Source organism: Chrysoperla carnea, chromosome 5, assembly GCF_905475395.1.
Source record: "Chrysoperla carnea chromosome 5, inChrCarn1.1, whole genome shotgun sequence".
NCBI lineage: Eukaryota > Metazoa > Arthropoda > Insecta > Neuroptera > Chrysopidae > Chrysoperla > Chrysoperla carnea.
Window position 1 is genome coordinate 22,241,639 of NC_058341.1, and position 111,202 is coordinate 22,352,840.

General features: G+C 28.3%; 10 protein-coding genes, 1 long non-coding RNA gene and 1 other non-coding gene across 14 annotated transcripts; 8 read left to right on the plus strand and 4 right to left on the minus strand.

Moving 5' to 3' along the window:
* Nucleotides 1-4,244: 4,244 nt before the first annotated feature.
* Nucleotides 4,245-6,941, plus strand: LOC123299747 (nascent polypeptide-associated complex subunit alpha). 2 transcript variants are annotated; one of them, XM_044882077.1, is made up of 4 exons: nt 4,245-4,383; nt 4,881-5,378; nt 5,916-6,182; nt 6,428-6,941. In XM_044882077.1, exons 2-4 carry the CDS (start codon nt 4,881-4,883, stop codon nt 6,440-6,442), a joined length of 780 nt encoding a protein of 259 aa, XP_044738012.1. In that variant the 5' UTR covers nt 4,245-4,383; the 3' UTR covers nt 6,443-6,941. The 2 variants fall into 2 exon arrangements, with proteins under 2 accessions (XP_044738012.1, XP_044738010.1); XM_044882075.1 differs by lacking the exon at nt 4,245-4,383 and adding an exon at nt 4,668-4,808.
* A 2,816-nt stretch (nt 6,942-9,757) lies between these two features.
* Trnae-uuc lies at nt 9,758-9,829 on the plus strand. The gene has a single exon. It is a non-coding gene; the product is annotated as a tRNA-Glu (tRNA).
* An 8,006-nt stretch (nt 9,830-17,835) lies between these two features.
* On the plus strand, nt 17,836-54,892 carry LOC123299886. Of its 2 annotated transcripts, none has more exons than XM_044882289.1 (8): nt 17,836-18,111; nt 44,158-44,239; nt 45,922-45,973; nt 50,315-50,613; nt 53,080-53,225; nt 53,298-53,691; nt 54,094-54,252; nt 54,626-54,892. In XM_044882289.1, exons 2-8 carry the CDS (start codon nt 44,162-44,164, stop codon nt 54,824-54,826), a joined length of 1,329 nt encoding a protein of 442 aa, XP_044738224.1. In that variant the 5' UTR covers nt 17,836-18,111; nt 44,158-44,161; the 3' UTR covers nt 54,827-54,892. The 2 variants fall into 2 exon arrangements, with proteins under 2 accessions (XP_044738224.1, XP_044738225.1); XM_044882290.1 differs by lacking the exon at nt 17,836-18,111 and adding an exon at nt 36,780-36,881.
* A 10,122-nt stretch (nt 54,893-65,014) lies between these two features.
* On the minus strand, nt 65,015-68,006 carry LOC123300336 (AP-3 complex subunit sigma-1). The gene is made up of 4 exons (XM_044882895.1): nt 67,893-68,006; nt 67,732-67,823; nt 67,371-67,662; nt 65,015-66,597 (listed from the first exon to the last, which is right to left on the minus strand). The coding sequence occupies exons 1-4, from the start codon at nt 67,959-67,961 to the stop codon at nt 66,475-66,477; spliced, it is 576 nt and encodes a 191-aa protein (XP_044738830.1). The 5' UTR covers nt 67,962-68,006; the 3' UTR covers nt 65,015-66,474.
* A 1,166-nt stretch (nt 68,007-69,172) lies between these two features.
* On the plus strand, nt 69,173-70,484 carry LOC123300759. The gene is made up of 2 exons (XM_044883405.1): nt 69,173-69,508; nt 69,613-70,484. Exons 1-2 carry the CDS (start codon nt 69,353-69,355, stop codon nt 70,285-70,287), a joined length of 831 nt encoding a protein of 276 aa, XP_044739340.1. The 5' UTR covers nt 69,173-69,352; the 3' UTR covers nt 70,288-70,484.
* Nucleotides 70,485-71,966: 1,482 nt separating this feature from the next.
* LOC123300058 (GPI mannosyltransferase 4) lies at nt 71,967-75,909 on the plus strand. Its single transcript, XM_044882529.1, has 3 exons — nt 71,967-72,412; nt 73,069-74,008; nt 74,872-75,909. The coding sequence occupies exons 1-3, from the start codon at nt 72,178-72,180 to the stop codon at nt 75,671-75,673; spliced, it is 1,977 nt and encodes a 658-aa protein (XP_044738464.1). The 5' UTR covers nt 71,967-72,177; the 3' UTR covers nt 75,674-75,909.
* LOC123300060 lies at nt 72,018-72,555 on the minus strand. The gene is made up of 2 exons (XR_006535367.1): nt 72,479-72,555; nt 72,018-72,171 (listed from the first exon to the last, which is right to left on the minus strand). It is a non-coding gene; the product is annotated as an uncharacterized LOC123300060 (long non-coding RNA).
* A 1,390-nt stretch (nt 75,910-77,299) lies between the features above and the next one.
* On the minus strand, nt 77,300-79,646 carry LOC123300059 (metaxin-2-like). The gene is made up of 4 exons (XM_044882531.1): nt 79,530-79,646; nt 79,085-79,422; nt 78,100-78,341; nt 77,300-77,588 (listed from the first exon to the last, which is right to left on the minus strand). Exons 1-4 carry the CDS (start codon nt 79,573-79,575, stop codon nt 77,429-77,431), a joined length of 786 nt encoding a protein of 261 aa, XP_044738466.1. The 5' UTR covers nt 79,576-79,646; the 3' UTR covers nt 77,300-77,428.
* Nucleotides 79,647-80,501: 855 nt separating this feature from the next.
* On the plus strand, nt 80,502-83,150 carry LOC123299949 (60S ribosomal protein L23). The gene is made up of 3 exons (XM_044882373.1): nt 80,502-80,593; nt 80,776-80,859; nt 82,463-83,150. The coding sequence occupies exons 1-3, from the start codon at nt 80,581-80,583 to the stop codon at nt 82,786-82,788; spliced, it is 423 nt and encodes a 140-aa protein (XP_044738308.1). The 5' UTR covers nt 80,502-80,580; the 3' UTR covers nt 82,789-83,150.
* Nucleotides 83,151-84,399: 1,249 nt separating this feature from the next.
* On the minus strand, nt 84,400-86,853 carry LOC123301056 (zinc finger protein 850-like). Its single transcript, XM_044883784.1, has one exon. The coding sequence runs from the start codon at nt 86,587-86,589 to the stop codon at nt 84,400-84,402; it is 2,190 nt and encodes a 729-aa protein (XP_044739719.1). The 5' UTR covers nt 86,590-86,853.
* Nucleotides 86,854-94,382: 7,529 nt separating this feature from the next.
* Nucleotides 94,383-99,936, plus strand: LOC123300292 (cysteine dioxygenase type 1). The gene is made up of 5 exons (XM_044882844.1): nt 94,383-94,596; nt 97,718-97,859; nt 98,633-98,756; nt 99,259-99,428; nt 99,835-99,936. The coding sequence occupies exons 1-5, from the start codon at nt 94,400-94,402 to the stop codon at nt 99,868-99,870; spliced, it is 669 nt and encodes a 222-aa protein (XP_044738779.1). The 5' UTR covers nt 94,383-94,399; the 3' UTR covers nt 99,871-99,936.
* A 6,810-nt stretch (nt 99,937-106,746) lies between these two features.
* On the plus strand, nt 106,747-109,063 carry LOC123300290 (spermine oxidase-like). The gene is made up of 4 exons (XM_044882843.1): nt 106,747-107,180; nt 107,752-108,340; nt 108,401-108,606; nt 108,670-109,063. The coding sequence occupies exons 1-4, from the start codon at nt 106,765-106,767 to the stop codon at nt 108,905-108,907; spliced, it is 1,449 nt and encodes a 482-aa protein (XP_044738778.1). The 5' UTR covers nt 106,747-106,764; the 3' UTR covers nt 108,908-109,063.
* The last annotated feature ends 2,139 nt before the right edge of the window (nt 109,064-111,202 follow it).

Consider the following 111,202-nt stretch of genomic DNA (forward strand, 5'->3'; position numbering starts at 1 on the left):
ATATACTTATACTTAAAAGAAGTTTATTTCGGCCAAATTTTGAGGCCAGAAAACCAAATTGTGCAGACATACATTAACTATAAATTTTGTATATGACTTTTTTCAGTTACCTGCATATTTTACAAGTTTTCAATGGAAAATTAACTTTCGTTATCTGTTTTCCAATTTTTTTACTGCCATTAATCAAAGTTTTTTGTGAATTCGGATTATATTTGGACTCACAATCCCTATTAGTATGTATATAGTAATTGGAAAAAGAAACCAATTTGGATTGAAGATGGTGATAAACGTTTTTTAACATAGGCAACTTGTGAGACATATACATAATAATATTGTTTGAACTCAACAAAAAACATACAAATATCACAGAAATTATTTTTAATGCGAACTTGCAATAGTTTTGGCTGATTCCTTATAAGATTTTTTATTGCAGATCATGAAAACGAATTAAGATGGACGTATTAAACGGCTTTTAGTAGTTATTATTATTTACAATAATGGGGTATATACCAAAGTTTTCTAAAGTTATTTTAACCAACTCTATTTACTTTTAAATAAATCAATAATAAAAGTGTTTACTTAATTTTACAGAAAAGGAGTAAATATTTCCCGATTCGATACGAAACAGCTCATTACGTCATCGATGAGTTGTATAAAAAATTAGCACGATTGACTAAAATTTTATCCGCATTAGCACAATACAATATTAATTAATGTACCCATAAGCAAATAAAAAATATTAAAAAATTTTTAAATATTGTTTTTAATAATAGGGTAGCCTATGGTACCTTGGGGATAATTTACTTTAAATAACTCTTCCGTTTCTTGAAAAATTTAGCTGTTATCTATTATATGAGACAACAACTGTATAAAGTATGAAACAGCCGTCATATTACACATGACAAATATCAGATTATAAAATGATTCCGGTAAATGTAAAACTAGAAACAATGTTTAATTTCTCAATCGTGTATAAAACATACAACTATAAATTTTTTATCCAAGGTACAACACTCTCTCATATAATAAAAATAATTATTTATTATGAATATTAATATAAACATTTTTGAAATCCCATTAAATATCCAATGATTAATAATGTTTGTTTTATTTACATAATGTAGTGTGCTAAAATATTTTAAAATAAATTAAAATTCATATTATATTTATTAAAATGCAAGTCATACTTAACTAACTATATACTAACTAATAAAAATTAAAATTGGATCGATCGAATTTATTTATTTTTTATTTTTTATTACTTATAATTATTTATTTATATAGATAGTGAAAAGTTCACACGGCCAAACTTATCTATATAAATTTTAATTCAGGGAACATAAATTAAAGCCTTCGATACAAATGAAAAATTTCAAACTATTGCGTTTGGATGGGCATTTATTATTCATTGCCTCCAAAGACATTATTAGATATTCTAAGGCTTTTGAAATGCCGAAAAAAGATTTTTTTCACTGAGAGTTTCTCCAAAGTGAATACCTGCTAACTATCGTCATTTAAGACAAAAATCATCACCAATTATACTTACTAATTCGAGACTTTTATCAAAAATTAGTCATTTGTTATTCAGTTAAATGCAAATGGAAAAATTACATTATAAAGGAAGACAAATATGTCTATTCGGTGTATACCTATTTTTCTGACTTCAATTCATGAATTCTAATTAAATCATTTTGACACTCATTTCACTTAGGGAGAAAAACTACGAAAAGCTTTCGCGTTGTAAAAAAAATAGGAATGTGAATTTTTTAATTAAATTAAAAAAAAAAAGTTTAAAAGTTGTGTTGTATATCACCTTTAGTATTGGACTGAAAGGACATAGGTACAGATCAATTTTTCCTGAAATACTTTTTGAATATTAACAAGTGAAAATAAACAATTGACTGAGTTAATTGTTGAAATACCCTGTATACAACGTGTTCAATATCAGCCATTTATTTGGTTTTCGATAATTTCACAAGTTTTTTCCAGAATTTTTTTCGTTTTTCGAGATTGAATAAGAATATTCAAAGCATATTTTTTTGATAAATGTCTCTATATTCTTTTGATAAATGTATTTTTTTGATAAATGTTTCTAGCTGACCCAAGTAATTACCTCAAATGTTGGCACGCCCCTCACTGTACGGAAAGAAAGGCAATGCTCAGTCTATGTATACTATAATGTCAATGAGATCTATTTATGGCACTAACCGAACATTAGCGCGAAATTTAAGCTTATTCGAACGTTTAAAAGTATGAGATTTCGATTGTAGGCCATCGTAGGTGCAGGTACCTCAATTTAACAATTATTTACTTAAATTTTCGAGATGAATATAATAAATATCTATCAGAAAGTTTAAAAACAACGTATAACAAATAAGAAAATGTAATTAGTAAAATTTTGTCTACACTTAATTTTTTATGTGTGAAAATATATTTATTGAAATCAGTTTGTGAAAAGTGTCCCCTTCTAACTAATGTCTATCTTTCCCCCTGCTTTTGATGACTATACAACATTCTTTTACAATTTTATTTAAAACTTTTTATGTGGAATGGTTTGGAAAAAAAAAGAAGTAGAAAGAAATGAAGTCTATTCATGTTGTTAGTCTTTAAAAACTTGTAAAACGTTAATTAAAAAAAGTGAAAACAAAGAATTGACTGAGTTAATTGTTTACATACCATTTATAAACACTGTCTATACACCTAACTTACATTCCCATATAATACATACTATATAATATTTAAGCCTAATTTGCGCCATCACGGGTAAACAGTAATGTTTTCGAAAAAAAGACCCAATTGACTTATGTTACTCATTTACGAACTCGACTTCACTTTTTAAGCCCTAAGCACGCTATTGAGTTTCATATAACTTTTCGTTTTTGAGTTATCGTGTTGCTAGACAGACGGGCAGACAGACAACCGAAAATAGACTAATTAGGTGATTTTATGAACACCTATATCAAAATTTTGTTGATATATTTCATATATACTTACATGGTATAAAAACTTGGAACTAAACTTAATATACCTTGATATATATTCATATATACATGGTATAAAAAGAGAGTTCTTACTTCTTCAGTAGCGTATATCGATAGATATTTTTTTTATTCAGTTGTCTCCCAATGATACAGCCTCTGGAGACAATAGATTTTTAAAAAATGTAAAGGGGAGGGGTGGGGGTAATTGAATCAATTTAATCAGAAATTCGAGATCAGCGACTTTAATAGCTCCCTTACCTGCCTTAAAAAGGTTTAAATTTTCAAAAAATGGTATTATTTATTTAGGGGGTCTTACTTATGTGGGCTAAAAAGAGGGAGGGGTAACAATTTAAACATTTTAATTGAAAATTCAAGATCAGCGACCCCAAAAACCCCTTTTATACGTCAATTTATTTCACATTGGAATATTTAGTGTAAACGTGCAAATTATAGATTATTTTCTTAAACAAAAAATAATCTTTTTCAAAAGCGTTGTCACATAAAATACGCTCCTGTTATAGTAAATTGTTTGTATCTTCTTAAAAATTTTAAACACGTTTTCCATATTCATCAATAAAAACTGAATTTTAAATAAACAAGAACCTTAAATTTTCTTTCAGTTTTTAAGAAGCGTTTTTAAAGAATGTGATTTTTAACAAAGTCACTTATACATTTCGAAGTCAAAATTATTATAACGAACAACTTATGTCTAAAAATGACGAAAAATTTACTGTAATAATTCTCACCTATTTTTAACTTCAACCACAATTGTCATGTTTCCCGAACGGATAATGAAGCAGTAATAACTTCGGCAGGTTAATCTGCTGTAAGCTTTCTCTTCCATATCTTCTTTGTGTGCTTTCATATTCCTTGACTATTTAGAATTTCAAGGCTTACTGTTCATTTTTATACCATGTAGGTATATATGAAATATATCAAGGGTAGGTATACTAAGTTTAGTCCCAAGTTTGAAACGCTTAAAAATATTGATGCTACGAACAAAATTTTGATATAAGTGTTCATAAAATCACCTAATTAGTTTATTTACGGCTGCCCGTCTGCCTGACTGTCGGTCTGCTCGTCTGTCAACACCATAACTAAAAAACGAGAAGAGCTCGAAAAGTAGCTAACAACGAATATGAATCCTATATTTCAAATTCGAAAATTGTTTTTTATTCGAACATTTAATTTATAATTGACTGCCATCTGTTTTCGACTTACATAACTATATATAACTACAGCTTGTAAATTATAAAGTTTACGGAAAGTTCCAACTTGTAGTTGGTAAGACTGACTAAATCATGACCATAGATAAAACATGTTTATCATTTAAATGCTAACTTCAGTTTGAATTGGTTTTTCTCGTAATTCTACAAAAGTGTGTGATTACAAAAATACGAAGGTAAAAATCTAAAATTATCTAATACATCATTCATTAATATCTTATAAGATTGATTAGTTTTCATATATCCATCATTTCTTTTTATTATTTTCATTATAAATTCACATGATTACATACAAAATTTCGTCAAGTTTTTGCATGGCCTTGTCGTTTTTGATGTTTTCTAATATTATTTGAATTCTTCGTTAATTTTTTTGATATTTCTCATCTTTAATTTTTAAATTTTACATTAATTAATATTGTTTTATGTATCATTCATAGTTTTTGTTAAAATCATTGAATTTCTTTAATTAGACCGGTGTTAACAAAACGCCATTTTAAAGTTTATTTTTAATGCCCTTGTTTTTTATATAAATTTTTTCTGTGTGTATAAACGACAACTTTTTCGTTAAGTTTTTTCTTAAGAAAAAGTTGCTTGGAATTAGGTAATTTTCCCTCGTTAAATTTTGCGTTGTATTACCTAACCTCACATTATAACCTTGAAATATTTTTTCTAGATGCCAGAATTAACAGAACTAAAAGCAACTGCATCAATGACAGATCCAAAAGCAGAAAGTGCCGGTTCAAATACAGAAAGTGAATCTGGATCAATTCCAGATTTAGAAGAAAACACAGAACCAACACCACCACCACCAGTTTTAAAAAATAAATCATCAAAAGCCAAACCAAGTGACGATGATGATGACGATGACGACGATGATGATGAACCAGTTGTGGTTGCATCTGCAGCTGCTGAAGCTGCCGCAGCCGAAGCTGGTTTACCAATTGATATGGTAGTTTCAAAAGCTAAACAGTCAAGAGGTGAAAAGAAAGCACGTAAAATTATGTCAAAATTAGGACTTAAACCCGTACAAGGTGTTGCAAGAGTTACTATCCGAAAATCAAAGAATATTTTGTTTGTTATCAACAAACCTGACGTATTCAAAAATCCCGCCAGTGATACATATATTGTATTTGGAGAAGCCAAAATTGAAGACTTATCACAACAAGCACAGGTTTGTTAAAATGTCTACCTTAAATCCTAAACAGCACAAAATATATTAGGCAACGAAATTGGCTCCAAAAATATTTACTCCACACGCTGACTTGAGCCATTGATTTTTATGTTCTTTGGGGGTAGACTACGATTACGATAACTCATGATCGTTTTAAAGACGCAAACACGAGTCTTAAAAATTTAAAAGTTATGAATACATATAACAAAATTTTAGAGCCTTTTTTATTTTCGGATTTTATTGGAGGCTTTAGATCCTACCATTCAAAATTAATAGTAATATTACTTTCTACATAAAACGGGGCATGTTTTAATTAGTAATTTTTCTTTGTTAATAATTTTCTTATCTTTATAATGCTAAAGGGCAAGGTTTTATCGATAATATAATGATGATTTACCAAGGTTTCGCATAATTTATTTGTCTTAAAACTTTAAAGTTTGAAGAAAAACTTGGCAGACTGATGTATCAGAAATGAATTATTTTTAAAATTAGTACCAAATATGAGTTGAAACTAAATAAAATTATTTTTTTTCAAAGGTTGCTGCTGCTGAGAAATTCAAGAATGAAGCTGCACGAGGAGCCGGTGAATCTTTAACTGGAGCAAGTGGTGCCGGTAGTGTAGCACCTATTGCCGAAGAAAGTGAAGAAGAAGACGCTGCAGGCGGTGCAGATGCCGGTGCAGCGGATGGACCACCAGTTGAAGAAAAAGATATTGAATTGGTTATGTCCCAAGCCGCAGTTACAAGACAGAAGGCGATAAGAGCGCTGCGTAATAATCAAAACGATATTGTTAATGCTATTATGGTAATTATTATTTTTAAATTATCGTAAATTTTTTATGGGATTGATCGCAAAATTCGAAATAGACCTTTTTCATGTGCGATTATCCATTTAGTGTAAGCATGTATGATGATACCCCAAGAGTTTCGCAAATTTTAATCAGAACTATACTGATGTATAATCTTGGCTGTCTGACTTTAAACATTTATTTATTTTCGAAGTTGTATTTGAAAATATTTTTTCTAATATATAATTTTCTTTTGTTTCAGGAACTTACTATGTAACGTTCTCCTAGTTATACTCCTCGCCTTCCGTATATTTTGTTTGTCACACATTTTTGTTTTTGGTACACCAAAACTGTTAAGAAGATTATACTTTTCAGATCGAGGATTTTTCATTTCAAAAATTATTATTCACGTATAATTTTGTTTTTTTCTGTTTTTCATTACATCGTTATTAAGTCATCACCAAACTTCGATGATGTAAGAGAGTAAAATAATATTTGAAAAATACCCGATCTCGGAAAAGTCTCGAAATAATGAATTATATTAATATTAATTTGAACAATGCTGAACGATTTAATTTAGTCATTAAAATATATATTTTTTTTGCTTTGCAATTAATTTGTATGATAAAATGAGTCATTTTACGGTTTTTGATGTACATATGAAAATAATATTTCCTCCCTGAATAAATATTATTACCTACCATGTATTGGTTATAATTTCTATACTCTCCAAAAGTAAAATGTCGATTTTAAAAAATAAAAAGAAATTTAAGTAAGAAAGAACAATATACTGTAAATTTATTTATGTCGTTTTTATTAATATTAATACAAAAATTCTTAATTTTATATTACGAGTTTTTATCCGTTTTTACCTAATTGCTCCAATAGAAAAAAAGTTAGATGTAGGTCCCGAGTTGCTACATTGCTTTCTAAGATGGTACTTTTCTCTTTCGCTGTACCGCTTTTTGCTTAAACAGCCTCCACTTTAAAGATTTTCAAGTTTAGGTAATGGGAAGTCTTCTTTCGTTTAGTTTAAGGTTTTTGATCGTCGATGGTTTGAAATTTTGGGGGTTTGTATAATATCCAGAATGGCAAAAATGACGAATTTCGAAAATAATTGAATTTGGAGTAAAAAAAATAAAACGAATGAACGACCTTCTTTTAGGAACATATTTTTAAAGCGACTGTTTGCATTGAACCAAAAACGTCCATCGATGGGGAATCACATTAAGGAGATGTTTTAACAGAAATAAACAGGAAAATTGGTCATTTCATTCAATGTCCATCCAATACGACCGTGGCACGAACCACCATCTAACCCATAGTCTGTCAATAAAAAATTTCATAAGTTTTTGCATAAGTGTTTTCTTCGCCTAAGGATTTTACTCATACCAATATATTGTCTTTCCATCAAGGACATTAAAAAAATAAGTTTTTTGTAATCATTAATTGTGATAGAAAACAATGCGGCTTCGAACTTTGGATTTGAGTGAATTTAAGATTGAAGAAGAGATTGTATTTGACTGCGAATTTTGTTGAAAATCTTTTTCTTGAATCATTTTTTTAGTCTATTGATCTCATCTATATAATAAATATTTTATATTTTCATGTGCACCGTTGTTAATTTATTGTCATTTTCCTTCAAATCCACAGGGATTCTATCCTTCATAAAGACGACGTATAGAGAGATCTTCTAGGGGTAAAAATTCAAATCACTGAATTTTTTCTTTCCTAAGTTTGAGGGCCAATTGGTCAATATAAGTTCAAGTTACGTGGAAAGAGTTACTTGTCTCAGATATCGAGTTATCTTCCAGCTAAATTTGGCATTAGGGTTATTTTGAATTCTGGGTGGTGCTTCGGATATTCGATTTCTTGATAGCATTATTTCATTATTAATGATGTTATTAATTCCCATGATAATTTGGGTCAATTTATTCTTGCTTTAGCATATGATTTCCAATTCTGGTGGTAAACTTTCAGATAAAGTACTAACATTGTGTAAACTTGAAAGTTTTAAGAAAATGTAAAAATTATTATTTGATAGTTATAAATTTTCTAATGTTTCGGACAAATCGGACAGACTTGTAAATTTATTTCGCGATACATACAAGGATTTTAATTGGTGTTTCTTAAAATATTAAAGCTTTCAGTTTCATTTGTTTTTCAAGATCCAGTTGTGTTTGATCGATTCAGAATTTACTCTTAATTTCATTTCTGGTAGAAAGTATTTCAGATAGATTTTTTATTTCAATTCTGGGAATTTTTGCTATCTTTAAACACTGAAGTTTGTCATCTCAAAATATCCAATTCGTTTGAGTACGAAACGTTCAACGGATCTAATTGAATAAATAATCAATTGATAGACTTTAATAAACCATTTTTTTGTTTAAATATTGAAGATCGTTAATGACAATTATCTATACTTAAAGCTCTTTTGAATTATTAATTTTTTTGTTAACGGTAATGAATATTAATGTCAAAAATGATTTGGGAAAACGTACTTTAGAATCATTCACGAATAACAACAGTAATTGCAAATTGCAAACAGTATTTTTTATCTTAGTTATTAATAATAAAATAATATTTGATCACGTCTGACTTTTTATATGTATAAGTACCTCTTGGTCGTTTTAAGTATACGACTTGAAAAATTATTAAGTATGGGCAAAATCGAGATAGAAAGTAAGTTTTTGAAGAATTATGCGACGGAAAAATTTAATTATTTTTCTAGACTTTTTAAGTATGCTTGAAGGTAGAGTTGTGAACTATATTTAAGAAATTTTCCAAATTTCCCTGAACGCAGCCAATTTTAATGAACATGACATCAAACTGTGAAACTGCTCGTCTTTGGGATAGCACTATAAAAAGAGCCAGAAGGCTTGTTCAGCAGAAATAGGCTGATTTAATACGCATTCGCCTTTATGCGGTCGTACACAAATATTTTGTACGTATCACTACAAGAAGTACTAGAACCAAAATATTCTTTATTAGCATCTACTTTAATTGAACAACAATAACTTTTTATCGAATATTGTGCGTAGTACGTATAGACTTATGAGGCTTCTAGAGCTTTTGATCGAAACTATTATTATTAATTTTATAACAACATGATTTGATTATATTAAGAGGGGGGAAGATTTTACCGCCATAATATTATCGAAGTATGTTGATATCAAAGAGGTTTGTTATTACTTCTATGAATGATATGGAACACTATAGATGGGCAACTCGAAGCTATGTTTACGGCGTATTTTCCCCATTTTGAAATATATTACAATAACTTCTACTTATCACATTTTGAAAAACGGGAATAGGAGAAAAGTACGATTTTTGATTAACAAATGTACGTCGGTTAGTTATAGATATATAACGTGAAAAAAATTGAGGTTAATCAAAATTTATTTACAGTTTTTTTTAGGGAAAAAATGACAAAAAAATAAATTTGTCGATGTAATTTTTGGAATTTACATGCTTAGATATGAATTTGGGCATATAACTAATTTGATTAAAAACTGAAATAGGAGCCAAAAAATTTTAAAAGCATTTTTAATATGGATAGACCAATCTTATAATTAACTATGAAACATACATATCCGATATGGTCTAGTGGCTAGGATACCTGGCTTTCACCCAGGAGGCTCGGGTTCGATTCCCGGTATCGGAATATATTTTTAAATGCCAATTTTTATTCATTTATTTGTTGAAAATATTTTTATAAATACTTTTCATTTTTTCTGAAATATTTTAAAGTTAATTTATGGTGAAACGTTTTCGAACTTTCACAATTTACATTTTACTCATTTTTTTCGTGTTTTTTCTTGTGACCTTTCCATTATGTGTTAATCAGCTAAGCTGGGCAGTGTGAATTAAAAAAAATTAAATTAACGTTATTTTTATCGAATATTTGTTAGATAGTAATAATTTAAATAAAAAAAATTAATATTGTTGAATAAGACAATATTTGAATAATATTGAGAATCTGAAGTCAGTCGTCCCTCAAGGCTGTTTACAGATCGTGGTTCGCAGGTCGTGGGTAATATAATAACCACCACTCAAATTTTTCAGTTTGTTGTCTGTGACTATGTATACTTAGTGATGGGACGAATGCAAATGTTAATCTTTCAAAGGAGCGCTCGCAAATTATTATGGTTTATAAGCCCGTAACAGAAAAAGACACCCATCTAATACCTCAAAAAAATTAAAGTGAAAATGACTGAAAAACATGTAGTTTAATTCAAAAATAAAAAAAGTTAACAATTAACTAATTTTTATTAGTCTGGCGGGCGTAACATGTTTTTCAGTCATTTTCACTTCATAATTTTTAGGTGTTAGATGGATTCCTTTTACTGTGATGGGCTCTTTTATCATTATCCATTAACATAATGCATATAACTCTTCGTTAGCGCAAAAGGGTCCGCCGTATAAGTCCATTAAAAACAAATCGTATAAATCTATTAATAAAACACCGTATAAGTCTATTAAAAGTAAATTTAACTTTGTTTTGATTTGAGGTTAGCTTGCGATAAATCTTATTATGTTGTTTTTTCGTTACATATTCATATATAATTTGAATTTTTCTGGTTAAAAATATTCGCATTGTTTCTTGTCAATGCGAATATTCGTCGCATCACTATTGTATAGTTATTTATTATACATATTCTCTTGATTAGCAATCAGTTTTCTTATAATAATTTCTTATGTAGGCGATGATATCATGTATAATAAAAACCAACAAGGTACTGTTTATAGAAAACAACATTAAACATGACGTCAAATTCTGTTGGAAGGTATATTATAGTTAGTCGGAAGAATACAGGTGAAAACCGTATGAGTTTTAGACAAAAACTTCAATTGTTATAGTCTAACGGACCTTAATTCTGACGCGTATATGATCGTTTCTCGACACTACTCCCTTATCTGAAAGTGTGTAATTCTATCTCTTATCGTTTAGGATCTAAATTGACTATTAAAGCAACCCAGAGAACTAGATCCAATCAGATGTCAGAACTACATAACGAGTTATTAGCCATAATAGATTAAAATGGTCCATCCGTTTAAGCAGAAAACGTTCTCCCTTTCGTTTTCAATTTTCTGTGATCATCACTAGTTTAGTGACAAAAATTTTTTTAAATCATGTTATAAATTTACAGGGGTCAAATTTCCCGGTGTTCCATATCCTGCCGCTGATATTATATTTAGTAATGAGGTCACCTGTAATGTCTATTGTTGAAGTTCTTATCAAGGGCAGTTTTCATTCATTTCTTGGTCGATCTCTCATTATTCATTGACAGGTCCGTAACTAGGGCGTGGTAAAGGAAGCACCCACCCCGGTGCATAAGAAATAGAGGCGTAAAACAAAACATATGTTTTTTACGTAAAACAAAAAGTTTGTAAAGAATCATGTAAAAGGCGTTCATTAATTTTCATAAAGTCATAAAGTTAAAAAATTCGATTTTTTTGATAACACAGTCAAATTTGATCCGATCTTATTGGAATTTTTTTTGAAACCCAGTAATTTTGGGTCATTCTTTTCAGCTGTGATGTAGATTTTTCGCTAGCTATCACTTATGTGCTTAATTCCGGGACAAGGACTCCACATTCTTGAAACCTATTAGAGCCAGGTTAATTTGGATCACAAATTTGAAAAGTATGACCCAAATTTAGTAGGATTACATACTTGGTTTATCAAAATTGGATAAAATTTGAATGTGATAGAGCAAAATTAAATTTTTTGGATTCTGATGACGTCATAAAGTTAAAAAATTCGATTTTTTTGATAACACAGGCAAATTGGATCCGATCTTTTTGGAATTTTTTTTGAAACCCAGTAATTTTGGGTCATTCTTTTCAGCTGCGATGTCAATTTTTCGCTAACTATCACGCAACCTAAATACTTGCCACCGGCGCTATGTACCCTAAAATGAGTCATTGCAGATAGTTACTTAGAATTCATCAATAAACCTTTTTATAATTTCCTTTTTTTACATCATTATGACTGGAGTAAATCTTTAATCTCTTGACTATATGATTATGTGTAGCAGAATTATGGCAGAAATTTATATGAAGAAAAAAACAAATAAACCAAAGTTAGTTTACAGCCCACCAATTTTAAAATACCAACTAGTGATTTTAAATAATGGATTTTACATTTTATAACTGTAACAGTCAAAATTTAAATCATGTGGAGATTTTATTGCGATTAATATCATGACTAATTTCTGTCATTTATTAGAATTGTAAATTTTGTACGTTCCTAGAGTTATTATTAATAACTCAATTTTAGGAATTCATCTTCTGGGTGTATTAGTATTTCTGACAGTAATAAATGTAAGTAAAGAGTAAAAAATTTAAGTAAAATGAGACGACTTAGGAATATCTGACTAGATCTACTTTAGTAACTTGATGCTCTAAGTTTTTAGCAGTTCGTTCAGCAGTTAGCTTTTTTTCGATCTTTTGTTCGCGTGCTTAACATACTTTTTTGAGTTTCTTGAGGCTTTGATTATTTTTCCGTTGTTACTTTCGAGAAAGTTCTTTGCTTGAACGACTGTATTGATCTTCTAAAAGTAAGATTCTTTCGCAATAGAAATGATCTTCTAAGCCACATAAAGGTGTTTATATGAAAGGGCATATGCCCTTTCATGTATGGGACATATGCGGGACATATGATCCCGCTATTTATTCACTCCTAAACTTACCATACCAATCACGTTGGTTTTATTGCTCTAGTTTGTATTTTAGTTTTTATTTTTGAAAGTTTGGAGCTTTTGAGAATCTTTTACTCAATTTTTTGAAAAACTGCGTTTGGGATTTATTTAAACCAACAGTTTTTCTTAAAAGGTAGATGGTTTGAAAGGGCGATGGATTTATTGAACAAAATGCATGGCAATTTAATTTTTGTGGGGAAATCTTAGATCTTGCTTTTATGTAAAATTTCGGGGGAACTTAAACTTTTCAGAAAACTCCATATACAAAATTCACAAAATTTTTTCGTATTTTGTTTTTCTTCATCTTTGGGGTAGTTTCGTGGTTATGATATCACAGTAGATATAATCTTGGTGGTGTTGTTTTTGCAACCCTGAAAAGTTTTCTTTTGTTTTTCCCTATTCACTCTAATTATGCAATCAATTGATTTAGGTACGCATGAATTAATAACAATTGGAGGTTAAATCGTAAACCATGGAAATAAAATTTTCATCACATCTCAGAATAATAATTCGCTTATAAATAATATTTAACCAGAAATAATTAAAATAATTAAAAAATTTGTTGCATGGTAATTATTAACTAACAAAAATTTATTAATTATTTAGATAAAAAACTTTAATTGATTTTACCATTTTACTATGAAATAATCTTAGTGAAGCGAATTGATATAAATATTGTCTAATAACAAATCAGTGATGTATATGATCTTTAAAACCTACACCAATAAATTTTTGACTTGTATTAGTTGACAATTATCTTATGTACTTTAATTGCGTAGGAATGTATTTTCTACAGCTTTGCTGATTATTTTAGTAAAATTAAATAAACCAAAAATTTCAAAATTTTTTGTTTTTGTCTCGTTTTAAAACTCTAAAGCTCATTAGCCGTAGAATGCTGAAGTTGGCGTAGAAGTTATGTGATGCCAACTTTGTTTTACTTTATAAAGGACCTCGCACAATATTGTGGAATGATAGTTTAAGTCTTTCTGAATAAAAGTTCCCATGGTCAAAAGTCATGAAAATGATAATGAAATGATAGCATTTCATGTTTTCGCTAAATTAAAATTAGATATTTGTACTTATTTATATAATAAAAATTATTGTAATTTAATTGTCAAAAATCATGTATGTATATATGTAGCTGAAAATATTGATCTTAACACTTCATATTAGTGATCCATTGAACATTTAACACTGTTTCTTCTTTGAATTTCGTAACATATTCTTCAAAAAAACAAGAATTAAAAAACAACACCCTTACATTAAAAAACACATGTATGCATATAGCTATACATATCTGTATATGTATTTGCCTATACACACGTAGGCATATATTACACAAATAAGTACATTTTCCAACTATAATTTAGCTATAACATGAAATCCTGTCATTTTCATGACTTGTGACCATGGGAACTTTTCTTTAGACTATCATTTGACAAAAGTTTGACCGAAATGCAGATTACATCTAATTTGTGCGAGGTCCTTTGGTGGTAGCCTAAGGATATCATATAATTTTCTATTTCGATTTTCGATTTGAAAACAAGAACTTTCTATCAAGAAAGATAATAATTATAATAATAAGACAAGTTTGAATAGAAGAGATTGATTGAATGAAAATATTTATATGTATATAAAATAATATTTTCTAATCAATTAATATTGTTTGCGGTATCTTGCGAATCCAAGTCATTGACATATTTATTTTAAGAAAAAACTTTCATCACGTAATAACCGCGAATGTTTTATTATTATATCTTAGTTCTTATACTTATAAATGTCTGATAAAGAAATAAATCAGTTTCACTTCATTGCATTTATTCAATTCATTTGAATAGGCGATTATGCGTGAATTTAAAGATGCATTTTATATACCTAAAACGCGTTTTCTTCTTAATTTTATCGATAACACAGATATAATAAAACAGGAACTTTTCAATTGTTTGGTATCTAATTGACTATAATCAAAGAAAATTACTTTGATAACTTAAGCGAAAGGGGAGATGAAGCGACTGCAGTTCAAAATATTAACTGGGAAACTGTCCAAGAAAGGAAAAAATACACGTAAAAACTTTTTAAAAATAAGACCCAACAAAAGATAAGGAGGCTTTCTTTTTTAGGCACCGAACTTCCTTTTATAGGTGTTTGAAAATCGCTACAATTACTAATGGACAAACCATATTTGAACAAGCGAATAGATTTTCATTGATGAGAGTCAATTTCTGATTAAATCATCTTTCAAATATTCGCAATTAATTGCGTTTTGTAGCTATATATCTTCCTCTTAAGGAATTAAAAAGTATGTCTAAGCTCAGGATAATATTAATTCGACCGTTAGGTACTTTAAAACTTATATTTTGAAATCATATACATTTTTATTTTATAATAATACATTTTTAATTGAATTATATATTTTTTAGGAATAAATATTCTTTAAAATTAAATTAAGAATACAATTATAAATTATAATTTATAAAAATTATGTATTTTATAATTAAAAAAACAAAATTATGAACTAATTTTTAGAAAGCCATTATTAAATAACCAAAGTACTTTCGATTGATTCACTTTCGCTAGAATATCATATCGGTATTCTAAAATTCCACAACAAACAACCATATTCGTCAAGCTCAGGAGAGAAATTGCGCTAAATGAGCACCAGAAAAGCAACCTAATTTCTGTTTAACAAATTAAAATTACATTATTTAATTAAAAATCAAATCATATTAAAATTATAAATACACTAAAATGATTCGAAAAGGTTTCTTTTTTATTAGATTACTATCCGGTGCGGTGTTAGCAACGGCAAACTTGTCTGGCAAATCTAATTTTCAGTGGATCCACGGTAATTTGACAGACGTTTTGCAAGGTGGTGTCGAATTATCGAATTATTTATACCATAGACGATTACTAATTAGATTAATATAAAGAATGTCTATCTCACACTATTTAGCTTAAAAATTATTTTGTACTTTTTTTCCCTTCATAGCGTGGATGTTCTACTTTTTAATACTTTTATTAAATATTCGTGCTTGCATGGAAGTAATGAAAATGTGAAGTACAAAAAATTTTATGCATATATTTCTGACCATACTTTCGCTTTTTTGATAGTTTTATTTATCGTATATTCATGTACAATCAATGACTTTTAAACTCTTCTTTAAAAAAAATTAATAAATAATGTATGGAGTATTTAGATTTATTATAGACTTTCACATTTAAATAGCTTTAAATTATTCATTACATGTGTAGACATAAATGTAAGGAAATTTGGTTAATAGTCGAAAATGAAATATTAAAATGTTTCCATGATATCTCAAAAATTGTAGATTACAGTACTTATCTTATTTTATAATAAAAATTAATTTTTAATGCATTGACTTGCGCTCCCACCAATATAAAAACGCTTAGAAAAATCTAAGAAAAAGATTCCGAGTAAATCAGTTTTCTAATCAGATGTCTTTTTCCAAACCATCTTTTGTTAAACCTTATAATATGCTTATTTTCTACGAGATTTGAAATCATTATGTTATGGCTGCAAAAAGGAAACTAGAGAAAATTATTGGAAAACTCGGATTTGACTCAATATCTACGCAAAAATTTACTAAGGAAAAAGTAATGATATTTCAGATAATTCCAATAGAAGGTAAAATTAATGAATAATATATACTGCAACTATATTAATGTGTCATATACAAGGTTTCACAAAAGTAATTACCTTGTTTTAAATATGAGTAACTTTAGTTTATAAGAATGTTATGCTTGCTTAAGATGGTTTGGTCACGCAAGCAAAATCTTAAGAAATATGCTGAAAACATCCTTTCTGTCCTACGGTCTAATACGTATAGCATGGGTAATGAGCCAATAATTTTGGCTGGACTGTTGAGATAGAACTACCTTAATGTTATTAGGAATTACAATTTTCATTAATTATATTAGAATTCGGTAAAATCAAACGAAATGTAACGGCCCAACTTTCATTCATATCAAAAATGTTATTCTAATCCCCAATTAAGGAAGACATTGTCAAATACGTGACTATGTTAATAGCTTTTGGAAAAACGAAAATTCTCATTTTTTGAGAGCATCTCTTAATAAATAGTGTGTTCAATTTTGTGTTACTTTGTACATAGACTTTACATTTCAGTTTAGTTACACAAAATTAAATAAGAATATCTCTTTTTAATAAAACCTCTATACTAAGGTAGATATATTACCTATACGAACGTCCTTGTAGATTGATATTACTCAGTAAGTTTTTATACCATGCATGTATGAAATATATCAAGGTATAATAAGTTTAGTCCCAAGTTTGTACCGATTAAAAATATTCATTCTACGAAGAAAATTTTGCTATAAGTGTTCCTAAAATCACCCTAAAAGCCCATTCCCGGTTGTCTGTCTGTCCGGCTGGAAACACGATAACTCAAAAACGAAAGGAGATATTAAGCTAAAATATTTATATCGTGCTCAAAATCTAAAAAGTGGGGATGATTTCGATAATGAGTAACAAAACAAAGAACAAAAGTTTAAATGTAAAAAATGTTCCTTATAAAAAAAATTAACAACTTTTGTTAAAGTCATTTTTCCGTTAACATCCCTGCTTATCCATGAGGGCGCAAATTAGGACAAAACTGTGGTGTCCATTTTCTCCCAAACTATAAAAAATAGGGAGTTGAAAATTTGCAGGCAGCTTCAATTAGTGGTCTTGTGAAATATTCTCAAAAAACAAATAAAAATTTCGAAAACCATTTAATGGTGGCCGAAAGGTATTAATTTTTCAAACTCTTCTATTAATGCTAGCACTAATATTTAACTCTTTCTGTACATGGTATTTCAACAACTGACTCAATCCATTGTTTGTTTTCATTTGTTTTAAAAATAAATATTATTCAATTTTATTTTCAACTTATCCCCATCAATACTCGCGCTCATTACTAATCGTAGCTTATATGTGTATGGACCTCCGTCATTAATAACGAATTATCTATATTATATACATAAATTTGTGCATAATATTTACGAATAAACGAAAATTTCGAATTGTTCCAATGTTGAGAACTATAACAATTGTTCAAAATTGTATTGTGTTACATTGGTTGTGTTCCTAATAATGTGATTGGTGAAAATAGTTTTTCAGTTATTTATTTAAATTGAAAACATTTTTTATAAAATTTATGTGGTTTTTTTAAAGTTTAAATTTTTTGTGTTTTGTTTTTCATATGGTTATTTCAAACTGAAGGTAAGATTTTGAGTATTTTTTTCACTTTTATTTAATTAAATTTAGAATATACAGTGGCGGATTTAAGGAAGTGGTTGCAATTATTGCTTACTTAACCTGAGGACCTTACACGGATCTTCAACAGGAAGATTTAAAAAAAAGTTAAAGTTAATTAACAGTATCGACGTTTTTACTCGTTTCATTGCAAGCAAATTCTATGGAATTTGTCTTTAAATCAAGGCGCCATGAGCTCATAATCACTTCTGTTAAATAATCTTCAATATTAAGACTATTTTACTTACTTAATCGTAACACGGAACCTCTCCTCCTTAAAGAATTGCCATCTGGGTTTATTTCGGAAATCCGCCACTGAATTTATAATATTATTTAATTATGACCCTGAGGAAAGTGTTCTGCAGTGGTGCCTTATAAGTGTATGTATGATTTAATATTAAAAAAAGAAGGTAAATAAAGTAAATCCGGTTACTAGACAAAGATAATTAAAAATAAACCTTGAATGTTATTTATAAGGTTTAGTTATATAAACCATATGTGCAGAAAGATATCGAAAGTGGATACATTTTATGATAGATTCGATATTGACTTGTTCACATTATAAAAAAACCAGAGAAGAAAGAATATAGTCGCAAGGAAATTTTTTTTAAATTTTTATCTTGTGTAAGCTATAATAGGGGATAATCTTGATGTCGAATTGGCCATATTACCCATAAAAATGTAAAACTTGATACCATGACAAAATTTGAAAGTTAAATTAAATTTGATTAAAAAACGAAGAAGTTATAAGCAATCAAAGATTGCATTCAAAGGTTGCCCATCTCCTTTTAGCAAAAAAAAAGTTTTATATTTAATCTCTATGGCGATACCCACGTATATAGCGTCACTAGTGGATATCTTCCTTTTTGTTTAATTAGGAATTTTAAAGATTTTTAAAAACCAACTGCACTTTTCTATTCGTGAAGTGAGAATTCTTCATCTGAAGTGATAACAAAAATTTAGTCCCATCCCCTATTCACTCAACTGAAATGATCCCTTTGTTTATTAATGCTAAAAAATATCGAAAATAGGTGAGAGGGGTAAATTTTGACAATTTTCTGCCATTACCTCTTCTTGCTATGCGTTTGAAAAAAATACCAGCGAAAATTAATTAAAATTATTTATTAAGAAAATTTTGATATGAACTTTACAGATGACAATTTTATTTAAACGAAACATCAAGATTTAAACAACTGGGTTTAAGGGGTGAAAAATACAAAAATACGATTGTATCTGATTTGAAAATATGAAAAAAGATTCAGAATCAATATCAGGTTAATGATTGAATGTCGTATTTTAGATGAGCGGAGTTGCAGATACTTCAAAGACTATAAATTGGTATCCATACCCTTTTTAGTTTTAAATTCAAAGCTTGAAGTTAAAGGTAAAATACGTAAAAGCATGAGATCTTTAACAACAGTTAAATTCGTAGAGGGGGGGGCAAGTTTTTTAACCCTTTAAATTAAAATTTGGCCGAAACGTACTCAAATATGTAAAAATGGTAAGCGTCAAATCTACATCTCATCCTTACGGATTATCTTTTACGCACATTTTCCGATTGGCTTCTTCGTATAAAAAAGTAATGAGTGACTATTTAGGCTTATTTTTATTATATTTTCTAACATTTATTATAAGTGAGTACTAACTGCTCTAATAATTTTAATTATATAAATTTAACAACAAATAAGTAGGTATTTTTATATTATTTATCGAATTAATTAGAGTTATTTTTATTATTATTATTGTTATTAATAATAATGATAACAAAAATGTTTGTAAATAAAACATATTATTAAAAAATTTCTACAACTTATTTAAACAAATACAATATGTAACTTTCAAAAATTGGATATATTAATAGAATTAATGTTAAGAAGAATATTATGTTTTTTATGGTTTTGTTCATAAATTTCGTTTAAGAATTTTAGAAAATCGAGAACATTGTTGTAAGGGCCTGGGAAAAGGAGTATTTTGCTGAAGTATAGCAGACTAGCAGATTGAATTTTTTTTTTAAATCAGACTTTAAAAATAACAAGTGAAAACAAACAATTTACTGAGTTAATTATTGAAATACCATGTACAGACTGTGTTGTTTACACTGTCACATTACACAAACATACATGTCACACATACACAACTGATATTCCCATATAATACATACTATATAATTTACGCCCTCGTGGGTAAACAGTGATGTTTACCAAAAAATTTTTCAAAAAAAGTTTATTTTTTTATAAGGAACATTTTTTACATTTAAACTTTTATTCTATATCTAACGGTTTACAAGATGCGTCCTACGGACCCAAGACCCAATTGATCTATGTTACCCATTTGCGAACTCAACCTGACTTCTTATGTCCAGAGCACGCTGTAAATTTCAGTTTGATATCATTTTTCGTGTTGACAGACAGACAACCGAAAATGGACTAATTATATCAATATTTTTAAGCGTTACAAACTTGGGACTAAACCTAATATACCTTGATATATTTCATATATACATGGTTTAATAACAAAGGTGTCAATAAAAAAACCACGCTTTTGTATTATGAGGCCCAGAAATTTTTTATTATTTCATCAGCTTAAAACTTATGAATATTAATTTCGCTTGTTGTCATTTTAATAAAAACATAAATAGTGAGTAAAAGTTGTTTAAATAGCACATCTAAAGATTTAACAAAAAACCATTTAACAAAAAGGATATACGAATGGTTCTGTCAGAAGTTGTCTCAAATATTTTTGCATTTGTCGTACTCCATTCTTAAAAAATTTAATTTTTTTAATAACACCCTTGGTTAAGTGTTGTCGGGCAAAAGTGTTCATATGAAATTTATTTCAAATTATGGTGTTGTTGAAGAAATTTTTGCTAGAATAAAGAATTGCAATTTTTATTTACAATATTTATTAACACTTCGTAGAGATAACTTCAGACATATCAATAAACAATGTAAACTGTAAGAATTGTTGCATAAATAATTAAAAAACATGCAACAAAAATCATTAAAACATTACTTGAAATTATGGTAATAAAAAAATAGATTTATTTTATGTTTAGAGTAAATTTGCGTGCTTTCTAGCGAATATCCGACATGACTATCAATTAAAAGTAAGTATCTCTATGAAAGACTTCCGTGAAAATATTCAATTATTTTAAGTTCATGCATCTATAAACTCTAATACCATTTTTTATTTGCATTGTCAATGGTTTTAACATACATTTTAATTTAAACTTGTCTTGTTTGAGTCCTTTAAAAAGAGGTCTGTACAGTTTTTCCCCATATGAGACATTAAATGAATCCTGATATCAATACATTTTGCACATAAAAATGACTATAGTGTGAAATCAAGTTATTTTTCGGATTCGAATTAATGCAATTTTCATAATTTTTAGGTCAAAATAAGGATTTTGACCTAATTTCATTTTTCATTTTTTTTACATTTTTTTCCATGGGATACAATTCGTTAAGAAAATCTAAAAAATTCGAATACAAATATTTTCTCCAATTTTCACGTAAACAATATTACTGGTAAAATCGTTCATGGTCCATGAGAGAGGTGACCTTCGTAAGGTTCAAATTTAAATTCTAATTAACTGACAAGGGCATATCTTCAAATAGACAGTCAAAACTTTCAAATTAATGCGATTTCCATAATTAGCGTCAAAATTAGCTTCGAAACTGAATTTTACTACAATTTTCAAAGAAAACATTTTTATTTTTCTTTTACACTTTTCCCAAAGGAGCATCGCAATAATTCGTTCAATAATATTTTGCTTCAATTCTCACGAAAATAGTTTAAAGTCACGTATCAGTATCGAATGGTAACATCTACTCAACGTTGGGTGTCGGTCTTCAACCAAGTTTGTTGATAAGCTAAAAAAATTGAATTTCGCGTTAGGTGCTTCATTTACAGAATATATCCCTGCTATAAATTTGCAGGGCTTAATTTATAAAACTTGGTCAAAGCTGGGCAATTAAGGCTTGTTCAACCCATGCTCGTTCAGCCTAAAATTCATCGAAGTCTTTGTTTTCGGATGGAAATATTCGGGTGGAAATTAGAACTAAGTATTAACTGGTCAGTGGTATTGATGAGGGCAAACTTTCACTTCTCCAAATAGATATTATCTATGTCTCCAGACTTTGCCTCTCCCTACATAATTTTTATTGTTTTCTTACTTAATTGACAGTAATCATATAAATAGTGGCATTTATAATTAAACTTTATATTTAATTTCGCGTATAATGATTGTATATAGATTAATCACTTTAGAATTTGCCACACCTTTATACAAATATGAACTTACATGTTATGATGTCATACGCAAAATACATATTATGAAAGTTGACTGTTGTATCCATATTGTATTTTAAAGTTATACTTATCAAAAGTATTAAAGGATCATTTTAAAAACACAAGATTTCAAACATCTCTGTGAAAAGTCATTGAATTTTCAACCTGAATAGTTCAATTTGAAAACTTGTATTTTATCTTCCATTTCTCCTATGTATTAGGGGGTTGAAAAGGTGAGAAATGATATCCCTAAATTTGAAATGAAATTTAGAAGCGTTGTTTGTTTATTTTTCTTGAAAATAAACTATAAAAAGTTTCAAGATATTCAAGAAAAATTGACACTTTTACACTTTCCCTAAAAGTATAATTGCAGGTATCTACGCCAATGTTTCTTGATAGCCACAGCAATTTCAGTAAAAAATAAGTTTAAATTTTTAGCAATTCTAAAACTAGAAAGTATAAGTTTTCAAATGAGCTATTGAGGTTCCAAAAATAATGATTTTTCGCAAAGATACTCATTAGAGCTCATTAAAATTTTAGTAAATTTATCGAAATCTATAATGTTAGTATTACTACTATACATGCATAGTATATGCTAAAAGATGCCAGGAACAAAATATCCTCTGTTAAAAAAAATCCACAATTTTTTGTCGCAGTTTATAGATTTTTGTTTTTTTGTCTTTTTTTTCTGGTCATATTTTAAACAATTCAAATACTGCCATTCAGTATACAAGATTTTTAGACAATTAATCATGTTAGTTGTTTATATTAGTTTTATTTATATTTTTGGTCAAGTAATACATACCAACGTACATAATAAAATACATTATATTTTACAAAATTTATTTTTAGGTGCCTCTATATTTTACAGATATATTGTCACTTATGTCTACATGATATTTAAATTAACTGAATTTACATATTTATCAACTGTATTATTTATTCATTTATTGTATAGTTTTTGTTTATTTTTTGGAGTCAATCAAATACACCTTTTAACAAACAGACCTTCTACTACGAGAAGTATAAAATGTTCAAAGTCAATTTAACGATGTTCCAGCATGGTATTTGCAGTTTCTATGTTAAAGCAATGGTACAATTTTTTTTTCGACAGAATTTAACGAAAAATTAAATTTAAGAATTTAATAATGCTTACTATTAATTCCCAAAGTTTCAGAAATTTTGACCGTTTAAAATGGGAAATAATTATGCCAACGTCCCAATTTCGATCAATTTACGTCAAAATTAATATCTCGAAAGTGAAAATTAATTTCTAAATTTTTTTTTTAGAATTGTATTGTATAAACATTTTTTTCTACTTTTTCTTCAATATATAATAATATCATAAAAAATAGTTGGAGAGACCGGACATTTTACATGCTTTAAATGGGACATGACCCTCAAAATCGCGAACTTTGTCTTTAAATATCTCGCGATCTAAACGGTCAAAAATTATGAAATTTTAGGAATTCATAAATAAAGCTATTATAAACCCGAGAAAAAAAATTCGGCCAAATCTGTCGAAAAGTGATTTCATGCTGGTACTACCTTAAGACTTGTTTTGTTAAGTTTTTTCATCACATTTCATATATACACGAGGTGCAAAATAACCTGCAAATTCATACAGCCATTGAATTATACTATTAACAACAGCCCGACCATGGCTTGAGACCAATTGATCAATTTCTATATTTTTCAAAAAAAATTTCAGTAAGATCGGACCAAATTTGCCTGTGTTATCAAAAAAATTGAATTTATTAACTTTATGACGTCATCAGAATCCAAAAAATTTAATTTTGCTCCATCACATCCAATTTTTATCCAATTTTGATAAATCAAGTATGTAATCCTACTAAGTTTGGGTCATACTTTTCAAATTTGTGATTAATATTAACCTAGCTCTAATAGGTTTTCAGAATGTGGAACCTTGGTACCGGAATTCAGCACATAAGTAACAACTAGCGAAAAACTGACATCACAGCTGAAAAGAATGACCCAAAATTAGTGGGTTTCAAAAAAAATTCCAATAAGATCGGATCAAATTTGCCTGTGTTATCAAAAAAATAAATTTTTTTAACTTTATGACGTCATCAGAATCCAAAAAATTTAATTTTGCTCTATCACATCCAAATTTTATCCGATTTTGATAAACCAAGTATGTAATCCAACTAAATTTGGGTCATACTTTTCAAATTTGTGATCAAAATTAACCTAGCTCTAATAGGTTTTAAGAATGTGGAGTCCTGGTTCCGGAATTAAGCATATAAGTGATAGATAGCAAAAAATTGACATCACAGTTGAAAAGAATGACCCAAAATTAGTGGGTTTCAAAAAAAATTCCAATAAGATCGGATCAAATTTACCTGTGTTATCAAAAAAATAAAATTTTTTAACTTTATGACGTCATCAGAATCCAAAAAATTTAATTTTGCTCTATCACATTCAAATTTTATCCAATTTTGATAAACCAAGTATGCAATCCTACTAAATTTGGGTAATGCTTTTCAAATTTGTGATCAAAATTAACCTAGCTCTAATAGGTTTCTAAAATGTGGAGTCCTGGTCTCGGAATTAAGCACATAAGTGATAGCTAGCGAAAAATTGACATCACAGCTGAAAAGAATAACCAAATATTAGTGGTTTTCAAAAAAAATTCCAATAAGATCGGATCAAATTTGCCTGTGTTATCAAAAAAATCGAATTTTTTAACTTCATGACGTCATCAGAATTCAAAAAATTTAATTTTGCTCTATCACATTCAAATTTTATCCAATTTTGATAAACCAAGTATGCAATCCTACTAAATTTGGGTCATGCTTTTCAAATTTGTGATCAAAATTAACCTAGCTCTAATAGGTTTCTAAAATGTGGAGTCCTGGTCTCGGAATTAAGCACATAAGTGATAGCTAGCGAAAAATTGACATCACAGCTGAAAAGAATAACCAAATATTAGTGGTTTTCAAAAAAAAATTCCAATAAGATCGGATCAAATTTGCCTGTGTTATCAAAAAAATCGAATTTTTTAACTTCATGACGTCATCAGAATTCAAAAAATTTAATTTTGCTCTATCACATTCAAATTTTATCCAATTTTGATAAAACAAGTATGTAATTCTACTAAATTTGGGTCATACTTTTCAAATTTGTGATCAATATTAACCTAGCTCTAATAGGTTTTCAGAATGTGGAACCCTGGTTCCGGAATTTAGCACATAAGTGATAACTAGGGAAAAATTGACATAACAGCTGTTAAGAATGACCCAAAATTAGAGGGTTTTAAAAATTATTTCAATTAGATCGGATCAAAATTACGTGTGTTATCAAAAAAATCGAATTTTTTAACTTTATGACGTCACCAGAATCGAAAAAATTTAATTTAACTGCCATGAATATTCTTGGATATAAAAAAAAAAAAATACTTCCAAATTCAAAGTGATAATGATTTATTTATATTAAACTTTACTGTTAAATGTCATTAAAATGCATAACGGACATTACATAAGACTTTCAATTATTATTATTAGTATATTAATAATTTATTTCTCTTTTTTTCATTTATTATTTATTTATTTATGAATGAGTAATCAACATTTTTTTTACAAGTGAACGGATATAGTATTCAAATCGTTAATTCAACGTACATATACGAGACAATATGCTGTACATTTATTACGACAATATTCATATTAAAAGACAGAAACAATATGTAATTCTTTTTAAAAGTCGAGACATCCTTTTTGTGGGTGCATACTTCTTATTTAAAGAATTTCCTGGAGTTAATTTATTATGGAATTCACGATCAAGTAAACGAATACCATAAAAAAAGGATATCCCTTGTTACAGATTTATTGTTTTAAAGATTTAGTAACTAAATGATTTTGAAATTATGGTTGATAATTTCGATAGTTTCACATGAAGATTTGCGTGATTAACACGAATATTATAAAATTGCAAAATATTTTTTGTAAGAACATTTTGAAATGTATGTGTGTATACATATAATTCGATTTGATCATATTATGTGTGATCTTAAAATGTAACAGAAGTATTCAAAGCTCAATTTTCACGAAATTTGACTCATTTATTAACACATTCTTTTAGAAGCTCTTAAATTAATATTAACATGTATTAAAAATAGTAAAAATATAGTAAAATAGTAAATAGTAAAAATATGTCTAAAGTATTAGGAGAGCATCTGTAATAACTAACATGTTTACCTAATAATGTTTTGAGTATTATATGCCCACATGTTTGCCTTAATGAACTAACAACATGTTTGCTTAACAAACTTATTATTTAAATTTATATTTTATCGTTCAAATTATTTCTCTAGCGTATTTTTTCCTAAGCGGTACGTTTATAAACCGTGAGTATATTTTGCGTCAAACTTAGACATAATAAGATTGAAAATAATGGCTGAATCATGGAATTTGATAAAGGAATAAGGAAGATAAGGGTAGAACAGAAAAAAACTTGCTAGAGTAATAATATATAAGATAATTATAACATTAAAATTTAATTATAAATTAGAGTAACTTATTATCTTATAAATTAATTATAAAAAAAAAATTCCATCCATTAAACTAAACTAATTACACTATATTATTATGTAATTTATTTTTGAGCTAAAAAAATGTAATAATTAGACCAAAAACTATAAATAAATAAATAAATGAAGAAAATATAAAGTTAACACTCATTGAAGACATTATTTATTATAATATATTATGCACATGTACTTGCAACAAAATTATAAAAATTACATTTAATTTTATAGTACATAGGGAATGATTTCAATGCATGAATAAATCATTAACATCCATAACAACATGCGAATTTTAATGACATAATTTTTAATTAGTTTTTTTAATTAAATTACGATTTAGTTCTTTGAATATAACCTCAATGTCACAATATATCGTTTTGAAATCATTTTTCTTTTTGACAAGGTTAAAACGAGATATAAATATTTTTATATTCAGACATTTTTTAACTAACATGCAATCAGTGAATAAATAGAATAGTTTATTCAAATATTCAAAAGAACGAAGGCAATAATAATGATAATAATAATGGGGTTTTACCTCCGTGTCTCAGACATTCTGGTCTACAACAAAGGCCACCCATGTCATTGAATTATAATTCATTTCATAATTCAGGAGGTGCGACTGCAGCGGATTTTGGAAGGAACTATGCTGACAAGCGTTTGGGCGAAAGGGAAATGCAGAAACCTCCACAAACATAGACGGTTATCCCTGAGATTAAAACTCATAACTTTGCACTTCCAAATCTATCAATGTTAATATATTGAACGACTTCACGCTCTCGAACACTTGGCTGGTTCAATTATTTTGAATACCTTTATAAACTAATAATTATAGTGTTCAATACAGACTATGTATCGATTTTTTCCGTGCATTGGCTAGAAACATCGATGTTTTCTCAACGTCGATTACTTTTTCTAACACTGCATCAAAAAGCTGTAGTCAGGCTCCTGACACTCCATATACACAAAGCACAATTTCTAATAATCTATTACTCTTACAACAGCAATTTGCGGAATTAGTGTTGCCAATGTCAATTTATTCCAACAACAACAAAAAGTTTTACTTTGTTAACATAGATTCGATGTTTTGTGAAAATATATCGATGCTTCGAGAAAATGAATAGCTTCTTAAAACATCGAATCGATTGCATCGTACTGTTAATATCAAGTGAATTCGATGAATCAGTGTATATCAAATATCTCTAGTTTGAACAAATATAGTTTTAAGTACTGTTAGATTTAAAAAATGTACAATTTGTAGCAATTAATTAAAAACAAAATCTAAGTACTTAATAACAATAAATCACACCTAATCACGATTGAACAACAACAAACAACAACAAAACATCACTCCATTTAAGATGATGCTGCACTTTAAAAATAACAAAAACATTTATACTGGCTGTTACCATTAAGAGAAGGCTGTTAAAACCTCTCGAAGCAAGTTTCCCTTTAGAGCATACTTTTCAAAATCACTATAGATATGTTGGACCGTTAAGTATTATTAACTCCCCAGTATTAATGGAATCGATTTTCGAAATCGAAATTTTTACCATATCTTTACGTTTTTTACTAGGACAAGACTTTAACACCAATTTTGAGAAGTATGTGTGTGTGTGTATTTACGTCCGAAGACATTTTTTTCGTCGTCGATATCGCGCGAACAATAAATGATATCGACTTCGTTGAGGTGTCGATCGAAGCGTATTAACAGAAATATGATCCGCCTCTGAGTACGTCTTTTCTAAATGGTCATGACGTATAACTTACGACTATTTATTGTTAGTAAATGGTTCCTATATGGTTTTTCCTTTACCAACGGAGGTACCTTGCTTTTACATAGTTTAGAATTTTAACATTTAAGTACATTGCTGATTTTTTTCGGCTTGTTTGGGTAATCTATCAACTGTACGTTTTTATAGTATCTAACATTGTTGTCATAAAAGTAACAAAAAACAAATTTGTTTTCACAAAGTTTACGATGTTTCAATTTCAGAAAATAAATGGCTAGCTTGAATAGTAACAGCGTATAAATTTTATATTTGATATTGTAGTAGGCAGAGAAGAGTTTTAACTTAAAATGTGCAATAAAACCGTTGGTTCGTTCGTTCGTTTTATAAGTTTTATAAAATTATACCTTTTAAAGTGTTTTGTAAAGTTCAATGACATGATGACGCTACGATACCATAATAAAAACACTACCACGCTTCAATTTTATATTTATTTTGAATATTATTTTATTGTACTTGCAGTTGTATGTTGAATAAACCTAAAACTAGCATAAATTTACAATTTGAGCGAAATGTGCCTTGAATTATTCACCAATTTCTTGAAAGATGTTACTATCTAGCTACGAGATATAAGAGATAATAACTACATGAAGACAAAATGCAATCATCTGAAATAATGTTTGTCCGTGTATTTTTGCTTTCAAATAGAATAAAATTAACATTCCGCCCGATTATTTAAATAAATAAATGACTTCACAAGTAAGCATTTTACATTTGTCTTATGGTAAAATGGTAGATGAATATGTTTTCATAGATTTCTCCAAAACTAATCGGTGGAAATAAAAAAAAAAACTATTTAAATTAAAGTTAAAAACTTAATAAATTATTGATCCCAAAAAACCCGATATGCCCGACTTATTAAGGATGTATGAGCACGGTAGTGGGGACACAAATTAAAAAAAATATTTTTTTCCCAATTTTGATGGTGAATTATGTTATAACTTGATAATAAAAGTAAGAATAAAATATCTGGAACCTACATTCATTTTATAACAAAATTCATCATCAAAGTTGAAAATAAGTTACAAATAATTTCAACCCTAAATCTATAATTGCCTTGGTGCTTGTACTACCTTAACTCAATCAATCGGGCTGTTTCAGTGACCAATGTGCACAATATTTGAACCAGAAAATAACAATTTCATTAAAAAAAATGCTGAACTTTAAACTTCTAAATAATCCTAGAAAACGTACGTTGGTCTTATGACTATATTTATATAAAACAATAAAATCAATAATAACGATCGATAATATTCGATATGTACCAATATAGAATTGTATACTTGTTTATTTGAAGCATTATTATTTTCTTGTTCTCCAGATATGAATCATATTTTGTACCAATACTTAAAATGTCTAAATGCAGTAAAACTATTGATGGGCTATCTTCGAATAATAATAGTATTTATGTTTTGAATACATACAAAGTTCACTTTTGCTGAATTGTTAAATAGTTATTAATGTTATCAAGTGGTCATAGTGTCCGACAAATTCTCTGCTGTGTTTTTCCAAACTATGAGTAACTCAAATATGATACCATCATGCTCAATTGAAAACGCAGCACTTTCGAAAAAAATCGTAGATTAAAGTTTGGTAGGCTCGTCAAAAGGAAGCTATCCACGAACTTTCAAGTATATATTTATCATTTAAAAAACTCGTGGTGTACCACGGTCTATAATATTTCATTTTGTGTTTAAAAAAAGTATAGTTATAGAAAAACTTAATTTGAATTGTTCTTTATAATTTCTGTTGACTCATAATTCTTACAAAAAGTAAAATGAAGTATGTATTCTTTTGGATTTTACTCTATACCAATCTGAATAAACCGTTACTTTATATATTAATTGAATTCATTAATATTTTAATCTAAATACTTTGAATAATTTAATAATTAAACTGTACTTTACTTTCCATATAACTATAACATATTCACCAAATATGGTTTTAATAAATAAGAAAGTGAAAATAACAAAAACATGAAAAAAATACTTTGTTACATAATGATTCAACATACAATTTCCTGTGGAATATATGTTATTATTTATAGATTGTATATTAGGTTTTACTGTAATAATAAAATCAAAATATTCTAACAAATATCTAACGCTTTTATTGTACAATATATTCGTATAAAATCATACAGATTCGTTTATAAATAATTCAACAAAACAAAGTAAATATTACTTGTATGAATATTATATATTTTTAAAAGACAAATTTTTTTAAATAAATACATTTTCCCACATACAATGTTATACATGTATACGTTGTATTTAGAATCGTATACAAAATCCGTGATGTACCTAATATATATGATCTTTAGGTCCAACGCATACTGATACAACAAGCGTACAAAAGTCCGTTCCTTAGCATCAGGGGCTCGTGTTCCCTTACAACAGAAGCAAATAAAGAAATAGTTGTTTATTATAATTTATTCCGGGCCCTTGAAATAACTGACCCATTTTTATGAAAAAAAGTCCACTCACTTTTTTCAAGAACAGTTGCAACAACGTTGTGAAATCAATATAGAAAAAACAATTTTCAATAATTTCAATAAAAATACTTTTTTAGGGACAAACTTTAAATGTACTAAAAAGTAGAAAATAATTTTTTTTATGAATCTCTCATACATGAGTATCTGTAAAAGTTGCATGCGCTCAATTATCGGCAAAATAAAAGCTTGTCCCTTAAAGCCTCCCTTTAATATTTGTTAATTTTAATTTTTAATTTAAAACTTTTGCAAAACAAATATGGTGGAATCAATGGGAAAATCAGATCACATTTTCCATACAAATTCATTGTCATCCAATTTACATACGCATACAAAATTTCAGCTCGATCGGAATACTGCTCAATCGGGAAGTGAGTCAAATTAATTTTCAAGATTAAATTACAAACAAGAGCCACAATGAAACTAAATAAAAGCTTGTAATAATAGAAAGATTGCTGCAGTGCTATAAAACGAATTTTTTCCTATCGCCTCCACCATATTTTATTATAAATATAATAAGCTGAATTTTGACCAATTTCTCTGCCTTTTTCATTAATGTAAAAAATATAAACTAATCGAAAAATTGACTTAAATGTTTTACTCTATAATTAATCAGTCTTTAATAGCTTTCTATACACATCACCTCGAAGTTTAAAGATATGTTTTTAATCTTCGAGGCGAGTAAAGTAAATTTTCTTTCAGGAAATTAAAATACTAAATAAATATAGTTGAAGATTAATTTTTTTATAATTTATTGTCAATTTCATTTCAATAGAAAGAAATTAACTGTAAAGTCACCAAAGGTTTAATGATCCGAATGAAGAAGATATATTATGTGATTATGTAAGAAAAGTAACAACTTTATTACATCAACTCATGTAAAACGTAAAATCAAAAATGTAATTTATTGTAAAAGTAATGACACTTTTTATGTATGTTCTGTTAAAGTGAGTAGGCTTCATGAAACTGTTTATATGTTGATGAGGAACCTACATCAACCTACAAATCGCAAAACTAGAAAAAAGTCTTATTGATTGTAGCCATACCCTGTTGAGTATAATTGTTATAAATGAAAATTTGTTGTAACCCGTTATTTTACTTCCATAAAACTTTTTTTGCAAATTTACAGGTTTGATATTATATCTTATCAATTTCCGGTAAGACTTAATACCGCTTTAATTTATAGCTTGTTGATATTTTTATAAAAGCCAAAAATGGTATTTAATTGGCTAGACCATCTTTTTTTTTAATTATAGATTTTTATTCATAGATTAGATATAATTATTTCTATGATATTATCGATAATAAATCAATAAATTGAACGCTATAAGGTATCTAATCTATAACATTGAACTGTAAATTACATTTTTCTCACAATATTCTTCTATAATTAGAAATATAAAAATAAAAAAACAGATATCTATATACAATAAAAAATACAATAGAATAGTTTTATTGTATTTATATTACGTGATAAATGTTTTAATTATTTTTTACAAATCTATATCAAGTTTGAAACATTACTGTATTATAAATGGTTACGAATCGATGAGCATCATTGAAACATTATTGATTATCATACTTTTTAAACTTTGTATGTGATATCGTTGTAACAAGTCTGAAACATCTATACACTTACAGACGACAGACAACACTTATAATCATTATATCTTTTATCTGAGAAGTTGGAAGAAGATGTAGAGTGCTAGACTGGAATGTCAGAGGTTATGAAAAAAATTTGTTTATTATTCTCATATTTAAACACTTATTTATGTTAAGGAAAATTTTACAGACATGCATAACTTAAATATCAAAGTAAATAGATCTCCGTGGTGACTGGCCTTTTTACTAACAATTGTCTGAAAAAACTACCAAAAATTAAGAATATCAAAATTGTTAAGAAACTCTTTAAGTAGGACAATAGGATCTTGATTAATAATGGACCAGAATGCAAACAAGATTTTTAGATTCAATTTCTACCAAATTTATTAAGTTAACGGAAAATAAAAATTGATGATTATTTAATAAAGAATAACGTTTTAATATAAATGTTTCTTTATCTCTTATCAGTTTTTAAAATATAATAATGGTGGAGGCGATGTGTAAACTACATTTTGTGAACAAAAAGGATATGTTAGATACACTGCACTACGCTTCCACCATTTTATAGATCATTCTTACAAACAGAAAAAAGGGTGATTGACTCTGTACTAATAATAAAGCGTTTTTAGGAATTAATTGCATAGGTACGAAAAAATTGTATATATTTTAATACTATCTTGAACAATCCATTTGACACAATCGTAGTTTTTCTGAAAACGAATTTATTTGGTATTTTATTGCTCAGGATGAAACAGTTTTCCATACACCCCGAAGTTTTACAATCAAGCTACATTTTGTAAATTTACTAATTTTTAAAATAAATCGTCTTAAATGATCTATTTTCTTTTGATATATAAAAATTTGACTACGGATCATTCACAATAGATCACAGATAATCGAAATGAATATCTTAAACACTTACTACTTGTATTCACTATTGATGATGAAGATGATAGTGTTACATCATTATGGGAAAGTGATGAAGATACTACAACTGCCTAGTAATACCAATGAATATTTTATTATTATTAAAAAATATGAATTATTAATAAATACTTTTTATATGTTATTCTATTAAATGAAAGAGTTTTAATACTTAATTTGTGTTATATGTAAGATACAAAAATAAAATTTATTTATTCTTTATCTACGAATTTATCTCTTACTTTTCTTAATAATTTCTTTATATTATTTCATTCATTAAAATTCAATGAAATTTGCGTTTAATAGAAAAAAAAACTATCGAATTTTGGAGTTATTATCGAGGACTAAGATCGATGCTTTGTATAAACTAGTCAAAAATGGTTTGATAGGTTTATTTTAACCAAAAATTGTTGTTTTCCTTTTAGCATTTTTATTTTCCGAAAGAACCATTATTTCTGTCTAGAAATTCGAAGCAAATTCTAGAAATAAGTAAATTGGATGGAAAAATAATATCTGAAAATGGTGATGCACAAAATAAGTGGTACACTTCGTAAATACCAAAATGATATATCTAAAATATCCCTGAAGATACCCTATAAGTTTCTACACAAAACCAACCTATAAAGACTTCTAGAAGAAGAAGTATACATACTTATAATAAATGTAAATATGAGCTGAAATGTTTTCTGACCAATCATTACAAATAAAATACTGATTGTTTTGTATGATGTTCCCTATGAAGCTACAGGAACTTCATTATTATTAACATGAACACGCACAAAAAATGAGCTTTTTCTACAATTTTTAAAAACGAATGTATAAGTACAATATTTTTATCTCCGATTGTATAGAATAAACCACCCATTAAATTGTAAATAATATAAAACAGAAATAGTATCTTTATCTATTCATCTATATCTCTACAAATTCACTTTTAAAACCGTGCATCTGCAACGAAGTATTCTTATAATATATTTATAGTATATCAACATATTTTTTTACCACAACCAAGAACACATCTAACCATGGAAATGCATTCTTGAACACAGTACAGGTAATCATAGTATTATGGCTAACAAATATTATAGCTGTGTGTGTATATAATATAATCTTATAAACAAGTTTTTATTCTTGACTTTATTTGTATGGCGAATCTAAAACAGTGGTATAACTACCTGCACACAAAACACCCTGAGAAAAAGAAAGATACAAGATTAAATAAAGAAGTTAAACTGTAAAATCATTTGTAAATTTTGTGTTATAAAAATAACCGGCGTTACCTGGTTAATGTGTGTTAACGAAGAAAAAGTCGTATCCTTTGGATGTGCTCACACGTTAATTAAACATTCTAGAATTCTACAAATAAATTAGGTAAATATACTTTTTAAAGTGTAACATTTTAAAGTAAAAAAAGCTTGCATTTAAAGTATTTCTACTTCAAATTTTTATTTAAATAGACTGATAGCTACAAAGAGAAATCCTGTGCTGATTTTGTGCCTCACCTGATTAGCGAATTGAAGTCAAAATAACAAACGTACATTCCCATTTCTCTAAACCCGATTTTGTTATTACGCGTATATTTTTAAACGTGGTGTTTCTAACATTATAGATATTTCAAACAAAAATACATTTATTATAATTTTCGAGATGAATACAACATTTTTCTATCAGGAAATAAAAAAATAATTATATTGGAATTATCTATGTATAGAATTGATGAATCGAATATATCAAAAAAAATATTTAAAAATCGATCAAAAGTACAACTTATATTAGGATATATTATTTACATGGAGATACCAACAGCCGAATAGAATAAAAACCCATTTCATATCCAAGCATTAATTTGAAGATAACTTTGAGGATTTAAAGATAACATGTTATTAACTCAATTTTGAAATGAAATAAAATTTCGAATAGATGTTAAATGTGGGAACTTTTTGCATGTCAACTGGTTAATTGTACCAACTGGTTAATTGTAATTTGACTAAAACTAACACATTTTAAACGATACCTTGATTTATGACGAATTTGGTGTCAAGAAAACGGTTCTTGCACATTTTCCCAAAAAACGATAAACACAAAAAACAATTTATAAATGCAGCTGTGTGTGTATAATTTGTATATGTATCCATACTATGTCTATGTATTAAATACAGCACGACTGATGTGACAAATAGTGTACGTATTATATGAGCATATTTTTATTAATTTTTATGAATGTATTCTACCTTAAGTGGATATTATTATCATGAAAGGTTTACGATCAATTCTTGGATATGCAACATACGAAATCTTCTTTATTACTTTATCAAATTCTGTGATTTACTCCTCTTGCTGGCTAATGATGAAATATCGGCTCAAGGTATAAAAATGTCCCGTTTAGAAAAAAAAACGGGATAGGGAAATAGTATTAAGATGTAATTTTGTTCATTAGGTAATTGGTATATCATGTCTGTTATAAAATTGCCTATAAATATAAAAAAGTAAATTTTTGTATCACTTATATTATATTATTTCTCAAGCCTGTTTGTAGTCACGGATACCGCGGAATTCCACACGGGTAAAGCTATTATCATTATATGGTGATTTTCATATTAAAAAGAATCTATAAATAACTTTGAAAGAACTGTATAATACGTACACCACTATTGAAGTATCACTGACCATTTCCACTTTAGCCGTGTATTATAAAAAAGTTACCTTTATGTATTTTTAAAAGAAACGTATAAGACATTTTATTATAAGTTGTTGCTTTGTTTGATACTCATACTATACCTTTGCTTGTTTTACTGCAAGTTTAACCTTTTCAGTTACAATCTTATGATGGCGGAGGAAACACCATAGGTTGTAATGTAATAAAACTTTTGCTACTCTATTGATGTTGTTGTTGTTAAAAACTTTTACTTTCTTCACAAATCTTTTATAATTTTTAATTCAGTGATTTTTACTAATTTATTTTTAATATAAAAAAAATGTTTAAATTGATTAAAAATTCTGTGTTAAAATAAGAAGTGTTTTTTTATACGTGTTTAATATAAAGTTTTGTTGAATAATACTTTTTTATTGTGCTATTGTGCAATATTTTTACTGAGTAAGTGTCTGTTGGGTTTAAAATTTGTTAAGAATTCTTGTGGTATGTTTTAATAACCATTGGTCAACCGATTATATTTTTATATGAAGTGTAGAAAAAAAATTATGTTGTTTCTTTTAAAATGTTCGTCGTTAGTCGTAAGTCGTTAGTGCAGATATTACCCGTTGATACCAGGCCACTAACTTTCTGATAAAGTAAATAAATAAATATAAATATTTCATATCTCAAAAATTATGTATAATAAATGAAGGTTATAAATGAATTAAAATTTTAGCTAGATATCAGACAGAAGAACAAATTCAAAATTTTGTAGAAACAATACAATCTTAAAATATGAACAAACGATACTTTTTATGTTTCTTTTTTTCTCGGATATCACCTCTTCAGCATGATTTGGAGACAGACCTAGAAGTATCAAAATATCAGAGAGTCCCAAAACTCTATCATAGATAAACCAAGGGACGAAAGTATACATTGCACTTTTCATTTATTACGATTTTCGAGGTGAATACAATAATTTCTTAAGTTCAATAAGGTGATAAATAAAAAATATCTCTATTGGAGTTCATGGAATTTAATTCATTTCTCCAGAAAATTAAATTTGAAAATCGGTGAAAAGCAAGCCTATGAAATAAACAAGTGAAAACAAACAATTGACTGAGTTAATAATCATTTGTTTCTTTACGTCAAGAAATTAAAGAAAGATAGCCACTCTTAGTTAGCCACACAGCACTGATATTTCCATATAATACATACTATATAATTTACGCCCTCAAGAGTAAACAATGATGTTTACGAAAAAATGTTTCAAGCAAAAGTTGTTTATTTTTATATATGGAACATTTTTTATATTTAAACTTTTGTTCTATCTCTAACGGCTTACATGAAAGGTCCTACGGATCCAAGATCCAATTGACCTTTGTTGCTCATTTACAAACTTGGCTTCACATTTTACGTCCTGAGCACGCTATAAAAATTTCAGCCTGATATCTTTTTTTCATTTTTGAGTTATCGTGTTGACAAACAGATAGACGGACAGACAACCGAAAATGGGTTAATTAGGTCATTTTACTTATATAAAAATTTGGTTCATCAATATTTTTAAGCGTTACAAAATTGGGACTAAACTTAGTATACTTTGATATATTTTTTATATATACATGCATCGTATAAAAATAAAAAAGATAGCTTATGGATATATTAATCACATGGAGCTACCAATAGATGTATAGAACAAAAACCCATTATACTTGAAGATTCATATCATTTACTTTTACCTTATCATTGATAAGTTCCAAATTTTACTTCCTTATAGAGAAGGTAATGAAAAATTGTAGTTGTTACCTTTGTAATGTGCCTTTGTGTTTTTTAATATTGAAGAAATTGGCGTAAAACAAGCAATGGATGAAATACTCTTAGAGATAAACCACAAAATCTTTTTTTCTATTAAATAATTTGTACTATTCATTATTGGATATTTTTTTGAATGTCTATTGATTATTTCAACTGACTTATTTCTAGCATTTAATCGTCTAGATCAGGAGGCAAACGTAACAAAAGAATGTAACAAGGTTTATTGTATTCATAGTTTTATATTTTCTATTTGTAACATAGTGAACTTGGTCTCTATTGGATTTCTATTCTCTATCCTTTACTTTTAGGTTTTAAAGTTAATATCTCTTGCGGTTGTCAAATTTTGCTACCTTGTCAAGATAATGTCAAAAACCACTAATCTTGTTTCTGAATTTAATCACTTGGAGACTAACTCTTAATATTAAATTTCATGTCAATTCGCTTGTCAATTCTCAAGATGGAAATCCCATCTTAAACAACTGATACATTATTTTGGCACCTTAAACTCCTGATCATTTATAGTTTATATACTATATCTACTGTTATAGTTAATGAACCAATATTGTAAATATTTATAAAATTATTGAAACAAAAAGTGTAATAACAATGGATAATGTTATTGTTACAATTTATTTTCACATGAAAACGATTGTTCAATTACATAATACAGTTTATTATTTATGTCTACAATATTTTATTGTTATGTAATATAATAAATAAAAATACACTTTTATATCAATTTTTTTATTGCACTCACTAATTATTATTGAATTTAATAGCGTTAATGTGTTTTTAATCACATTAGGACTATATCATCACGATTTGTTGAAAGTGAAATTATTTAAGATTGTTCGAACACTACCACAAAATTAACATTGTGAAAAGGAAAGGATGGTATACGAGTCCAACCGCTCTTGAGCAAACATTAATGGCCAAGACCATGTGATATTTTTTTATAAAATACATTTCATAAAAAAAGGCCCCGAAAGCGTTGACAACTGTGGAAAAATCATTTGATAGATTTAGCCATGAAAATGCGGAAACAGGAATACACATTCTATATAGGATGGATTGATCTCCACTCGAGTGAAATAAATGCCAGTATCTAGACTAGGAATATGCGAAAGTATGTTAAATCTGAAAAGCTTCTGGAACACCTTTGAAGCAAAGAAAGTACAATAGATCGAACTGGTCGGTCTACAAAAGACCTTCTAAGGCTTATTCCTAGCTCAAATCTTTTCTAATCTAATCTAAGTACACTCTAGTACAAGTGATGCAGTTTTAATGCAATTGCAGGAGATGGTCCTACAATAAATCCTGAAAGATGAATGGCAAAATAAAAGCAGCGTACTTTGTCGTTACATAATAAAATATATAAGATTTTTCAACAGACCATATACTTCAGACGTTGGTTATAAGATCAGTATCCATGTCACATAAGATTCACAGAAATCACTGCAGACTTTTATATTTTTTTTGAGACGTAAATTTTTTGTGCCATCTTTATAGGTATCAGTTATTTATCAGTTTTAAAATTCTACCTGGTAACTACAAATTTAGTAATCTACGCTGCGAATATAAAAAAAATATCTTTCCGAATCATTATATGACATGCATTCGTTTTGTATGGACTACCTACACTCTAGAGTAAAATAGGATATATTAATTGCATGGAGATACCAATAGCTGCATAGAACAAGAACCTATTTTTTAATTTTATTAAAAATTGCAATATTGAAAACTTCTTCTTTTACGAAGAAGATAATGAAAATGAAACCAACATTCCAAAATTCTTTTTCATTTTGATATTAGAAAATATGATACTGATGTCTGGTATCGCACAAACCGTTTTATACAAATGAATACCTTTTTTATAAAGAAGCTATGTGGCTCTCATGGCAGGTTCTTCTGAAAGTCATAAATAATCATTTGCATTCAAATAAACATATCAGCGTGGAAGTAAATATTAAAAGTATAATTAGATTGAACATATGAACTTGAACCTCTGTACAAAAATAATGTGAGAAATTTATTTAAAATGCAAAAAAATGTAAAACGCCAAAGGTACCGTCGAGGATTCTTCACTCGATAATTTGTAAACACAAATGATATTTTACATGATATTTAACTGTACATGATATTTAAAAAAATAAATATATTATTCTGTCCACTTTTCCCATAATTTGTTAAGCAATTATCAATGAAAATTACTAAGCCCTGAAATATTATCACGCAGAGACTGTTCTTAGAAGACTGCTTCTCCTTGTCGTCATTTTTTTTATTATAATAATAATTTATAAAATATTCTAAATGATATTTTAATCGTTTTCTCAATTCTTTTAAAATTTTCTTCTTAAAAATGAAATTTTAATCATTTTCTCAATTCTTCTTTTTTTGTAAGTTTTGCTTTTTGTAATTTCCATTTTAATGATTTGTTATTGGTTTATATCCAAGGTAAATTTAAAAAATATTTACGTATGTAAAAAAATAAATAAAACAAGTGAAAACAAACAATTTCCTGAGTTAATTGTTGAAATACCATGTATAGAAAGTGTTGAATGTCAGTGCTTGCATATTTTTTTTTAAAAAGCAACACAATTATGTCGGCCTTTCGGCGGCTATTTGTTTTGGTTTTCGAATTTTTTGAAAGTATTTTCTAGAATTTTTATTCTTTTTTCGAGAATCTTTCATAAGACGGCTAGTTGAAGCTATCTGCAAATTTTCAACTGCCTTTCTTTTATATTTTTGGAGAAAATGGACTAAGTAAGTAATTTTTTGAACGCCTATACTAAAATTTTGTTCGTACCCTCAATATTTTTAAGCGTTACAAACTTGGGACTAAAATTTGTATACCTTGATAAATATTTCATATGTACAGGGTATAAAAAGATGAGTAAGCATTGAATAATACATGTTTTTTATGAAGTCATGTTATATTTATAACATACAATTATGGCTAGATAAGTTAACAATATTGCGGTTACTTTGCGGTTTACAAAATATACTCATTAGCTAAGAGAAAATAACTCAAATTTATAATGATAACCGTATGTTTAAAACATATTTTTATCAAATTATACTAATTTTCATTGTTTATTTTATAAAAAAATTCGCTTTGGAAACGTTATGAACTCCTGAAAATCAATTATCAATTTTTTTTTTTTTAAATACGTTAAAAAAATATTTGCTTAGAGTTTAAACCACGATTAGTTTAATGACTGATATTAAAGTTGTCTCGCAAATAAACAAAAAGGTCAAAATAGTGTATTTTTTAAATATTTAAACCTAAAAAAGCTTCTGAAACGTTTCTCTAAAGCTCATAGTTAAGGGGCTTTGAGCAATATAACATGTGAGAAACCGTGCCTGATTTACAAATACGAGTCAGTATTTCTTCAGGCTACTTCTAATTGCAGTAAAGATTTAAAGTCAAAGACTGTACTTTTCATATGATGTTAAAAGTTATTCAGAAATTTGCCCTCAATAATCTCCGTTGGTATTAAGGTTTACCATTTACTAATAATTTTCGATAGTGAAAAATACATTATATGAATTCATGTCAATAAAATTGGCCGAAAAAATTGATACATTAAATTGATGCAAATACCTTACTTGAATGAGAATATGGCTTTGTTTCTTCTCGTCGATCTTTTCGAAAAATGTTTAAAGATTCGTTCGAAAGTGTTTTTCAACTTAAAAATGTTTAGGGAAAAATATGATAGTTACTATTGGGTTTAGGAAAAAGTGTGTAAGATTTTTTTACCTCAATTAAAAGGTTTAAGAATTTTTTCATATTCGTTAACCCAAATTCCAAATAGTTTTTCTCATTGCTAACAGAAAAAAGGACAAACGATGTTGAAATTTCAACTATAATTGAACAATTGATCCGAGGAATATATTTCAAAAAGATCAAATCTTATTCAACCAACAGAAAAAACTAAAATTGAAAATCCTTAACTTGAGAAGTGACCAGCGACCTCTCACGAAAGAGTAGTATCTTTAGAACTGCATTTTTACTAATTTTTTACTGTTATAAAATAAATGGAAATTTTTTCACGGATATTTTTCTCATACATTTTATAATTTTTTTTTTTTAATATTCATTAAATAATCAGTAAACATAATTATTTATATAAAAATAATTAGCATTGTTATGAAGATGCATATAATTTATAATTATAATAATCATCTTTAAATTATTATAATAATTGATAGAAACCTTGAATTTAAAAAAAATAATATTAAAATGAAGAACATCTTTTATTTAAGAAAAAACAAAAATATAAATTAAAATACAATAATTAAGTAATATTATTATCATTAGATTATTTTAATGGTTATCTAATTTTATTTATAAATTGTATATATTTATTTTAAAATAACGAACATATACAGATCAAATATCATGGCGTGGTAAAATTCAATGTAGACAATTATGTTGTATAGATTGAAATGTTACTTGTCGGAAAATTAGGAAAATCGAGTTTAAATAATTTAATCATAAATGATGCATTAGTTATTGGTATCAAGAAAATGTAATATAGTCGTTCAAAATTAGGAATTTTAAATTTTATAGACTTGAAAATGAGAAAATGTTGCTGTTTAAAACATATCCATGTCGTAATGAGTTAATCTCTGTAAATTTGATTGAAATGAAACTTTAGGCTGATTAATTGTCAAGAAAATCCTTGATGGTGATACGATCGAGATAATCTTTAATGGTGAAACGATCCAATAACATTAAAGCATAATAAAAGCATACAAAAAAACCCTCTTTTTGTATGTAAAATTTACAAAAAACAACTGAATATTTTCTTAAAAGTACAATTTTTTTTTTTTTTTTGTGTTTTAAGATGGTAAAAAATCTATATTTGAATAAAAAAGATCTATATTTGAAAAAAGTGCATTTTCCAAATCAATTTTAAACATTTCTCTAACGGTTTTAGTTGAAATAATGTAAATTTTTGCTGCCAGGGACTATTTTTTCGCATCAGTACAAACTATAAACTTTGTTCACGTTATAATGTACGATCTATATAATTTTTTACTAAATAATTTTTTGATTTTATAACGGGTTATATTTTACTTTTTTTTTATCTTCTTCTATACATTTTCATTATAAACCTGTTATTTTTTTATAGATATAAATTTGATAAAAATCGCCTAGCTTTTTTGATAAACAACTCAATTAATTTTAATCAAAAACAATCAAAACTAATAATAAAAAAATTTGAAGAGTAACGGAATATCAAATAAGCAAAGATATACATCATTATGACATATTTTTAACTTCACATACAGTAAACTTCATTAATAATTTGAAATGGGTGTTAAACATAAATTCATTGTTTGTAATGATAGAAGGATCTTAGGTTAAACGGTCTAGCCTCTGGTTCATTATATCTTCACTTTTGTAAAGAATGAGTTTATGTGCAGACAGAATGCACAACCAAAAAGAGTTTCCTTGATTAATAGTTTTTTTTTTTTTTTGTCTTGGGACCCTGCCTACTTCACACTGCAGATTGAACAGATCACCTTTGTTTCTGTACAGCTTCGTAACGAACTTCGTTCCTAACGAGGGTCCCACGACAGCAATCTTTTTTTATACAATATTCATTTGAAATAATCATCTTATAATACTTATTTATATGAAAAGAAAAATTATTGTATAATATGAACAATATAATTATTAAAACGCCAAGGATTATTTAAATTATTGACTGTAAAAAATATTCAATCATTTTGTATAACAAAATAACAACTCTAATTTAAATAATAATAAAACTAATGAAAATCATTTATTTGTATTCATAATTTTATATATTTATTTAAATTTAAATGTATTAATATTGTATGACCCAAATTATAAAATATAATATATATTAAATATTATTAAGTAATAATTTTTTACTTTCTATTTTTACAGAGAAATGGCTACAGCAACAAGATTATTACATCCACATAAAACACATCATTTATACAGCATCACAAGAAATATACTATTTAGTGTAAGTATATTTATATACATTTTATTCCAATATCGATGATTTTTATGCATTTCTTAACAAAATATGAAAAAACTGTAAACGAGATGACAAAAAGTGAAATCAAAATTAAAATTGGCCAAGATGATTGGCGAATGATACAAGTATATTTTAAACTACTAATGAGACAGATATTAGACAGAGACATTGGACATATTATTTGACGTCATATACTATATTTGCCATACAAACATTTGCTAGAAAGAGGTACAAACAAATCTTTGATGATTTTTACCTTGATTTACATGAATGAGCTTTTATAACAGCACAAAAAAACATTGATATTCAATATTTTTAAGAAGGTTTCGTTAAACTCTGTGTAATGGCTTCTCAACTTTAATTAAATAGAATGACAAACTTTAGATCGCTTTCGATTCAAAGCTCAAAACTTAGCCCTAGATTAACCGAAGGCTACATGCCAAAAAAAACAAAATTTAAATATTTAAACTTATAAAATTTTGAAAAAATACTACCTTCAGTACTTTAATTAGAATTTAAACTTTAGTGTATCAGAAGAAATGGTCAGTATTAGAGGGATTAATTGTAAATATGCATCCAAAAACGACCCTTTTCGGATCTATAAACAGTGGTGGATTTACACTAGGGGCAGTCGGGGCTAGTGCCCAGGGCGGCAAATTTTCTAGGGCGGCAAAATTTGGAATGTGAGAATATTTTCTATACAATATATAATTAACTAATTCTTTTAAATAAACATTTTATTTTTCAAGAAATATAATTTATGCATTATGTATCAAATCAAAATTTTGTATATTATAATATGGGAAATTTAAGTAAAAACTATTAAAATAGTTTAATTAATTTATTTCCATAAAGGTTTGCAAAAATAAAATTTGATATTTTTATTTTCTGGAATTGATAAATTAATATACTTTTTTTGAAGAATTAAAAATATTTTCAAATTATGTATGTCTTTTTGATAACAGAAACTTTAATTGATCAATGAATTTTCCTAAAATTGGAGAATTATCAAATAATACTAATTAATTTTAATTTAAAAGAACAGTAATAAATAATATGTAATACATAATAAATTTTCTGCAATTAATTAGTTATTCTATTTTTTTTAAAATAAGATATCAAAACTATTAAAATAAAATTTCAGTCATAGGGCGGCAGAAATTTAAATCCGGCCCTGTCTATAAATCTCCCTACTTTTTTTAGATTTGTACCGAACCTATCCCTTTTTCTTAAAAAGGATCTAGGTATCTCATTTTTTATCAATGTCTAGCCGTTTGTCAAAAATAGAGAATTTTTGCTCTAAATTTAATATTTTTCAAGAGATGCAATCGAAAACCTGTTATAATTAAAACGAACTCAAATCCTAAAAACTGCAAAATAAACTGTTTCCCAAACAACTGAACCGACTTAAAGAAATGTATCAAAAAGTAAAAATAATTTTGAAATTAATACTTCCATCAGTATTTCCCTTGTGAGCAATTACGATTTAAAGTTAACATTAACCATATACTAAGTTGGAAATCGATTAATTGATTGCTTTTTCGTCATTTTTTTAGTCGGTTCTGTTTTTGGGAAAAAGGTTTTATTGATTACTTATTACCCAATTTGGAAAAAGTAAAAGTAAAATTGAACGTAAATGTTAATTATTGTATTTATTTTTGTTACAGATAATAATATTTTCATCAATTACATGGGCCCTACCGCCATCAATTATATCCAGTAAGTTATTATAAATATAATTATTATTTTTTATTGAATACATTAACCGCAATTTCAATTTTTGAATGTTATCTTATGAATTTTTGCCATAACAGGGTTTTTGCAGGTTTATTTTCACAAAATTAAAAACCGCTCCAACATATAAAAAATTCACGATTCTTATAGATAAGGAGATTCTTATAGAGGAGGATTAAGGAGTTGCTTTTTATTACCTACGGTTAATCATAGTTCTCAAAATTTAGAAATGAACATAGAAACATCTTTAAAAATGACCAATTACTCCTTTGAATTTGATTTTGGGTATATCTTTTCTTATTTAAATTGGGTAATGATGAAGTACGATTTGCAGTGCGTAGGTATCCTTCCTCTTCAGGGTAAAATTCTGGATTTAAATCACTTTAAAACATCGCGGAAGATATTTCTATATCTTCCTTCGGAAGATAAAGATTATTCTTACTGCAATTTTAATATGATTTAGTTCCATAATCAAAGAACGTAATTTGAAATTTTACAAAAAGAAATTCGCTTACGTTAGCGCAATCGCTCTGAGGTGCAAGGCATACTTCATCTCTGCCTAAATATAATAAGAAAATAAATTTTGAAAATGTATTCGTCTTAAAATTAACGGCTTTCGAGAGTACTTATCTTTCAATGGAACAACACAATCGCTTTTCGTACTAGCAAAACTGTTACATCTTCCCCATTTTCTTCTGATTTTACCTAGAACAAAAATCGGCTAAATTGAGATAAACAGTAGCAGGAGATGTTTCAAAAATGAAAAATTTATCTAAATAATTGAATATGACCGATCGAAGGAGTGTTATTTTCTGAAGGTCAATCTAAAGATGCTCACATAAAAAAAAAAAACCAAATAAAATTTTAAAAATGAAAGTTATTATAAATTAAATTTATATCGTTCCATACTAAATTTGAAATTATGAAATTTTGAAAGGAAATACTACATGAATTTTGAATTATCCAATAAGAATCTAATATGGTTGTAAGTACCATTAATATCAAAACATTCTCTCATAATTATTTTATGAATGACACAATTAATTATATCTTGAAATATAAAAACAATATAAGTAATATTCTTTATTCTTACTTAAACGTACTACAATTGTTGATTATTTCAACATCAAATCAACTTTATTTATTCAGTTCAATGTCTTTTGTCAACAGATATTATTTTTTTCAATTGATTTGTTTGAGTATTGTATTTCATAATAACAATTCATCAAACGTATAAAAATCATTTTATTAATTTTCTAGTCGAAGCTCTTTGTAATACGAATACCCCTCACGTTCAAATTCAGCCCGTATTTATTCGACCCAATAAAATGGGGTTGGATTGAGTTCATGTTGTAATAGCATCACGGTTCGGCTGGCTTTGTACGTTTTTAAGAAGAAAAATTATAATCTGGCTAACCGGATAGGTTAACCGGATGGATATCGAATAATTTTCCACACCTCTTAAAAAATGTTAGATTTAGAACAAAAATTCTTTATGAAATAATTAGACATGAGAGCTCCGAAGGGTTTCGTTTCCGGACACATGTTTATTATACCCAAATACTCGTTTTGCGTATCCTAGTATCCCCTCCAGGGCTGGATTAATGCATGTGCCCGACTGAGCCCAGGACCTGGGCCCCCGAATGTTCCGGGGACTCCCAACAAACAAATGATAAAAAATGTACACAAAACCAATCAGAAAATGGCTGATGGAATAAGCGAGCATACGATCTTCAATCGTAGATCTAAAAAACTACAAAACTCAGGGTGCTTATGATAAGCATAAAGTAAAATTTACTGTAAAAATCATATAGTGAAAATAATTAAAAAATTTGTAAAAAAGGCTACTCTTACATGGAACCCGTATGATTTTCGGGCCAAGTCCCTCAAATGTTTAATCCGGCCTTGAACCACTCGATTATAGACCTTTTGTTCAAAAGATTAAATGTTTGCACGTACGTGGGGTTTGCACATAAATCTTATTATTGCTTACTATAAACACTTACAGTTTTGGAGTCATCAACCTATATCTTTCAAATTCCTCAATAGTTTAAATTTCCCTTGTTTTTCTCTCATTTTTCTAACTAATAAAATTGAAAACAAACAAACATACAAATAAATTATTTTTTCTTCAAATTATTTCTTTCAGTTTTCCGGTGTATTATTGTTTTATAATTGATGAAATATCTAAATTATTTATAGATATACTCACTCGGTTGTACCTATCTTGAACAACTAGGTACTATAATGACAACAATATTCAATTATATATATTATTATTATTTTATTATTATTATACTATACATCCTGGAAATGATTATATCTTTGATGAGATCATTCAAAATGATCTATGAAATTAATCTTTGTATGGTGTTTTGTTCATATTGTAAAAAGCACCTTAAAAACCATTACTTATTCATCAAAAATGACATCACGTGATAATAAGATGATTGTGGATTGTTTAAAAAAAAGATGAGTATACAGTCCATGCGATAAATCATTTTATCAGTCCGAAATTGTAATGGATTTAGAGACGGAATAAATTTCTCGATTTTAAAGATTTTCTCGCTTATGTCACAGATAATATTGAAAGATATAAAAAAATCTTGAAGTCAATTAGTAGAAAGTCCTTTTTTTTGCTATTTAATAACATGTTCTAAGCTAATTTTTGCTCATCCTTTCCCCATTTCATATTTAAATCAGTCAAGTTCAGTTCAGTATTTTGTAATCGCGAATATCTAACCAAAATATAGAAGCATAACAAACGACTTTATCAGAGTTGCCTCTTGTATTAATTAACTTCTAGACTATACGCAGCAAGCTAGCAAGCTCATACAAATGCCTAAAGTATTGAAATGAATTGGCAATTTTTGGCAAATATTTGGTATGTTCAAAGCCAAAGAATTCTGTAAACCAATTACCTCATAAAAGAAGCAACATCGATAAAATCAATTAGACTTTCTTATTCAAGTGTAAGATTAGAAACGAAATTGGATCTAGAAATGTTGGTAACGCGTTAGCTCCTCGAATTTTCCGCCAATTACTAGTTTTGGCATATCTTTCAGTATTTACAGAGACATACGCGAATTTTCCTAGATAAACAGATTCATATCAATAGAGCCATATTCTTAAAAATGTTGCGCTTAGACTAATATATGTATATAATCAAATTGAATATACAAATATCAGTTCAATGATCTCTCAGTCGTTATAATGCGATGTCCGCCTAGCTATTGGTACTAAACATAGTGCCTATCATTTAAAATAAATATAGTCTTTTAATCTATATAATTACTAAATTTAAAATTTCTAATTCTTTTGCATATTTAATTAGATTTCTATATTGATTGGTAGAATAATAATACACCTATTGTAGTCTAATAAATCTGCAAATACTTTCAAATTCATTTCAAATAAAATTAGTTATAATTTTTGGCAATTTTTTCAATTTATCTAGAATCAAGAGCCAGTAAACTTTTTTACTGTGGAATTTTTCTTTTGAGCAGTAAGAATTTGTTAAGTTGATGTCCAGAAAAATGGATTTTATAAATTAAACATTAATTGTAAATTTTTTAAAGCCAACAAATAGCACTTTCTTGCAGGAATTTAAAAGTTTTAAGTTGGGGTGTTATTTCCAACCTCATCATAGGCATAATCTTAAAAGAAAATAATCATTAATTTAAATAGAAAAAATGGTGAATTAACAAATTCCATTTTTTTTTACTTTTCGCAAAGAGAATTTTAGTTCAATACTTATTTGCCACCAGAATATGACTTTTACAAAGAAAATTAACTATAAATAATGAATTTAGTGGTGATAGGAGGGGGAAATAGGAGCTCATTGAATACATTTCATTTCAACGAAAATAGTTATGAATTCACTACTCTGTACTCCATCAACGAACAATAAAAAACCCAGAAACTTTAAACGGCTGAATGGATTTTCGTTAAATATAGCCAAGAACTATCCCGAATCTTAATAATTTAGAAAAGAAACTGTGCACATAGCACAAAGAAATTCTTGATGGAAAATGTTTTCCCTGCTTCCAAGAAATTCTTCGTTTAAGTTGGAAACGAAAATTTTCTTCACCAAAAATATCTTTCGTTTCTATTAACACGATTTGTTATAAATAAATCTTGTCTATTTTTAGTCAGGCACGATTTTCTGTTTGTGGTATAGGGTCTCGCGTAGTATCGAATCGACAGATTTCCAAACGGTTAAGAAATCATTTTTTCTTTGCAGTGTATATTAGAGGCAACTAAATTTTTAATTAAAGATCTAAAGAATCTGAAGACTACTAAATAGTATTTTTTCTGAAATTCCAGATCCCACATCTACATCGTCCTCCGCATCTGTTGAAGATGTCCACGTAGAATGTACAAGTTCACATATGATAATTCATATACGCACTGGTGGTGATTATGGTACTTTTAATTCAGAGGAACAAACATCTGATGATACAAATTCATTATTATATGATTATCAACAAAATGTATTTAATGGTTTAGTATATCCAAAAGGTTTATCACGAAATTCAACATGTATGACGGAATATATTCATCAAAAGGATCCAATCGTTTATCGATTACCATTGCGATCCTGTAATACAATGAGTTCACAAATGGTAAGTTTTATTTTATAGCTTGAAGCTTTTCGCCATCGATTTTCAGTGTGCAAGCAAAGTCTCTACCGAGTACTTGTAAACTATGTATGTATGGCATTCGTTGGGTGCAAAATCACACGTTTTTTTTTAAATTATGAATATTTTTCAATTGTTTACATGTAATTGGTATAGTAAATTTCAAATAAAAGTTATTGAATAATAACAATTAATTAAACTTGTTGCATTATAAATTGAGAAAATAAGAGACGAATTGCATAAAAAATATTTTTTGAAGTAACATAACAATAACTTATTTAAATTTGTTAGAAAATAGTATGAAATTTTCAATGTAAACCCTTTATGCAAATAAAAGATTTATGTCAATCTCTTGAAAAAAAACTCATGCACGATGCGAATACACTTTGCGCTAATAATTTTCATCGCGTACTTAGCCCCATGTTGATAAATATACCTGTTTTTTCAATCATAAACGAACATGGCGAATGATTTGTTTATAATGTTGATTTCCTGACTCATTAAGTCATAAAACAAATATCTTAGATTTTTAGCAGCTGCTGTTTTAAGTATGCCATCTTCAATAACATGTGAGATTATAATTCACTTTCAATAACATGTATTTTTTTACACAATTCAATGCTTTTATAATTCACACGAAGTAGTGGAAAACCAATTTTTTTTTAATATTAATACGATTCATTAAATATTATTCACACTTCTTAAAGCTTAAAGCCTATTTTACTGGGAAATAGTTTAAAACAAAAATTTTATAGGTTCCGCATTCGTCGGAAAAATTTTCGAATTTGACTGTGATGCATATTCGGAAAATGTGCCTGATCCACTGATCAAGAGTTAGCCGGGCGTTAGTTTTGTTAGTTAGTTTTGGTGATATATTGCAATAAAACAGAAGTAAATGATCATTTTTCAATGTGTTTTCCACCTTCTTGTAAAATAGGAATAGTGAACTCTGCCTTCCTCTTGATTGTCGTATATTTTTATAGATACTCATAACATTAAATGACAAACTATATTTACCAAAATTGAATCCTACACGCATTTACACCCATATTTGATTTAATGATGTAACTAACTGTAAAATTAGTTTACAGTTTTGAAACTCTATATATGATATAGTTTCCCTTTTTTAATATGGATAAAATTTATTTTTAAATTAATTGCAAACATATTGTACTCATAATGAAATTTCGAAAAAAATTATTAGTTATTTATTAGTTATCGACTAGTCCCTTTTTTGGCTAAGTATGTGTTTAAGCCAAAAAATTGTTTAATTTATGAAATTTCGAACTCAAATTTTTCGAATTTTCCCCTTTCTAAACAAAAAATTCCTGTTTTGCTCCCCCCCTTTCCTTGGGCCAAAAGCTGGGTATGCCTTAGGTTCATTTAAAACGATTTTAAATAATACTTTAAAACAAATTAAAAAAGAAATTTTTGACCTTGGTGGGCAGACTGTCTTGTAGCAAAAAAAGAATAATCGTGGGTAAACCAGCTTACATAAATTTATTAAATCTAATTTGGTATTATGTAAGGAGTAAAATTATTTTAAATTCTAAGAAGAGGTGTAGTTCAAATATTTTAACATGGATAAAATTTTAATCTGAATTAATATGTTTAAAAAATGCAATAATTGAACCCAAAGAAAACAAAAATGTAGTTTAAATTAATACCAGGATTGTAGTTATTGAGATACAACGCTTCTGTGTTACCTGCCGAATCCAGAAATGTGGATTCGAAATGAATTACTTCAAATTATTTTGAAAATTATTAATAGAATCAACTTTTAAAGTATATTTTCTTGATTTATGGGTTAAAATGATCCAGAAACATGATTTTTGTCAAAATAGAAGACAAAATAAATTTTTCGATTTTCTCGATTTTTTTAAAGGGGCTAGGGAAAAATTGATAAAAATCGAAAAAATTCGAATGTCATCGATTTCGATAATAATCAATTTTTTAAGGTAATTTAGACCCAAAGAAAACAAAAATGTGGTTTAAATTAATACCAGAGTTGTAGTTTTTGAGATAACGCTTCTATATTACCTGCTAAATCCACAATTGTGAATTCAAAATGGAATTATTGTTATACACAAGCTGTAGTTTATTACTGATCTATTGAATTTAAAAAATGTATTTATGATACTCCTACTCAAATATTGAGAAAAAATTACTTTTGCTGGTTAATCTCATAAATTTATGGGCGATTAAATCTACAGTTGGTTTTTTTTTAAAGTAAGAAATGCTGTTAAATAATAAAAGAGACTGCAAAATTCTTATACCAAATGACTTTCGCCCAAACTCTCTGGCGGGTTTAATTTATGGCAACGACTCTGAGTATTGTGTTTTATACAAGAAAAGTTTGCCTAAAATAAATTCCAACGTCTGATTTTTTCAAATATTTTTTCAGGGAACTTCAATTTTTTTAAATACAGCAGTTAAATTTTTTTATTTCAGGATGACGGAAGTGTTGAATATTTTAACACAATTGTAGTTCAACCACATCTAAAACTTGTAACGAATCAAGGACGTGACTTCATTGTTCGCTGTAAAGATAACAATCCTGAAAAAATAATTGTTTTTAATGAACCTTTCAACACAGGGTATGTAGAATTGTAGTAAACGCCATACATTTCTTATCGTGAAATTTTACTTACAAATTTTTTATCTTTCAGAAAAGAACCGAAACCATTACCATCAATCTCTGAACTACCAAGAGCGACAATGAAAATATTCTACGGTGATCCGAATCAAAATGAAATTGCAGCAAATGTGAAAATTGGTGATCCACTATCGATTGTAGTGGCTCTTGAAAAACAAAATGATTTTGGTATAAAAGTATCGGATTGTTTGGTAAAAGATGGTCTGGGATGGGGTGAACAACGTTTAATCAATACAGATGGATGTCCAGTCGATGGTGAAATCATGGGAATGTTCTCATATAATGAAGATCGAACTCGTGCTGAAGTACATTTTCAAGCACACAAATTTCCATACACGAAAAGTGTATACTACCAATGTAATGTGAAACTTTGCTTAAAGATTGATGGAAAATGCGAGAAAATAACGGTTAGTCAAATTGAAATAGTCTGCCTCCCTTTGAGTGTAACCACTCTCATATTTTTTGTAGCTAACCCTGATAAAAAAGTCCCATTAAAGTCCGATTCAAATTTCCAATTCATTCCGATTCAACCCAATCAATTTAGACACTTAAGTGTCTAATGACTAGTGTAGGTAGGAAAAATCTTTTGGAAAAAAGTAAGACCGGAATTTTTCTCTAACTTTTTCCCAAATGATCCCCAATGTGTTTTTAACCTTTAGGCTTAGCCATACCTAATGAGTTGCTGGTCGAATAATAAATAATGAATGATGATAAGTTTTTGAATGCAAGAGCCAAGCAATCTTATAAAAATTCAAAATATAAGATCCAGATTTTAAATATAAATTTAAAAAATCAATTAATTATTATAGCCTCCAAATTGTGCAAAAAATCGTGGCCGACGTCAAGCGAAGGATGCAAATGATGGTGGTGTACCAGCAACGATTGAAGTATTTAGCGGATTATACGTAAATGAAGCAAACGATTTAAGCAAAATTGATCCCTACGAAGATGATGTTATTGCTCGAAAGGTAAGGTCATTTTATTTTTCCTACTGATTTTCGAAATCATGTCTCAAAAACCAAATATTAGGTACAAGACTCATGTTAAGATTAACAATTTTGAGAAACCAAGGAATCAGAATGTACAACTATTATTGATTATGTCGAAGTATTCTTCTAAATTCATTTCAATAGTAACACCTATGTGATATTCCCAGCGTTTAAAGCCTCCATGAGGTAGAAAAGATCAATAAGCATAACCAGACCCGGATTTATCATACACAGGCAGAGTAGGCCCGTGCCTAAAAAAACTTTGATTCGAGGGCCTTGTTTATTCTTTAAATTTTTAATTTATATGTTATTACATTTTATAATAAATCATTTTTTGACATTTTTATTTCAGAATCCAGAAGACAGTATATGCGTTTCGCAAAGAACGTTTGCAATCGCAATATCCGTAGCTGGATTAATACTTATGCTTTGTGTTGTTCTTGCCATAATTATACTTTTAGCGCGTCGTCGAACAAAGAAGGTATCTTCAGTACCAGGAAGCTCGATCTACAGTGGTCCATACACGAACACTGCTTATAGCCATACTAGTTAAGTTTAATAAATTAGATCCATTAAATATTAATACGAAATTAATTTTTTGAAACAGCAACGTAATCGATATTTTATTAATGTTGCAAATTTTAAAGATGCCATTTATTTCTTTTTTTGATATTAATATAATCAAATATTTTCGATTATAAAATTGATTCAAATTATATTCGATACAAAATTTTCTAAAATGAAAATTCGATTTTTAATCTCTTCTAAATGTCACAATATAATTTATTTTAATAAAGAAATGACCGTGCAATTTTTCTAATAATCGTACTGTAAATATTAAAGTATACGTTCGATATTATTTTCAATTCGTTGCACAGTAGTACGTTTAACACGACGTGCGTTTTTGTGATACATTTATTCATCTGAAAACAGAAGCACAAAACGTAAATTTGACATCATACTGATCTAATTTTCCTTAATTTTACGTGACTGACATTACTTGTGATCTTAGTGATGCAAATTACGACTGTACACCGTATACAATTAAGAAATAGAATCTGACGGTAATCATTTATGACGTAAATTGTATGTAATTATGAAACCCAGCTGATGTCAAATTTATATAAAAGTGTTTACGAAGTTTTCGTATATGCGATATTCGAATTATCTTTACAGTTAGTTTTCAAAGTTTTCAGTAGAGTCCAAAATGAAATCATCAGCTTCCAATATTATGGACTTCAAAACAAGTACTTTAATTTGAAACTACAAAAAACTGTCAAAAAAATATATTTGCACCCCTTTAAACATTTGTCTTTATTTATGTAATAATTATGCCATGAATATTCATCAGTTCCCACATTTTTACATGAAAATAAATAATTTGATCAAATGCGAGTCGAACTCGCACATGAAGGGTTCTATACAACCGTACAAGATTATTATTATTTGCTATTATAGCGGCATTAGTTATACACACTCATAAGTTATTAAAATATCAACTATTGCGATTTCTGAGATACAGCTCGCTGAAAGACAACCAACGGAGCCTTAGTAATAGGGTTCCGTTTTATCATTTGGGTACGGAATCCTAAAAATTACTTTACATGTGATGTATATGCTACTATGCAAGAATACACTTACATCATATTTATAGCACGTTCTTACGGAAAAAAGTGGGAACTTAAATTAAGAATTTCATTTAATCAGCTTCATCACCTCCTAATTTTTAATTTGTTCAAAAGAAAAGTTATTTTATTCCTAAAATAAAATTTTACAAAAAAAACTATATATGAAGATAATTCGAATTGAAAAGAAAAAAGTGGGAAACAAAAATTTCTAGATTTTTGCACAGGCAAATTTACTTACGATATACATACTAGGGGAAAATGGTGTTGGTTAGTCTTTAAGTACTTAAAAGAAAAAATCGACCAAAAATAAATCTGGAAATTCATAAAAAATCTTGAAGAAACACAATAGGGCTATTTGTTAAATGAATTCTATATAAAAATTATATTGTCCAAAAATTTTCATACAACGATAGGTACATTCTGATAATTGAAAAAGTTACGTGTCACGAAAAATTTGTAAAAATATTGAGAATTTCTATGTTTCTACATTGCGAATACATGACGTAAATTTGATGTCATATACTACCTACGTAATTAACATATCCCTGATAAAAAAGTCCGATTCAGTTCGGATTCAAATTTTCGAATTCATTCGGAGTGATTTCCTATACAATCGAATAGAATTCCAAGACGAAATTTCGAATTCAAAAGCATTCATAAATTCGAACTAATTTTAAATTTCGAATAAAATATCAATTTCAATGAATCCGATTCAATCGTATTCATTTCGATTGATTGAATCTGAAATTCCGAGTTCATGAGTCCGACTTTTTTATGAGGTAAGACAACTATTTTCAATGATTAACGGAATAAAAGAATTGATTTAATAACCAGCCCTAATAATACTGTGATAAACAAATGCTGCAAAAAAATCCATAAATATGATTTTATTTAAAAAAAAAAAAATGTAGGAAATATATATTTTTCTAAATGATAATTTTTGGCATTGGATCATACAATGCATTGAACTACTTTGTAAATAAGTTTATATCGAACGTTTTATTTTTTTTCCTAAATGCATTTCTGGTCCTTTTCCATTGAAAAATTTACGTAGAAAAATATATTAATTTAATAATAACTATAAATAATAATATAACAAAATTATTAACGTACTTTTATAAATAGATAAAAAGTGTCATTTATATTGTGAAAATAATAAAGGTGCTTCCCACGAAAATACTATTTTTATTCAAAATTATCCAATTCAACTCAATCGTTTTCCTGCTTTAAAGCAGTGCGGCTGTCGCGTGATTAGTCAACTAGGCAATTTGTATGACTTAAATGTAATAAAATCGTAAACTAGGCAATTTGTATGACGTTAATGTAATACAATGCTCTAAAACTATCGATAAAGCGTCTAAAATCAAAGCTTTTCTTCTTTCTTTCAGGAAAACGCCCTAAGGTAAAGTTTTTTTTGCATAAACAGAATCTGTGATAAATTTTCTTCATAATAAAAACTTTTTAAAGCTCAATCATCGATTAATTTTTGTACAATTAACATTATTGTGAATTCTTCCATAAGGTCTTGTGTTAAAAATCACAATTTTAAAATGAAATAACTCAAAATTTTGCTCCACAAGAGGCCCCAAAACTTTGTTTATTGTGATCAAGGGACTTTGTACTATCATCTACCGCAAAAAATAAACATTCAACGTACTTGCTTAAACATCAAATTCCACATGTAACGAAAATTCCGTTACATTTCACTATGCCCCAAGAACACGTCTCGAATACTTTTCTACTTTGGATACCGTATTTTCTTTTGATAAATATTCCTACCTGATCCAAGCAATTACCTCAGATAGTGAAAAGTAGACGATGCTCAGTGTACTTTATGGTCTAAGAAATGTACAAATTATTTTCATTAAATTTTATTGTAACGAAAAATAAACATAACTTAATAAATTCTTGTCAAACTATTATTAGACATACTAACGTCGTCTACAAATAATCTATCATCACCACTTAATTTTTTAACCTCTTCTAAAAATAATTTTCTATTTGCTTCTAAACGTTCCACTTCACGTGCCAAACGTTTAGAATTTACTAAACAATTATGTGGACATTGTTGTATCTCACTTTTGTAGCGTTTTTCATATTTTGGATTAAAACGATTTCTAGCTCGACGTACTTCATTATCTGGTGGTCCCCATAGTGCATCATTTTTGAACAATGTTGTATTCTAAAACAAATAACAGTTATTTGCGATACAAGTGGGATAAGAGCATAATTAATATACGCAATCGAAATATGCACAAAGATTGCGCATTTCAAAATATGCACAAAGAGTGCGTATAGAACGAGTTGGGCAATCGCTGAAGTGCGTTATTAATGGAGCTATATTTATACAATAAGCCAGACTGAAAGAGCTGGCCAGATGGATTCGCAGACTCGCTTAGCGGACCAATTACCCAATATGTGGGCAACTCTGACAAGTCAAGATTTCGATTCGTCAAGTGAATGGTAAATTTTAGAGATAGCAAGATTTAAAAAATCAAAAATTCTTACATTCATTGCAATAAATCGAATATTTCGAAAATAATAATAAACAGCTGAAAACGGTATGGGTAATAAAATGAGCAACGACAGTATAACACAAACAATTTTCATATAATACGTTTCCGTAATCATACCATATAGCGTTTGTATTTTAATCAAAAAATAAATCAATATTGCTGCACCCACAAATGGAAAACATTTCCAACATATTATCCAAAATGTCATAGATAATTTTGTTTTATACATAAAATCAATATCGTTTTGTAAACGATTTGCACCATAGATCCACATAACAGCTGTACCATATAATGTTATTGCAGTTAAAACAACCAAATGACGTGCAAAATGGAACCACGATTCAATAAATATGAAATGTATTGGCGTTAATAACAATGAACCAAGAAGAAATGATATTACACATATTAATATACAAAATTGTAAACGATAATGATGAAATGCTGGTTTTAAATCTTCTATCGAGTCTAGTACACCTACAAAGTATTCCAAGATTAAGTGAACTAGGTATTATCGCCAAGGCTCATGCGGAAATAAATCTCTAATATTATTATACCTGTTATAAATATAATTTGTGTTAATAATCCCAATGTATAAATACTCAAATAATATGTAATTGCAAAAACCGTAGGAATTGGAAAATAGGAAGTGATTAAATCTGGTATTAAAGCCAACAATACTTCATTGCCTACAAAAGAAAAAATTCAGTATACACTATGTCCTAGAATCCTTAGCCACCCTTAAATGAGTTTTTTCTTCTAAGATAAGTCAGATACAGGAAAATATTTCAAGCAAATGTTGGATTGGACCGAGGCCTTCAAAATCAATGAAAAGTCAACTCGTTTTCGTTACAGGTAAGAGGTAGATCACAATAAAATTAAAAAGTTCTTTAAAAAATAATATTTTTTTTCGAAATAAAGGTTCGTCAGAAATTGCATGCAAAAATTTACAAAACCTCTTAGAGCCTGATACCAAATTTTAAATTCTAATTCAAATTTCGGGTTTTTTAGAATTTTAAGCAAAAACGCACTTTAGCATTCAAAAGAACATCTCAGGAACCCATTGTATGACCAAGCAGAATTAAAAATTTTGTAAAATTTATTATCAGAACGAATTTTCTGGAAAACATGTAAAACTTCACAAAAATTTCCACCCCCTCTACTTGAACTAAATCCTGTATCCGCGCCTGTTAGCTACTATATGTGTTATAATAAACGAAAAATATTACCTGACCGAGTAATACAATGTACACTTTTAAAATTAAGTAAATGACGTACAGCTCGAATTTTCATATTAGACCAAAACGTAAAAATAAACATCATTATTAAAAACACAATTGCTGTAAATAATGCATCAATTGTTGGTGTGGTTGTGGGCGGTGCTCGTGCACCTAAACAAACCACATTCAATGGTAACGCACGTCCAAATACTGAACTAACTAATCGTAAAATAGACATCGATTCTGTGTCAAGTAATCCAAAGCTTGAGTCATCCACTTCTTGACTTAGTGGTACACCTTTAGCAAAAGACAAAATAAACATTGTAATTTGTAATTGACTCAGTCATATACTAAGGGAGGGTAGATTATTGCGCACCTAATAGGTCGGAAATATAAACTTTTTTACCCGACTGAGCAACGCAAAGAAGTCTATATACCAAACATTGGGCTGATTTTGCTAATTCTTACATCAATCGATTCATCTTAGCCTTGCAGGGATTACTGATGATATGATAGTAATGAAAATTCAAAATAATCAAAATACCACTTACCACACATTATAGTCACTACGAAACATACAAATAATGTCAATGTTGCCAAAGTTCCTAATTTCCGTGTTAATGATTTTGTTGTATTCAGGCCCTATTCATAATTAATTAATACGTATATTTATTTGAAGTTACATTATTCAGGGTGACCCATGATTAGTTGTGCTCTTGGTCTAAGATAATTTTGTAATTAAAAAATTCTAAGCTCAATAATTAACGAGACACGGACAATAAGGAGAAATCATACAAAACACAGAAAATGGTAGTTTTTTAGAATGAAATACATATAGATTTGGAACATACCCGGTTTGAGTTGCTATTGAAGAGTTTGTTTTTTTCTATAGGTAAAAATCAACCAAGGTATTAAAAGAAAGCCAATGTGCTAGCAAGTGCTAACTCAATGGAGTTTTCCATAATTTTTGATCAAAAACTATATAGTAAAAATAAACTATAAAAAAAACACAAATTTAGTTAGCTATGGACATTTGAAAAGAACCTTTTTATAACCAAGAGTGTGTCTATAATTCTGGCCGTAGAGTGCAGTGGAATACTTTTAAAATCACGGGACAACCTTTATAAAAATATGTGGCATATTTACAATTGTTGATACAACAATGGTTATTAACCATGTGACTCCTAAACATCCTACCGATGCAGGATTAATATGAACAAATGTTTCTATGAAAGTATGCCGCAATTTTAGGAGTTCATCATTAGTAATAGAATGCCTGAAAAAAAAAACATATGTTGTAGACATAAGAATATACTTTGGCTTGTACACAGATTCATTTTTCTTTTTTCTATTCGACTCTTCGGCAAATTATTCAATCATTAGAACAAAGTTATAATCTTACCTATAATATGTTAAACAAGACAAACCAATTGATGGATAATCAAGTGAATTTTTATCACACGTCTTAAAACTTAGATATGGACAACATTTATCATTATTGACAGTGTTCTTTAATTCGTCATTAGTTATACATTTTGTAAAATTTTCATAGTGTTCATAGACTTTGCTAGATTTTACACATTTGTTCCATGGTATTTCTTCACGCAATAGATTTAACATATATGTAAGACTTAATGAAGCTATCACAGATGACCATATTATACTCAATAAACCTAATATAAAAATTGTATAACCAACGCCTAATAAAAGTAATGAGTTTATCGTTAATCAATATTTAAAACGAAAGCCAAAAAATTAAGTGGAGCCATCATAATAATGTTAGTAGTTACGAAGGGCTACTATTCGAAAAGATATTAGCGTCATGATAACATACCCTTATATACAGGTGATATTGACCATAATCTAAAAAATCCACATTTACAAAAATGTCCTAGGAATAGATTTAATGAAGTCAACGGTAAACCAATAAGCAAATATGCAAAAATAAATACAAGTATAAATATTGTTCCACCATGTATTATGCTATGTTTTAAAAAATCCGTAAGTAAATCCAAGTTGCCAAATAATAATATAAATATAATTGTTGTGTATTCACCCCATGTGAAATGTCCAAAATTCTCCTCAGCCTATTGTACATAATCAATATTAGCAATCAGATTGCATTTTTTCGAAGATAAAACTTCAATATGATTATACTAAAGGTATAGATGGGTAATCTTAGTGCATACCTTTGTATCTTCTATTGTTTCAAAATATTGTTTTTTTTGTGTATTTAATCCTTCATTTTTAATAACATTAGGATATTTTAACATTTTGAAGTATTATTTACATATAATAATTATATTAACACTGTCAATTCAATTATAAATGGTGATTGTTTATAGTAAGTTGCCACGTTTTAAAAAAATAATCCAGGTTCTAGATACATTAATCACGGAATACTAAATAATGATGGGTATGCACGTAATGGTACACCGGACAGAATTATCCAACAGGTCACCTGTACAGGTAAACCGGAGCGTGTGTGCCAGCCAATGCAGGCATATCTGCGCAGGTGACCGGAGAAGAATCGAAGTTCGATTCTTACTACCGGCACAGGTGAAGATACCTGACCGTATTGGCTATCCACGAAGGGTACGCTTAGGCTATAGAGCCCTATATGGAATACCACATATGTGTTTTACCATCTTTTCCGCTTATAATTTCGTTTATGAGCTCCTCAATTATTTTAAGAGTCTAGATGCACCTCCTTTTTGTTATTAATTAATTTAATTTGACAGCGGGAATCGAACCCGCTACCCTAGGCATACCGCGAACGGAATTGGTTACGCTTTAACCAACTGAGCAACTAAGGTTGACTTTCCGCACACTTGGTTATTACGAACTAGTAAGCGCGCTAATGCGGGTAAATATAAAAACCACACTTTCTGACCAATCTGACTTTTCTTGTTGTTGTTGTTCTGAAAAAGATCTACAGATTTTAACATATAAAATAAAATAATGTATATAGACACCCACTTGATATTTTTATTGTATAAAATGTCAAGGAAGCTTGCATATATTTACAAACATAAATGATTTTACGTAAATTAGAGCTCTTAATTAAAAATTAATTGCACAAATCTTTTCATTAGATTAAAATATTTTTATTTTATTTAAAAAATCTTCAAAAAAAGATTTTTATATATTTTATTTTATATATTTATTCTATATTAAAATATAAAAATTCGATTCGTACTTAATTTTAATTTAAAACTATCCAAACAAAAACAAAAGTACACTCCTCAAAAATAAAAATATGACACTTTTTATTTCGATACAATATCTAACATAACAGTTTTCTTAAGAACGGCGTGACACATGCCGTGAGCCGAGACAAACATTGAACTTTTTCTTCTTTTACAAATTATCTTTAATTTCCGATTGCTATGATAACACTTTATCATTAAAATCTGCCCTGGTAGATCCCTTTAGATCCAAAAGGATCAAGAATGACAAAGTTAAATGCCTGCAAATATTGTACATTTTTAACGAAAGAAAGGATGTCGCGTTTTATTTTTGCGGAGTGTATATAACATATTTGCAATTTTTTTAAAGATCATTCGATTCTGAACACTAGATATATGTAAACTCAATTGTACATTACTTGACTATCGTATCTATACTCTGTGTCGTTAAAATCGTATCAGTTAAAACATTCTAAATATACGCTTCAAATGTAAAGTTATAGCTATTACACTTAGAATTTTTTACCTCGTGCGTTTTTAAGGACATAGAGTATACTAATATTTTTATTACCCATGTCCCAGTTGGCTCGAAACGCCAGAAGACTTCATTTAGATCTCCTCCGAATATATTTATGAAAAGGTGTGCGGCAACTTTCCTAACAACAATGCATAGTACAGTGGCGTATTTAAATTCCGTGCCACTCCGGGATTCTTAAATTGTCTTAGTTCAATGTATTTAGGAAAATGTTTTTGCGAATATCTATAGACTTATATTTTTCCCAAAACTTTTCGTAAATTAGACTACGTCTAAGGGCATCTAAACTTTCTAGATACTTAGTTACCTCTGGTGTGTTTTTAGTCCAAGTAACAACGACAAGGCGGTAATTTTCGCTATTTTCAAGCGAAAGAGTACAAATAACGTCTAAAAAAGAAATTTTGCCGAAATTCCATCATTAATAGTCACAATAGCTATATTTTATTTCAGCTGATTCGCGAATGTGTAAAAAAAAAGTATTAATAACGATTGCTATTATTAACTTAACCAATTAACTTGACTTAATCTCGCTTAGTAAATCGAATAAACTTTTAAACATAATAAAGCTAAATATAATAATAAGTATTGGACGATAAAACACTTGCCCTGTTTTAATCACATATTCCTAAAAAGTTACCAAGAATTTAAATCATTTTGTTCATTCGGCACCATTCTGTGTAAAAAACATACAATGAATATCGTCCAATACAATTTCTTATGCAATCTCTGTATTGTATAACAATTACGAATAGAATTTTATTAAATAGAAAAATAGAGAATAATTTCTGTTTGTTATTTTAATATATTTTCTTTTTACAAGAAAATAAGTACTTAAAATTACATTTACTCATTTTTATTTTAAAAATCAAGCAAGTACAAATTTACACTAGGTTCGGTTGCTCAAAAAAAAGATTTAGTACCGAAGCTATGTTAGTAGGAATATTATCATAAGTGTTTTGCGGCGGAATTTAGATATACATTAAAAAACGCGCTGTCTGCGGTGTCTATAGACAGGATGTTAAAGCACTCTAGAAAACATTACCAATATACCATTTATTTAATTCACGGAAACATTCAAAACCATTCCTCCTAGCACAGCTCCGATACGCCCTATTTTAAAATATAGTTCAATAAACCAATCAAAAAATTAGATTGTACTTTAGCAAAGCTACAAATTTTGGTTCTGAAAGACAAAACCTCTTCAAACTGTATTTTTTTTAGTATGAAATACTCAATATCTCGTAACTAATTAGTTAAATAAAGAACTTTTCAAAAAACAAATGGTGTTTAAAATAAACAAATAATCACTATCTTTAAATTATTTTTCATGTAAATATTTGAAAACGAGATATTTGGCTTATTATGCTAAACAATTACAGTTTCCGCCTCCTTGAAATAATTTCTTATCAGCAAGGTAGTTAATTCCCAATCTTCCATCATACTTCACATTTTCTCATAAAGGTTTAGTTTGTTGCAGCTATTTTTGTTTTATTTATTGAACTAATTAACGTAAGTAGAATTTTAAACTTAATAAGAGAGACTCAAATAACAAACTAAGTAGAAAATAGACGATTGTGAGTTTCTTCATTAAGGATGAACGAACACGATAACGTAATGGGGATAGTTAGAAACTGCTAAGTAATGAAAAAGCTCTAGTCATCGAATACTGAACCATAAACGCAAGTCATTCAAAAAGAAAGGTAACATTTTTTATCGATATTCACCACACATGAACTAAATGTTTCCTCGACAGCGACAATAAAAGTGCATCATTTCTGTTTCATAACTAAGAGTTTAGGTAGGCTAAAAATATAGATGAAATTGTCTAATTTATCCCCTTTTGGTCAAAAAAACATGATTGTCTTAACTATCAACTGCCTTTTCCTTTTAATTGTTTATATTTTGACCAAAGCATATAATTAATTTTTCTATGTGATGTTAAAAATTTATCTGACATTTTCCCCATTCTTCGGGCCAAAAAGCCAACAGTACTCGAATACAATACTTTATTTTCAATAATAGAGTAAAATCTATTGGATATTTCTCCTTTTTATGAATAAAATTGTACTATACTTTTGGAATGTACTCATAATGTTATGGTTAGGAAGAGGTGCAGGAAATGTCCATGTGAGATGGCTACGTCAAATTCTTATCGTCATATTGCATTCCATGTGCCATTATATAACCGGACATCTATGAGTTGTTATAACGCGTCAAACGAAATCATACTTACAAAAATGCAATAAGAAGTTCACGAGATACGAGAGACAGGCAGATGAAGTGTCAGTAAGAATAATCTAGCATGTTACAGAGAAAAAGAAAAACATAACAGTCTCTTATAAATTGTTTTAATTTAAGCTCCCAAATCTCTAATAATGACCCTCCTCCTTGTGCATTATGTCTTGTTGGACAACTTCTTACATAATTTGAAATTCGGAGTCCCAATCAAAAATTTTAACAGCCACGCGAAAAAGAACGTCCCGCTATCGAGAATTTTCTTAAGCAAGAAACTGTCCAACAAAATATAAAAAACACACATATAAAATCTCAACGGTGATGTAATCAGTAAGTTTTTTAGGCATAGGCCTACTGACTAAAAATATTTATCATTTCACAATATTTTTCAACTTTTATTTTCGCAAACCTGTGTACGATTGAATAGATCTTAAAAAGTGAAAACAAAAGACCTTTGAGACTCAAGTGAATATTTCACAAGATAAGCTGCAAAAAGGTATAAGAGTGCATATTTGGAAGCTTATATGAAAAGTTACTTGACAGCTTTTATTTTATTTTTAAAGAAATTTCCAAAATTTTTAGTTTACCGAATCCGATAAACCGTCGATCGTGTTTGTAAGAGAATGTCATCTATTTTTCTTATCTTTTTAACAAGTCGGGCATGGCAAACTAATATTCGTCCTAAGTTAAAAGTAACAAAATCAGTTCGGAAAAATTGAAATAATGAAAATTAATCATTTTTTTTATGAAAAAATCGAAAAAATGATTTTGATCTTATAAATAACGTTGTTTCGTAATGTATGTGGATGATTGAAGTGGCTTTTGTCCATCTTTTTCATCTGTAGATTCAATATAATCATATGATTGACGTGATGATATATGCTAAAATTTTAGATCCTTTATGGCTTGTGGTAAATCGGGCAATTTCATATCTTTAATTTGTTGTGGAATATTCATATTTTTCACTGCTGATACTGCACGTGCCGGTGCTGCCGTAATACCAGCCTAGAAAAAAATAACATTCATTAATAATAGGGAATATTCATGAAATTTAAATTTGGTTCAAATATTTTTCTTCCGTAACTTTAATGACTGGACATTTCAACTTAACCATTATTTTAGTAATTAATATCTTTTTAATTACTTAAAATTAATTAATAAAAGTACAAATTCAGTGAGGGCATTTAAAAATTTCTAAAACGGAAATTCAAATTTTTATGCGGACGTGACATCAAAGTACGACCTTGTCAAATTTGTTGACATACTTTATGATATTAATTACTTACATTTTATATGGTATTTCATTAACTTATACTATTCTACGGCTTTTTATTAGAAAACTTAATATAAACGAGTGTAAATTCTGTGTAGTAAATTCATTTTTTTAAAGTGTAAATTTCACGTACTTATACGTCATCAACAGTGAGCGCCAAAAAACTGCGTTTAAATATCTCAAAATTATAATGTATTTTAAATATTTTTTTACACTTAAATACAGCATTTTTAAGCAGTATTTATATTTTTTACTTTGATATAACGGTGTAAACAATGAATTAAAAATATTTCAAAAATAAATGAAAATTCCCTATTAACTTGGTAACCTAATAAAAAATGAATCGAAAATGATATTAAGGAAAAATTTATTAATCTGTAGGTTTTCATATTTCTAACATAGAAATGTTACTATCATTTTCAGGGGTTTCATTTTATGTCAATGTTTGTTTGGCTGTTGTTGCTGGAGCTTGGGCTATCAAATCGAAAAGAAACAAAATATATACCTCTTGTTTCTCAAGTTTATTTTGTTCTTCTATTCGTGTTAATATTTCAGTCATATTTGTTTCTAAAACCATACCACCCATAACAAGTTCATTCAATATAAAATGTACTTTATCGACATGAAATATTAAGTCTAATTCACAAACATTTTCAAAACATTTATCTAATGTCTCAACAAATACTTGTATCAAGTCTAATATACCAAGTTCACTCTCTGATGAATCAACACAAAATACAAAATATAATGTTGCATAATGTCGATATATTAATTTATAATCCGAACCACCAATTAAACTGTAAAAGATCAAAGAGCCAGGTAAAACATGTTTCATTTAATTCGAACTATTTATGATGTGCTTATACCTTCCACCTTCCAAAAAATTGCAAACATTATCATCTCTTTTTGAAACTAATTGAAATGTCTCTTTTATTATCTGTTGTTGCATATCTTCTGTCTAAAAAGAATTAAATTTTTTATATAAAAATATGACACGTTCACTAATATTTAAAAATATTTCACTTACAAAATATTGATAAAATTTCGACAGCCTTGGTTTCCCATGATTATTAAATACTAATATGGCTTTTATCATTTTATTTCGAATTTAACTATTCTATTTAAATATAGTGAAAATTTTATAAATTTGTTGACACTTTGACAGGTCACTGACAGATATTATTTTTTTAACATGGAATAAAGAGTTCTCAATTTAGCGTATAGAATGCGTTATTACTTGAAAGTACTTGAAAGTCTACAAAACTAAAGGCGGAATCACATGAACACTAGGCAGAATACATTCTTTTAAGTTTATATTTTTGATAGTATGAATTCCCTGGAATTCCCGTTAAAGGCTGTCAATCCAAAAGTTCAACAGTGTATATTGAAGAGTTTTATATTTATTACGGTTTTTATATATCAATTTTGAATTTCGGCTATTTGACGCTACCATGATTATTAAATACTAATATGGCTTTTATCATTTTATTTCGAATTTAACTATTCTATTTAAATATAGTGAAAATTTTATAAATTTGTTGACACTTTGACAGGTCACTGACAGATATTATTTTTTTAACATGGAATAAAGAGTTCTCAATTTAGCGTATAGAATACGCTATTACTTAAAAGTCTACAAAACTAAAGGCGGAATCACATGAACACTAGGCAGTATACATTTTTTTAAGCTTATATTTTTAATAATATGAATTCCCCTTAAAGGCTGTCAATCCAAATGTTCAATAGTGTATATTGAAGAGTTTTATATATAACGGAAAATTATATCAATTTTGAATTTCGTCAATTTGAAGGTAATTCAAATTGAATTTTAACCAGTGGTATCGCAATGGATATAAACGGCTGAGGAAACATAAATTGAGGAGATACAATTTGAAAAGATACTATGGTCGCCACTTTCAATTTTTATTTATAACAATCAAAGTACGCGTATTTCAAATCACAGAAAATATTTTGAAATGCCAAAAATTGGGAAAAGTAATAGATTTTTAAGTTTTTTTTTGACTATTGTCTATAATTTTCTTTTAATGAAATTTTGGCTCTGTAGCAACCATTATTTGCAAACACCAAACACAATTTTGATCTGAACAGAAAAATCTTTTGGTATAATCTTACTGATGATAATTTAACCTTTTGACTCTCACTTTAATACTCTAAGGCCCTTTGGCGGAGGTCACTCAAACGTTAAAATTGACGAACGTTGATTTCAACGTTTTTGGGTTTCTATAGTCTAAGCAATATAGATGCGTTTAGAAAAAGATAGAACTTGCGCTCAATTCTCAAAAGTAAAATGGCGATCTATCACTTCCAAGAATTCTGGTAACTATTAAGTCATACCTTCCTAAATAACCTCCATGGTCATATCATACTAATATGCTTTAAAATTTTAAATAAAATTTAAGACTTCTAGAGTTAAATTAGCTAATTTTAAGTAATAATTTGTAACTGTTTAAATATCATATTCATATTATGCCTGGTTGTGCAGTTTTAAATTGTAAACAACGATCCGAAAATGGTGTAAGATTATTTTTATTACCACAAGGTTCCAACAACGAAGAAAGAAGAAATATATGGTTAAAAAATTTAGGCAGAATTGATCCACCAAAACATACCTACATTTGTGCTGTAAGTATATTTTTATGAACAACGTTAGTTTATTAGAAATAAGGAGCAAATTATTAAATACAAAATTTTTTTAAGTAATGCAAAGTAAGTCGATACCTTTTCAGAAACATTTTACGGAAAATCAATTTGAAAATCATCGAGCAGATGGTAAAAAACTATTGCGTTGGAATGCCATTCCTACAATATTTCCCGATAATCATGTGTCAGAAGTATGTAAACAATCAGAGGCACTGCCTGCTATAAATTTAAATGTTTTTTCTAATATATTTCAATCTGAAGATCTTAAAACATGTAATGATAATAAATTTTCCAAAGAATGCAAGGCAGTTCCTGAACAAAGTAAAGATTTAAACATTTCGAGAATAACTGCAATAACAGAACCGGAAGTAGATATAAAAGTATTGAAGCACAAATTAAAGTTATTAGAAGATCAGGTACAACAATTAAAACGAGAAAACAAAATGATTACAGACCAAGTTCAAATGGTGTTTAATAAAGATCAAATTCAATTTTTAAAAAAAGGTAAAATGATGGATTGCCAATGGCAACCAGCAACCATTCAAAAAGCACTGAAACTTTATTTAATGTGTGGATCAATCGGTTACGAAGAACTAAGGAAGCAAAATTATCCACTTCCTTGTGTACGAATTTTGCAAAACCAAATACCAGATTTTAAAATTCGTGCAGCCATGTTAAAAGATTTATTTCCTTTATTAGAATTAACAGATGTAGAAGAGGATGCAAGTGGAGTATTCGGCAATTCTTCAGAAGTAAAATGATTATTATTTATTATATTTATTAATTATACGACTGTTTAAATCAGTGTTTTTCAACCTTTTTTTTTTATCGTAGAGCTATTTTTGAGTTGAGTTGAGTTTAATACACTTGGGAAACGCCGATTTAGACTGTTGTATGTGGTTGAATATTGTATTTTTTTTAAGTATTTTTATTAATTTTATTAAACCGAATGTAATTTAAAATATTCTATTTATTAATGTCTGCACGCATAACTAGACAATTCAAGTTTATATACCTTGTGAGACAGGAAGTTTAATCCTCCATCTGCTTTGTGTTGTTTTGTCAATACATAGTCAAAATTTCGCAAGTATTATAAAAATATTATGAAGGACCTGAAATATCATAGAATACATTCTTCCCAATAGCTTGGTGAAGGTCGGCGCTCCAGCTAGGTTGTGCCGTAGTCTCCAAATATCCACCCCAGAGAAGTACTAGATTATATAAATTTTTGAGGAAGCTCTTGTGGCAGATAAAGGCATTGATAGTGCCTAATGCCTCTTCGCGGCTCCAAGAAACTATAGGTGGCACTTTAATGATGGTTGAAGGAGGTAATCAACATCTACATCCATGGTACAAACATAAACAAACAAAAAACATAGCTAACATATAATTCTGGTTCGTAAGTCCATTAATTATGTTCTAAGATAGTACACCCCATATATTATTATATACACCCTCCTTTCCATTTCATATTTAAATCAATAGAGGTCAGCTCTGTATTTTGGAGTAGCGAATAAAGCATAGACATATAAAAATATGTCTAATAAAAATATTCTTATATGTCTATGAATTATGGAATAAAGTGTCAGCTTCTGCAGGGGGTATTCATGTATTTTTTTTATATTTTAAATTCATTGTTTACACCGTTAGAAGAAAGTAAAAAATGTAAATACCGCTTAAAAATACTCTATTTAAGTATAAAAAAGTATTTAAAATACATTATAATTTTGAGATATTTAAACGCAGTTTTTGGCGCTCTCTGTTGATGACGTATAAGTACGTGATCTGTCAATTGGTGACAGTTCAATGTATAATTTACACTTTAAAAAAATGAATTTACAACACCGTTTTCTAATAAAAGCCGTAGAATAGGATAATTTAATGAAATACCATATAAAATGTAAGTAATTAATATTATAAAGTATGTCAACAAATTTGACAAGCCCGTACTTTGATGTCACGTCCGCATAAAAATTTGAATTTCCGTTTTAGAAATTTTCAAACGCCCTAATTGAATTTGTACTTTTATTAATTAATTTTAAGTAATTAAAAAGATACTAATTACTAAAATATTGGTTTAGTTGAAATGTCCAGTCAATAAAGTTACGGAAGAAAAATATTTGAACCAAATTTAAATTTCATGAATATTCCCTATTCACCATAATTTAAAATTTCATTGCATTAAAGTTTAAATAACTAAACTAAGTTTAAAATTTTCATAAGCTGATCAACACTGCAAATTTCCATGATAATATTATTTAACCATTTACAATCATTATAACCTAAAAATTTTACAGCTATTGTCAGTGTTATCGAGGGTGTTTAGTACAAAATACTACCCTTATATCATAAAGAATACAAAAATTTCAAAATTAGGATGAGAGAATAATAAAACTTCTTTAGCAGAGCACCGTGCAAACGCACCCTCCCCATACATTCGTTCGGTGCAGTGTGAACTTCGTGCAAATAAATGCAGGAATAAAAAACACTATTAAACTTTTATTATACATTTTTATTGCTGTTAAACTCAATTAATTAAGGTTTCTTCCTAATTATAATTTGCCAGATGAAAAGAAAACTTTTTAAAAGTATAGTTATGATTAAAGTAGTAATATTTCGATAAAGTATTTATCCATCCAACAAACCTGAAAATGACAGAAGATCACAACAATGAAAATGAGAGTGACAAGACTGATGAAGATAATCAAGTAGATGAAAATGAATTTGATGCCTTATATGCCGTTTACAAAACGAAACGTGAAAATGAGGATACAAATACGAAAATATATATAGTATTTGTATTTCTTCGAATATTAATGACTTTATTACCCCAATCGGGTTATATTCATCCAGATGAATTTATTCAGTCTATTGAAGTCGTTGGAGGTAAAATTTTTGTACAGTTTTACAAACTACATCGATTACAAATAATTACGCAGATTAATAAATTACCCTGCATCGCGAGCATTCAGTTTTTAGAATAATGGACCAATGGAATAGCATAATTCATGCGAAACAACCTGTTTTATCCTCTTTTAATTTGTAGAGGAATGATTTTTATTTTAAGTTACCAGGTAGTTCAATCTTGGTAAAAAAAACAAAATATCGAATTGGCCTTTTGCAAGAGTGATTTAATACCTTCTCAAAAATTTAATTTCCTGTGGATTTTACTAATATTTCTGAAATTCCTAAAAGAAATTCCTCATAATTAGCGTATAAAACATTCAGAGTTTATTATGCTCTCTTCTTTTGATTTTTCTAAAAACTAACTGAATTTTCGATTTACGTTTAAATTGAAACAAAATTTGTATGGAAGAGAGAATTGCACTTTCCTGCGATCAAAGATAAAACTACATTATTTAAGTTACGATAAGCAATTTCTATCATTTTTGAATTAGTAACTTTTCCATTGTAAGGTCGACTGAGAAAACTATAATTATAACTTCTATTCAGACAAATTATATTCAGAACAGAAATATCGATCATACCTTCCACGAAAGAAATTTTTGGTAAATATTTAATCTTAAAAATATCGTTTTCAGGTTCAATTCTCAATGCAGATGTAGAATTCCCATGGGAATTCAATCGGACGAATCCAGTACGGAGTATATTCATACCAGGAATAGTCCATGGAGTTCCAATATGGTGTTTAAAACAATTAAATCGACTATTCGAATATATATTTGATATAAATATACTCACGCCTTACTCGTTAATAGTATTTCCACGATTAACGCTATGTATAGCTTCATTTATTATTGATTACGCTTTATACGATATTTGTCGTATTTATTCCCGTCCATATCATGCAAAGTTAACGATTTTAGCCAGCTCATATGTTATGTTAGTATACGCAACGCGTACATTTTCCAATACAATTGAAATGGTATTATTTTCAATTTTAATATGGATGATTGCAATTTGTATTTACGATCATCAATTAATCGTAAAATTTCGTGCACAGTTTTTACGTATTTCTAATGGTTTGGAAACACCACGTAGTCGTGTAAAACATTTAAAAATTTTAAAATTAATTGAAAGTTTAAATTTACAACATTGTTTTCTAATAGCGTGTATCGCTGTTATTGGTTGTTTTAATCGACCCACGTTTGTTTTATTTGGAGTGGGTCCATTATTTTTCTGGATACATCGTGGACTAAGTTCTGAATATATTACAGTTAAAGATGTTCATACACGAATGTTAATGTTTTTATTAAGTGCCGTACCGTTAATTTTGTTAATTATTATTGTTGATTCATCCTATTTTGGATATTTAACTGGTCCAGAAATTATGAATTTAGATATATCCTTGAAAAATTTTGTTTTTCCACCATGGAATTTTTTGAAATATAATATGAATGTTAATAATTTGGCGAAACATGGAATACATCCAAAATATGTGCATTTTTTGGTGAATATGCCTTTGTTGTTTGGATGTTTGGCATTTGTGATGGGACGATCGTTATTAATGAACGCTATTAAGTAAGTTTGAATGTTTTAGTTCTTAAGAACAGCACAATCCAGTTGAAAATTAATTTATTGCTGTACTATGTCGTATAAAATAGAAAAATATGATTATCTGGTTATAAACGGACCTCTTGTATGATCTTTCTCTTATCTCAGGCTGCTCGCCCGTCAAAAACTGACCACCTCTTTCCTACTCACTAAAACTTTGATTTTACAAGGGATTCTAACGAAGAATCTAATTCTTTACATTCGATTACCGGACATTCTATCTATTCTATCACTCGGTTCTTTTTCCGTACGAGAAATGCAGAATGACTATTCCCAGGTTCATGATATTCAATTCAAAAAAATTGAGATTGATAGTTTAATTCTAAAATACGTCTAGAAAATTGTCATATTTACTTAGAAAAGGTTCTAACACAAAACTTAAGTAAGCTTATCAGAGCCGACAAAATTGTTGACGTTTCAAAAAATGTAAAAAGAATTTTTTAATATTTTGATCCTCGCGAAATCTCTTAAATTTTCTCCCATTTTTGTCCGAAAATGTATATTAGATATCCCTTTCCTTTGATTTAGCATAATCTTACGATCTAGCATATTTACGATTTACGATGGAATATCATATAATTTTTTAGTTTGGGTCAGATTTACAAAAACACCAAAGATAGTGCAACAATCAATCAATTTTCAGCCGAATTGAAAATTAATTCGTTCATTCAAATCAAATAAGGGGCTAAACAGACGTTTGCAAGGCTTCATTGCAACATATTACAGAGCTTTTCAAAGAAAATTAGTTTGTATACTTATGGTTACAAAAATTTTGTTGTAGCCTCGCGGATTATCGCTATATTTAAAATATTTTTAATTTTTGTTTTCAGATTTGTACAAAATCCTAAGCTTCAAGGATACAATCGTGCGATCGATATAGATAATTTTATGCGTGTCACATTAATTTCACCGCTAGTTTTACTATCATGGTTCCCACATCAAGAACCACGATTTATAATTCCAATAATTTTACCGTTAATATTTTTATATGGTGATGAATTATATGATATTATGTCAAAAACATCATTTATGAATACGTTATTTCGATTATGGATGTTATTCAATTTTTTGATGACCATTTTTTATGGATTTATTCATCAGGGTGGTGTTTATCACTTATCAAATTTCGTGCACAATGAAATTAACACATCACCTTTAAATACAACATTCCATTTAGTTTTGAGTCATACATACAGCTATCCACGAATTTTATTAAACCAGCCCGACACTAATATTATTTTTCGATCAACGACTGGTGCATATTTTCAGAAGAAACGTCGTGTTTATTATTATGAACAACAAAGTCAACCAGTATCGAATTTAGTTGATAAAGTGAATATTATTTACAATACGTATAAAAGTTCATCCACACCCTTTAAAATATTTATCTGTTTACCAAGTTTACTTGGACATGAATTTGAAACAAATATTCGACAAAATGATAATTTTATCTTATCTTATATTGATAGTTTATTTCCACATTTAAGTATTGAATCAATCACAACACCTGATGTATGGGGTTTGGCCAAATATGAAACGTTACATTATAAATTGTTATCAATTATTTCCAAATTTGAAAATATTCTTAGTCTGAATGTTTATAGTATCTCATATATGGGGGAAATTAGTTAAATTAGAATGATGTATATGTTTAAGGTAGTTTGACCGTAAATCCACTTTTCTTAAGAATTTTATGATATTGAAATAGTATTAATCAAGATATATTTAATCATTCAGATTGATCACCTTTCGTATCACAATCACTATTGTGATGAGAGAAAATGTGTTTACGTGTGAAAAAGCACTAATAGGGAATATTCATGAAATTTAAATTTGGTTCAAATATTTTTCTTCTGTAACTTTAATGATTGGACATTTCAATTAAACCATTATTTTAGTAATTAATATCTTTTTAATCACCTAAAATTAAGTAATAAAAGTACAAATTCAGGGAGGGCATGTTGAAAAGATTTAAAAATAAAAGAACAACAACTTATCAATATTTAGTTGTGCGTGTATTAAGTTTATGTATACAAACTACGTATGTGTATTATGTACAGAAACATTACCTGTCACAAATTGTGGACGTATATATGCGCAAATTGTTAAGAACTTGACTATTATGACCAAACTACCTTAAATAAAAATTTTCTAGATTTAATTTAAAATGAATAATTAATTTGTTTTGTTTTAATATGCTTTGAGGCGTTTTTCCATTTTTCGTGTAAAAATGGATAAAAAATGTCTGTCAGTGAAATTCTTATAATATCCATACTAAAACAGAGAATGTTGTATTTTAAAACATTTTTCCAAAGCTTACATTTTCTGTAAATACTTTAAGAATAGCCTTTTTTTGCCAAAGATAATCATAAAAAAAGTTTTCATCAGTTAAATTATTTTTTATCTAAATGAAATTCAAATATTTAACTTAAGAATAAGATTTATTTTAGAAATATTATCAGCTATTGAAGCTTCTATTCCAATTTCATCCAAGCTTTAGGTATTTTTTCACATAATGCTTGACTACACATTAAAAAAATTGTACAAACAGAAAATAACGCATTTAATCTTATGCCTGGTGATATTATTATTATTATAGCAAATTAGCTGGAGCCATGTATATGACAAACATCACACAACACCAGGATTGCCAGATTGTGCTATTTTTCCTGAATTAGGCTTTTTTATATACTTGAGTTACTTTAAAAAATGTTTGTGCTACAAAAATTTTCACTTTGAGTACCAAATCAGGACCTTTTTCATCAAAGATGGGACTACTTGATAGAAATTTTTCTGACATCCCAACAATATTACAATTTCTTTTAATTATCCTCGGATAACGCTCCGATAACCTGTCATGTGGCCATTGTGTTTATCATTTTCCTTTCAATTATTACATAATTCGAAATATTCATAATTCGGACAATGGTCGCCATAATTATAAAAAATTGAATTTTTGATCTCACAAATTGAATTCTTACTAGCCCATATGTTCATTCTATGATGTTTGTCATACAATGTGGCCCCTCCTTTACATGTAAATAGAATAATTTATAATAAACATATTTATAAAATTTATTTTGAAAACCATTTACTCTTCTACTATAATAACTCCGCCCCGTCCTTTTGTTTTACTTTCTCTAATGTTGAAACCATCATATAAAAGAATTTTACTAGCCTTAGAGAACAGCACACGCTTTTTTACGCATAAACTTGCAATTCAATTTTTACTAAACTGTTCGAAAGAAAAACCCGAGGTCGAATATTTAAATTTTTTTATTGAATAAATTATGGTACATAAATTTGTTTCACATAACAATCACTAACTTCAACAAATAATAAAGTATTTTAAAAATACTTGCTATGAAATTGTGCGTAATAAACTATTTAATATGAATCCCTTTGGAAATATTCACGTTCAATACGTTGTGCTAGTTCAACTAATGATGGAAATTGTCTTACAATTGGTGCAAATTGACTATTTGGTAATGATGTTGTAATCACAGTAAATAAATGACCAAATACAAGTGCATCCAATTCAGAAGGTCTGAAACAAAAAAAATAACAACAGAAATATTTAAACCCTTTACTCTTTTATCAAATGTACAGAAAAAGTATTAAACAAGAGCTATTCGAGGAAATTTCTTGTCGACCATACCGCATGTACTCTTCAGAACTTTAAAAAAAAAATTCGAAAGAGATTCGTTGAGGATGTTAAAAGATTCAGGCAAATATGTCTGGCAGAAAAGCAAGTGGTCAGGGATTTTTTTGACAGCACTTTGAAAAACACGAATTATTCCCTGGGGGGGGGGGGGGGATATGACACATAGAAATTCGAGGAACCTTACAGGGCGACTTGGAACATTACCTACTATCATATTTAAGGCTCAGCAGACGGTTACCATGACCATCAGTAAATCATATGTACATCTCTCTAACTATACGGGAAACAATGCAAAAAGAGCATACTTATTCTACATGAGTAAAGAAAAATACTAGCTTGAATGATTTAAAATTATCTGTAAGTAATTTAATTTCATCAAATAAAGTATACTTACTTAGAGCCAAAGAAATACTCTTTATCATCCAAACGGTCTGATAACGATCTACAACACTGTTCAACTTCCTGATAAACTTCTTCAATCGTTTTATTATAATATTTTACAGCCTTTAAGTGTTTAATGACAGCTGCTCTCTTCGACCTAGTCTGTATGTGATTCAAAGGCCATGGATAAACTGAACTGTAACGTGGTTTAGTCACTTTGTTATATGTATCTTCATCCACCCAGCATACATATAGCTAAAATGATCATAATATTATAATTACCAATGAAATTTTATTAACTATACATCCATAATTTACCGAATCAAAGAATGGCTACGGTAAGCCCATTTTGACTTGATTATTGGGACTGTGTATAGCCACAGGTAGGCCATTTTACTGTACTCGTTTGAAATTTACAAGAGAACAGTTCATACGGGTGGTGGGACTCTTTACAGGACACTGTCGATTGAACTACCACCTTCATAACATGGGGATCTTTGAGGATCCCACTCTCTCTTCCGGAGACGTTTCGCTTTCGGGTAAAAGGTTATTCTAAAGAAGGGCACAGACGACCCCTTGGTCTAGGTGCTAGGGATCCAACGCCATCGAAGTAAGTGGAGCTGTGTAAGCTATCGTACAATAAAAGAAAAATACAATTCAGTAATTAAGAAGCCCTATTAGATAAACTTGCATTCTCCGGAGATAATAGCTCCAACCTATTAGGGTTGTTCGTTGTCGGAAGATCTTTTCTGATGTATATTTTTTACACTGAATCGAACGGAAATGATTTGAGGCCGAATCATGGTTGAGTATGATGGTTTTGTAAACATTACTTAAATAATAACATTACTTAAGTTGATCTCAAAACTGAATTAAGGACGTTTGCTTAATGTTTTCATATATTATCTTTGATATATACATTAGGGCGTTATAAAATCAACTTTTGGAGATATTGTGTACGTACATTCGTTATGGAAGAAAAAAAAAAATATGTATACCTCACTATTGCCCAATACAAAGTTTATTAATGAAATGTACGCTTTCATATCATTCTTTTGGGAATCATCGAAATTGGTAGTCAATGAAATGCCTTTATTCTCAACAAAAGAAACAATAGGCTCTAATTCGGGTATAACATATTTTCCACATTTAATGAATGGTACAGTTCCTGATGGTGACATAAATTCAGCATTTGCTCGTGACTCAATTTGATATGTTAAGCCACACATTCGAAGATATGCTTGAACTGCTAGACAATTTGCATTGTCTGGTAATAAAATTTGCTCCACTTCATATGGTTGATATAGTTTTACGTCAGCTGGCCATGGTTCTTGCCCTAAACGATAGAAGGAAATATTACTGTAGGTAAAAAACGGCAATATTTTTTGATAACCTATATGTTTTAAATTTTCATAAACGATTTATAAAAGCTAATATATATACCTCCAATTTCTAAAGCAATTGATTCAGCTAACAATGGTGATGGCATAATTTTATTTAAATAATTATAATTAATTTATAATAATCCTTTTCTCGGTGAAAAAGTTATACGACATCTATGAACCTACAACTATAATATATTAATATAAAAAGAAGCGCGATTTTATTATTATTAATTTAATTATCTAACTATACTTATGTTAAAAAACTGAATTCAATTGACTAAAAACTAGCTAGAAAAAAAAAATGCTAAAGAAAATCTTCCAAATTACCAATATCCTTTTTCTTCAATGGTAATTCACCCATTTTTTTATCAGAAAAGCAGAATTAAAATATTTTATGTTAAGGCGTTTTTATTAAAATTAATTTGAATTAACTTAAATTTATTAAAGGCACGTAGTGTTGAAAATGGAATTTATTTTAAATATTTGCTTCTGTAATCCATCATTATTTTGTTTATAAATGTATTTTAGAATGCTAGATCATCATTGTATTAATTTTACGTACATTCCTTATAGGCTTTGAGTCAGCGTGGAATTTTTTTTGAAACTTTGGGAAAACTTTGTCCTAATGTCCCTATCAAAAGTCTCACTTCGCTAAAAGGCCAATAATGGGTCATTTCCGAGTAATTTTTATTCCAATATTAAACATATATAAGTCTCTCGCTTAAACATTGGAGCTTAAAATACTCGGAAATGGTTCATTATTGGTTTTTTTCGTTACATTGAGATTATTTTTCATATGAATTTGAGAAGACTTTTGTCTAAAGTTATGAAAAAAATCCACCGAGAGCTAAAACCCATGACCTACGATGTGTTATATTTAGTTAGATGGGGTTAGGTAGCATTTACATTATGATATGATGAAAAATGTTGAATTTATTAATTTTAATTTATTGGTTCAAATTATTTAAATAATTTGACCAGAAGCCTCCATAGTTCAAATCCAGTTTCTTGTGTAGTACACTATACAGTGCTGCTCTCTGATGAATGAAGAAAGAATATGTTTATATAGATTGAAACTTCCTTTCTCATTTAAATTCTAGAGAGTAAAAATGTCGAAGAGAGGTATGTGATTATTAAAATCTTTAAATATTTATTTCATCAATTTGTTTAAAACATTAATATTAATATCAAACTAATTTAAAATGGTTTTTATAAATTGTCTTCACAAAATTTTTGTGAATAATGTTTTAAAAGTGTTTTATTTATATTTTGACATGTGTGTAAAAAAATTGTTTTTATTTTAGGACGTGGTGGTTCAGCCGGAGCTAAATTCCGAATTTCTCTCGGTCTTCCTGTTGGAGCCGTTATAAATTGTGCGGATAATACAGGTAAGAAATAATTTTTTATCAAATTTGATGCTTTTATTTAACCTAAGTAATCCAACCTAAAATTTCATATGTGTGCTCTAGCATCAAGTTTAAAGAAATTTTTGGTTTTTATAAATAATTAGTCAATAATCATTACGTTTGGTGTTTTAAAACTTTCTGATAACAATTTGAGCTTACTTAATCAGTCTGATGTACATAAATTTTGGTACTATTGAAATATTTTGATGTGTACGATGAAAATTCAGTTTTCAAAATATGAGTTTACTTTTCGCTAAAGCCTACTTTTATTAGCGTTAGGAAATTAAAGGATTGATTGATGAAACCAAATCTAATATTTATCAATTTTAAGCTACCAAATTAAAAATGTTTCTTGAATTCAGAAAAACACACATTGTCGCAATTTCCCAAACGATTAAATGTTTCAGGCTCATCAAAATGAATATTATAGTAAGTTAACTGCCAATGTTTCTTTTCGAAACCTGAATTATGGCAGCCAGCTTTTATTTTTTTAACCTCCCACTAATAATTGAAGTTGTTGCGATTTGTTAATAAATTGTCAACAGATTAAAAGTATCCAAACTCTAGAGCCAAAGCTGGAGCCAGAGATAATAGTACATTTGCCTTTATAAAAATCCCACTATTAAAAAATCTCGTTGATACTTAAAAAATTAAATAGGTACACATTGGAAAAGTTTTACCTTACCTAAATAATAAACTACTGTCATAATATACAGTGTGACCCCGGATAGACGTAACTATACTTGTAAATTTTCTTATTTTGCATTTTAAGAAAAAAAGTCATTCTTTATAAGAAGTTTTGCTTATTATGAAAAGTATGTAGGTATATTTAAAACTTCTTAATAATGTAAGGGGTAGCCAAAAATTTGATATCACTATTTTTTTTTTTGGTAAACTACCCTTCGTTTTTATAAGTTGACAAAATGTTACTAAAAAAAGTAACTCGAAATTAACAATTATGATTCTATACCAAATATCAAGAAGATCTTTCCAACTTTGTTTATCCGAGAAAATCAATTTTCTGTTTTATTTTCCACAAATAAATACACTTTCGGATAGTACAAGTTAATTGATTTATTATTATTTTCTTTGTTACGTTTTTTTATAATTGGAGCTTTTGTTCAAATAAAAAATGATGCTATAATTAAAGTACACGGATCTTCTTGATATTTTGTATAGAGCCATAATTGTTAATTTCGAGTAACTTTTCTTAGTAACATTTCGCCAACTTATAAAAAAGAAGGGTAGTTTACCAAAAATAAAAATAGTGATTCCAAATTTTTGGCTACCCTGTACATTATTAAGAAGTTTTAAATATACCTACATACTTTTCAGAATAAGCAAAACTTCTTAAAAAGAATGACTTTTTCTTAAAATGCAAAATAAGGAAATTTACAAGTATAGTTACCTCTATCCGGGGACACACTATATAATTAGTGAAATACGTTCTTCATTTAATTCACTGTGTGTGGAGCTATACATATTTTTGCGTAGATAGTCTTATTTAGGTTTTGCTCAATTAAATTTCGATTGCTTTTTTTTTTTTTGCAAATATTAATCTAATTATATTTTTATTTTTTTATAGGAGCAAAAAATCTATATGTTATCGCTGTACAAGGTATTAAAGGTCGCTTAAACAGATTACCAGCTGCTGGATCTGGTGACATGATTGTAGCAACTGTCAAAAAAGGTAAACCAGAACTCCGGAAAAAGGTAATGCCAGCAGTGGTTATTCGACAACGTAAACCATTCAGAAGGAAGGACGGTGTTTTTATATATTTTGAAGATAATGCTGGTGTTATTGTAAACAACAAAGGTGAAATGAAAGGATCAGCTATCACAGGACCCGTTGCAAAAGAATGTGCAGATCTTTGGCCAAGAATTGCATCAAATGCAAGCAGTATTGCTTAAGAATTTTGTTATTTAAGTGATTATATATTAAATAATATTTGTTTATAAGCGGTACTGTAAAAAATTATAAAAATAAAAAGATCACTTGCTTGATCACCAAAAAAAAGGAGATTCTTTAACAACTTTTTTTTAATTCCTTAATTAACAACAAACCACTTAGTCATGGTGGCTTTGGTTAGCGGCTGGCTACACCTGAAAAACTCATGAAGAAATAAGGGTGGGCAAATATCAAAATAACCAGTTGTTAAACCGTTCGACGGTGGTGGATTTAAACGTCAGGAGAATGTTAATTGTTCTGCTTAATTAATCAGTGTAAAAACTTGTCAAGAATTAAATGACTATATCAGCTTAGTTCCAAATTATTTTGGAGTGTATTTTTATTTTTCTCTGTTATCCCATGCGCAACTAAATCTGTATGTAATCCGTGGCTGGCTGACTGATTGATCTATTAACACATAGCTCAAACCACTGGACAGAATTGGCAAGGTATCAAAAGGCAATGTTTCCATGCTTACAAACGAATCAAAAACACTTAAAGAAGGCTTTGAGCATACTTTCAGCATGCGTCTAGTTAACAGCGAATAGAAAGTAAGCACAATGATACCCTGCCTCTTCCCCCTGAGTGAGACTCTCCACACTCGGTTATACTCCATCCCCTTTAAAATATTCCTATGTCCATGGTATGGATCCTAATCTTGCTGTGAAAAGAAAAAAAAACATTATAAACTGACAAACACATATACAAATTTACAAGTAGTTTTATTGAGATTTTTTAATTACAATTAAAAATTTTTTATATAATTCTTCAAATGAGATTCTCGGTAAATATTTCATTTAATTCATCAGTAATTCATTTATGTGCAGTTAAAGTACTTCTTCAGTAAATGTTTCACAAACTTTTTATATAAAATTTGGTTTTATTTAGTGTGATTTATTCGTTTTTGTTGAATTAAAGATTTCTTCCAACCAAATGTTTCATCACAATCTTCACATGAAAAAGTTACGTAAGTGTTGAATTAAATAGGGAATATTCATGAAATTTAAATTTGGTTCAAATATTTTTCTTCCGTAAGTTGAATGACTGGACATTTCAACTAAACCACTATTTTAGTAATTAATATCTTTTTCATTACTTAAAATTAATTAATAAAAGTACAAATTCAGTGAGTGCATTTAAAAATTTCTACGGGCTTGTCAAATTTGTTGACATACCGTATGATATTAATTACTTACATTTTATATGGTATTTCATTAAATTATACTAATCTACGGCTTTTTATTAGAAAACTTAATAATAACGAGTGTAAATTCTGTGTTGTAAATTCATTTTTTTTTAAGTGTAAATTATACATTGAACTGTCACCAATTGACAGATCACGTACTTATACGTCATCAACAGAGAGCGCCAAAAACTGCGTTTAAATATCTCAAAATTATAATGTATTTTAAATATTTTTGTACACTTAAATACAGCATTTTTAAACAGTATTTATATTTTTTACTTTGTTATAACGGTGTAAACAATGAATTAAAAATATTAAAAAAATACATGAATATTCTCTATTACCTTTCGAAGTAAATTTTTTTTTCATAATCTTCATACGAACAAAATTATTTTCCAGTGTGAGTTCTTCGTAAGTGTCTATTTAAATTGCTTTTCAAACTAAATGATTTATCGCAATCTTTACATGAAAAAGGTTTTTCTCCAGTATGAATTCTTAAGTGTTGAATTAAATGGTTTCTTACAGTAAATGATTTATCACAATCTTTACATGAAAAAGGTTTTTCTCCAGTGTGAACACGTAAGTGTTTATTTAAATTGCTTTTCAAACTAAATGATTTATCGCAATCTTTACATGAAAAAGGTTTTTCTCCAGTATGAATTCTCAAGTGTTGAATTAAATTGCTTCCGTCAGTAAATGATTTATCACAATCTTTACATGAAAAAGGTTTTTCTCCAGTGTGAATTCGTAAGTGTTGAATTAAATGGCATTTTTGAGTAAATGATTTATCGCAATCTTTACATGAAAAAGGTTTTTCTCCAGTATGAATTGGTAAGTGTTGAATTAAATGGCTTCTTTCAGTAAATGATTTATCACAATCTTTACATGAAAAAGGTTTTTCTCCAGTGTGAACACGTAAGTGTTTATTTAAATTGCTTTTCAAACTAAATGATTTATCGCAATCTTTACATGAAAAAGGTTTTTCTCCAGTATGAATTCTTATGTGTTGAATTAAATTGCTTCTTACAGTAAATGATTTATCACAATCTTTACATGAAAAAGGTTTTTCTCCAGTGTGAATTCGTAAGTGTTGAATTAAATGGCATTTTTGAGTAAATGATTTATCACAATCTTTACATGAAAAAGGTTTTTCTCCAGTGTGTACTCGTAAGTGTTTATTTAAACTGTTTTTCAAACTAAATGATTTATCGCAATCTTTACATGAAAAAGGTTTTTCTCCAGTATGAATTCTTAAGTGTTGAATTAAATGGCTTCTTTCAATAAATGATTTATCACAATCTTTACATGAAAAAGGTTTTTCTCCAGTGTGAACTCGTAAGTGTTGAATTAAATTGCTTTTATAAGTAAATGATTTATCACAATCTTTACATGAAAAAGGTTTTTCTCCAGTATGAATTCTTAAGTGTTGAATTAAATGGCTTCTTTCAATAAATGATTTATCACAATCTTTACATGAAAAAGGTTTTTCTCCAGTGTGAACTCGTAAGTGTTGAATTAAATTGCTTTTATAAGTAAATGATTTATCACAATCTTTACATGAAAAAGGTTTTTCTCCAGTATGAATTCTTAAGTGTTGAATTAAATGGCTTCTTTCAATAAATGATTTATCACAATCTTTACATGAAAAAGGTTTTTCTCCAGTATGAATTGGTAAGTGTTGAATTAAATGGCTTCTTTCAGTAAATGATTTATCACAATCTTTACATGAAAAACGTTTTTCTCCAGTATGAATTCTTAAGTGTTGAATTAAATTGCTTCTTACAGTAAATGATTTATCACAATCTTTAAATGAAAAAGGTTTTTCTCCAGTATGAATTGGTAAGTGTTGAATTAAATGGCTTCTTTCAGTAAATGATTTATCACAATCTTTACATGAAAAGGGTTTTTCTCCAGTATGAATTCTTAAGTGTTGAATTAAATTGCTTCTTACAGTAAATGATTTATCACAATCTTTACATGAAAAAGGTTTTTCTCCAGTGTGAACTCGTAAGTGATGAATTAAATTGCTTTTCAAACTAAATGATTTATCACAATCTTTACATGAAAAAGGTTTTTCTCCAGTGTGAATTCGTAAGTGTCCAATTAAACTGTTCTTTTGAGTAAATGATTTATCGCAATCTTTACATGAAAAAGGTTTTTCTCCAGTATGAATTCGTAAGTGTTGAATTAAATTGCTTCTTACAGTAAATGATTTATCACAATCATTACATGAAAAAGGTTTTTCTCCAGTATGAATTGGTAAGTGTTGAATTAAATGGCTTCTTTCAGTAAATGATTTATCACAATCTTTACATGAAAAAGGTCTTTCTCCAGTGTGAACTCGTAAGTGTTGAATTAAATTGCTTTTCAAACTAAATGATTTATCACAATCTTTACATGAAAAAGGTTTTTCTCCAGTGTGAATTCTTAAGTGTCCAATTAAACTGTTTTTTTGAGTAAATGATTTATCGCAATCTTTACATGAAAAAGGTTTTTCTCCAGTATGAATTCGTAAGTGTTGAATTAAATGGGTTTTTTGAGTAAATGATTTATCACAATCTTTACATGAAAAACGCATTTCCCCAGTGTGAATTAGTTTGTGTGCTTTTAAATAAGATAGCTGAGCATATGCTTTTTGACAAATATCACATGAAAAAAGTTTGTCTCCATTGTGATTTCGTTGGTGTAGAATTAAAGATCTCTTCAAAACAAATGTTTTACCACAATCTTCACATGAATAATTCTTTTCTTCATTATGAATTCGTCGATGAATAATTAGACTTCGTTTAGTTTCAAATGTTTCATGACAATCACTGCATGAAAAAAATTTGTTTTCGTTGTCATTTTGTAAATATTCTAAATCATTTTCATCGTTCTTAATAATTAATTCAGTGTGTAATTGTTGTTCAAGTTTAATATTTTCATAATTGTCCATCAACAATTGTTCATTTAAATTTATTTTGGTATTTTTTGTTGCAACACTCTCTTCTATTATTTCGTCTTTAATAAATTCAGGTTCTATTATTCCATTTTCTTCAAATATTTCATCTTTTATCATAAATTCAGTATTTAATTTGTTTTCTAATTTAATGTTTTTTTCATTGGTAAACAAATGATTATTTATTTCATTAATATAATTTTCCATTTTGTGTTTGTATTTTGATCACAATTCGTAATAAATGTTTACCTTACAACTAAATGGAGGTTACGTTGCACGTTTTGAAAATACAGAACACAGATTATAGTTTTTAATTTAAAACAGGATCTGCAACTCCCTGTAAAATTTTTATTATTTCCGTTCTCTGAAGTTGCCTTTCTCCAGGTGGCTCTACACGTTATATTCGTGTACGCCCATCTATTAGTTTTGATAATAACTTATCCTTTTCAATGGTTGTTGAGGAAACAATATTTTATATATTGTTATAAAATAAACAAAACGTCTTTCAAAATTCGTTTGCAAAGGTTTGCATTATAATTCGTTAAATTTCTTTGTGTGTATTCTCAATTGATTGTCTTTATTAACATTTTGTGGATTATTTGAATAGTGGCATTATTTAAGTATTTTGGCTGTTTTCATTATGCCCCTGTTCATTAACTAATTAGTGTAATTTAGTCGTTTTAGATGTGTTTATATTATTTTTCGATTTTTTTATGATATGTACTGAGTTTATTTTAGCGCTTTAATTGTGTTGATTACATTTGGGTAGTGTTTAATTGTGATTATAATTGACTATTAACGAAATAAAATGGTTTTACATTGTATTTAACTTACATCAAACTAATAATTAATTGTTATTAATAATGTTAATATTAAAATAAATATGTTTTTTATATCAAATATTGCAATAAATTATTATTTTATTGATATTTGTTATTTTATTCAAAAAAACTTCACTTTATTTCATTAGTAGACAAATAAATACAAAAAACATTTTAAAAAAATGATAAACTGAATAGAAATATTTCGAATAGTACCTAATTCCCGCCATTTTTTTTTTTAAATAGTTTATTGTAAGTGCCTTCCTCCAGAGGGCTTTTTGGACAACATTTCAGTGCAGTAGAGTTGCCTATCTATTTATGTAATAAATTATAATCTGTGTTTCAGAAAATTAACCAGCAAGTAGCCCCAACTACGATGGAGGGAAATTTATGTGCTACTAAGAGCAGGAGCTTAAAGTTAGTTCATATAAGGGTTTTTCATTTAAAAAGAGATTATTTTTTGTTCCGGACAAATGTCAATCGAGTAAAGATATAATAAGATAAAATAAATGTAAAATATTTAAATTTTCTTTAGTTGAATAGTTTCGTGACAATTGTCACAATCACTTTTTGCTAAAACCTAGTGGAGTGTGTTTCTTAGATGTCAAATATCATTTGTAAAGTGTGAGATAGTTACGCAAATGTTTCTATTTGTTAATATAAACAATAAATCGATAATTAAATGAAACGTTACATGTAACAATTGGCTTAAAATATTGATAAATAGGCAACTTGTATTACGTGTATGTTTTAAATATGTAAGAGTTTTTCGATTAATTGACAAACAGTCAGCCATGAAAAATGAGTCAACTTTTACATAGACAGTTTTATTTAATTAACAATTTATTATTTATTAACGAATTGTACGTTTACGAATAGTATTTGACTTCTAATGAAAGATATCTTTTAGCAAAAAAATGAGTGATTTATTTCGTTTTTCCTAATTTGTTACATCTTTGATTTGTATATATACACTGTGAGCTGTACCATCCGTATTACAAAGTTTTTTTTAAGGCGCAGTTCTTCACAAATTGTGAACTTCTGTTTCTGATATGGCCGGTTCTAAATTGTTTTTTGTATTTGAACAAATCATGAATATGTATATACCTATATACTCGTGTTTACCCCGCATGTGATATTAGAATAAGAATATAATTAAAGAGAGTAGAAAATATTCCATTTTTGTACATATCATAAATCCGTGATAATATATCATCTTATCATAATTATCAACAAATTTGTTTGATCTTTGATGACGTCATTTAAATAGTGCAGGTGCCAGTAGGGGCTCTTTGGACGCTTTGGAAGTAACATTGTAACGCCCTTTACTGACAGGATAGTTGCTGAATCGTCTCAATTAAAATTCTTCTTTTAAGTTAACGTGTGACAGTTACCAAAAATTTCTGCATTAATTTATTTGCAGCCACTTGATTGAATCGACATGATTTTTTGCATAGGTAGTGGTAGTTTAGGGGTAAGAAAATGACATGGGCTAATTTTTATCCCGAAAAAATGCACGGTTCCTATGAGATATCATACAGGAACTGTGTTTTTTTAAATGGTTTTGTAAAAGTTCGTGAAATAGATTTTTATCGCATTTTTTTCAAAAAGGCTTGATTAATTTACACAACACCACCCTCTTTTTATCGCGGGATTTATAGTAAAATTATATGAAAAAGGACTTTAGACTTTTTACTTTAGGACAGTTAAATCTTATTGATCTAAAAGACAAAATCTTATGAGACCCATACGATTGCGATTTTTGTAAAATTTTGATATTTATGTCTTAACTGTCCAATACAAAAATAAAATTATGGAATGAAAATGATACAAATATCCAGTTCAAATATTATTTTAATCAAGCGGATATATAAACCCACTCCAACTTCTCTTCGTTGACCTCAGATACAGTGCATAAGTTTTCATTTTTGGAGAAATATGAACAAAAATTGGTAGTTGCTTAAGACAAACTTAAACACATAATATCAAAAACAGAACTAATTCAGTTCAGTTTATGAGATAAAAATTGTCCAAATAATACGTAAATACATACCAGAAGAAGAACTAATTCAGACTTTTAGTTCATGAGATAAAAATTGTCAAATTTGTTATGATTAAAACAGTAAATGCTTTCTTATGTATGGTAACTATTTCAGTAATTTAATCTTAACATTGAAAAAGCAGTGAACATACTTAATGTATGTTACCATTTTGGATTTTGCAAATAAGGTAAACTTTTGGTGACATAAAATTTACATCCGTAATATTAGTTCAATATAACAAATTTGAGCCTTCTTGTAAAAAAAAATTTTACTATAAATTAGGATTTGCGCACAATGAAAACTGTTTTCAAGGCTACAAACCAATATCGCTAAATGCTATAGCATTTATACAGTCTTTTAATCGCAAACAGAAAAAATTAATAAAATTCAATTTATTTATCAGCCTTAACCAACAATGTTTGGTTTGAAGGCTCAAATTTTTTTTATTGATAGACTTTCGTATCTATAAAAAAGTCTAGAAAAATTGAAGTGTTGCAAATGCATTTTTTGGCTGCCATCTTGGAAAAATATTAAGGTATTCTAAGATTTTCCACATTAAAAAACTTATTGTGTCTAATTTTAAAATAATTCTCCGAAGAGAAAATAAAATGAACAATGAAGAACAACAATACCTAGGTATAATTAATTTATTTTCCATGATGAAATTATCAATGCTAATGTTTTTGGAAAATAAAGGATAAACATTAAATGAAAACTAACTCTTTTATGATATAATAACATTTTTTTCTTCGAAATCTTTAAACAAATTATATCTAGAAAAAAAGATAAATAAATATATAGCCACGTGCTTTTCTTATTTTACCCATAATTGATGTAAAACGTGAATAATTGGATTTTATGTTATACCAGTCGTTACCCGCTGCACTATAGCAATATATTCTGAATTTAAGTTCTGTGGAAAGCGAGGGAGGATTTGTATGCCTACGTTAACTTTTCCAATCAGAATTTATTATAATTTGTAGCTTTGTAAGAACCAAATATTGGTCATACGTTTCTATGTTTAACGGTAAAATCATGAGAATGACTTTAAAAACAGGAATATTTGATAGCATAAATCTTTCAGAATAAAACTATTTTGGAGTAGAAAAATGCTAAGGCAGGTTTTTTATTAAACATTATTACTTAGGAGTGTAATTTAATTAAAGTATTATTCTTAAAAGTAGAAATATTTTAAAATAGAATTATTTAAAAGTAGTTTTAATTAAGTAAGAAAATTGTGCAGTCGAAAAGTTTTGACATAGAAAAATAAAAAATAGAATTCTTGTTCTGCACTTTTTTAAAATGGAAATTAAGTTTTTTTTTGGGATAAATTAACTTCGATAATTTCATATACATATAATAAATATATCTCATACATTTTTATATTGCTTATTCAATTTGGTTATAGGTAATTTACTACTTGTTAGTTGCATCCCTACATCAATGTTACTTTAATATGTATAAATAATTGTAATATTTTATTTATATTTTGTACAAGAAGTTTCATTTAATTTAATTTTCTACCTGGATTTTACCAAAGATCAAAAAGGGACTTACTAATTATCTTATTGTTATTTGAGACACTAGGTCCCAAATATTATGAATTATGATAAAAGAATAAGAAATAAATATTCAAGTCCAATCTGTACTATATGCAGTAATGTAATATAATTTATAAATATAATAAAAACTAAATGAAACCCGTAAAAAATGAACGTTACAGTCTTAACCAATATCCTTATCTTTTTGGCTTCATTTAATGCTAAATATAAACTCTCAAACTTTCACTAAAGTTCATAATTATTTATTTTTATCGCCATTTTACAAAGTTAAAATCTTAGAATCTATAGTACCTAGCCTAAACTTTACCTATAATATAATCATCTTATTAAATAAATACATTAGAAATATACAAACACTTTTAATCGTTTCTTACCTGGAAAAATCTTATATAAAAACCGTTGATACCAAAATTTAACCTAAATGGACGGATAGCCATTACTAAAACTAGAAAACCTTTAAGAAAATATATAAAATTTAGATAACACCGAATCAATTGTCATCAGCAATTGTCAAGTGCCATGAGGTATCTTTTTCTGAAGAGCAACGTACGCTTGTACGTTGTAGGATGATTTCGAAATAGTTTGAGTGAAAGCTCGGATTGTGGGGTGCCCACTTTCTATATGGAAAACTTCATCCGGATATCGTAGAGGGCACTTACGAAATCGTCCAAAGACAACGGAACTATGTGGGCCATAAATAAATTAATGGCTTTCCGAAAAGGAAGCCTGTTGAAATTTCGGTAATAATGGTCGGTTTCCAACTGAGCAAAGGTTTTAAATAAATAATGAAGAGTATAGATAAAAAATGTTTTGATTATGGACTGGAATTGATGTAAAAGAAACCAATAGAGCCATGAATTGTACGGACATCGGATATTTTAGGAACTAGACTGTTATCAAAAAGCTCTCCATAACATTGATCAAATTTTTTTTTTGTTATTTTTAAACCGAAGAAAAAAAAATTAACATCATAATAAAAAGTAATCATCAGAATATGTCTTAAATAAAACTATGAGTGATAATAAAATTATTGACATTCATTTAAAACAGTTTTATGAGACTACATCTTTACCAATTTTTTTGTTGTTGTTGTTTGAAAAATCAAGTGTTTATTCTTCATAAAGTGTGCGATTATTAGTGCAGCGGAGTATTGAAATTCTTTTACACATCTGCTTGCCAAAGTGTATAACCGTTAATTTGAACAAAGACTCAACAAGGTAGAATATTTTATACAGTGTGTTCAGCGATTATGCTTAGCAAGATTAAATTTAATTTTTCAATAAAGAGGAATGGTCCGCAGTACGTATATACTTGAGATATCTTTGGTAGTGGCTTCATTAAGAAAATGTTCTCTTTTGGATTTTTAATGGGACTGCCACCTCAATGTTCGGGGATGTCGGGAGATAAACCAAAACTAGAATTATCGAATTTATCTGAATATGAAACAAATAATAAAAAAATATCATTATTTACTATACACTGGAAGATTCATGTTGATAGCGGGAGTTACTACACAATTTCTGGAGTCTTCCGTTCAAATCTAGAGATGTGACAACGCTAATTCCTAATTTTCAAACAAAAAAAAATTTCACGTTCCTAGGGAAAAAGTTTGATTGAAAGTTGAAATTGAATAACAATGAGATAATTATTTTTCCTAAAAACACTCCGACGGCGGCGTGTAAACATGTTACTATTGACAAAGAAACATGTTATTATGATTACTAGATTCAAATTTTACCGAAGTTTTGTCCTAAATACGTTATGCTAAGCCTACATTGCTGCCTTAAGTTCGAAAGTTCTATCTCCAAAAAAACAGAATTTTACTGTAAATAAGAAAAACAAATTTCTTCAATCTGCATAAAATTTTAATTTTTTCAAATCCTTTTGATGTGCAAGTTATTTTACTGTCCATAACTTCGTGATTCTGAGCTTTCTTTATTTTTAGACAGATTTGCTAACTCTAAAAGTATTTGGATGAAATGATTGAAGTTAGAATCTTTTAAATAATTACGACAATACAAGCATCTGGTCTATAGGGACATGGTTACCGCCGATGTGTTTTTAGTCTTCGTTAGAAAAAACTGATGATTTATGTAGCGCGTCGGACATCCCTAAATTGATACTATTAATGAATGCCAGACAAACAGGTTTATTAATTTATTATTCAAATATATCTTCTCCCATTTTATACCATTTTGGGTTACGTACTATGGATCATTTTTTCGTTAACGATAATGAATCAAAAATCATTGCCACATTGAAATTTTTTTGGTAAATGTTCACTTTTTAACTACAGCTTCGCAGATGTTTTGGGGGGGGGGGTTGATGATAAAATTGGCCAACATATTCGATTAGGCATTAACCACTGGTTACCACTCATTCAAAGTTATGAAAGCTGATCGATAACATATTACTGCTATAATGTAATATAATTTATACGAATTTTTTTGAGCAGTGGCCGATGGCTAACTCTAGCGGAAATATTTTCAACAAAATCTTTTTAATAAATAATTAGCCTTTCATTTAACAGCCTAGCCTTTTTAATAAACAGTGACGATCAACTAGTGCCCTGTACGATATTCAGCCATTAAACCAAACAACTAAGCAAATCACTTGGATCAATAACGTTTAAGTACTTGCCTAGCCTAGTCATTTAAATTTAGTTACACTTTCTGCTACCTAGCGTTTAAACCCACACACTGCCAGTATGACGTCGACAAGGGAATATAGTTTTGAGTGGGATATTCACCTTTTAGTTTCTTCTTGCCAATTTTATCTCTGAACACACTGTAACAAAAAAGAAGAATTTAGACCAAAATTTACACACATTAATAATAATTATAAATTATGAAAAATTAAAAATTTTTTTAATCTCTATTTAACAAATATTTAGTTATTGATTGAAACACCACACAAAAATATATAATTATTCAAAATGGATACATTAAATATAAATAATAAAATTACAAATAATACTAATAATTTACAAATAAAAAATAATACAAAAGAAAATAATATTGAAATAATGAATACAATTATTGAGAAGAATATAATACCAACAAGTAATAATACATCAATTGAAACATTAAATGATTTAATATATGCGTTACATCAAGTATTTGAAAGTAATTCGGTGAATATTGATTATGTTAGTTATTTAATGAAATCGTATAAATCAAATTCAGTTGATTGGAAAAAATTTGCGAAATTTGATCGTTATAGGTAAGTGTACATTTTTAAAAAGTTTTTTTTAAATATTTGTTTACAATTATATCTAATATCTATTCTATTTGCATAATTTCACTTTGAAATTATTAAAGATTGTAAGTACCTGTACAGGTGATTTAAAAAAAATTTCCAACTGATTTTTTCAAGAAAAGTTTTCACCAAGAAAAGTTTTGAACAGAAAATTCTCAAAATGATCATTTTTGTACACATTCTTATTTTTATCGAAAAAGAAGTAATTCAGATCTACAAATTTTTCTTCCTAAACTATTTCTAAATTTCTATATTTATTATTCGCCTCAATCCGATTAATAGAAGCAGAGATATTCAAGAAAACGTCTCCAAAGAAAATAATGTAGAAATAAATTGGCCCAAAACCACGTGCAGAAGGTCGTGCGGATAGTTTCGGAATCGGAAAATTCCTTTTTTCTAGTTTTTACAACGCAAAAAACCTATTAAAAAAAAAAAGCATTCTCCCAAAAATTTCGGAATTGATTATCAAAATCCGGTAGATTTATCCCATTATAATGGATAGTTCTACTAAAAAAAGCAAAGTTGACTGTCATTTGACCCGGAAGGTGTCCTCGGAAAATATGGCTATACACATTTTCTTCTTCCCCCTCTAAAAAGAAGAAGACGCCTATTTTACCGTTTCATGATATAATTAAATTCGTTTTTGAAAAAGCCAGTATATTGTTTTATACAAAATGATTCTGAATCACTAGATCCCTATTTTTACCTTGTGACGGGGGAGTGCTTAAATTGTGGAGAAAAATCGATGCATACGTGCAAACACTTGACTAAATAATTGTAGTGATTTAATATTGAAAAACTTGTTGTTATTTAGTCTATACATAGACATTATTATTGCAAAATAAGTTAATTTATAATTGTTATATTTTGTTAAACATTTTCTCCGAATACATAGACTTATGTACTGTATCGAGGGTCAATAGGGAGGGTTGGATTGTGTTAGCATGACGGATTTTTTTGGGCCTTTAGTAGTATTTTGTTTCTGGCGTACCACATAGTAAGAGTTAATAACTATTCCTGTTATATTTGGGTATCTCCAGCGGTCTCACGTAGTTCAAAAGAGCTGAAATTTGATATATAATAGGTTGGCTGATAAGTCCCCGGTCTGACACATAAATGGCGTCGCTAGTATTAAATGCATATTATTTTTATATAGTACCAACCTTCAAATGATTCGTGTCAAAATTTGACGTCTGTAAGTCAATTAGTTTGTGAGATAGAGCGTCTTTTGTGAAGCAACTTTTGTTATTGTGAAAAAAATGGAAAAAAAGGAATTTCGTGTTTTGATAAAATACTGTTTTCTGAAGGGAAAAAATACAGTGGAAGCAAAAACTTGGCTTGATAATGAGTTTCCGGACTCTGTATTTTTTCCCTTCAGAAAACAGTATTTTATCAAAACACGAAATTCCATTTTTTCCATTTTTTTCACAATAACAAAAGTTGCTTCACAAAAGACGCTCTATCTCACAAACTAATTGACTTACAGACGTCAAATTTTGACACGAATCATTTGAAGGTTGGTACTATATAAAAATAATATGCATTTAATACTAGCGACGCCATCTATGTGTCAGACCGGGGACTTATCAGCCAACCTGTAGGGCTGAATACATAGTTGGATCAGTGTTATAAGGCCATTATTGATTTCAGAAATTCGGAAGGAATTTGCATAGAGAAAAACGATTTTCTTATGACTTTGTGCATGTGTGCAGCCCCAAAATTTTTTGTAGGTTGAAATTTTGCCAATGACGTGCCTCTTGAGGGTGTTAACTTTTCAATATCTCCTCCCTTTGTTTATGCCACACAAAATCATATTTATTCGTAGTTAAAATGTTGCACACATCCACTGCTCCATAAAAATTTAGTTAGAGAGTTGAAAATTTTTATACAAGTTGAGTTTTGGGGGTAGCAACTCAGTCCCTCGACAATCTATTTTTAAGCAGTTTTGTTAGAAAACATTTTTTAGCAAAATATAAAAATCTAACTTCATTAAAAAGTATCTAACAGCAAGAAACATGAAATGAAGGGGAAATATGATTTTAGTGATGAACCTTTGCTACTCACAAGTTGACCTATACAGAAGACACGATATAATAATAGAATCTTTGTTAAATATTATTATCCTGAAAAAAATTTAATAATAATAATTAACATGCGTAAGAATACAAACGTGATAATTATTAAAATGTAATAAATTTTCCTTTCACAATTAAGAAAAAAATATTTTTGACATCATATATTAATTTATTATTATCAGTTTTGGAACTACAAAAATAAAACAAACATTTTTATTGATTTATCATGTGTGTCTTATTATTCCATTATCTTAATTCTTTTCATTCATAAATATTTTTTTAAAAATAATTGTAATGCTCGGCGTTGGCCGAGTAAATTCAACAAATTTCTAGAAAATTCTGTTATGCTTTCAAAATGACATAAAATTTAACGTTTTAACTTTCACAGATTGTTCTATTTGAGACGCTCTCTAATATTCATAAAGTTCTCGAACGTTTCAAAGTTTTCTAGAAATTTTCTTGCACTAAGTATTAAAATAAGTAATTAAATTACACTTTCTTTACTTCCCGTCGCTTCCACCATTTGTTAAAAAATTATTTTCACTATTCTTTCACTGATTTAATACTTTTTCACTCATCTATTGTGCACTCGAAATCGTTACCAACCATTGTACCAAATAATTGCGGAAAAAATTTGACCCAAGTGATAGAGCTCTGCTGCTAACGGGGTATCTGAAATTCAGCCGTCTTAAAATAAGCCTACGAAATCGTTGTCAACCGTTGTACCAAATAAATGAGGAAAAAATTTGACCCAAGTGATAGAGCTCTGCTGCTAACGGGATTTTTTTAATCAAAAATTTATTTTGAAAAGTGTACCATCTAGTTAAAAAATAATATCCGAAAATAATAATTAATGATTAATTTATTATTTATTTACGTATTTAAATTAATGATTACACTATAAACATGATTTCATCATTAATTTATTAAATGATAAAGGCCAAAAAATATTATTATAATATATTTGAAAACTAATAATAATAATTTTATTATTGTTTTATTTTATTTAGGTATACAAGAAATTTAGTGGACGAAGGAAATGGAAAATTTAATTTGATGCTACTTTGTTGGGGTGAAGGTCATGGGTCTGCCATACATGATCATGCGAACGCTCATTGTTTTATGAAAGTGCTCCAAGGAGAACTTGAAGAGGTGAAGCATTTTTTATTTCATCTACTTACTTTTTATATTTATTACCACATATCAAGGAATAATAAGTTTAGTCCCAAGTTTGTAATTATACCATGTATATATGAAATATATATCAAGGTATATTAAGTTTAGAACCAAGTTTGTAATTTTGATGCTATGAACAAATTTTTGGTATAGGTGTTCATTAAATAATCTAATTATTCCATTTCCGATTGTCTGTCCGCCTGTTTGTCGACACGATAACCCAAAAATGAAAAGAGATATTAAGCTGAATTTTTACGGCGTACTCAGGACATAAAAAGTGAGGTGGAGTTCGTAAATGAGCAACATAGGTCAATTGGGTCTTGCAAATCGTCAATCTTGTAAAAATAAACTTTTGTTTGAAACATTTTTTTGTAAACATCACTGTTTATGCGTGAAGGCGAAAATTAGACCAAAACTTTGGTGTCCATTTTCTCCAAAACTATAAAAGATGGGGAGTTGAAATTTGCAAGAACCACTTCTCAAGTTATTGATAATATTTTACCTTTCTTTTACCTTGCGCAGACTTGCCCCACCTATGAATGCCAGTGAGACTAATCAATCTTTCCCTAGAAAACTGTGATAGACAATTCTTTTAAGCTATATAACTAGATGGGTCAAGTCCGTGATGTAAATGTGTCACCAACTCTTGGATTATATATTATTATAAAAGATAAACACATAAATTCAATTGCAAATAAATATTATTTTAATAAAAATGTATGTAAAAATAATAATTACAAATGTAATAGGTACGTTTTAGTTGGCCAGAGAAAGTACTAGAAAATGACAATACCGACATCAACGATGAAAGTAGTGCATTACAAGAAATTTCAAGAAGTAGACTTGAATTAAACAATGTCTGCTATATAAATGGTAAGAAGTTTTTTGTTTTATTTGATAAGAGATAACATTTCATCATAAATTAATTTTCAAACTGCTTAAAGATAAATGAAAAGTTCAAAGACAAAAAATGTTCCTTTTGTAAAATAAATTTTTTATTTGAAATGAAACCAGCAGTACTTTAGTTAAAACTAGTTAATCGGATTCTTCATTCTTATCTTGTTCATTGGTGCTCTGAGAAAAATGGTAAGAAAAGGTAAAGAACTGCAGAATAACATATAGCAAATAAATAAAGATAAATGATTGTTATCCGGCTATTTGACTGAACAATTTCCTTTTATTATCCGGGATAAAATGTAAAAAGTAAATCATAAGATATACAAAACTTTATATAGTAAATATTTTAAAATTTTGTCAATTTTAGGGCGTTAAGACGGTTAAATGAATTTCTAAAAGTACCCCCTTAAAAATGTTTTTCCGAATCCAAAATAAATACAGCCTAAGATGCAATATTAAAATTTTTCTTTAAATTTAGATACAATGGGACTACACCGTGTTGAAAATCCTTCACATTCAAATGTTGCAATAAGTTTACACTTATATTGTCCACCGTTCGATGCTTGTCATATATTTAATCAACAAACTGGAAAAAAAACTGTCAGCCAAGTAACATTCTGGTCCAAATTTGGTAGCAGACGAAACCGGGTAAGACGTTTTATCTATAACCCATTAGTACTAATTATTATAGGATTACTGCAAAAATATAAGATCTACCAATTGAAAGAACTGTGGCAATAGCTAGGTTGAGTATGTGAAGGAAAAGGTGTCGGGAGACCAGGTTTTGCTGGTCTTTATTTGGCTTCCCCGGAATTTCCTACGGGATCCCTAGCAGTTGCCCACTCTGCCTAATGGTTAATCCAGTCCTGCCTACTTCCACCAAGGACTATAAATTAACAATTTCGATACGTTTGGCCAGATTTTATTGACCTAAAAATTTTATACTTGCGAAAGTTTAACTAAAATGATTGTTTTGGGTGGAATTTATTTAGAATTTAGAAGAACCTAATTAAACTGAATATTTTGCTAACTTATTTTTCGATATATTTTTTAGGATATCCAAGCAAATCGTGAACCTGAAGATAATTAAATACATGGAAGTAACACCAAACACTTTTGTCCAGAAACTTCAATTAATTATATCTTGAATTTTGTATAATTATTTATTTTTGTATAATAATAAAAATTGTTATTGATAGTGTATTTTTATTAATAAAAATTAACATAAAAAAAATAAAATTTCTTTAAACTATCAAATTAAAATATTTATCTTAAATAAAATTAATATGCTGCCATGCCACGCCATTCAAATTTTTTTTTGTTATTAAATGTTTAATAATTTCTACAAAAAATTTTCCATTTGCAATTTAAGTTCATTTATAATATTTTAAAGTTGTAAATATCAATATTAAAAAAAATAAAACATATTTTGAGGTTGATAATATAGGATAAAATGTGGCATAGGGTTATCATTTCAAAGGTTAAAATGAACATAATTTTATTGTAATTACTAAAAATTATAATGTTTTTAATTATAGATAATATTTATTAAATTTTATTTATTAATTTTTACAATTCAGGTACACAATTATTAACTCATTTTTAATTGGGATATATCAATAATTCATCGTGAATATAATTTTTTATTTTATAAAGCAAAAATAAAAAATTAATCTAATCCGAGAAATTGAAGATTCAATATTTTGAAATCCTTTGATCTGGCGGATAAATGAATGTGATTTTCGTTATTTTTGGGTCAAATTAACCCTAGAAAGTGATTTTCATTGAAATCGGCCACATAAATTATTTTTTCAAATTTCGAAATTTTTCCAAGAGGTACCCCTTAAGAAAAATAGCAAATATTCGAGAAAATTTATTGATCTCCGATTTTGATAAAAACATGGTTTTAGACTAATTTGGTCACGGCGAAAACGACGCGGATAGTTAAAATACGATCCGATTAACAGTTTTCAAGATATGACTGTCGTATCTCCGGGACTCCAAATCCGAGGAATTGAAGATCTAATATTTTGAAATCCATTGGTCTGGCGGATACATGAATGTAATTTTCGTTATTTTTGGGTCAAATTAACCCTAGAAACTGATTTTCATTGAAATCGGCAACATAAATTATTTTTTCAAATTTCGAAATTTTTCCAAGGGGTACCCCTTAAAAAAATAGCAAAAATTCGAGAAAATTTATTGATATCTGATTTTGATAAAAACATGGTTTTAGGCTAATTTCGTCACGGCGAAAACGACGTGGATAGTTAAAATACGATCCGATTAACAGTTTTCAAGATATGACTCTCATAGCTCTGGGATTCCAAATCCGAGGAATTGAAGATGAAATATTTTGAAATCCTTTGGTCTGGCGGATAAATGAATGCGATTTTTGTTATTTTTGGGTCAAATTAACTCTAGAACGTGATTTTCATTGAAATCGGTAACATAAATTATTTTTTCAAATTTCGAAATTTTTCCAAGGGGTACCTCTTAAAAAAATAGCAAAAATTAGACAAAATTTATTTATTTCCGATTTTGATAAAAATATAGTTTTAAACTAATTTGGTCAAGGCGAAAACGACGCGGATGGTTAAAATACGATTCGATAAACAGTTTACAATATATCCCTCTCATATAGCTCTGGGATTATAGGACACCTTCCCCTATAGTTCAAAGTATCTTTTTCTTAGAAATAATCTCGTAGAAAAAACAGAAACATGCTAAAATATGTCCACACAATAAAACAAAAAAAGATATTTGAAAATCATGCAACGTTAAAATAATTAAATTCGATTGCAAATTTCGTGTATGGATATTGACTAACATGTCACGCTGCCATTTTTGCATGAAACCAGCAGCAACAATCTGACTAATTAAATCATTAACTGGTACCAAAATTGGATGATTTTTCTTTAAATACATTACCACATAAAATGAGAAAACATTATCATTTAGAGCATACAAAACCGATTCTCCATTTTCGTTTAAATATTCCGCCATTGTAAAAGTTGCTCCAATTTCATTTCTCATAATACATAAATTTCTACATTTTATGGCCTTTATTATACATTCATGAAAATTTGAGCATGTATAATAATTGTTTAAAATACGTTGATATCTCCAATCAGGATTTTTTAAAATTTTCTGTGCACCTTCTAACCATCCATATTTTAATTCTGGACTTAAAACCATTTCCTCGACGTTTGATACTTGATACATTAAATATGGTTTCGTTAATTTACTAACAATACTACTCTGATAAGTGTTACTCATAATAAAACCATAAAACGAAAAAATAACTATAATCGAATAATGCCTGGAATTACGCATGCGCAATGATTGTCCAATATGTAAAAGCAATGATTGATGAAAGCTCAATAGGAAGTCTTTATTGAAAATATATAAAATAAGTGTAATGCTTAAAAATACGATTGAAATTGCGATCCAAACTGTATGTCCAAATATTCGGAATAAATTTTTCCATCGTGGTTCGAATTGTGCACGAGGACAAAACCATGTGAGTCGATCAAATAAATATCCTCGACTCAAATCAACTTTTCCATAGTTGGCAGCATTTGGAATATTTGATAAAATTAGTACATCAAATTTGGATGAATTTACAAGCATTTCGAAATGTTCACCAACGTAGGCATCCAATTTTGAATAAAATTTTAATTGGAAATTTAATTTCTCTGCTAATATTTTCATTAATTTTATTTCGAGTCCATCATTGAAATCACTTTCAAATGTTGTGGAATTATTCGAAATTGGATCCATAATATTTGGTTTCCATGGCATTGTTAAAATATTGATTGGACATTTGTTTAAATTTGTATATAATTTTGGAAATATCAGGTTTTTTACTTTTGTTACGTTTTGTATCTGTGTCAAAAAATTTGGCGTTAAAAACAGGTTGATTGAGCATTTTATGTAGGGTGCAATTGTGTGGAATTTATTTTGTGGAAGAATCTGACATGCCTTACAATAATAAATCCAGGAATGTTCACATAATAAATTTGCAAATTGCGCTCACATTAAAAAAAGTATTCAATGACAATATTTCATGTAATATTTCGTGAGCATGCGTAAAAACTATCAAAGGCAAAAAGGCAACCTCACCTAAACACAAATACTGTAAAATAATTAAAGAAAAAAAATAGCTAAAATAGTTAAAATTATATTAATAGTTAAAATTAGTTACAAGAAGTGGGCTTATAATCTTAAAGCAAAATGCACTCCACCTAAAATGGTTTATTCACATCCAATAAGAGAGACTTACCTTTTTTTGGCAATAATTTGGAACGTAATTAAATATATTGCTGATTCCATCAATAATTACAACATTTGTTACTTGATTTAGATATAAATACTGAAAATATTGTTCTATTGTTGTCTCGTTCATTGCTGAATTATAAAATTTCAGAATAAATTTAGCACGAAAGTTTTTTAATTTAATTTGTTCAAATGCAGATATGAAATTTGTATAATTATTATCCAACAGGAATATATAACCAATTGGAATTGAATGATTTAAGGATACAATTCCAATGGAGAATGTATAATTTAAATCCATACTTAAATTTTGGATTATATTATTCATGTACCATGAAGATTCATCATGCAAGAATGCGCAATTTATTATGTTTATTAATCCTATTCGAAAATTCATTCCAACGATGTTAACCAAATTGTTTGATACTATTTTTGTAGGAATTATCGTTAGAAAAATCGCAATTTTTAACCATTTCATGTCTTGAAATTAAATAAACTGTTTTATTGGAAAAGTCAAGATTTGAATATCTAAAAAAAAAAAAAAATAAATAACTTAAATTTAAAAAATTCACACAATTATGGTATGAGATATAGAAATTTTCAATTTTCAATGAGAATCAATTTATATTCCAAAAAAGCATGGAACTTAAATTGCGTTTATACTTCTGTTATTTTAAAATTGCTATCCACAAGAAGTATTGTGGGTATCGCCAACCAGTATGAGTCTGACCTCCATATTTCATTGACTCGTCCGTAATAACTATTACTAATGTTTCTAAGTTTCTTAATGTTTCTATATAAGTCATATATATGAGTCACATAAGAGTCATAAGAAAAATTATTTTCTACTATTTAGTACATAAAAGCTTTAAAAGTATTTGTTATTTAAATTTTTAATTTAAAACCAAAAAACATAATCAATTATGGTGGAAGCGATGGGAAAATTAGGTCATAGTTACCATAAAAATTCATTGTCGTCCGATTTAATGCTCGAAAAATTTAAACTCAATCAGAAACCGAGAAATGGGTCAAATTTAATTTGAAAGATTTCAATACAAACAACGGATAGATGAAACTAAATAAAAGTTTATCAAAAATTTTAACAATTTACTAAATGAAACTCTTTTTTAAAAAATTAATTTTCATTCATAGTAAAAGTAAGTTTTTCATCTACATATTATATGTAAAAATTATATTTTATTAATTGAGGACAAGGAAAATTTTTTATTAGCTTATAAGTATCCCTGTTGATTTTTTCAATAAAGTTATAAAAAAATAATTATTCAATATTGACAATTAAATGTAAATAAAACAATTAAAAGCCACTTTACTAGACTTTACAACATATCCATTTTAATTGAGTTAGAAATATTCAAAATCGTTAGGTTGTATGGTTCCAACATAAGAATTGCAAGGTATGACTGAATGGCAGTGATGGTGGTTTAAACGACCATCGAGTTTTAAAATGAAATAAAAAAGAAAATTTTAAATCATTTTAATAACAGCTCAAACTCGCATGAATTGTTAACAGTTCCATATATTATTCTAATAACAAGACAAAAATTTTCATATAGTTGGGTAGATGTTAAAGAGCTACCATACTAGGTTAAAGATAAAGTTTTGGGTCACCAAAAACTGCATTTGTTCCATTTTAAGGTTGCTTAACCCCCACTACCAGTCAGCCATATCAGTCCTTCCTTTGTCAGGACTAGAATCTAAATTAACATTTTTCATATTTCTAACAGTTTTAAAATGAGTAGGTTTATTGCCGAAGCTCAAAATTACAAGCTTTGGCCTAGTATAGCATCCTTTTTCTACTAAACACCGGTATGGCAATTTTCGTTTCGTTAATAGAATGATTTCAGCTGTTATTCCTTCCAGAAATTATTAAAAATTTGCATTTTTTTCTCATTTTAAAATCACGATGGTCTCTCAAACCCCCTCCCTCCACTATCATCAGCCATCATTCATACCGCGCATTTGTATATGGGGGCACTACAAACCAATGGTTTTGCATATTTCTAGAGCTATATTAAAATTAATTCATAGATTTCCAAGCCTACTTAATGCAAAAACTCTTGGTTTTGAACTCCACTGAACTACAGCCAATTTCCCCTTTTAGTCCTGGTTTATAGTTTTTCGAAACCTTTGCAGTTTTTTCCATCTAACTACAATTTTCTATTGACTATTTGAGCTTTTTGTGTTTGTTCGTTTATAATAACTTTTCTAAATGTCTCTTGTGTTACATAAAAAAAAAAAAACGTGCCACTAATATACACATTACCACTGACCACTATGTAAACAGTAAAAGTGTACAATTTGTTTATTGATCAATTAATTGCTGTCTGTTAACGCAATCAAATAGTTTAAACTACCTATTAAAAGAAAATTATAGCCATGACACTATTATAAAGGATGTCCCATACCCCATTTAATATGAAACATGATTTCGCAAGTTTTGGGTACTCATTTCGGTTATAACTTGGCGGATGTTTGCTTTAAGGTACTCCAACGCTGCAGATTTGTTGATATAGATGTGAGCCTTGAGAAAATCCGACAAAAAGATATCCAATGGCGTATTCTCGGCTGAACGCACGCTACGATAAAATTAAGATACGATAAGCTCCAACTTTTGCCCAATCATGCGAATTATTCACTCCCCAGGACGATTAAATTGGCTATAATCTTCTAGTATAATTCTAAATACGCAGTTCTTACAGAATTGTTACTTCCGTAGAACAAGTGAATTTGATAGAAAATTTGAGCTTAGAACTTATAGAGCGTTAGTTAAGCGATTCATATTATCGTAAATGGAATGTTTCAAATTGTATAACATTTGACACAAGGCATTCACAGAATTCTAATGCGAAAGCATTCACAGAATTCTAAGTTACGGTATTGCAAGCATAGGAAACTGAAATTGAATCAACCTTTAGTTTTAACCTGTTGAAAAATCGATGGAACAAATTTCTAATTTAAAAATAGTTTTCTATCTTGATCTTATGCATAAAGATCTGAAGATGAAAGTCAACTTTAAGACATCCTTTGAGTTCAACAACTTAAATTTGAAGCTTTTTTGTGTACCTATATCTAGCCATACCACATATTAATCTTCCTCTAACTAGGGTGGCTAAGAACTTATGTACCTTCCACTTTCGCGTCCAAAGACGATTTTCGGAAAAAAGGGGAGTTTCGAAAAAAAGGTTTGATAGTCAATTTTCATGCATTTTCTTAAAAAATTTTCAAACTCAAAATGTAATAAGAATGTATTCCTCAGAACGAGCCCTTTCATTTAATATGCCACATGATATATTATAGAAATTTCATTTTCTAATCTTTTCAATTTTCTAGATATATAATCAATAGAAGGTTGTAGATGTATAGACAGATTGAAGTTTCGAGCTATTGGTTTATTGATTTCAGACACTGATCTATATTAAATTTCAGATGTACGACGGTGCCATCCAAAAGAATTAAAAAGGCTCAGTATTTATTTTTTACTGTTAAAATTTTTGAAGCGTATGTCCAGTTATGAAAGATACAATCTGTCTACAATTTTCTTTATCTATATAATTATTTTGTTATCAGTTTATTTAGTAGTTTTCAAAAAAAATGTATTAAATAGATAATTTCCAATTAAACTTATAAAATAATTGTTATTTTACATGTAAAATTTTGTGTTTTTAACAAAATTAGAAGAAAAAAAATGACAAAAATTGATACAAGTGTAATTATAATTGGAGCAGGATCCGCTGGTATTGCGGCAGGAACCAAATTATATGAAAATGGAATAACAAATATTTTATGGCTTGAAGCCGAAAATCGTATTGGTGGGCGAATCAATACAATAGAGTTTGCTGGAAAAACGATTGACATTGGAGCACAGTGGTGTCATGGAGCAAAAGATAATGTTGTATATGAGAAAGCATATCCATTAGGATTGTTGGCACCTCCAAATCATAGTTTTTCTGAACTGGAAAAATTACCAGATATTTTTACTCCATCAGGTATATTGTTATCAAAATTGGATGTACATAAAGTTAATCAAGTATTCGAAGAAATTTTAAATGATCCAGACTTAAACAATTTTAATGGATGTTTGGGAGATTTTATCGAATTAAAGTAAGTAAAAGTTTGTTTAATAATATTAAATTAAAAATTGAAAGAATCTCCTGATATAAAATCAGGTCTGAACGATTCGTTTGTGATATCGTATCTCCTAAACAAATGACTCGATTTTGATTTGTTGTTTATTTGAAAGGTAATTCGATTGAGAGTGTTCTTAGCTATGTTCAAGAAAATCCTCTCAGCCGTTAGAAGATAATCGCTTCTTTTCTAGTTCATTTCGGATACGGAACCCTAAACAAAATATGGTCTGATCCTTCGTGGCATCGTAGTTCTTAAACGGATGAACCGATTTTGATTTTTTTGATTGTTTGAACGCTGTTAGATTGAGAGTGTTCTTAGATACGTTTCACGTGCGAGTTTAGGATTCCGTACCCGAAAAAATTTTCGAGGAATATTCAAATTTTATAAATTTTACTTGTTTTTTTTTGTAATCCAAATTTTAAATTTAAGACAACAAATTATCTCTTACGATAATCAAATTTAAACCTTTCCTACACCTTCACTATATAAATATTTATTTCTTTTTGTTTTTAAATATATTATTGTTTTCGAATCGTTTTTTAAGATTTTCGAATAAATTAAAAAATGAACTAATAGAAATTGATGAAAATGTCGTGAATTATGTACTCGACTGGGCTCATAAAAACAATTCCATAAGAAAGTCATCAGATTCATTGTACGAAGTATCAGCCAAACGTTCAACAGATTTTTGGAGTTGTGAAGGTGATGATTTTAATTGGAAGGGTCGTGGATACAAAACTATTTTAGATGTGATGATGAAAAAATTACCAGATCCCAAAAACGCATTACCGCTAGAAGATAAAATACTTTTAAATAAAGAAGTTGTTAATATTGTTTGGAACTCAAACGAAAATGGAGTGATAGTTAAATGTATTGATGGTTCAGAATACAAAGCAGATTATGTAATTATAACTGTATCATTGGGAGTTTTAAAAGAGCGAATTAATTCCTTTTTTCAACCCACATTATCTGCAAACAAATTAAATGCAATTCGAAGTTTAAAACTTGGTACTCTGAATAAGTTAATTTTTGAATTTTCACAACCTTGGTGGCCGAAGAATCATTCTGGTTTTACTTTTGCATGGCAAAAAAATGAAATTGAAGAACAACTTAAGAAATTCGATGGATCATTGGTACAAAATTTACCAGATTCTTGAACCAATTTTATTTATTTCTTTTAATTTTAATTTTAGGAAAGTAATAAATGGTTATCTGGTGTTATTGGAATTTACCCAATAGTTGACCATGAACCAAATTTATTATTAGGATGGATTTACGGGGAGGCAGCTCAACAAATGGAAACAATTTCTGAAGATGAAGTAAAATTGAAAGTAATGCAATTAACACGAATATTTTTGGGTAAAAAATACAAAATTCCAGAACCTATAAACTTTACACGGTAAAAAAAAATAGGTAAAAATAAATTTTAAAACGAAAACTATATAAAAAATTTAAATTTTAGATCCAAATGGTTTTCAAATCCACACTTTCTTGGATCATATTCTTGTAACACTGTGACAGCGGATCAATTAAAAATTTCACGAACAGATTTAGAGGAACCATTAAAAAATTCCGCTGGCAAAGAAGTTGTTCTTTTTGCTGGCGAGGCTACAAGTAGTCATCGCTATTCTTCAGTTCATGGCGCTGTTGAAAGTGGATGGCGTGAAGCTGATCGACTTTTGAAACTTTTGAAAGTGTGATTGTTTGGATTTATTTTTGTATGAAAGCTGTGAATTTTCAAATTAAAGGAGAAAATAGTTAAATTCGTTCCGTTCCTATTATTACGTATCAATGGTACATTGTGTTGTTATATTCAAGGTAGAACATGTAAATTTTATAAAGTTTATTTAAATTTTTCTAACATACATTTTAAAATAAAATAATCATTCATAAAATAATAAATTGAGAGATATAATGATTAATTCTTAAGGTAGTACCTACACGAAAGTGATATTCCAAGAATTTCTCAAAACTCAGAATATAAAATATTTAATTCATAATACACTTGCTGTTAAAATTAGAAGATGATTTACCATGCCATACATGAGATATTAGCAATTAAAAGTGACGCAATTTGTACGTGTACATGGGAGAAGTGTATAAAAATACACAAATTTACAAATATTATATTTATTTACCAATGAATGACGTCCACCATCTCTATGAAAAACTAATATAATGTAGAATACTATATTTAGAAAATATATAAATAAAAATAAAAATTATTTACCATATAGTTTCGATAAAAAACTTAAATAAATAACTCGTTTTAGCGATGATTTTTGTGGAAAAGATATGAAGACTAATGTTAAAGGCATATGTCATAGTGTGTGTGCTTATATGTATACTAGAAACAGTAGTGAGGAACTACAGTCTTTTGAAAATAATATATGGTATATGTATAATAGTCATAGCACACTTAATGCACTGAATGATAGTATTAGTCCAAAACTTTTTGACTGGACGGTCGCGGAGGAACTACCTTAAGAGATACAATTACAAAAAAATTTAAAACTGAATCATTTACGACATTTATTTTACTAATTGACGCCTCTTTTTATTTCTATTTATCCATGTGAATGATATTCAATTTTTTAAATTGAGAAATTTTATCGATCTCATCGAGGATACCAAATGTAATAATTAACTAGAATAAATTTCAAGCTAAAAAAAAATGAACTCCAGCACTCTCCTGTATATAATGTCAATATGTGTAGCATAAAAAATAGTGAAAATTTAAGGAGGAGTGACCCAAATGCAAACAATAGCAAAAAATATAAAAAATTTAGTTCCGTGGTAGCAATTCCGTTAGTAGTGTTCACTAACGGAATGCAATTTCATTTTACATTTAGGCAATTTGGATTGTTTTGTATGACTTGTATTCCGTTTGATATGACCTTTATCCCGTTTTGTATGGCGTATATCCGGTTTTGTAGAATCTACCCGTTGTGTACGACCTTCCCATCGTGTACGACCTTTTCGTTGTGTATGAACTTCCCGTTGTGTTCGATCTTCATCCCGTTGTATGTGACCCATTTCCCATTGTGTAAGACCCATCTCCCGCAGTGTATCTCCCATCTCCCGTTTTATGAAATCCATTTCTTTTTCCTTGATTCCACTTTTGAACGATTGATATTTTGGACGATTTTGATACGGTAGCTTGGTTCTAGATTTAGCTACAGGTATTTTCTGAGGAATGTTCGAAGTAGGTACTGTTTTGAAATCGGTCGATGACTTCATTGATTTTTTAGGAGTTTTTAACAGGCTTCGATGTTTTTTAGGATTGTTAACTAAATCGATCATTTCTGGCATTTTTCTATCTTCTGAATTTTTATCAGATGCAGATATTAGATTATCTACTATCTTATTTTCTTCATTTATCGCTAAAAAATAATCGAAAAAAAAATTTACATTTTAAATTTACAACGCCAAATTTACAACGATTCAACATTAAAAATTGGCAATATATGTAACTTCAAATGTAGACTTTAAGAATCCATTACTCGAAAACTAATTACTCGTAATCTACCCGCAATGGAAGGTGGTAAATAATTACCTACCTAAAATAAATGGCGAAAAGCAAGATGTTATTTTTTCGAATTCAGGCTTTATATAATCCGATGCAATTGTACTATTAGATATAGAATGAGAAATGGAATCTAGCTCTTGTCGACTTGGTGAGAGTGCTGATAAAGCTGAAAATCTTTTATTTAAATATAAATTTTTAATGGGTTTTTCATCTTTATTTATAATTTTTTCAAGCTTTGGTGCAGATTTATAATCTAGGATTTCAATTGATTCAACTTGATTTTTATTTGGTAGGCTTTTATAAAATTGTTTGATAGGGGATCCGAAATAGTTTTTGGTTCTTAATATACATTTATTATATATTCGTTTAGGACTCCGATTCTTTCTATGCCCATATCTTTTTATTCTGTACTCATCATTTGTTACATAATGGTCTTGACTGTCAGTTGCAAATGGATTTCGTCCAT

Excerpts from the sequence above, each read along its gene's own strand:
- LOC123299747 (XM_044882077.1), top strand. The coding sequence starts at position 4,881 with ATGCCAGAATTAACAGAACTAAAAGCAACTGCATCAATGACAGATCCA. Across the intron at positions 5,379-5,915 it reads ACTTATCACAACAAGCACAG|GTTGCTGCTGCTGAGAAATT; the intron begins GTTTGTTAAAAT and ends TTTTTTTCAAAG.
- LOC123299886 (XM_044882289.1), top strand. The coding sequence starts at position 44,162 with ATGGCTACAGCAACAAGATTATTACATCCACATAAAACACATCATTTA. Across the intron at positions 50,614-53,079 it reads ATACAATGAGTTCACAAATG|GATGACGGAAGTGTTGAATA; the intron begins GTAAGTTTTATT and ends TTTTTATTTCAG. Across the intron at positions 54,253-54,625 it reads ATGATGTTATTGCTCGAAAG|AATCCAGAAGACAGTATATG; the intron begins GTAAGGTCATTT and ends TTTTTATTTCAG.
- LOC123300336 (XM_044882895.1), bottom strand. The coding sequence starts at position 67,961 with ATGATAAAAGCCATATTAGTATTTAATAATCATGGGAAACCAAGGCTG. Across the intron at positions 67,824-67,892 it reads CGAAATTTTATCAATATTTT|ACAGAAGATATGCAACAACA; the intron begins GTAAGTGAAATA and ends AATTCTTTTTAG. Across the intron at positions 66,598-67,370 it reads ATAAACTTGAGAAACAAGAG|GCTGGTATTACGGCAGCACC; the intron begins GTATATATTTTG and ends ATTTTTTTCTAG.
- LOC123300759 (XM_044883405.1), top strand. The coding sequence starts at position 69,353 with ATGCCTGGTTGTGCAGTTTTAAATTGTAAACAACGATCCGAAAATGGT. Across the intron at positions 69,509-69,612 it reads AACATACCTACATTTGTGCT|AAACATTTTACGGAAAATCA; the intron begins GTAAGTATATTT and ends ATACCTTTTCAG.
- LOC123300058 (XM_044882529.1), top strand. The coding sequence starts at position 72,178 with ATGACAGAAGATCACAACAATGAAAATGAGAGTGACAAGACTGATGAA. Across the intron at positions 72,413-73,068 it reads GTCTATTGAAGTCGTTGGAG|GTTCAATTCTCAATGCAGAT; the intron begins GTAAAATTTTTG and ends TATCGTTTTCAG. Across the intron at positions 74,009-74,871 it reads TTATTAATGAACGCTATTAA|ATTTGTACAAAATCCTAAGC; the intron begins GTAAGTTTGAAT and ends TTTTGTTTTCAG.
- LOC123300059 (XM_044882531.1), bottom strand. The coding sequence starts at position 79,575 with ATGCCATCACCATTGTTAGCTGAATCAATTGCTTTAGAAATTGGAG. Across the intron at positions 79,423-79,529 it reads AATTGCTTTAGAAATTGGAG|GGCAAGAACCATGGCCAGCT; the intron begins GTATATATATTA and ends TCTATCGTTTAG. Across the intron at positions 77,589-78,099 it reads GAGTATTTCTTTGGCTCTAA|ACCTTCTGAATTGGATGCAC; the intron begins GTAAGTATACTT and ends TTTTTGTTTCAG.
- LOC123299949 (XM_044882373.1), top strand. Across the intron at positions 80,860-82,462 it reads AAATTGTGCGGATAATACAG|GAGCAAAAAATCTATATGTT; the intron begins GTAAGAAATAAT and ends ATTTTTTTATAG.
- LOC123301056 (XM_044883784.1), bottom strand. The coding sequence starts at position 86,589 with ATGCGTTTTTCATGTAAAGATTGTGATAAATCATTTACTCAAAAAACC.
- LOC123300292 (XM_044882844.1), top strand. The coding sequence starts at position 94,400 with ATGAATACAATTATTGAGAAGAATATAATACCAACAAGTAATAATACA. Across the intron at positions 94,597-97,717 it reads GCGAAATTTGATCGTTATAG|GTATACAAGAAATTTAGTGG; the intron begins GTAAGTGTACAT and ends TATTTTATTTAG. Across the intron at positions 99,429-99,834 it reads TTGGTAGCAGACGAAACCGG|GATATCCAAGCAAATCGTGA; the intron begins GTAAGACGTTTT and ends TATATTTTTTAG.
- LOC123300290 (XM_044882843.1), top strand. The coding sequence starts at position 106,765 with ATGACAAAAATTGATACAAGTGTAATTATAATTGGAGCAGGATCCGCT. Across the intron at positions 108,341-108,400 it reads AGAAATTCGATGGATCATTG|GAAAGTAATAAATGGTTATC; the intron begins GTACAAAATTTA and ends TTTTAATTTTAG. Across the intron at positions 108,607-108,669 it reads GAACCTATAAACTTTACACG|ATCCAAATGGTTTTCAAATC; the intron begins GTAAAAAAAAAT and ends TTTAAATTTTAG.